This window comes from Thermobia domestica, chromosome 13 (genome assembly GCF_964235325.1).
Source record: "Thermobia domestica chromosome 13, izTheDome1.hap1.1, whole genome shotgun sequence".
Lineage (NCBI taxonomy): Eukaryota > Metazoa > Arthropoda > Insecta > Zygentoma > Lepismatidae > Thermobia > Thermobia domestica.
The window spans coordinates 181,648,588-181,792,766 of record NC_137466.1 but is presented as its reverse complement, the minus strand read 5'-3'; the positions used below and the strand labels follow the sequence as shown (position 1 = coordinate 181,792,766).

The 144,179-nt window shown below is 35.5% G+C and overlaps 1 protein-coding gene across 1 annotated transcript; it reads right to left on the bottom strand.

The window, feature by feature from the left end:
* Positions 1-57,908: 57,908 nt before the first annotated feature.
* Positions 57,909-125,235, bottom strand: LOC145668836 (uncharacterized). The gene is made up of 10 exons (XM_081737022.1): positions 124,438-125,235; positions 108,981-109,196; positions 105,627-105,738; positions 102,940-103,067; positions 99,943-100,067; positions 96,924-97,117; positions 92,653-92,899; positions 83,867-86,290; positions 80,683-80,770; positions 57,909-69,705 (listed from the first exon to the last, which is right to left on the bottom strand). The coding sequence occupies exons 1-10, from the start codon at positions 125,133-125,135 to the stop codon at positions 69,663-69,665; spliced, it is 4,275 nt and encodes a 1,424-aa protein (XP_081593148.1). The 5' UTR covers positions 125,136-125,235; the 3' UTR covers positions 57,909-69,662.
* Positions 125,236-144,179: the final 18,944 nt, after the last annotated feature.

The following is a 144,179-nucleotide window of genomic DNA, read 5'->3' as shown; positions in this document are numbered from 1 at the left end:
GAAGTAAATAAAGCCATTGCAAGTGCCATAATTTCTCTTTAAGTATAACTAGCAAAATTTACGGTCAACACAGATAAAAATCATTTTAATGCACGCAACAATAGATAGAAATCATGTTGAATATGAAAATAAAATAGTTACTTCACTTTAGCGGGATATACATATCTTTTTATTGGATATGAAAATAAACTAGTTAATACATGTAACAGTACGATACCTATCTTGAAGAAGCAGTACATGTAGTGTATACATGATTAAAATTTTCGTATTGGAAAAAGATACTTTTGGTAATAGAAATAGACGGCTTTAGCGAATGTTCTAAAAGATTAGATCTAATCTGTTTAGATTGCACTTGAAAATATGTAACTTTAGGTGACCCTATGCATAGTATGCCTATAGTAATTAGTTTTCCAGAAAACTAAATTGAATAATTGGCAGGAGTTTTACCATCTCTTTAGGTGTCCTCATGCACTACTGGCAACGCCCCGTGTACTTGCAATATTACAGGCTTGCCAACCATACGATAATTGATCATGATATACGATAATTTAAACCTTAATGCTATATACAATAATAGGTCAATATACGATAATTTTAGAACGCACACTTTTTGTTTTGCAGTTTTTGAATGTAATGTGCATTAAATAATCATAAAACACTCACATTAATATTTTTAACAGCTATTCCCTTAAAACAAATCAATAACGATTTGAGAATTGCCAAATGGCAACCAAATATCCATTCTTTAAATTCAATTACGTTTACGATGTGTGTGGAGATATTGTTGTTCAGAGTACGTATTTTCGAAATACACTGAACTCTAACCATAAGGCATTGTGAACGGGGTTACGCTTGGCAACAATATAGGAAAACTGAATGACGTTTACAGTGCTATCCTGTTGGTGACATCACGAGTCGTGGCCTACATATAGCACAAAGTAAACGCAAAGTGCTGTCGGCCCTCGTAGCCGAGTGAGCTAGCGCAACGTATTAGTAAGGAAAATCGTTGTTGGTGTGTGTTCAAAACACTGCCTAAGGAAAGTTTCCTTTTTAAATTATTTTTAAAAATTTTTATAACATTTCTTTCGTTAAAATAAGATTAAAAATAATATTCGAAAAGTGATTTAACTATTTTTTTTTTTTTAAAAAATTCATTAAACTTCTTTCATTAAAATAAGTTTGCCCTTGTACTTCAGATCCATAGCAAAAGTAGTAGTAGTAGTAGTAGTAGTAGTAATAGTAGTAGTAAAAGTAGTAGTAGTAGTAGAAATAGTGGTATAGTAGTAGGAACGGGTTAGAATGCAATTCAGCATTCATGTGTTTCTGTGCGATGTTGCCAAACGTAATGCCTACTGGCTAGGGCTGAGTGTATTTCGAAATTATGCGTTCAGAGTAGTGTTAATGAGGATTTTAAGAAATGGTGAGGACAGTGACGACAATTTGGAGTTCTAAACTGAAGATAACTAAATGAACTAGATGAAGATAACTAGATAACTAAATAACTAGATAACTAGATAACTAGATGAAGATAACTAGATGAAGATAACTATTGCTATTATTAGTAGTAGTATACTTGTTTCTACCATTATCACGTGCATAACGAATGTACGCTAATTTTTGTAATATACGAAAATTTTAAGACGAAAATTGATAATTTTGTTTTCTAAGGTTTTCAACTCTGTCTTATTACACAATACAGTTCAGTGGAAGTTTACTGATAGGAACATTGTGTGTTCTTTTGTGAAAATAGAAAGAAATCAGTTTCTGGAGACGTGAAAGGGTAGCTAGTGGGTATGTAGAAGTACGGAAGACGCCATCGATAGATTAAGTGTCCATGGAGAGGGTGATGCAGTAATGGTGTGGGGCTGCATGACGTCAAAAGGTGTTGACTTACTACGGTTCATAGGGACGGTTCCATGGATTTCACTGAATACATTTCCACAATGAACGAAAATATGCTTATTTCTGCTCAGAAATTGCTGAATGATTCCTTTGTCTTTCACCGGGACAATGTGCCATGCCATAAATCTTGACAAACAATGAAGTGGTTTGATGACAATAAAATTCATTTATCATGGTCAAATAGAAGTCCCGACTTGAATCCGATAGAGAACCTTTGGAACACGATTGGAGTAAGAGTGACAGCCTACCAACCAGCAAACAAGAGGGAATTAATGGAGAGAATAGGATAGGTATGGAATGACATTACACCGCAAGACTGTTTAAAGATGGTTGGAAGTATGCCTAACTGTGTGAAAGAATGTTTGAAAGCCCGTATAGGAGCTACAAGGTATTGAAAGACATACTGAGTGTATTATGTTGCAAACTGTAACTACGGAAACGTTAATATACATGTTTCATATCAGTTTTTTTTTTATAGTCTTAAACTTTTGACTGACATTGTATACTGTGACGAGGTACGAGGAGTGATAAAAAAGTAAGGTTACCAAACCTACAGTGAAACTTGTCCAACAGATAGTACACACATTAGGTTATTTTACGACATAGTCTCCATATCGTTTAAGGCACTTGTCGCATCGTGGGATGAATTCGAAGATTTCCTCCCTCCTGGTAATAATAACCCAGTTTTTGCGTCTCTAGTCACATTGTCACGAAGTGTTTAACCTCCTCGTCTGAAGCGAAGCTACGGCCTCCTAGGTACTTCCGAACAACATTCCCAATTCTGTTATCAGATACCGTAACGTGATTCGCCTGTTGTCCTGAATCACCTCCTCCACGTGAGCTGTGTTTAAATCTGTTGATGTGCTGTGTCGGCCACTGCGCTCCTCATTGGTGACGTTTTCTCTACTAGCTGCAAACTTTAGACCATTGTACAATATGCTGACGAGACATTACAGTATCTTCCTAAACCTCTACCAACTGCCGGTGAATTTCAGTCGTGATTACATGTTTCGCCCACCGAAATCGAAATCGACTTCTTCGTGAGACCAGTTTTCCAAAAGAGGCACCATTTGTGTTTACGTACAACTAGCGCTGTAGGTGGCGGGTGGCTGAAACTCTGCACAGTTGCCAACTCCATGTGTTACAATTACCGCACATTCCTAGAAATATCTGCCTTGTAACCTTAGTTTCTGATACTCCCTCGTAAAAAAAAAAAAAAAAAAGTATGGTAGAAAGTAAACAAGAAAGGAAGAAAAATATAAAATTAATGAATAGTACTAATGATATGATTCCTACTTCAAGAAGAAGTTTCGTATGGATCATAGCATATAAAAACTTCTACATACGTAGCAATTATTGACCTACTGGTACCTGTGATGGAACAATATTATTATTATTCTAGCAGAGGTAGAAACCAGATTCTGCTGGCTCTTAATTCACGTAGCTTCCTACTTACCTCACAATTTTGATGTACATACATTTAGTTAGGGTCTAGAAGAATTCTGTGGTCTAATCGTCCGCCTCCCCCATTTTTACGTGGCAGAGATGCCAATGATTGATTAGAGGATTTAATAGGAACATCATTAATGATAACAGAATAATTTTGATGGTAACAATAACTCGTGAACCGTGTCAAACAAGAACACTTTAATTCGAAAAGCTACATTATTTATTTATTTATTTTACAAAATATCACGATTTTTTTTATTATTATTATTTTGTAATTCGCCTCTTTGCTATTCCAACTTAAATATCCGTTGTTTTCCTTGCGTATTTTCAGGCATTGTTGGACTAAAGTGACGTTTATGGGCGAAATTTCCATGCTTGTAACTTGGTTTTCTTTAGCAGGGGCTGATCAAATACGCTTCTCCTTCAACCCCGCTTCTTCTTGCAAACTAAGCTGCTTGTTCTCAATGAACTCCACTCGATTTTTTTTTTCTCTCCTTCCAAAGCAAAGAGACGAATCTTTATCTGGAAGTTGTATGAAGAAGTTTGCTCTTTTGAATACAAGCATTGAGGACTGCCGTAGTCATAAATTTTATAATTCCTTGGGCCGCCTCCAAATCCCACAGAAATCTATTCAAGTCTCCCTCTTGGAGATGCATTCACATTGTAAAGTGCCTTTTGTGTTGTACGCATAGACCGAGTGGTAAGGGGAGTTGCAGTTAAGATTTCGACGCTGGATGTAAAACAGGAGTAGCTGGTTTTGCTGTGTCCTCGAAACCGATTCTTATTTTTCATAAGTTTGAAGAAGTTCAAATGGAATGGAAAGAAGATGAGAATGTCAATATTAAGAGACGGTGGCTCAGAAGAATATATTAAGTACAGCTAAGGGTCTTTTAAAAATAAATAATGCGTTGTTTTATTGAGGAAACCATAAAGCAAGTTGCCCGTTAAAGAATAAAAAAAAGACAAAAAATGAACATATCTACACTGGTGTCTTTGTTATACCAGTGTCTATGTTGGCAACAATTAGTTCCATGAAGAGGTGGCAAACCCACATGAAATACATGTATTTTGAAGTAAAAATTAGTATTGTTCGTGGGGCCACGTTGGAAATGAAAGTGAAATCTTTAAGTTTTACGTTCCACGCTTATGCCGGCAAAGCTAAAGGAGAAGGTGATTATGACAAATGAATGAAATGGTGGAATGAAGAAAGTGGGAGGAAACGGGAGAACCCCGAGGAAATGGTGTTTGTCCACCTCAAATTTCACTTGGCGGGCCTGGGATCGAATCCGGAACCCCAAGCACCAGAGTTGAACGCTCTACCACTGAGTCACCGTGGCCCTTTGGGGGCAAGTTGGTTCAGTGGCACAGTGCTGACATCTGGTGTGTTTGTCTCTGGTTCAATCCGAGTGAAGTCAATTTTGTAGTGGACAAACGCCGTGCGCGTGACTTTTCTTTGGTTTCTCCCTTCATTCCAGCATTTTCAACCACCTCATCATCACCGTCTCCCTTAGTTTTAATGCATGGTTATGAGACATTAAAAGTTTTAAAAAATAGATTGATGATAATATCCCAGAAGAATTTCTAATAAAGTACTTAAGTATTATCTACATTTTAGTGTATTTCATAAATAACAGTGATTTTTTTTCTGAAATATAGAAACACTCTAAAACTGCATGTATTAATTATGTGTATTAGTTTACTGTTTGCACACTATGACAAACATAAGTTCAACGGCCTAATTACTACTAAGCGAACGGGCAATTATTTATATTTTTCTTTATATTTGATGTCACTTTTCAGCACTGAGGCTACGTAAGGCGTGAACGCAAAGTTTAACTCACTGTTTCCGTTGGGTCGCTTTCGACCCCAATTCTATAACCGGTGTGCTGCCCACAGTTGAAGCTGCCCATGCATTACCGGGGGGTACAAGATGAGCAGCCAAAAACTACCCCCCAATAAATCATATTGACATCCGCTTTTATTCTTTCCTCCTTGTGGAACCAGATATATTACCAAAAGGATACCGTCTTTTAAGTTGGTTTCAGGGTTGCCAGTAATATAAAGGTACGAGTAAGGGACAGGGTGATCATTCAGCGAGTTCAAGTAGTGCTTATACACAAAGATAACCCCCCAATAAATTATTTTGACAAACACATGTAGTAGCCCTTTCTTCTAAAAGGAGATGACTTTCACCAACAGGTGCCGTCTATGAATACCAGTTTTAAAGAAAACCAAAGATTGACAAAGGATAAGGAAGTTTAGTTCTCCCTACCTGCTCACGCGGTCATCGGGACGTCAAAAGACATAAACAAAGCTCTTTATTCAATTCACAGCCACACCCCTAAATTTTTCGACCTTTTTAGCCAATACGATTCCAGTGTCTAATGTCAAACTCTCATTAACTCCACGTGGAGTAACACTTCTTTGAGAAACTTTTGTGTATCCGTTTGTAATGAGTAACGTAAGTTACGAGGAGCAAAAGCCAACGAAGAGAATTATGAAAGTCAGCTCAAATAATTGTCATATTTCTTACCTGCTGCAATACTTACAGATTCATTGAAGCTATTATGTCTATTCCTTCTTGCGTTTCATGTTAATTTTGTCTGATTTTAAAGTAGGAAATTTTCCATAATATTATTGTAAATATATATTTGTTTTGTGGTTTTCTTTGTTTTGTTTCATTTTCAAGGCGTGTTATTTTTTAAAACATTTCTTTTACCGAGAGTTACTTTTTAAAAAAAAAATCCGACTTTAAAAAGTCAGTTATTATGCAAGAATAGTTATTATTTATTACTTTATTTATCGTACTGTTTATTAATTTTTCTTTGTTTCTCTGCCTGCATTATGTTTTAAATAAATATTTTAGTAATGCTTATAAGAAAAAGAAACAAATGATTGGATAATGAACCAATTAGTTAAAATAGATACACATATTTTCCCAAGTTGTAGTTCATAAAATTACCTGTATGCTTATTCGAAGTGACTGCAAATTGCAAGGAATAACCAATGGAAATCATAACACTATTTCACTTTGAAATAAGTATAATAGGCTATCTGATTCTCGTTTTATTGGGTTGGATTAGATATCTGAGTTTAGTGTCCCGTTCAGCAGCAAGGCTGTATGAGACGTGAATCTACAGCTTAACGTGGGATCCGGACCACATGAATTCCCGCTGAGAATCGAACCTGGACCTCCCACCCCAAAGGCGCGTATGCTATACACACGAGGGAGTTATTTCTAGTCTGGTATACACTAACGCACATACATATTATATATATATATATATATATATATATATATATATATATAGAGAGAGAGAGAGAGAGAGAGAGAGAGAGAGTGTTATGTATCCACATAATTAAAACAATACACAACTAGATAGATAGGTATGCAGAGAAGAAATATCCTGGCGATACAAGTAGTTGATGGAGAAATTATAACAAATTCCTTCAAATTGGAAGCATTTCATATGTCAATGGAATGAAAAAAAAATCTCTGTTAGTGATCCGTCTTTGAAAAAAATACGAAATTCGCTGGGTTTAGTTATGACCCTTAAGCTCCTATTCTACAACTGCTTCAACTTCAAAAATGTTATTATTCCCCTTGTTTACCTTCATTTTCAACGAATTTAAATAGTTGGTTACTGAATTCTCTATGTCTGTGTGTCTGATATCTGCCTTTTTTTTTTTTTTTTTTTTCAATTTTGAGTCGTCCATTCCATAGAGCATCAAAAACTACTTGAAAGAAGTGATGACATTTTTTGCGTCACTCTTACCGTTTACAAGATATTGGAAGAAGTTCCGATTTCGGTAGATATCTCGGAACCTTAAGTGATAGTGATATGATATTGGTGTTGATCAATACCTAAGAGAATGGTGAACATTTTGGTACCAAATAATAACCGATGGCCACTGGTTATATCTGCATTTTCAGTATATATACGGTGATAAAAATGTGACAGCACTATATAGCTAATTCAATAGATCCCCTAATACGCAGGTTCCAAATATGTGAGTGTATTATCTATCGAATTTAAACAAATAAATTAATTATTAAATTTCATATAAATTTCGGAAAAAAATAATCCGTTCTAAGTTGGTTCTGGCAATACTCTTCGAGCATTCTCAACTGGCTAATGTTCCTGCGCAAACAGCAACATTCATGTCTCTTCGCTTCTCTCATTTTCATATCTTCATTCTCACCATCGTGATTAATCTGATTGAGTAAAAAATTATGATTAACTAAGCAAATTCATCACCATTGCAATGCCGAAAGCGTATTTCAAACTTGGACCGTTTCCGATTTTGAAAACGCTCCTCCGTACACTATAAGATATTATTACACCCTACCTTGTATATCACATCGTTATTAAAAAATCATATACAATACATTTTTTAAGTAATAAGTTAAAACTTGCAATCACTCTTATTGAAACATTCGAATTGCAAGAGGAGCGAGTAAAAAAATTTTTTTAAAACTATTTTTTTGCAAACTGATAAACATATGGATTTAATAGGACACCAATAAGTTTTTGGAATGACTCGTCATTTACTCATTTCCAGCGCTTTTTCTTTCTTGCTTGTTCGTCGCCCCTTACTATCAGCACCCGGTGCGACCGCTCTTCTTGCCCCCCCCCCCCTTCTTTAGCTACGGCTCTGACAATGTACGAACTGCTTTATATATATATATATATATATATATATATATATATATATATATATATATATATATATATATTTGAGTTTTCAAAATAGCAGGATATTGAAAAATTTATTTCGTGTTTTCATAATTACTAACAAATTTCAGTGAAAATATATATCCTATATCCTAGCACAGTGGTGAGCAAATTTTTGTGAGTCCAAAGAGAAAACTTTAGGTGGGTATATATATATATATATATATATATATATATATATATATATATATATATATATATATATATATATATATATATATATATATATATATATATATATATATATATAAGGAACTTCTTGTAATAGTAAAACAATGTTATTAAACTCTGAAGGATTATGAACTAGATGGTGAATACATGAACATCCGAACCAAATAGAATATACTTACATTATTAATATTTATTTATAATAATTAAGGGTAAAAGTGAGGGGGAACGCGGGGAGATACCGTCCTCCGACCTTGAAAAAATATGTACGGCGTCCTTCCAGTTCCTAAAAATTATAATGGGCAAAGATATGCAAGGGGACGGCGCGACCTCATGCCGCTACCTACCATACCCCTACCTTTTCAGATCCGCTTTTACCCGTAATAACAATTAATACGATTATCAATAACACGCATGCTAAGATAATTTTATAATTAATGTCACGTATTTATGTATTGTTATAACGTATTAAATAATCTTAGTGAGTGCCTCATCATTACAAAACACTCATCCTCTGAAACACTCATCGCAGGTTTGACAACAGCGCGCTGATCACTAATTGGTTGCCAAAAGTTAGTTTAGCTGGCTCACTGTATGGTAACTAACTACAGTGAATATAAGTGTTGTCTACTGTAGGGATATGTATCTTTCTTTAACTTAGAAATATTTAGACATTTCTGGTAACCGTAGGGACATATGGACGGAATTTTGTAAATTGGTGCGGAAGATTGGGATTTAAATAAAAACTTTGTGAGTGAAAATAAAATGCAATTAATCCTAATATTGGTAATAGTAATTGTTCAAGGTCACAGTGTTTCATACTAGAGATGGAGTGGGTCATTGGGTCGTGGGTCAACAGCATGTGACCTACTGAGACCCACCACCCATCATGACCCACTGCAACCCACCACTCACCATGGCTCACTCTGATCCACCGACTCTCTGCATTATAGACAGCATCTTCTGAATACTGGTGAATTTGTCTACGTTTTACTTGTATGGCTTTCATTTCCTATCCTTTTTCATTCGTTTCTGTTTACTTACTTGAAATGAGTATATTTAAGTGAAAAAAGAACTTCAGGCATTTTCGGATATTGATATTTGTAATCGTAATAAAACCAATAGGACTTATACTACTACTTGGCTTTTGAGAAACAGCGTGTGAGCTTTTAGAGGAGCTAAATACTGTAAAAAAAAAATGAATTACTGTAATATATAAATTATTATAATAAAAATTTGAATGTAATTATGTGTGCTTAACCATCACGGCCAAATTGAAAAGTCAAATGAAATGACTTTTGGCTTAGGTCTTAATCCAAACTGGGATAGTATCACATCGCTTTTATTATAAAACATATCCTAAGGGGGTAGTGGGGATCCGATTTTTTGCGCAAAAAAAATGAGTATCTGCTACGGATGGGCACGGGAGAGTTTTCTTTGAAACTCGACTCGACTCGAAACAGACATTTTTCAGCTTGACTCGAAACAGGCATTTTTCAGCTCGACTCGAAAATTTCGTGCAACTCGATTCGAATTTGGGCCGTTTCGAGTTGAGTCGAGTCAAAATGAGCCAATTCGAGCTAAACCCTGTGTGTAGTTCCAAGTACTCTTTTCAAGTATCCTACAGTGACAAAATAATTATCAATTATGCTACTCCTACTACTACTTCTTATATTATTATTATTATTATTATTATTATTATTATTATTATTATTATTATTATTATTATTAATTATTATTATTATCATTATCAGAACAATACCGTGTATAACCATGAAAGGTAGGCGGTTTGTATCTGAATAATGAAAACTAGTTGCCTGTAGATCTCGGTCTTCGAAAAGTCTTCAGGAGGCAAAAACATCGGTCACGAGGTTCTGGGTTTGAGTTCCGGAGGAATAAGTATTCGGACTCCAGCGAAAAGTTGTTAAAAGTTATACGGCGCCGGCCAAAGATGTTCAATACTGCTCGGCCTGGGTTTATGGTTGTCAACAGCTCGAACGGCTCGGCTCACAGCTCATTCATATCGAGCCGAACCGAGAAGTGACCTGAGCCAACAGCTCACCTAAATGAGCAGGCTCGAACCGATGGCTCACCCAAGCCGAACCAAACCGAGCTGATTGCTCACCCAACCGAGCCAGTTCGAGCCATCGACTTATTTGACCTGAGTCGAACCAAGCCGATGGACTCGTTTCAACGGAGCTAGCTAGAGCCGAGTCGGTGGCTCATCCCAACCTAGCTGGCTCGAACCATCGGCTCAGTCGATGGCTTCTCCCTACCGAGCCGATGGCTAATCACAATCGAGCCGGAGCGAGCAGCTCGCTCAGTTGAACCGAGCCGAGTCGGTTGACATCACTACCCGGATTGAGCTTCTGTTTGGGCTCAAACATTAGACCGTGCAGGTCTCAGCCTTTATGGTAAGAACTACATACTTATATTGGTGGTCATGACATTTGAGGCAGTCTCGTTATTAAAATCTATTGCCTCGTTATCAAGATGAGGCGAGACGCACTAAAAGTTCCCCACAAGATGTACTAAAAGTACGAGACGAGGTGCGTCCCTGTTGTGAACAACATTAAAAGTATTCCGCATTACTGTTTACATTCCTCATGGCTTTCGTTTTCCAGGCTAATCTGGCGATGATTTCAAAACGAGTTAAAACGAGCTGAACGAGCAAGCCATTTATCAAACTCGGCTCGACTCGAAACTCGACCTCAAAACAGTGACTCGACTCAAGAAAATTGAATTTGACTCGACTCGAAACTCAAGTCGAGTTGAGTTATAGCTCGACTCGTGTCCATCCTTAAGTATCTCGCAAGTCGTTAAATTTACGGAGCTGAAATTCAGTGTGTTAACTCTTTATTGAAAATGAGCAGAACGTGTCCTAGCATTTTTTAAAATTCTCCTTTATGAGTGGGGGCGGAACTTTCTATATATGAAAAATTGGTAGTGGTTTGGTTTGTAAAAATAATCGAAAACGATCGATATTAGTTGAGAAACAATTATTAATTGAGAAACAAAATATTCAGTGCTTCGCTTCATATATCCATTGCTTTCTACTATAATAATTGTTGAAGCTTATATTTATTATATGGAGCGCTTATGTAGAGCACAGGACAATCAACCCATGAAGTTGTAAGAAAAGTAGGCATAATATTTGTGTTGTAAGCTTCATTACACGAAAATTTTAAGTTCAGACTGTACGTTTAATTGTATGAAAAATTGTATACTTTTTTCTTCCTTTACGTTAGTCTACTTACCTTGATTTGGGACTTTCAAATTTTATCCTTTTTTCACTGAAAAGTATCAACAATTCAACGAGGCAATAATTATACCATGATAATTTAATTAAAATTCATCGTAATTTGGCCCATGACAAACACTTTACCCTTTTATATCATAAAGGTCAGGTCCACCGTTATTGTGACAGAACGGTGCTTGAGCGATTGACCGTAGAAGTTCAAACTCCGATTAGTGATAATTTCACAACCTGGTTTTATTACAAGTGTAAACACTTTAGTCAGTAGAGAAGAGGCCGTGGATCATGTCAGAGTTGATGACGACGTGGTTACTCCGATGATAAATGTTTTCCCGACATTTTTTTAGCTATTCAGTAGGTTGGTTGATTTGGAGTTCAGTGTCCCTTTCAACCAGAGGCTGTATGGGACGCAGACATACAGCTAACGTAGAATATGGATCATATGGGCTTCCACTAAGAACACGAGTCTTCCTCGCCAAAGGAACCTACGCTAACAAAGTAGTAAGAGTCCCACCTGATCTCACTCTTGATTATCCAATTTAGGGCCTCATGGACCATAGTGAATGAATCGGGGATGATTTGGCCTGGGATTGCGTCACCTATTGAAATTTTGCTTATGCTTATTCAGGGCCATGCACGCTGGTGCGAATGAGTCACAGGTACCTTGGCCCTGCTATGACGTCATTGAATTGGGAGTTTTGGATCAGATATTATGATGATTCTTTAAAATTACTAAAAATTTGGTCTTGATGATTCATTACGTTATGAAATAGTACAGGTTTACGAATGCTTTTTATTTTTCGTTCCCTTTTATGGCATAAAATTTGGAGATTTTTATCCCTTTGATGAGATGGACTAACACTGGTGCAAATGAAATCTTTAGTTTTACGTCCCACGATTATGCCGGTCAGGCTAAAGGAAACGGTGACGATGAGAAATGAATGAATTGGTAGGAGAAAAATGGAGTATCCCGAGCATAATGTTTCCCACCACAAAACTACTTTCGCGGGGCTTCAACCAAGGACCGCAAACAGCAAAGGTGAACGCTCTACCACTGAGCCACCGCACCCCTACTGGTATGATTGAATTAGAGGTATTTGGTTCGAGCTAATATGTTCGTTTGACATCACTGAACTGGGATTTTTAGCTTGGAGATTATGATGGCTTTTTTCGTTCCCTTTTATGGGTATAAAATTACTAAAACAAGGTTTGATCTCCTTCTTGATGATCTATTACATTATGAATTAGTAGATCCCAGTAATAGTATAAATTAGTATTAGTATTAATATGAAAACTTTGGAGTTCCTCCGTGGCTAACCGGTTAGCGTATGCGCCTTTAACGTGGGAGACCAGGGTTCGATTCCCGGAAGGAGCTCATGCGGTTTGGATTTCACGTTAATTAGTAGGTTCTACCCTCGCTGCTGAACGGGACGTTAAACTCAAAATCAACTTAACTCGAAAACTTTGGGAGGAATACTTTATTTTGATTAAGGTTTAGTTTTCATTCATGGAACTTATGGGACTCGAACCATGATATTCAATTGTCAAAAAGTGTATCCAGGAAAGCATACATTTATTTGAGACGCATAAAAGAGGGGGAGGGGCGATCCCGGACTTGGTTAACAATAATAATTTATATTGTATTCGTTTGTGGATTAAATAAAACTGTTGGAAAGATTTAAAAAGCTTCTTTCTGCATTGACTTATAATCATATGTTGAAAAGGTAACGTCAACTAAATCGTGTTACATATGCTTACATATTCGATTCTTGGTGCTAGTTTAGGAAATATTGAATTTAACGCCCCCTCGAGGCTAAGGGAGACGACGATGATGAGAAATGATAGGACGAAACAGGAAAAAAACATGAACTCACTTGCTTGCGGATTGAAGCAGGGACCTCACAAATTAGACACAAGCGCTGAGCCACCGTGCCCCATTCGGTGTGAGCAATTTTACGTATGAAAAGAACATGGACATGTTATGTTACATTAAACATTTCTGCTCGTTGTTACGCATACGAGTTTGTTGTGAAATTGCAGAATCTGCTTTTACGAAGAGTATAATGTCAGTTCGTTTATTGAATATCTCTAAGAGGTGTAAAGGAGGAACGATTCCGGACCTCATTAATTTATATCGTTTTTGTTCGCAGATTAAATAAAAATGATGCAAAGTTAAAAAAAAAGCTGCTTCGTGCATTGGTTTATAATCATATGTTTAGAAGCAAACATCAGCTATATTGTGTTACATGTGCTTACGTATTCGTGGTCAGTATCATTGCCATTATTTTAGTTTGCATATTAAACATATACAGTATTTAACTGTCAATGGTTTACTTTGAAAGGATATATTTATTCTTTGAGAAGGATAAAAGGGATGGGATGATGTGATTTTGGACCTAGTTAGTACCTCTCGTTTCCGTTCGTGGATTAAATAAAAAGATGACTCTTTGCTTAAAACTGATTAGTTAATTGTTCGAGCGATTTTTTTAAAAACGCTCAGCGTTTGTTGGTCAGTAAGCGCTTCATTAATGGAAACAGTGTTGCCAGATTTTTCTTTCCTAAACTGCTTCGACTCGTTTCGAAACGGTTCCGCAGAGTGCAAGAATTTTCAAACTAAAAATTCTTAGAACTAAAAAAACAATGAAACAAAAATTTTTTGAACTAAAAAATTTCAAAACTAAAATTTTTTTCGAACTAAAAAAATGAAAAATATTTTTGAACCAAAAAAAGAAACAAAAAGATTCAAACAAAAAAATTTCGAACTAAAAATTTTGAAACTTAAAAAAATAAAATGAAAACTTCCTGGAACGAAATTTTTTAAAGTTAAAATTTTCGAACTTAAGATTTCAAACCGAATTTGAAAACTAAAAACTTTTCGAACCAAATTTTCAAACAAATTTTTTCGAACTCAGAAAGTTTCAAACTTAAAACTTGCAAATCAAAATTTCCAACTAAAAGTTTTCGATCTAAAATTTTGAACAAAAAATTCGAACTCAAAGTTCAAACTAAAAATTTTCGAACTCAGAAAGTTTTAAAATCAAAATTTGAAATTCACGTTTCCAATTAAAAATATTTTCGAACTACAATTATCAAACTCAAACTTTTTGAAAATCTTAATAGAGATTGAAAGTGATCACCTAAACAGATTACATCGTAGAATTGTGAATTGTTGCTAAAGTTGAAAGTGCAGTCAGTTTAACGATATTTGGTTTACTGATTTGAATTTAAATTATCTTGGAGAAGTATTCAGGATTAAATTTGATATATGATGATGAACCGTTTGGCTAGTCATTGCTAGTCATTTATTTCGTAACGGAACATTGAAATGAAGTCTTAAGCTCATCTCTCAAGACAAGCTATCTAGTCAGCCCTAAATCACAAATTTTTCATTTTTTTAGTTCGAAAAACTTTTAGATTTGAAATTTTTTAGTTCGAAAAATTTTTTTTTTCATTTTTTTAGTTCGAAAAATTTTTAGTTTTGAAATTTTTTTAGTTCGAAAAATTTTTAGTTTGAAAATTTTTGCACTCTGCGGAATCGTTTCGAAAAGAATAAGAGCAGTTTAGGAAAGAAAAATCTGGCAACACTGTTTCCATTAATGAAGCGCTTACTGACCAACAAACGCTGAGCGTTTTTAAAAAAATCGCTCGAACAATTAACTAATCAGTTTTAAGCAAAGAGTCATCTTTTTATTTAATCCACGAACGGAAACGAGAGGTACTAACTAGGTCCAAAATCACATCATCCCATCCCTTTTATCCTTCTCAAAGAATAAATATATCCTTTCAAAGTAAACCATTGACAGTTAAATACTGTATATGTTTAATATGCAAACTAAAATAATGGCAATGATACTGACCACGAATACGTAAGCACATGTAACACAATATAGCTGACGTTTGCTTCTAAACATATGATTATAAACCAATGCACGAAGCAGCTTTTTTTAAACTTTGCATCATTTTTATTTAATCTGCGAACAAAAACGATATAAATTAATGAGGTCCGGAATAGTTCCTCCTTTACACCTCTTAGAGATATTCAATAAACGAACTGACATTATACTCTTCGTAAAAGCAGATTCTGCAATTTCACAACAAACTCGTATGCGTAACAACGGGCAGAAATGTTTAATGTAACATAACATGTCCATGTTCTTTTCATACGTAAAATTGCTCACACCGAATGGGGCACGGTGGCTCAGCGATTGTCTCTAATGTGTGAGGTTCCTGCTTCAATCCGCAAGCAAGTGAGTTCATGTTTTCTCCTGTTTCATCCTACCATTTCTCATCACCATCGTTTTGCGGGAGAGTTAAACTTAAAGTTTCCTGAAACTAGCACCATAATCGAACTCGGGACGAATGCAATGTCTATAACGTAGTAATCAACACACGTAAAGTATCCATGTTCACCCCTAAAGCGGAACAAAATGGATCACAAAGTACATATCAAATTTAAGGAAATAATCTTAAGTACACCACCAAATAATCATATAACGTAATAAGGCTCCAAAATCAATCATTGATAAGCATCAAAGGAAACGGACTATACATATAACCTATAAGGTAAAAAATAAAGATAACAATCTCCAAAATTTTATACCCATAAAAGGAAACAAAATAAACCCCGCAGTGGAACTACCCCATAAATGTAGAGTATGGCCTAACATCACGTGACCCCATGACGTAATCCTAAAGGCGATGCTAAGGTGGGCGCAGGGGCGTATCAAAGGGAACAAAAATAAGGTAGGCTATATATACACCCTATAAGGTAAAAAAGGAAATAACATTCTTCAAATTTATACCATAAAAGAAAACAAACTAAACCCCTCAGTGGAACTACCCCATAAAGGTAGAGTATGGCCTAACATCACATGACCCCATGACGTAATCCTAAAGGCGATGCTAAGGTGGGCGCAGGGGCGTATTAAAGAGAACAAAAATAAGGTAGGCTATATATACACCCTATAAGGTAAAAAAGGAAATAACATTCTTCAAATTTGTACCATAAAAGAAAACAAAATAAATCCATACTGAGACTACCCCATAAAGGCGGAGCGTAAAACTATGTAAACTAGAGGGGTTGTGGCGCAAAATTTCAGCGGGCGTCACACTCCAGGGGCTGAAAAGTTAAAATCAGGTAACACAAAATAAGCTATCGTGGTTGATTATCGGTAGATCGTTCACCTCTCCTGCACCGGGTCTCTGGTTCGATCCCAGCTGGTATCAATTGAGTTTTATGATAAATAAACACCATGTGAATGGATGTTCTCGGAGTTCTCCCGTTTGCTCCCACTTTCTTCATTGAATCATTTTATTCGTTCTCATCATTACCGTCTTTTTAAGCCTAAAGGCATTTCACCTGGTTACAAACATTACGAATGTTGTAACATAGAAGCGTTTGTAGAAGTCTTGCTGGAAATAAATGTAATTTATAGATTTTCTTCTTCTTCTTCTTCTTCTTCTTCTTCTTATTATTATTATTATTATTATTATTATTATTATTATTATTATTATTATTATTATTATTATTATTATTATTATTATTATTATTATTATTATTATGGAAGATTCAATAATTCAATGCAGTATCTGAAACCGCAAAAAGGGTCAGATCAATGAGCGGCAGGAAAGAGGAGAGACGTGAAGTATATAGGATTCACGAAGGGGTTGCCGTCAAACATAGTTTGGGAAATGCTGTCTTGGAAGAAATTGTATGATTGAAGTAAGAGTAATCAAAGGTTCTCCAAAGTTAATTGAAATGATAACATAGTACTAATGAAATGTCAGTTACATTTGACGTGATAATCGAAAAATTCATAATTTATATTGGCCATGGGATTTTGAGAAGCTGAAAAATAATACTACATCTTGAATGAGTTTCAAACTGCGATAGGAAGAGAGGCAAGCAAACACCATAAATAATCATTACATAAAAATCTAAAATAATTAATATATGCAATTAAAAAAAGATGTATTTATTGGAGCTTAATATTCTTTTCAACACAGAGGCTATACGTTACGCGACATACTATTTAAAATGGAATCCAAATTGCTTTTGAAGTCTGTATCTCAGGCAAGCCCTACTGGGAACAAGGGCGCCGATTTCTCTGTAACTTTGGGGGGCCCATTCATAAAAAAGTGCATATAACAATACATATAACAAGAGAAAATACATATAAAATACATATTCATAAAAATACAGGGGTCACATGAGCTTTGGGTTCCCCCACCCTCCCAGGATCGGCGCCCTTGACTGGGAACCAAATCCAGCATCACTTCTATTATTCAGTTCTTGTACAGTATATTTGAGTGTCTTCATTAACGAGTGTGTAGGTAAAGAAGAGAATATGCCGAAAAGGCTTCGACAACAGAGGAACAGGAGAGACAGAATACACGTTATTGAAGGAGAGTACAGGAAATCCAGAAATTCAGAGCAGAGCAAAGGAAGGAAAAGAATAAGAAATGTAATGTGCAAATGCACGAAAATGAAACATATTGGCATAAGAGCAATACACTAAAATCGTACATTCCAGTACAATATTGCTTAATGGAAATAAAAGGCAACAGTCGAATATTCTCAAGGATGACCAGGAGTTTTATGAGGTAATCAATGCGGCGCAAGATATGCATATAAACTTTGTATGGGATGAAGACGAGGAATTGTTTAAAAAAGACACACAGAGGAATACGATTTAGCATTTCAATTTCAAATTATGAATTTGAGGAATATTATAAATATTCCAGGGATAAACTTAGTCAACATGTAAAATTTGTCTGATTGGGCATGCCTTAGGTACCATTGCAAGTGTGAACGTTTATCAATATTTCTCTATTCAGAAAAGAATAAAAATATATTCATTTTGGGGAATATTTTCTTCTGATTAATTACAACATTGTTTCGAGGATTATTCCTCAATTATATGATCGATCATAATCATTTCTCTTCCGATCGTGGCTATTATCATTGTACTGTACTGTATATCATTATTGTAGTGTAAAATACTGTATAAGAGTCTGAATACTTCGTTTCACCACTTTTCTGCTTAATAGATTTTCATCATATGTTATGCTTATTTTGTGTTTTCGCCTAACATTCTAAGAACGAGTGCTTATATTGTTTCATGGTATATTGACCGCACATAGTTGTAGATTGGTATGCACCGCACTTAAAATAGCCTAATGGCCCATTTTCCTATATTTCTCTCACGCTCTCTCCACAGTACTTCAAATAGTATCCGGCTATGGATCTGGTACCGTGGGAAAGAGTATTATGGTTTCTTTCAGATGAACACGATATTTTGTGGATGTGGTATTTATAGATTCGTATTCTTCAAGCTGTGTCTTGTAGGAAAGGCAACCTTTCTTTTCTTCCAGTTCCTCTCTTATCAATATGAGTCAGCTTTATTTCAAGAAGCACTTGTTCTTTGAAACATTGTTTCTCAATGAGAAAGTGTCCCATGCGGCGTAAGACGCAAGGTAAAGTGGTAATATCAAAATCACTGCCTCCTCGATCCACCTAGTGGGAGCGGATCGGAGGTAGGAGGCGGTGGACAAGATATATTACTTTAGGAATATACGTAGCTTATGCTTGTTAGATACAAAGGATGTATAGTACGTTGTCTACTTGCGTTTCTCACGAGGTCTTGTTCTAGCGGATTAGGAACAAGAAGGCCGAAGATCCTCATGGGACCAAGTCACATGCTGTGTAGTGTAAAAATGATCAACCAGGTACTCATCTGTTGTATGAACATCTGTGAAATAAGCAGTATGTTCGTCTCGGAGAAATAAAGGCGCTTTTCTTTATTTTCAAGACAACAAACTATAATGTCAATCACGTCTGGACGTACTGAAACTGGCATAAAAACAAGTTCTCTGTTTTAATATAAAATGTTATCAGACTTCCTATCAAATAACACACAGCATTTCCAATCAAAATCAAGTATAGTACAAGATATAAGCTTGAAATAACATACAACATGAATCAAAGTAAATAACCTTGTGTCTTAAGAGGGCAGAAAGTTCATTGTCACAGAAAAATAATGGCAATGGTGACTTATGCTTTCAAGTTCATATAATTTCAGGCACATATCTCAACACAGGAAATATTTATTTTTTCATGATGTCTTACTCAATTTTAATCTTAAAGTAAACATCTTCTTTCGTCAAATCAAGCAAGTAATTTAATAAATTACTAGGAGAATGTCCGTTCTTCGCACGGAAAAAATAGGTTTATGAAAAAATATTTGATATATGTGCAAATTTTCTTCATTTAAAACACTGCTTAATAGAATTTTGATTTCCCTGGAATTACGTAAAACTTCACGCGACAGCTCCTAAATAACTTTTCGCAACGTTAAGGCTGGATAAGACCGTTTTTAGCAGCAAAAATAGAGGATTCACCAAAATCTACGTAAATCATTAGGCAAAATTTTTAGGCGATACGCATAATCCCAAAAGCTATTTTTTTAAATGTATTTTATCATAGTTGAGACTGAGGTGAATCAATTTCTTGCACCGGAAATCACAAGATTTTCACAGTTTTAACGGAAATTGTTACTAAATCTCATTCATCGAAATTAATTTTCCGTAAAGCACCTTTAAATGTCTTTTCTCAGTTCCCAAACTTGACCAAGTCGATCTCTCGCACAATATGCTAATATTCTGCATGCCAAAATATAGCTAGTTTCAAAAGAAGTTAGGGAGAGGAAGGTAGCTCAATGGTATAGATACGCTTACCTCTAGTATGTGGAGTCCCTGGTTCGATCCCCGGCCACATAAATTTATGGTGGACAACATTGTGTCCGTGATTTTTATCAGGATACTCCCACTTCCTCTCAATTCTCATTCCACCAATTCTTCCATCATCATTCACTTGCCTTAATCGTCGTCTCCCTTAGCCTAAAGAGAGGAATCGTAGGACGTTAAACTGAAAAGTTTCACTTTATTTCATTCAAAAGAAATTAGCAAATTACTAATAATGCGAAATCTTTTGATTCTAACTCGTGTCCTTGGAGTTATTACTCAAATTATGTCTTCCGTGCTCGTGGGTTTTCTCGGGGTTCTCCCGTTTTCTCCCACTTTCTTCATTCCACTATTTCACTCATCTCGCATCATCACCGTCTCCTTTAGCCTAACCGGCATAACCGTGGGACGTAAAACTTAAAGATTTCATTTTCAAATTCTGTCTTAAAGTATACAGTTTATTATATATTCACAAAATTTCAACTTTCTAGTGCGAGAAAACCTCTAACCCCATTTCCACCTTCTTCCATGATTCATTTTTTAAAAAAAGTTTTACCCATAAATTTATACCCTAATATCTATACAAAATTATGATTATGTACACCTATTTCGGAGATCTGGGGAACGAGAAGGAAGAGATAGAGACCGTTTCCTCAGATCGAGGATCCCATTTCGTAAAACCGTGTCTAATTCAGAAGGTAGAAATGAAAAGTTTTCAAGATCAGGCACCTAATGTTTTAGGAAATCCAGAATGAAAAAAAAAATACATCATGTTTTTTTTTTCTTATTTGTTTTTCTTAGTGGTACCATTTCAAAAATCCCGTGTCATCTAGAGCCTGAGTGAATCAAGAATATTTATGAAAAAGTTCAAAGACCAATAGAAAGGCAATAAGTTTAGGCCTCAGTCTCCCCTTGAAGCTCAAATTTCGCAAAATCACTTGGTGTGAATTGAAAATGCTTAAGCAAATTGTTCAAGGTTTTATACTTAATAGGGTTAAAGATCTGGAGAACGGAAAAAAGAAAGCTCTTTTTTCCCATCTTTTTAGGAAGTCACAATTAAAAAAAAAAAATCTGCAGTAGGGAAAGAAAAATATTTACTCAAAATGTAATAGTTCTACTCTCAAAATTGTACTGAACGACAAGAAAACAATCTTCCCTCCCTTACATAGGAAGTTGCATTTCGAAAATACCCGTATAGTCTACAGCCCAGAGTGCGATGAAAACAAAAGATTTTAAGGTTGTACGGTGAGTAGTTTCGGAGATTTGTCGAGGGCAAAAATCATTGAAGCTCTCCCCTCGTTCTTAGCTTTAGGAGTTACATTAAAAAAAAAAAAATAAAAAAATAAAAAAAAAAATAAAAAAAACCTGTCTTATCTACAATATAGACTAGAAGGAGAACATTCATAAATAATTTCAAAGTTCGTTTAATAACAGAGAGATTTGTTTATGAATGACTCAGTGAATGAGCCATTGAATTTATACATATTACCTTAAATATCCGTTCTTCGCACGGGGAGAATGCGTTTCATGTTGGACATAAAAAGCGTCAAAACTGTCCCTAATCAACTTAGGGACCGCAAAAAATATGAATTACACTAATATCGGTTGTTTTGAATTATTTTTATATGGTACCATCTTCTCTTAGAAGTACTAATAGGGACTGAAACGGCATCGAAGTGTCACTGTTGATCTCACCGACCCCGAAAACTATGGATTCGGCACTAATATCGCTCATTTTCCCTCATTTTTTACACATTTTCCCCTCCCCAAATTGCACCATCAAAATAAAATTATGAAAATCATCCCAGACCTCATTTATGTTGAAAATTTGATCGAAATCAGTCTTATTGTTGAAGAGTTAATAAGTCACAACATTGCCATTTTCATTTTTATTTATACAATATAGAAAGATAGATTTGAAAGTAAAGAAATATGTTAAGTGAATAAATAAGGAAGAGTAGTTTCCTTGGCGTTGTACCCAGGAGCGTACCAAGGGCCAGGCAACCCGGGCAACTACCCGGGGCGCCACAGTCAGGGGGTGCCAAAACGAGTCTCAAAAAGCAAATTTTATAACGTGTTCTCTACTGATTTTTTTAAATATATATATTGTTGTAAACTAGCGTCAATTAGATAATCTTTTTCCATTCCACCATGGAAGAAGAGAGTTTCATATTAGTAGGGGACTGTATCGACAAATGGAGAAATGGTATGTACAAGAGAGAGTGGAGGGGGATTTAATATTGTTTATAGCGGCCCATTTTCTTTGTAAACTTTTCCCAGGCAATGAATGTTATTGGAGTTTATATGTGCTACTCATTTAAAGTGGTACTGGAGGGTTAACAGGCACCACTTATTTTTGTTTCCTTAGATACGATGCCGCCGCACCTAACTGTCGACCTTTGTTGAAAGTAGTGTCTAGGAAATGTTATTGTATCGCTATGCACAGTTCTTGCAAAATCATTCATTTCGACCCAACAACATGACCTATTTGGGTTTTTATACAGGATCAAAAAGGTAGACTAGGATACCCTGATGAAGAAATTTGCTGACCTAGAGCATTGTGATACTGAGGGTTTCCAACTTCAACAGGAACTATTGGTTTTACTCCTACTACCAGGTGAAAAAAAAAAAAAAAAAAACTTGAAGCAAGGTCGCCGATCCTGGAGAACGTGGGGGCCCGGGCCTTCCAATGCTTATGTGGCCCCCCATGTATTTTTTGAATATTTTTTATTGTTATATTTTTTATGAATATACAATATTTTGCATAATTTGAATTTAATTTGTCTTAAAATCCTTATATATGCCTTCTTAGACCCTTATTTGCAACCAAACACATCTTAATGCCCCCACCCTCCCAAAGTTACAAAGAAAATGTCAGCCTTGCTTTGAAGTATTAAAATACTTAAGGAGTAACCAGCAGGCCCGTATCCAGGGGGGTTTGGGGGGCCGCCCCCTCTTCTTGTCAGCGTGGCTTCAGGCGAAAGGAGATTCTCAAAATTAAAATTAATTAAAAATTATTTGAGATCTACCATGTGCCAGGAGCGCCTCGTGGGGATCGCCATGATGCCGATTGAGTTCGACATTCTTCAAGACATTGACACAGATGTCATTGTTAGGTATTTTGCAGACAAAAAAACTTGGAAAATTATATTTTAATTCTTGTGAGTGCTGAAAAGAAATATATTTAAAGTTGTTTAATATGTTGTTAATTTTCAGTAATAGTAAAGTTTAACTTTTTATTGAGTTTCTAAATTTTGTTACACCATTAATTATCACGCCTGAGGCTAAATGTTGCAAAATTAGGAAACTAATTTGAGTAAATTATTCAAGATTTTAAGGTACTGTTTTTATGGAAGAAAAAGACATGGACGCTCTTTCTCATAAAGTTCCATAAATTGACATTGATATGATCTACTTACTTATCAAAGTCAGAGGATTTCTAATACTTAATAAAACCTGTTATTAAGCTTTAGTCTTGTAAGAGTGTTCAGCTTTTGTACAAATTCATGAGATATGTTTTATGAATGCTATGGACTTCAGCTAGTAGGACCTACTTAAAAAGGGTGGTTTATATTGCTGTGCGTAAAAGACATTCAACATATGTGAAGTGTCTTTATTGGTATTTCACGTTATTAGAATAGATTGTTACATAGTGGGATTTATGGTAGTGGGTGGTATTGAATACTACTACTGATGTTATTGATAACAAAACAATTTATTATATAGCACTAATCATGTCAGCATTAGTAGTATTCAATAAATGGTGTTCGATATTGTTTTTGTTGTTAGATATCGATGCACAAATAATAATAATAATAATAATAATAATAATAATAATAATAATAATAATAATAATAATAATAATAATAATAATAATAATAATAATAATAATAATAATAATAATATAAACACAATATATCTGATACCATATTCATTTTTAAGTACTAAATATATCTACATATGTCATGTATTTGAATATTAATTTTTCTCTTTGAACAATGGGTTTAAAATATTAAAATCACTCGAATAAAATGTAAAATATATGTTAGAACTTGGAGAAAGTGACAGAAAGTCACTTTGCCCGGGTGAAAATTTTGCCTTGGTCCGCGCCTGGTTGTACCTGTCTATTCCCGGGCCAACTGACATGCCCCTTTCTGCCTAAACTTGGGCTTCAATGTCATCATGACTGACACCAATCAGCTTGCAAATTCGATACTAATATCGGTGATTTTGGATGTACTGTTTTTCTCTCCGTCCCCCTCGATGATAATGGGTAGAGAATATAACTTGAACGGCTTCGGGAGTGTTATTATTCGTCTAAGTGACACCGAAAACTATGAATTAGACACTAATATCCGGCTTCCCGGGAATTATTAATCTCACTTTATGCATAAATTTCGAGTCCTCTATAATGTCTTCAGTGGCGAAATAAAGAAGAAAGTGCTTCATATAGAATTAGATCTAGTAACCTACCAAATTTGATAGCTCTAGGTCACGTCTTTCTCTGCGGAGAGCCGATGAGAGACAAACAGACACACATAAACGATATTTTATTGTATTAGTATAGATAGACAGAGAAAAGTAATTCATGTAGGTAGTAAAAAAGCAAATAATAATAATAATAATAATAATAATAATAATAATAATAATAATAATAATAATAATAATAATAATAATAAAGTACCCTATGTGAGAATCAGTATTTAAATATTGTTATTAAATATTCCACGGACTAGCGGAACAAACGGTACACTCAAAACTATTTTAAAATTTAATGATACATGCAGAAATTTAATTGAAGTACGGTACCAAGTCCTAGAGTTGACTAGAAGAGTAAATTTATTGTCATGAATCAGGTGTGCAATGTTGGTTATAAAACTATAATGTGATCCTTATTATTATTATTATTATTATTAGTAGTAGTAGTAGTAGTAGTAGTAGTAGTAGTAGTAATAATAATAATAATAATAATAATAATAATAATAATAATAATAATAATAATAATAATAATAGTAGTAGTAGTAGTAGTAGTAGTAGTAGTAGTAGTAGTAGTAGTAGTAGTTTAGCGCCCCATGATTATGCACTGAGGTTAAGGAAGACGTTGATGATTACAGCCCGGATTTATATGCGAAATGCATGTTTATAGTGACATGCAAGAACGTATGGAAAATGTTTTCTTCCTTCCGACGGACTTGCAAGAATTCGTTTGAGATGCATGTAATGGTGCATGTAAGTGCATATTTTGAGTGAATTTCAATGTGTATGCATCTTTGTAAACTTTGCAGGATACTGCATATTCCTGAATTTTATTGCTGCTTACTAGCATATTTGAGAGTATATCACATGAAAGTAGGCTATATTTAAAGTGAACTGACTCCGTTTGTAAACGCAGTGTAGAACAAAATGTTGTACAGAATAATAGCAGAAACTGTTGCGTAACTGAAACAACCAAATGCTAATATCTAGCAGTAGACGCGTTAGTATTAAATGTAAATAAATTATTGTGAAAGCTCTATCGCGCTTACGTATTTTTCGCGAAGTTGCGACAAATGTTCCAGTACCTTCTCATCCAGTGAAGAGCTCGTGGCTCCAAGCTGTGCAGTATTATACAGATATCTTAAAAATAAATGAAGACAGCCGTAGACTCACTAAGTCCCGATGATGCAGCCGCTATTTATGTATCTCAAAAATGTTTCTCTACAAGTGGCATTGAGAACAAAATTAAGTACATACATAACCACTTCTCGGCAATACCTGAAGTTGTCAGACAGTTGGAATCCTGTAAGAAGGCTTTGCAGCATTCACTCTCCTTGTTGGACGAATTATCGCAGACTTTGTCCAGTGAAACAATTCATGGTCTTGCCAAAATAGCGTCAGATAAACTTTGCAAAGTATTTGGCAAAAAAAAAAAAAAAAAAAAATCCGGGTACAAAACAATCTTTGCCATTACAAATGTACTTAATGGTGAAAACATGGAATAGGAAGAGAATGTAACACAGGAAGAATTTCATGTATTTCACATGTACGAGTGACTTCTGCTGATGTAGAAAGAAACTTTTCGATCTACTAAACGTTTCTTACTGATAAACACAGAGTTGACAGAAAAAAAAAAAAACAAACGTAAGGAAGATAGTTCATTGCAACAGAGATCGTTAAGATAAGATATTTTTGTAAGAACCTGATATTTTATTTTCTTAGTGTATATTTCAGTGCATATGTTAAATTTTTAAATGCATATTTTAGTGCATATTTTTATACTGTATTTTTCGTGCATGTTTGCATGAATATTTTGGGGTTTGTTTATGTATCGAAATCCGGGCTCTATTGATGATAATGATTGAATAAAGAAAGCCGAAGGTAACAGAATACCGAGAAAACTCGCGCACACAACTTGTCAGTCACTAAACTCACTTGCCAAGAGCTGAGATCGAACCTCGGACACATCGACCCACCACTGGACACAGTAAGGCCTACATGACTGAACAACTCAAAGGTCAAATTTCTTAACCTGGAAACTTTAAATTTTTACAGTGCATCGGATTTGTAATGTGGGATACCATTAAGGAGGGATGTTTAGAAAATCGATATGGAAGGAAGGAAAGGGTGCTGGCAATAATTATACTAACATTTCCATATCTCCGAATCTCTGACGGCAGAGAGAGACATAAAATTTGGTATATAGACTTGCCGTTTAAAATAATTTATACACGTGTTTCGTCGGTTTTTTTTATTTTCCCTAGAATGCATAGGCGCCTGAGCCATGGGGCAAAAGGGGTCATTTTCCCCCCACTTCCCAGACTGGGGGGGCAAACATAGCATTTTGCCCCCCCACTTTCGGGGCACCAAACAATATCCAAAAAATCTTGTCTTTCAGGGAAAACTACCTCTCAAATACAAAGCACTGAAATAAATTGCTAAGTGTTTATCATTTTTAATTCTCTCTCTCTCTCTCTCTCTCTCTCTCTATATATATATATATATATATATATATATATATATATATATATATATATATATGTGTGTGTGTGTGTGTGTGTGTGTGTGTGTTTTAATGGTGTCAGGTTTTCATCTATAATGTTCAAGATGCATATGCTTGGGTCAAAATTAGTGAACCATACATAGGCAACAGCTGGAAAAGAAAAATTCAAGATTCTCAAAATTTGGTAAACCATCCATACAAAGAGCTAGATTCCAGCATTCTTTTAATGCTAGGTCATTTTTAAAATGCGCATGTCCAAAACAATGTGGAGGATTAAAACATTATTATTATTATTATTATTATTATTATTATTATTATTATTATTATTATTATTATTATTATTATTATTATAAAATTCACTTAATCTTTATTGGCCAATTTTGCCCCCCCACTATTTACATGTGTTAGGCGCCTATGCTAGAATGGAAGAAGGGGAAGGAATGGGGTTACAATTATTATAACAAAATGAAAATATCTCAAAATCCTTTAAGGTTAGAGACATGAAATTTGGCATTTAGACTTTTCATTTAAAGTTATTAAAGATGTGTTTCAGCGCTTTTAGATATTTCCCTTAGAAGGAAAGAGAAAAGCAGAAAGTGAAAAAGGCGGTAAGAAAATTGGTGGATGCTGCAATTGTTAAAATAAGATAGCCATATCTCGAAATTCCTAAAGCTTAGAGACATAATGTATTTTTTTTAGACTTTTCATTTAAAATAGTTAAAGAATTGTTTCTGCATTTTCTGGATTTCCTTAGAAGGGGAAGAGAAAGGTGGGAGGAAAAAGGGATTGGTTTGCAACTGTTATAATAAGATGGCCCTATGCCGAAATACCGGAAAATTTGAGACATATGAGGGATATGAAAAGTGGTATTTAACTCCTTAATCAAGGAACTTCAATATGGATACAGCACAAAATCTCAAAAAGGCGAGCATTCAGAGCACTTGACTTGACAAAATTAACAACTTTAATAGCTAGTGATAATGCCTGCTTCAGGTTTTCTGATTTTTTTTTTTTTTTTTTTTTTTTTTTTTTTTTTTTTTTACTAAGGCTTGTGTGTGAATTAAGTAGTGCAAACCCATAACTGTAGAATTTTTGTTCTTTGCCAGCTTTATAAATCCAGACTGCGAAGCTAACATCGCTGGAGCTGCATCACCACATATTTCTACAACTCTGTTCCAGGACAAACCATTTTCAAGAAAAAATTATTGCGAGCAGGAAAAACAACAGAACCTTTTGATGATGTCTCCAATCTTTTTGAAAACAATATTTTCATGGAATGCTCTGCTTGTGTCATCGTGTAACCTATTGCTGTGACCAGTGGCGTATTTAGGGGGTGGCTTCCGGGCTTAAGCCCCCCCCCCCCGAAATCTTACTTACTGTAGTAAAGTATATGACATATCTTGCAGAATTTTCACATTTTCAGGCAAAGCCCCCCCCCCGAAAGTTAGCAAAGCCCCTCCCGAAACAAAATCGTAAATACGCCACTGGCTGTGACTATCCGAAAATCTTACATGATAAAGTATGTAATTTCATATATCATTGAAAAGATAATGACAAAAAGAAAATTTATATAGGAAAAAGTTTTGTCTCGCTGTTCTTAAACAATAAGCGAGATATCAGATATATATGCCCCTTGCACAGAAACTTATAAAACTGAGAAAGAATGGGTAGGTTATTCATTTATTTATGTTTGGAAGACTTAAGTACTCGATATATTTTTAATTTAAATTATTTGAGTTGGTCATGTCAGGACAGTTGCGTGATCCTCTAATCCAACTCTCTGGAAAGTGAGACAGTGTGGTGGAAAATACTTATTCTGAGGGAGTTGATCTTATATGATTGTCTGTACACCCGCCGGTGGCTGTTCAAGGCCCACGTTCCGTCCTTCATAACCTTGGTGTTGCGTAATGACTAAAGAAATTGAATTTAATTGAAACATATTCTGGAGTAATGTTATCTACTAATGAACGTTTTCCATTAGTATTTGATTATACACCTCAGACTTAGGGGGCATAAATAAATAAATGACATTCCTGATTAAACTAATAAATTTCATTTCAAGTAACTTAATTTTAATATATACAAAGATAATATTTGCAGTCTGGAACATAATTTGTCAACACTGATCAATTGATTTAAAATATATATAGTGGACGCTCAAGTGTACACTGGATAAAATGGGCTTCAATCCTGCTTTACACTGGATAAAAGTGCAAACTATAGTTTAGCCCCTCCCTTGATTATATCCTGGATCCGCCACTGTATATATATATATATATATATATATATATATATATATATATATATATATATATATATATATATATATATATATATATATATATATATATATATATATGTTTATGACTGATCCAATGAACAGTGACAGTTTTATTTATCTTGTGAAAGCATTAATATTTTACAAAAAGTAAAATGTATTGATTAATATAGAAGATTATTCAAGAGACCGATTCTCCGCATTGAGCGGTTGGTTTATTACCTGTCACTCAATGTGTCGCGTGCCAATTTTTCCTCTCCTAAATTTGTGGTCAAGACGTGTGGTAGTTTTATTGCTCCGTGCCTTTTCCTTATTTTATTGGGGGTACAGAAATATTCTATCGTTGGACAAACTCCTCTCTTCAGTCCGTGCACTGGCAACCATGTATGACTACAAAACTTGTATCTCAAAAGCCTTCGTTTGAAAAAGCCATCTGCTGTTTTAACACAGTATGTTTTGACATTTTACAACTATGATTTATGAGGGGGTAAAAATTGGGACCCCGGTATTTCGTGCGCGCCACACCGGAAATGATTAATTAAAATGAGCTTATTATTAACGATATTAAAACAATCCTTTTGACGACATATTTTGATGCTTTTATTTTTCATATATGACTTTGGAGATCCCCGATAGTTCAATACTTCAGACGCTAGGTGGCACTTTGTCTTAAAGTTCTCCAAAAGAGGAACGAATAAACGTGTCTTTGCCAGACCAAAGTTACCAATTTGGGGGAAAAGTCGCTAAATCTGGGGGATTCGACCTCCACGATAGTGACAAAAATATTTTTTTTCCGATTGGCGACATTATTGCTGATTTTTAAATGAATATTTAACTACTTACTTACAAATTAAACGACTTTTTGCTGCAAACAACCTGTTCATCTGTAGAGAAGCATTATTAGTTCAAAACAGTTTTCATGTCCTTTTCTTTCGTTTTGTTTGTTTTAATCAGTACAAATGATGAAGAGTTTGGGAATACCCACTCCCCCCCCCCCCATCCTGCATTGTTATCTGGTAACCTTGCCCTCTAACGGAGAACAATTACAAACTTGATGTCCTTTAGTTTACAGAGCTTCCATTGAGAGATATAAGGAATACAGCATTACCGATAGCAACGAGATTAGGTATAAATGCGTGAATAAAAGCGAAAAGGGTGTTTGTTATATTTGTTCTTTGGGATCTTTTAATTATTCTGCACTTTTTCTTTTAAAAAAAATGCATAACGTAAGTACTGTAGTATTAATTATTTCGGAACTATTATAACTCCAAAATATGAACAAAAGTGCCCGAAACAATGGGGGAAATGATCCCTGACTTCAAGGATTGGTTGCGCCCTGTTGGAAAAGATGTAAGTGGAACATGTTTTTATTTTACATCTACAACTTTAAAACAATGCTTATAGACAACGGATTTCACGAATTACTTCTTTTTTTTAACGACTTTCCACTCAGAATTCCACTTTTAACAACATTCTGCTACCTTTTCTATACACTTTGACCCCTTGCTTTCTTAACATCTATTTTTAAAATCTCGGTATCTTCTCCTAGCCCTACAATGCCTTTCCATACCCCATCATTTTTCTCCTCCCTTTTACCTTTCCCAGAGACCACAGATGCTTTAACGATATCCCTTTTACTATAACCATTCTCATACAGCTGTTCTTTAAAGACGTCCACATTCTCTTCTACAAATTTCTTGTTACAAATTTTGGTAATCCTTTCTAACATATTTCTTATAAAATTAAATTTTGTGCTTCTATCTACATTACTTTTCTTATTACAATAAATACCAGCATTACATTCTTTCTGATACCATTGAGTCTTAATGCTCTTCCCTTCCTTACTCATTACAATGTCAAGATAACATAATACACCTCCCTGCTCTGTCTCTAATTCTAATTCTATTCCCTTCTCCTTATCTTCAATACTAGCAACGAACTCTATCAACTCTTCTTTTGATCCTTCCCATATCCCAAAACGTTGATGGTTGTCAAAAGATTAATGACTTGACTTCTAGCATCAATGTTGTTGTATTCTGTATTCTGATGACATGTCTTTTATTGTAACTTTTTGATGCGCGTGAGATAGGTAGGTGTCTTTGTAATTTGTATGCTAAAAGATCCGTAACTAGGGCATTTATAATGCAATACAGCCGCCATCAACAGTACGCCAAGTATGTACTCTTAAGATTAATAATAGAGTCTTAAATCATTTAATTGAATATTTTCCAAATGAAATAAAACATATTTTTAATGTACAGTAACTCTTTTGTGATACATTTTTTTTAAAAATTTGCACATATAGTACTATACAACATTTCTCACCTGAAGATTATACATATCCCGGACACAAAACTTTGCTCTTTTTCTGTATTCTAAGAAAACAGTTTAGAACGTAATTATAACAATAGTGTTATGTTTAATTAATTATTGAAATGTTAAAAACGAAACTTTTGTATATGAGTGTACAATTAAGAACATTTCATCAGTGTTATACGAAAAAACAACGTTAGACGTCATAAGACAAACAACTTTCAAAGAAAAACCCACAACGAAAATAAGTTACAAGGACTTCTTACGTACAAGTTGTTTGTCACATACTCACTCTCTCAGACTAGTATAAAAGCTTAAAATTTTAGAACTATTTATCTCAATCTCAATCTTTTATTCTCAATCTTCATCATACTTTGTCTTCGCTACTCTGTCATCTTGCAACTTACAATTGGACTTTGAAGCTTCAACGATGATGGTCAACATCGAGCTGAGAGAGAGACCTCCTAACGTTAAGAGTAAGTTCTTTACCTTTTGAATAATTCAAGTCTCTTTGAAGAAGTAATTTCTTCAGGCAGTCTCCTGCTATGGCCTCAAGTATAACAGCTCTTAAAGCTAAGAATTCATCATTTATTAATGAATACTATTGTAATGTTTTGCAGACCTTTTGAGCTCATTTTTAATACTTAATGTTTGATAATATTACGTCTGCACATTTGTAATAATGATTTAGATATCCTTGTAATAAACATATACATTGAATTCCTTTCTTTAATATACTACCAAATTATTATTTAGCTGTTTAACTTGAGTAATAAGATACTAACCACTATACGCATCTAAATTACATAATCAATATATATAGACAAAATATTTTTAAATTAAACATGGCTTTCCCTAGCGAACAATAGAGACTAATCATTCAAAAGGCGTATTAGCATTTGCTATGCCGATAATAAGAGGCCTACATTATGAAAATACTTCTTCCTGAGCATTGAAATACTACATGTATACATATCTCTGCATGTCTTAATGGTTTCTGGCTTACATTTCTATTTTTGGCTTTAAAACACTTAGTGCAAGAAATATTTACAAAATGGCTCGTAGACAGCACAACAATAATACATCGTCCAGTGCTTCTTCTGTTACTTTCCCTACGTTTATTGATACCTTTTCAAATTCTGACGGTCAAGACGCGGAAACATTCATACAGAATTTTGAAAGATTTTCCTTATTACATAAATTGAATGAAGACACCCAGAAACAGGTCTTCAAACTTTCGTTGACACAGTTTCCAGCGCTTTGGCTTAATAGAAATGAACAGTACTTAAGTTTGTCGTGGTCCGCATTGAAGGACAAATTCTTGGAACAGTTTTCTCCCTCCTCCTCTTCCCTCGAGGCTACACTCTTATTTCAGAAACGACAACAAAACAAAGATGAGAAGCTCCTTCCGTTTCTATATGAGAAGTATGATCTGTCTCAGCGCATTTCTCCCCCCATGCCTTTCAAATCGTTTTTGCTGCAAACGATCATATCCCTTCAACCACGTTTTGTACCGCTATTTGCTCAACATCAATTTGATAACTTTTCGCAATTAATAGCAAAAGCACAAATAATAGAAAATTCTGATGCATTGTTAAGATATAGAACTGAGCAGGAAAACAAACATGTAAAATTCCAAGATTCTGCTACCTCCACTCCCTCCCCTTCTCTTTCGTCCGAAGTACAGTTAAACAAGATTTCAAAACAGCTCGAGGCATTACAAGTAAGTTTAGCTATGCGAGATGAAGCAACACAGGTTATTGCCACTGTTTCAAAACAACAACTTGAAGAAAATAAGCAAAGTCAGTATCAAAAGAAATCTAGACGTGCTTCCCCTCACAGGTATAATAATAAACAAAACGGTGAAACTAGACAAGCTTCTTCTCAAGGTAATAATAAGAAGAAAAATAGGTTTTACAAATGGCAAGCAAAATTCTAAACGATTTTATCAACAGTATTATGCTGTCCCCCCCTTTCCGTATCACATGCCACCATTTGGGCAGCCTTATGGCTCTCTCTATCCCCACAACGCCTTTCCAGCTTTAGAATATGCACCAATGCCAAAAAACGGGGATCAATAGGGGCTGGGCACCCTGCATCTTTTTGGTTTCCAACCCCGCAATTGAATCAAACTATACCAATATATTCACCTCAGAATTTTAGGCCGAATAATTTCTTGCATGGAAATTCAAAATTAAATCTGGAAGCTCCATCCTTTATACCATCTGCAAAGAGTGCAAACACTCTTCAAGTTAAGCATTCATTTGACTTGCCGTTCAAGTCGAATTCCAGTCAAGGGTTTCATGATAACATTTCTCCGTTACAGATTCATTCTATTACCAATAGTACTAACTATGAAAATGTTAAGCGTACAATTGGTACTCAATATGAATCACATGCCGTTCCTCACCATACCGTTCCGCCTACTCAGACAAATACTAAAGTAACAGTGCCTTTGATATTCAAGAATCAACTTCCTTATGTAACTGGTTCCATATCAAACCAGCCATATAACTTCTTACTAGATACAGGTGCTATGACATCACTAATCCATTATTCTTTGGTGCCGCGAAATTGCAAGATATTTCAATTAGCTACTAAAGTTTATGGCATAAGTTCGACACCTTTACACTTGACAAAAGCAGCCTATATTCCCATAGTTATATCTGGTAAAACTTTTCAGGTTTTATTCCGTATTTCACCTATCGCCAACATTCCCATTCTACTTTCCAATAAATTCCTAACTAATCATGAGGCAAACATTTCGTACCAAGCTAACACGATCACTCTTACCCATTATGGGGACACACAGATTTCCCCGGGAAAGTGATAAAGAAACCTCATTGTCCGCTAAAGTCAGTAGAAATTGTAGATTTAACTTCTATGTTAGACAAGGCACGGCGATACCCCCTAATTCAATAAGATATGTACCCCTCACTCTTGACACTTCAGTTTCCAACACGGAATTTGTCATTCAAAATCCTATAATAAAGAATATGCAAGGATGTGTTTTTATGCAAACTGCAGTAAACTCAAATAATATGTATTTACCAATAGTGAATCCCGGAAACTCTAAACGTTATTTGCAGAAAGGTACTCACATTGCTCAGGGCGCTTTGTTACCGAAAGATACACAATCTGCTCACATGTATCTTATCCGTAAAATTTATGAGCCAACAAAAAAGCAAACACGAGATAGGGTTGCCAAACGCCTAGAGAAAATTAAACCTTATATTGATTACAGTAAATTTAATATAAACCCAGATTTAACACAGGAACAGAAAGACAAATTACTTACAGTATTGAAACGACACCCTACATGTTTTTCTTGGCATAACAAAGATTTTCAGATAATAGATTGTTATTCAGCTACACTCAATGTGGTTGATAGAGAACCATGGACGGTTCCCACCTACACAATACCGTTTAGACTGCGAGCTAGAGTCAAAGAAAAAATACAAGAGATGATTGATAATGGTATCATCTCAAAATCGGATAGCTTTTATAGAAACAATCTGATTGCTATTCCCAAACGGGACTCGAACCAAGTCCGATTAGTTCTAGATCTTAGAGAACTTTCTTCTCGTTCCAAACCTGTAAGTGAATTATCTCCAGGTGTACAAGATATATTAGACCAATTAGCACAGGCTAAGTATAGTATTAAAACTGACATGGAGCAAAGCTTTCATCAGATAAAATTAGATGAAGCAGATCAAGAATTAACTAGCTTCAGTGTTCATCAATTAGGATTTCCACATAGTCTTTTTAAAATGAATACGCTACCCCAAGGTTTTCGTACATCCACATTAATTCTACATAGAATTGTCAAAGATATGTTTCGAGACTTTTCCCCCAAAGAATTGCTTTCGTATGTAGATGATTTAATATTTTTCAATAGTACATTTGAAGGTATGCTTAGAGTTCTAGAAAAAGCATTACAAACAGCAGAGAAATTTGGTCTTTTATTTAGTCTCAATAAAACACAATTTGGTGTTCAGAAATTTAAATTCTTAGGCTATATAGTAGATCAGGGCCATATCTCACAGGACCCTGACAAAGTCAAAGCCTTAACTTCCCTCGAACGACCACGCACCCCAAAACAGTTAAAAGCATTCTTAGCAGCTTTACAATACAATAGAATGTTTTATAATAAACTATCAATAGTTGCTGCTCCTTTACATAAATTTGCTGCATCAAAAGACAAAAATTTACAGTGGACTCCTGAACTAACTGAAACTTTTGAGAAATTAAAACAAATGGTAACATCTGCTCCAATATTACAAATTTATAATCCCTCAGCTGAACACATGTTAGTCACAGATGCTAGTTCTGTCGGCTGTGCAGCTGCGCTCCTACAAAAATTACCAAATGAAAAACATTGGTCTATTGTACAATTTGCTAGTGCTACTCTCCCACCTAGAGTAAAAGCATATCCTATATATTATGCAGAATTATTTGCTGTTTTCTTTGCGCTTCGTAAATTTTACAGATACTTAATAGAAGGACATTTCACCATCTTAACAGACAATTTAGCATTAGTAGCTGTTAAGAAAACCACTAATCTTACTGCACAAATGGTCCGATGGTTAAGTTATATTCAAATCTTTGATTTTACTATTAGGCACATCAAATCAAAACAAAATTCTCTTTGTGATTATCTCTCCAGACATCCTTTGGAATTATCTCCGGAAGAATATGAAGAGATAGAACCGGAAGAACACCCGTATGCTTTTTTGGTTTTAGATAGCAACACCGACATAGCGGAATTACAACGTTTAGATCCCAAATTTTCTAAGATATACAGGGTGTTACAAAATCAAGACACTAATCATCCCAAGTATGCATTTTGGTCCAAACAATATGTCATACAAAATCATAAGTTATATAGGATAATTTATACACCAGCAGGAAACAAATTACGCTTATGCATTCCCGATGCATTGAAGGACACAGTCTTTCAAGAGTTTCACTCAGACACCCATCCTGGCTTTCATAAAATCAAATTTCTCATTAAAGATAGATACTATATTCCTAACCTTCAAAATTGGCTAAGGACAAAGATAAATGGATGCATAGAATGCAATAAGTTTAAACGTAATTATCGCTCCAATGAAATTCATATACAAACCCATCCCCCGTCGGCACTTTTTGATACTTGGTTTGTAGACGCCATAGGCAAGCTACCAACTTCTAATGGTTATAATTATATTTACGTTGCAACAGAAGCAGTAACCTCCTTTGCGATAGCACAACCTGTCAAAGATATGACCACAGATACATTCCTACAATTTATTTATGAGAATATCATTTTGCGTTATGGCACACCAAAAGTTATACATATGGATAAGGCTCCAAACCACACTGCTATCAAAGTACAAGAATTTTTCAAATCCCTTAATATTCAAGCCAAATATGCATTACCAGCGTCACATCGCTCAATAGGCTCTGTTGAAGCAACAATTTCAAAAATTCAAACGGCTATTCGTTTTCTTTCAAAATTAAATCATTCCTCCTGGTCCCAATACGTAACACAAGCAGTAAGCGTCTGTAATAATACGCCACTGACACAATCAGGTACAGCTCCATTTACGTTACTTTATGGGCAACAATTTAGGTTTCCAATAGACAATATCTTACAAATTCCTTCACAGAAAATGGATCAAGATAATAGATTGTTGCAAATAGATGAACTTAGATCCTTGGTCCAATTTCATAGGAACAGAGTATTTCAACAGTTGAAATCGAAAGCGCAAACTAAGCCCAGAGATTATCCGTTAGGTAGTCAGGTGATGGTAAAGAAACTATACACGAAAAAGGGTGAATCGCCATCAATGTCTGAGTTATATACTGGCCCACATACAGTTAAAGCCAAATCATCTCACAATAATGAATATATCATAGACATCAATGGCACATTACAGCCCGTAGCAATAGATCGTTTAAAGATCTACATCCCAGACACATCACCAGATCCTGCCTTTCAGGCCAAATATCGTAAATATATGGCTACCAATGCTCCAAAATAATATCATATCTATATATTAGAGATATTTCTCATTTACTACGAACAGTTCTTATATATATATATACCAAGTAATTGCTTCCTTTATCATAGAAATGTTTTACATTTCCTTCAGGTAGAGATGAGAGAAATAAAATAAATAAATAAATAAATATATAGTATTTGCTTTCATATTTAGCATAATTTCTTTTATATTTAGTGTATACTTATTATAATGTGTATTATATTTGTATATAGATAATATATATATCTGTAAATAGATAGCTATAAATGCCTAAATTTTAATATTATTTATTTGGTTAAAGTTAATATATGTCACCCACCCACCTATTCTTTCCCTTCCCCTCTACATTCTGTCAATAATACCACCCGAATATAGAGATAGTACTCATTCCCTCTGCGTCTGATTCTCACTAGCTAAGACTCAGGCAACAGAGTTTGACTGACAAGTTTATGGGTGTTAGGTTGAAAACGAATTTCGCTCAAGGATTTATACAATATTCTTGACACAAAGAATTTTGAAAGGTATTACTTTCTTTTCTTACAATATTTCAGTGTTTATTTCGGAACACAATAATAGTGTTCAAATCTCATACGAATTTCCAAAATTTACTTAAATATTAAAATTTTCAACAGCCCATAATTCAGATTGTCAGAATTTCTTTCTAACCGACAAAATAAGTTTCAAATCAGTCATAAGTCACTTCAATTCTGTTACTTCTATATTTCGACTTAAAAAAAAAGTATTTCCCGTTCTCTACATACTTATATCAAAATCTCTTTAAGAAGTGTACATAGTTTATTATTTTCAAGCCAGCCACTATGGGATATGTTAAATATATGTATATGTTGTTGTATGTTAAAAAAAAAAAAAAAAAAAGTCAAACAAATGTTATTAAAGTAGAAGTATTGGTAACACTGATATATTGGTAACTATGCCATCTAGTGAGAGTTTTGAACGTGAAATTCTATAGATACGGTTTACGTCAGAATTCGGGGAAAATTGAAACTGGTCGGACCTTTTGACCAAGTGTTGTTAAAGTTATAAAAATGGTGTATAATATTCATCCGTTGATAATTAATTATTGTAATTTCTGGAAATAACATAGTGTTAAAACATCTAAAATTGGGTGAGTTTGTTCCATGATTTTGCTATTTGGAGTTAATTATATCTTTAGAATCTGTAATTGACCGTTATTCTATTAATTTGACAACTGTAACCTGAATGGTTTAATTGCTTAACAACTAGTAAATTCAGCTTTTGTCTTAAATTTTAAATATATATTTCAAAATTTCGATATTTCATGAGCCAAAAATTAATATTAGAAATTGTTATAAATATTAATTCTAGAAATTTTATGAATTATAGTTTGAGCTCTTGGGGTAGTTGACTACTGGAACCATTATTGAATGTTACATTTTTTGAATAGTTGTTGTACCTATTTCTTGTTCAATTCGAAAATAATAATTATCTCACTTTAAATTCAGAAACTTATTATTCAACCTAATTGATAATTGATATTTGAACACTCGTTACTATTTTTGGTACGTGGAACTGAGAAGTTGAAATTAATTTAATACCGTCTATGCAGATCAATAGCGTATATTAAAAGTTGAGTGCTTATACATGCTTATATGCTTATTTAAACGATTTAATGCTGATTACTCTCTACTATAATTTATGGGGGTGGCGTATTGTGACCCTGACCAGTGACGTTGCGATATTACTGTTTCAATTCTTTATCCTTTTTATAAAACGCACGTTTCAATGTGTAATAAAACACAAACCCATTTCCCATTATCCCATTAAATTCGCGTTTCTTCCCACCCTATATACCATTTCCTTCCCGTTTATGTATATAATTTGATATCAGATATTAATCTCTCTCTCATCTCTCCTCATCCTACACGGCACCACGCCATCATGTCGTCACCAGCGGCATTCAGCTGACTTCAGCCTCCTGAATGATCTCGTCTCCAGAGATCACAGATGTCTTCATCACATGGACATTCAGTCAAGTTTAACCGCAGACAGCAGTCAACACAGCATTCCTGATTCTTCAATTATCATCAGCAGCATCCCATGCAGTCAACGTTCCAGTTCCAGCAGGTGTTTCCAGTGGTTCTCCAGCAGATGCCTCATCGAAGTGGACTCAGCATGGACACGAACCAGTCACCTCCAGTGATCCAGTCCCACCTGATGGACCCCAGTTCAATTCCCACCCCACCCCATGTGTTTTCGCTACAAGAAGCCACAAACTATCGTCTTTGACTATCGTTTGTGTTACATCTTGTATTCATCTTCGCTCTCCAGCATCACTAGATGACCAGCGGCAGTATTGACATCTTCACACATCAGTTCGCAGCCAGGGTTTCCGTCATCCGACATGATGTTCAGTGCAGTCATCCCACGAAGAGCTGGCCTCTCAACAAAGATGCTCCCTGTTACGTCGCCCCTGCCTGATACGCAGTCAGCGTGATTCTATGGAGTCGCGACCATGAGAATCAGCACGCTCCTGTCCAATGGTTTCGTCTCATAAGATGCTCCATCTTCTCAAGTCATCGCTCATCGCAGTTCATCATCCTAGGAAGACGTTCCTTCTCCTTTGACCCACTTGCTGTATCTACACTGTCAAGGTTAACTTTCTCTATGACAATGAACTTGGTTTCATGACACAGTAAACCACCACGCTACTATGTTTACAAACACTTGTGTGTAGTGATTCACAAAAGTGAAAGTGATACTAACTCCACCCAAAATTAGTGTCTCTGTTTCAAGTTACAATAACTATATACAGTGAACACTCGCTACTTCGTACTATTTAATGAAATATTAAAAATTTTCATTGCTCTCTTTTAAAATTTGATGACTCTGCATTCAAATAAGAGAACAATTTTAGCAGAAGAGGCTATGTTATGTTTAATTAATTATTGAAATGTTAAAAACGAAACTTTTGTATATGAGTGTACAATTAAGAACATTTCATCAGTGTTATACGAAAAAACAACGTTAGACGTCATAAGACAAACAACTTTCAAAGAAAAACCCACAACGAAAATAAGTTACAAGGACTTCTTACGTACAAGTTGTTTGTCACATACTCACTCTCTCAGACTAGTATAAAAGCTTAAAATTTTAGAACTATTTATCTCAATCTCAATCTTTTATTCTCAATCTTCATCATACTTTGTCTTCGCTACTCTGTCATCTTGCAACTTACAATTGGACTTTGAAGCTTCAACGATGATGGTCAACATCGAGCTGAGAGAGAGACCTCCTAACGTTAAGAGTAAGTTCTTTACCTTTTGAATAATTCAAGTCTCTTTGAAGAAGTAATTTCTTCAGGCAGTCTCCTGCTATGGCCTCAAGTATAACAGCTCTTAAAGCTAAGAATTCATCATTTATTAATGAATACTATTGTAATGTTTTGCAGACCTTTTGAGCTCATTTTTAATACTTAATGTTTGATAATATTACGTCTGCACATTTGTAATAATGATTTAGATATCCTTGTAATAAACATATACATTGAATTCCTTTCTTTAATATACTACCAAATTATTATTTAGCTGTTTAACTTGAGTAATAAGATACTAACCACTATACGCATCTAAATTACATAATCAATATATATAGACAAAATATTTTTAAATTAAACAATAGAGTAAGCGGGGGCAAAAATCCGCAGTTTGGTGTTTGAGTTGCGCTGGAGCCGAAACATATAACGGCAAAATAACGAATTTCGCACAGAAGTATAAGTAAACATTCCTCTATATTTTGAAGGTGCTAAAAAGCCTACTAACTTATTACTTAATAAGATACACCAATTTAAAAAAGGATGGACAAATTCGGACTTTTGCCCGGCAGTATAGGGGGCAAAAGTCCTATCGCAATGGGGCAAAAGTCCGCTGAAATACACGAAGTAGGAAACCGACATACTGGCATTTTTATTGAATTAGTTTTCCACAAGAATCTTAAGATAAACAAAGAGCATACGAAGCATGAAGTGATTCTTCGTATTAACAAAAAAGTCAGACTAAGCAAAAAGATAAGTTTATCTCACTTGAGAAAAACTCAATAAACATACAAAATATGAAGTTATTCTTCGTATTGATAAAGTTAAACTAGGAAAAAAAGAAACTATCCCACTTATTTACGAATACCACAAGAACACACAAAGCATGAATTTTTCCCCTCGTATTGAAAAGTTACACTAAAAGAAGAAATTAGGCTATCCCAGTTATTTATTTTTAAAAAAACATTGGCCTACGAAGCTTGAAGATTTTGTTCGTGTTAAGTTATACTATAAGAGAAAAATAAGTCTTCCTTACTTAAGAAAAGCTCAATAGACACACAACGCATAAAACTTTTCTTTTCTTCAACAAAGTTAGAGTAAAAGAAGAAATAATCCCACTTATTAAGAAAAACACATAAACTTATGAAGTGAAATAATTACAAAACCAGGCTTGGGTCTAGGCATTTGTCACATACGAACTGGCCTCCTTTATAAGCTGTGCAATCATGATGCCACCATTCTTCGCACGAATTACATATTATCCAGTTCTCATCCAGTGGATCGACATATTTGCCTTTACATAATGGAAATACATATTCCACTACTTTTAAAGTTGAACTTTCAGCGGATGCAAACAATTTCTTCCGTGAGGCTGACTCCTTAGGACCCTTCTTCTCTTTTTCTTCTCGAACAGTACGTAGCTCTTTTCGTAGTGTTTCTAATAGCAGAGGACAAATCTCTCTCAGCACCGATGAACCAAATGACCCCAAGAGCACTTTTCACACTTCAACAGATGGATTCAGCAATACAAACAGGTATGTGTTCATACTACTGACTATTAATCCTAGGCTATGTTTACACCGTTGAAATGTGAGTAGTGCCCTTGGTGCCATCGGTGCACTCATTAGTGTTGAGCGTGGCTTGCCCAAATCCAAAGATCAACCTTCATACAGGCCTACATAGCTTTAGTTAAGCTAAAGAAAACCTATGTGGCAAACGAATTTAAATAGGTCTACTGTGAGAAACTGGAATTTAAATTTAAGAATAAAATTACTTACAAATTAGAGAGCTGGGGTAACATTCCGCGTTCGGATTCTTGCCTCACAAAAAATCGAATTTTTGCCCCATTCGCACTTGTTTTAATTACAATGAAATGCTGACGTAATAACTGATACCGGGAAAAGGGAAGATAGTGTATATTGTTATTCAAGAAGTGTATTCATACGAAACTGCATAAAATAAGTCATGACTTCTCCCACGGACTGTAGTACTATTTCCCATAAAACAAAATATTACTTTAAAGTAAGACAAAATATGATTTATCTCATTCTATTAACAAATTTCACCGCACACCTTTACTAACATGGACAGTACACCGCCGTCATTTAATCTTTCTGCAGCACAACTCCAACAAAAAGTACCCAAAAACCCCAAAAAGGACTTTTGCCCCCGGATACTCTAATTTTATCACTGAATTGTTACATAGACAAAACATAAAATATTATTTTAAAAATACACACACATACATATTAATAGTTCAGAGCAATCAATAAACGTAATTTCATTATACAAATCATCTCTTGCTTTCAATTTGGAGATAAGATGAGAATGTGATATCAGAAAAGAAACAAGATAATCAAAAGCAAAGGTACAATATGCTCAACTGGTGTTCCACTCACTCTCTCCATCGTCATTACTGCCACTCTCAATCTCTGGCTTACAGTTTCCACATGATTCTCCTCTGCAGTTGACACATATATCACCACAAAACAGCCGGGCACGTAGACAACCGCATCTTTTGGTGCACATGAGAGTTTTACAAGAGCAGGATATCAGCCTTGTAAAACTGTTTGATGACAGCGAATCTAAAGTAGGAATGTAATATGGTTGTCCATTTCGTTCCTGCAGTCCCCATTCAGTTGCTGGGAGATCATTTCCCTGCCAGCCTTGAATTTGGTAATAGACCCGTAACATATGCTGCTTACTCGAACCTGCTGTCGATGGTCAAGCTGCAAGGTTAAAACCAGTATTCAATGACTGACATCCCAAAATTCTCCTGTACGTATAGTATCGACAGGAAGCCAGAGTATCACCATCACGTGCCCCATATAACCGTAAGAAAAATTGCTCTCCTGTTTTAACAAGCTGGTCAGGATCTGCATCAGGGTTATTGAATGTACTTACCATCAGTTGTAGTTCATGGTCTTTCAACAATAATCTGTAACAGTTTTCTTTCCTTTTTGGAATATGGAAGATGTAGTGTCACATCCTGGAACTGTGTGCATAAACAATAACACTATGCACATACTGCCGATACAATTCTGTAAGTTTTGTATGTTAAACACTTTCAATGGTTGATGCATTTTCCTTCTTTGTGAAAGAATATGTTGAAGTGGTAGGGAGCAAGAGCAACCAGCATGATCAGAATGTCAGTGTCTTCAGCTAGAACGGCAACATGGTTGTATGACCTTGTCATATTGATCACTGTTATGACAATCATACGATCAGCATCAGACTCAGCAATAAGTACTTCAATTCCAGAAGATTTTAGATGTTTACTTAGTGCTTCAATGAACCGAGACTTTTCCGACTTGTTTCTTAGGAACAATGATTGTGTCACAGTAGGAATCATACTTTCTTGAAATATAATTTCCGCCGATGAAGTATACATACTTCATCTCCTATGCCCTTCATCCTTTGTACTTGCGGCTGCTGTATATCCATCAAAAACTACTATAACTCGGGTATCTAGACGCTTATGAATGCATGATGAGTATACATAATGCAAGTCGCGGTATGTAGCATTTCGAGACCACACATCCTTATGCAGTAAGTAGCCTCCATCAATCACAGTAATATCATACCTTACTTCTTGTTCAGTGGGAGAAAGATTTTCTTCCAACAGTGGGACAACACTAGACTTATTACACTTCTCATTAAGCCATTTTCAAACAAACATGGTGGGTAAGGTGCGAGTTCATACTCAAGGCTGCTTGCAACATCTTCATCCGAACGCGTAACATACAACATTCTGTTAAACAGCTGCATGGTATTTAATGGAATCTTCTCGCCATCTTTAGTAATGGTTCGATTCACAAGAGAGGTTTCACTTATTGATTTGGGGTAAATTTACAGTAAATATATTGTTATCTACCATTGAGACATTGCTTTAACTCCACACTCACTGGCAGAATCGCAGTTAACCTCACCATCCCCTACTGTTTCTATTAATATGGATGCTAACTTATCACCAATATTGGTGAAAGGTAAATGTTGTTGAAACCATTCAACAAATCTTTCAATTACTTTTGTATCATGACTTCTCCGTGAGTGACGTATCTCAATGTGTTGCACTGATCCTGCTCCTTGAATCCCAGTATATTCCTCGATGACATTTACAACTTCTGTACTCAATGGCATACAAAGGATCCATGTTGCTAGAGTACTATTTGTTATACCTCTACCATGAGTTAGACGACCGATTGTTTTCATTGCCCTCATCAACACCTGCTGTATGACCATATCACCCCAAGTAGCCGATCACAACTTCTTTGTCCGATGAATGGCAAAGATTCTGGATGTGGTAAACTGCTCGTATTCATCTTGGGAGATCATATTTGGAAGATTCATCGTTTGTTGTAAATATAGATGTGAAGTTCAGGCATAATTCAGATGACATTTGCATGGAAACAGGCCAGCATTCTCTGAATGCAGTGAAGATGAAGTTCCCAATCCCCTATCCTTTCAGCACGCACATAAAGTCTCGTGATGTTCACTTGTTCGATATAGAATGACCATAATTTACTAGTTCTACTTTTTTACTTACTTCTTTGAATATATCATGTACTGCAGCCTCGTTTAGAGTTGATGACGAAATTATGGACTCGATTGTTTCTTCGCGAGAGAAGACACCGGAGACAAGCTTCTGAAGTTCTGTTATTATTTCTTCGGTAAAGTGGACTGTTTCCCTGCAGAAATCAAAATAGACAACTGAGTTAAGAAGTGCGCACGAAGAACTCTTGAGTAGCTACGTCCGATGAGCATTTTTGAAATAGAATTCATGGGCATACACAGTTTGCTCCAGCTCTTCCACGCAGCTACCAGACATAATGAATCCAACAGTACCTATGAATGACATGAGGATGTGAAATCCGCCAAGTTTTAGGAAATACATTTGACAAAATCTCATTTTGCTTCACAGTCTCGATTATTTCTGATGTCTTGAAGTGCAAGGGCTGATCAAAAGTCACGAAACAAGAAGAGTTTCCTCGCAGTCCTGAAGCAAACTGAAGACAATGTATATAACTGTTGGGTCAGATGGATTCAGATTTGCAAACGGCAACACTCTTACTGTACATACCGAGTACGTTTTAGTACATTCAAAGACTGTTTCCATGTATCCACTCCAACCAACTTGATAATAATCTCCACCCATATACTTTACTGTCCATAAGAAATCCAATATCATTCCAGTAGTAGTAGACGTAGGAACAGTAGTTTTCATAGCATCTAGGTATAGTACAACAACTGTGGGCTTATGCTGGCATAGTCTATATGGTTTTAATGGAACATTCTCAAACTTTACCAGTTCCTCAGCTGTTAGTCTATTCTTCAGAGGAGGTATCTACCTTGGTAGGGACAGCAGGTAGACATGTGCAATGAATTGTACTCTTTCCAAGCTGTGAAATGTGTTTGTCCGTCAACGGTTGTAACGTTGAAGTCTGCATTATCAAAAGAAAATTGCATAAAAGCACTCTTTTTGATTTCTATATCACCATGGGCGGAGTTATGGGGGGGGCATTGCTCCCCAACTTTTTGACATAAAATAAAAATGTACCACTGAGCCACCATGGGCCACTAATAGTCTTAATACTGCCAACAATAAGGCATGTTAATCTTCACATTTACATTTTTTAAACAGAATTTTGTTTTGCTTTCAATTCTTGAATTTGTTCTACGAGAGCATTTTGTTCTTATCTATAACATAATTCCATTTGTTTCTTCTTTGCTTCCAATTTCTTAACTTCAGCACTTAGTTTTCCTTTTTCATCTTGGATTTTACTTTCGTCTGCATTTTGGATTCGTTTTTGTTTAAGGTATTCACCATAGCATCACCGAGTTGAACGAACTGAGAAAAACATTCTTTTATCAACAGGAACAGATTCTAAAGCTTCATAAAACATAATTGTAACATGTATCCGCCTCTCGGGAAAAGAGCGTCAGGAAGTTTAATCTAACACTTCTTAGCAATTTCATTAGTACCTCAAAACTATATAACTAAAGAAAACTGAAAAGAATGTAACTTATTTTTCTATCTAACTTGAAATTAGTCTCACCTCTGCGTATTGAAATAAAATCTAAACTTGGTGCCACGCAAGGCCGCGCCGTGAAAAATCAGCGCCCGGGCCGAGAGTATACAACGGCGCCCCATACATATATTCCAAGCAATTTTTCCTATCTTTTTTCCTTTTTTGTCCCGAATTTTTCACCCCCTTACTTCGGCGCCCGGAGCCGTCGCCCCGCTCGTCCCCCCACGGCACGGCCCTGGTGTCACGAGAGCCCATGTACTCTGGCCGACCCAGTAGCTTAACTAATGATGCATGGGCCTCTGCGAAAATGTCAGAAGGGTCCCCCTCTTCCCACGTTCATGAAGACCCGTAAAGTTCACATAGCAATAGAAACTTTTTCTTTTTACTTTGGATGTTTCATCTAGTCAGTCATTACTTCCTCATATTATACAAAAATTGCATATTATTATTATTCGCGCTAAATTTTATTCTCATTGCTACCAAGCAAAAAAGTAAACTTTAATTCATTCTCAGCTGAAAATTATTGAACAGTGTCAAATTCTGTTTATTATTCCAGTCCCCATACAGTGTTTGCGGTAAATTACGTGGCATTTTAGGCACTAACTTATAAAGTTATTTTATTTTTAAAAAATCATATCGCTGTACATTAAGTGGTATTTTAGGCACTAACTTATAAAGTTGTTTTATTTTTAAAAATCATATCGCTGTACATTAAGTGGTATTTTAGGCACTAACTTATAAAGTTGTTTTATTTTTAAAAAATCATATCGCTGTACATTAAGTGGTATTTTAGGCACTAACTTATAAAGTTGTTTTATTTTTAAAAATCATATCGCTGTACATTAAGTGGTATTTTAGGCACTAACTTATAAAGTTGTTTTATTTTTAAAAAATCATATCGCTGTACATTAAGTGGTATTTTAGGCACTAACTTATAAAGTTGTTTTATTTTTAAAAATCATATCGGTGTACATTAAGTGGTATTTTAGGCACTAACTTATAAAGTTGTTTTATTTTTAAAAAATCATATCGCTGTACATTAAGTGGTATTTTAGGCACTAACTTATAAAGTTGTTAAAAAAAACAATCATATCACTATAGACCTCTTGTGTTACCGGTCAAAAACTTGTGGCATGTGGTTTTCATAGGCCTTTCTATGGAGCTAATGTAATATCATTCAGGGACTTCTGCGAAGACTGACACAAACGATAGGCAGGTGATGCCAGGTTTGGGTTACACGGTGGATGATTAAAACATCACAGTCAAGTTTTTGCAATATCAGACAGGTCGTTAAGATGTACGTCTGGCGTTGTCAGCGTGGTATACCACATGCTTTCTGTTAACCACTTCCGGCCGTTTCTTTTGAATTGCTTTGTGCCCTCAGGCTAATCGTTGAAAGTATAGTTCTTAGCAGGCCCGCAACCAGCTACAGAGGTTTGGGGGGTCCATGAATATGTTTGGGGGGCCAAGTCATTAAAAATTCTCTTACCAATAGCTAAATTGTGTCTTTTGTATTAATAATAGCATTTTGTGTTAAGGTCTGGAGGGGCCACGAAAAGTTTAGGGGGGCCAGGTCCCCCCTAGCCCCCCTCTAGTTGCGTTCCTGGTTCTGAGTCTATCGTTCTGCCCGGCGGCAGCAGCTTGCGATGCGCGATGCCCTTCCAATCCAATCAAACGAACAACATAACTTTTTGGGGCGCCAGTATGGGTTTGCCACGGACTGAGGAGATTCTCTTCGCTTCGATCACGATTTTTTTTTTGAACACGGTTGTCGTATGTTATCCGTTTTTCATTACATGTAATAAACCACTTCAGAAATGACTAGTTCTTTGAGTTCAGTAGAAATTCCCATTTTTCTAATTTGATTACTTTAAAAAAAAAAATTAAAAACTACTGTCGAGGGGTGTTACACACTCGATGAATCTATAGACTGCTAGTGACTGCATCCGTTTTATTTATTTATTTTATCTCCTATTCTTGAAAAAAGCTGAATTTGATAAGAACGATTGAAATTTCACGATATTGCAGCAGGTCCGAAAAGATGTTACAACTATATTAATCACTTCAATAGATAGTTTTAGACAAAGGGTCTCTCCTAGTAAGATAGTGAAATCGGCTCTTGATCCAAATTGGATTGCTATTGACCCAAAAGGTTACCCTCGACCTAAAACTATCTCAATTTTTTTTTGATCTCCTCCCTCTCCTCTTACCAAATTATTTTATCATACATGCACAAAATTGAATATATATTTTTTTTAATTTTGGTGGGAATAGTCGAAATATTTTGAAAGTTTCATAGATTGTAGATACTATCTAGATATAAATGTACATTTTGTCTAAACCATCGATGCGTATTTTCTTTATTTTGTGTGTGTGTTGAAAATTAAAAAAAAAATGTAGAATTTTTTTTGTGGGGACGTCCCTGATTTTTTGGTTTAAAAATTTCTTACACCCTTAGGTACAACATATTTTTTTCGAGGCCTGAAAGTGATGGCAACATTGTCAAAAACAAAACTTAAAACAAACGTGTTTTTCGCAGTTTTTCCACCATTTTAGGGCCCTCAAGATGAGGGCCCCTTGAAACAATCCTTTGCCAAAGTTTACAATTTTTCTTTCTTTTGCGTCCCTTCCGCTTCTGTCGTTCTTCGGCTGCTTCGATTGTGTCCATTTCGGAATAGAAACACCAAATGTATATCTCCGTAACAGCGCTTCCATTTCAACCGACTCTTACACAACAAAGTTAGAATACCTCGCGTCGGCTCTGCGTATCTATCAGTGCTTGCTTCACTGGCCGCACACATTGGCGCTCTCTATCGGTAGCGTTCTCTACCGCCGTGGGTGAAATTGAGATGAAAGTGATTGCGTAGATAAGCCAGGGCGCAAAATTTCAGTCAGACGCACTCACCAATCCAAAAATGATGGTCGCCAGTATCTCTCACGTGCAAATTATGACAGTTTCCCCCTCCCACCACGGCCTTTGGTTTGACAAAGAAAGAGGTTACATTAGGGCATAAAATTTCAAAACCAGACAATTAGATTCAGGATAATCAATTTTGAATTGGACAATTCATATTCATGTTAAAAAATATCTTATCTTAAGACTCCACGCTAGGGTAACGCTCTCTCTCTCTCTCTCTCTCTCTCTCTCTCTCTTTCTTTCTTTCTTTCTTTCTTTCTGCACTGAAGTACTAGTTGTCGATTGCAGTTTTCGGATCAAAAGTCCCTAAGTGAAAGGTCATTGATGGAAATTGTCAGCAAGTCACGGTTCGATTTGTTAATTTACCAGTGAGAGGGATAGGTGGATCACAATGTGTAGTGCATTTGCATATACATTAAGGGCAGTGGGGCTTCAAAGTTGTGAGATAGCCAAAAATATTTCCTGTAGCCTCCTCTAATCCGAGTAATATTTTATGTTCGAATTCAAAATCTACTTAAGCAAAACATTCAATTATCAGAAGTAACAAAACAATAACAGAAAATGTAGTAAAGATAGAGTAATACAAAAAGTACGTACATACAACAAACTAAAGTTGTCTTTTTTTAAAAGAGAAACATTACTTACGTTTTAGTTGAAAAGGCGAGATGCATACGCATGTGAACATTCTTCGACATTTCTTGCTTTCCCGGTAGGATTGTCTGTAGCACTGTGACGCTTCAATTTTATACACATTGTTGCATATTTTTCGGCATTAAAGAAACACAAAGGCGGACCATTTATAGATGCAAAAAGGAGCTTGCTAAGTGTTACAATCTGCATACGATTCCTCAGATCATTCAATGTTTCATTCATAGCACTAAACCCACGTTCATATTCTGGAGTTGATATCGGTATTACTTCCACAGCTTTTTTAAGTTCTGAACAGCTGGAGGCATATAAGAAGGATTGTTCTTGTACAGTCAGCAACAAAAATCCTGCAACATCAGCATGTAAAGCCATTGTAAAACTACGCCTGACAGCGCAGGGAATCAAGATAACGTCTAAGTGGCACGAATTACACCAGGAGAAACCTCGGCGTCCTCCCCTGCACACTTATTCTGGAGCAAAAGACTTTGTCGTTTCACAGTAAACTTACATGCTCATATTGCAGGTTTTTTCGCTGCGGACTGTACAAACGAAATTCTTTCAATACGAAGGAAACGCCATTCATTGATTGTTTCAACAATTTGGATAATCGAGCATCGTCTTCGAAGAACACTAGTTCATTTTCATCAACAGGCCAAGAAGCAGGGTTTAACACTGAAGCATCAACGAAACCGTCTTTATTTGGAAAACGGGAGTTTGTTGTCTAAAAGGGATTGAAGAAATTTCAATCGGAAAATGTCAAATTTTGTTTTATCACTAGCAGTAGGCTTAGTGATAGACACTCCTTTGAATGTTTCTTTGCTCTAATTCATTAAGAGCATTTCTTGATCTCGGGGAATCAACAGTCTTTAACGCGCAAATTGATTGATATACCAAATCGATTTCTCGTTTGGCTTCAACTGCAGATGCACTTCTGTTCTGCAAATAGAGCGAAAGACCTTATAAAATTTCAAGAACATCACAGATTAATACAGTGGCGTAGCACACTTTCGCGCCCCCTTCCGCAAAGTATAGAGAAGGAGGAGAAGGAGTCCTAATCCCCCTTTTTCCCTGGACTCTTCAAATGTTAATTAGACGGTTGCTAACTTTTCTTTAATTGATTGTTTTCTATAAAATAAAATTTTTCTTCGTTTCTAAATTTCTCAGCTGTGAACAAATTGTTCTGAAAAAGTCCTGACCTTCGTTGATAGTCGAGAATCGGAATACTTGGTTTATAATTTGGTACAAGTTCTCAACGAAATTACTCACTCTCCCCTTAGCTTTCATGTGAAAATTTGTAACAGCGTGTTAATGTTACTTTGCTCGGTTTGCAGGATGCTAGGTGGAGTGAGCTTTCGCATTGCCCACCCATATTACAGGTGCGGGAAAACTCCTTTGTATTCAATGGGTTTTCTCAGTGTTCTGTTTCCTAACCATAAAGTACATTATTCCCAAAAATGATGACATGATCACGGGCACTGGTGTAACCGGTATGCGTCAAGACAGAACCTACTGAAAACAGGATATTTCCGCCTACAACAGCACAGAGCCGTCGACATGTTTCACTGTTGACATTGTGCTAAAGCGTCATGGTCCATTATGAAGGCCATCCATGTCAGGTCATATTCATGTTATGTAACTTGGCAGACTGTGATTGTTGACGCCGGTTGAGGAAAGTGCTAGTTGTTTCTCTCCATTATTTGCACCACAGTCACAGAAGTATTCTGAGTGATAATACGTCGCAACGCCTGGCGGTTTTATTTCATCCACTGTTTCACTTCGTGGATGAGAATTTGCCGTCAGTTTTGTAGGTTGCAATCACTTTGGACGCTGTCGTTTGTGGCACACCTAACAAACCTGCAAGCTTTGTCGCGCTTGCAGAACTTGAGGGAGCAACAATTTGCCTTCCTTGAAAACTAGATAGAACTCTCATTTTACACTATCACTGTCTGCTCAGCTCATTGTCCATTCACGTTCTACTACTCCTCACGCAGTGCGGAGTTGGCCGTAACTTCACTGCTCTCGTTTCATCTGCGGTAGGCGCGTGTCCTTGGTAACCCAGATATCTGACGTGTTTCCAACTCCAGGTATAACCGTTAAATAGGTAAGCATTTGTAGATTTGGAAGAACAAATATTTGTACTTTTGGCATATGGGCATTGAGTGGAAGTGTATTTAGTGAATTCGTAGATAGTCCATAGAAAAGAGAATTTTAATTTCGGATACTCTTAGACTTTTTGGATTTCCACTTTCATATTCCCTAGTGGCTACATGGTTAGCATGCGCGCCTTAAGTACATGAAACCCGGGTTCGATTTCTGGTGGGAGCTCATCTGGTTAGGATCCGGCGTTAAGCTGTATTTCAAGTTTCCTTTTGTCTCGTTGCTATACGGGATGCTAAGCCCTGAATCAACCAGCAACTCTTACGTAAGAATCTGCGGAAACTGATTAATATGATGAACATATGTAAAGAAAGAAATGAAAAGTTGAAGACAAAGACTTCCAAAATGAAGTAAGGTTGGCTGTTCGAAAATTAAAAAGTTGCAAGTGCGCTGAGTGAAAAATGTTTTTGTGAATTCAGAAAAATAGAAACTGTCCTGACGATTTGCATGCAAAGTAAAACAGACAGGAAATACAGGAGAGAGAAGGGATGTAATAATAATAATTACCATGTAGACGCCAGAATCGGCTCGGGCGGGAAGTCGTGTCCGTAAAAATTAAAAGTTTTGTCTCATCAAGCTGAGAGAAGAAATGTTACTGTTATTTTTGTTCTCAACAGTCAGAACACGAGAAAATTGTACGTCTGTTTGTTTGAAGCAATACCTTTTTTTTTTTTTTTTTTTACTGTCGTAATTTACCTTACCTGCCTTTGGTAGGCACCTTTAACATATTGTGCTTGTATTTTGATAGTAGAACAACACTAATATACATAGTGTACTACATTATAAATATACTGAAATTCACAGGTTTTCTTGATTTCTTCTATTATGCAGCTTCGGGGTCTTCTTACAAAATGTCATTTGTATGTTTTATAGCATTTCAATTTTAAAATATACAAATTTGCTTTTTCTACGATTGCAGATAAGTACCTGGGATTGAAGAGGTTAAATAGAAAATATCGAAATACTGCCGCGAAACATGAGCATATTGAAGCATCGAAAGTATCAAAGAATCGTAATATCGTAATACTGAAAAATACCGAAATATTGAAATATCGAAACATTAAAAAACATCGATCTTAAAAGTTTGAAAATATCTATTGATCGATATATCGAAATATCGCATAGCTGTAGGTAGGACCTGTAACCGAGGATTTCCTTTTAACCACAGTTCCTCTTCGAGGATGTGGTTTCCCCGTAAATTTTGTAGGATTTCATCACTTTGACCGTCACATATGTTTCTCGCGACACACTCGGCACACTTACCACTTTCACCACGCTCACACTACATAGGCGAGCTTTAATAATTTGGCCTCTTTGGAAATTAGAGTTAATCTATTTTACTTTATGACCACTCGCTCAATACAAGCACACTACCATTCTACTGAGCCCCACAGAATACGGAGTTAGCCCTATCACCCCAACCAACAATCACGGGCTGCGGTCGCTGCCTATCCTTTGCCAATCCAGACAACTTATGTGTTTTCAACTCCACATGTTTGAATTAACTTAATGAATCTGTACGACATATTGGTAAACTGCGATTGTGAGTTTTTATATGTTAAAGGTTAAAATAAATATTTAGTTTATTGTTTAAACTAACGGGTTGTTTGACAAAAAAGGAAATAAAATAGTATGAAAGTTGGAGCATATCGTATGCAGGTATGTATGAATCTGTGATTTACAAATGCGCTTGTGAGTCTTCAATCTTAGACCATTCTAGTGTACCTCTAAGCATACATTTGTTTCGCTCTTGTTGAAATGGATTAACCTTTGCTTCAGACTCCGTCCCAGACCTTGTTATCTGGAGCAACAGAAAGTCGAACTACGTGTGCAGATAAACAATAATTGTGCCCGAAAAGATCATGCACTGTGTATATTTTTACACTAGCCTCTCTTCCATTCATTTACCAAACCTTCGTTTCTGTTACCATCATTTCTGGAAGTACAAGTAGTAAACATATATATACACGTTGCTCCAATTGAATAAGTGAGTTGAAAAAGGTACACATTCCAGAAAATAAGCAAGCTAAACTGGGATGGTTATATTCATTTTATATGTACCTACACCGCTTGAGAGGAACAAGGAACGCATTCATTAATTTTAGGTCCTCTTTACTGAAGTCTCCGGGATCGTATGAGAGAAAAAATCGAACATATGTCTGGAATGTGTTGATGTTTCCACCCAGTGTTTGAAAGTTGAGGTTTTTGGAATGTGTTCCTTTCTCAACTCACCCATTCAATTGTGATCAATGCCTCCCTTGATTTCAACCCACCTTCTCTTCTTTACTTGTCATGTGACAGGCAGGCTACTGGGAGTTGACGCGACTGCGCAAACGAAAATTTCAAGGTTGTATCGGTACCAACAAGTACTGTGCAAATTTACTTGTGTGTTTATTCCCCCGCACGACTCACCTTCTCTTTCCACTCCCCTTACGTTTCTCCATCCCGTAAGCAAGGCAGTGCCAATAGATGCGGTATGCGTCATATTCACACACCGTTTCTTAGTTAAAGTGTGAGACCACCTGGGGCAGCTAATTCGGCAGAGCATGGTTTCAACACAATCTCACATTTTTCTATAATTATTGGGACCTTCCCAAAATTCGGCCAGGAGGCCCAGGGGGTCGCCACGAAGCCCCTGTAGACTTAAAAATTGTTGGCACTGGAAAATGTCCCAACAATTTTTCCGGCCCCAACTGGTAAGGTGTTAAACCATATGCAGGTACCAACAAGGATAGGAATGCGGGAACACATACACACACTATTAGAGCATGAGTATATTGTGAAACACGCGCTTCTTCCCATTGGGTAGTTATCGGAATAGGTATAAGAATCTTGACATAAAGAAATCAAGAAATACAGAGAAAGTAACAGTAGAAAATATTCTAGAAAAGCTACCATGGAAGATGTTATTCATATGCTTTTTGTTTCTTCTGATCCTGTCATTAATAGCCACAGACGAAATATTCGAAAGTCACTCAAATGGATTCCAGTTGAGATTCGTTCTCTTTTGGCATGTCCCTCTATCGTACCAGCAGGTACTCATACGTATAACAAGGATAATGACTCAGATGATGATAATGGTGATGACAATGGCAGTTCAAGTGATTTTGAAGTGAATTGACTACATATTATGGTTTTTGAAGTGCATTGTGTTTTCTGTCGATCCTATGAGTTATACTAGTATAGTTTCTCACAACAGACATATAAGGACGGACTCAGGGTAAAAGGTAACAAGTCATTTTTATTTTTTTCAGGAGTCATCTTATTCCCTTTTACCCAGTGTGGATTCCATTGTAGCTTAATTATTCCCTTTTGCACGTCCCTTGTAATTGTTTTTGGACACGTTTTTTTCATAGGACTTTTCATACAAAAAAGCGCCATTTAAAATACTACAACTCTGTGTTAAAAACCGAAAATTGTAAAAAAAAAAAAAAAAAAGTGACTTGTGACCTTTTACCCTGAGTCCGTCTATAATTTGTCTTCTAGTTGTTATACAATGGGTTTCATGATTCCTTTGTACATTACTGAATAAACCACTGTGAGTATACGTATTCGTGACATATTGTTCTCCTACTTTTGTCCCTTTAGAACCGTGAAATTGGCCACTGTGAGTCGTAGGAACTCTAGAAACTAATCAGTAGAGAATGATCCAAGAGCATCGCCAAAACGAATTAATTTTATTTATTAACTTCTAAAGGCTTTATATCAATTGTTCTATGTACTTTATTATTACACTCATTAAACAATTCTTGTAATATATCTATCCATTTATAATTTCCTTGAGTACTACATTTTTCCCACATGTTTTGTTTAAGGGAGTGGTAGACTACTAAATATTTTTTAAAAGCTAACAGTTTTTCAATTGTCCGTTTTTCATAAATGAAAAGAGATAATGAAATGTAACTTACTACAATAATAGATAATGTTATTCTACACCCAAAAATAAGAATCGGAAGAATTTTCAGTGTTGCTATCCATAGAAATTTCAGTGGGACCAGAATTTGAATTACCCAAAAATTTAGGTTAAGGCAGCGACTAAAAAAAATGAACTCAACGGTAATATGACTTGTCATGTTATCTTTGTTCCTTGTTTACTTTTAAAATAATATTTGTATTTGTTTTGTAATAACTTATTTATTTTATAATGACTTATGTAAGTTATTACAAAATAAATACAAATATGATTTAAAAAGTAGTTAACAAGGAACAAAGACAACATGACAATTCATCAGTTACCGTTGAGTTCATTTTTCTAGTCGCTGTCTTAAGCTAAATTTTTGGGCAATTCAAATTCTGGTCACAGTGTAATTTCTGTGGATGGCAACACTAAAAATTCTTCCGATTCGTATTTTTGGGTGTAGAATAACATTATCTATTATTGTGGTAAGTTACATTTCATTATCTCTTTTCATTTACGAAAAACGGGCGAAAGAATTTTTTTTTTTTTTTTTTAATATTTAGTAGTCTGCCCCCTTAAGAGTTCTGTTAAAACGTTCTAAAATATTGTTCTATGAAGATACATGCTCAAAATGGAGGGCTCAAATTTGAAAAATTCGCAAAATATCATCTCTCTATGATTTACGGTTCCCGAGATATGGCTCTTTAAATCTCCCGAAATCGGAACTTCTTTGGCCAATATCTCAGGGACGGTAAGAGTGATGCGAAAAATTGCATCGTTTCTTTCAGATAGTTTTTGCTCTATCAAACTGAGGACTCAAAGTTGAAAAATTCGTAAATAACAGACAAACACGTAGAGAATTCAGTAACGAAATTTTTAAGTTCGTTAAAAATAAGCATGACGTTAAAAGCCAAAAATATGATGATTTACTGAAATACCTGACAGTAACAGTTAAGAAAATTTTCCCGAAATTTGTAAACTATCATTACAATAAGAAAGTTAGCATTTAATTACATAAGATGCCACTGTACTGTAATAATACTAGACGATTACTGTCCACTGCAAATTTGGGGAGTTTTTTTTAACTTTTTTTAAAAAAATAAATAAAAGGTATTCAGTAACATTAGAATGGTTTATTATTTTTCTTTTTTCAGACAACTGATTTCTTGAAACAACACTTCGGCACTGAAGTCCTTTAAAAGGAAACAATATATTCGAGTCCATGTACAGTAGTTTCATGTTTCTTACAAATGGTTTCCACTCAGCCACTATTGAACTCTTGTCGTACGTATATAAAACACGCCACTCTTAATAAAGTACTGAGTTCGATAGTGTTTTTTTTTCTAGCAGTCTTTCAAATTAAAGAATAACACGATGTAACAATATACAAAAGATATTTTACAATATATTATGCGAGATAAATTTACACTCGGCCCTTTCAAAGCACGACAGTGAATATATATATTTTTCTTCTCTTTTTATTCCGAAACAAACGATTCGAATTAAGTTATGGAAATAGGCCTCTTATATAGATAATCCGTCACACATCTTCCTGAGATATTACAGTGAAACCTGTTTTTTTAAGTTGGCTAACCTTGGTTAAGAAGAGTCCAACTCAGGCGTAATAATAATAATAGAAAGATGGATGTAGCTATACGATTTTACACACATACGTTGGCAAATTAAATAGATAGTCAAGTCAGAGGGAGACAGCCAACTTAAAAACAGTTTTACTGTACTAGTTATAATGTAATATTAATAAATCTTTGACATATTTTTATTGTATTACATGCGCACCTGAAGGCAATTACTTTGTAAGAGTCAAGAATACCTTGGAGAAAACCGCACCACAGAAAAAGAGTAACTATCTTCATTGATAGCAACACTTTCTACAAACTTCTCAGTAAGAGACAAATATATTCAACATGTCTACCAGATGATCATGTAATTAATCTACAGGATGGTGCAAGTCAGTGTGTACGCTCCTTTAAAAAAAAAAACAATGCAGGGTGAGGCAGAAACATCTAACGGTTTTAAAAATAAGACAGCACTTCACGGAAAACTGAAAAATTTATTTTTTCAAAAAAGATATACTCTTTTCATGTAGAATTAATACTCTCTCCTAGTCTATCTAGAAGAAAGAGAACAAAACTCGCCGCAACATATTGTTTTGGAAATTTTCGAATGCAATCTTTTAGCTCGTTGTTACTAGCTTGGCATTGTGCATAAACTTTCTGTTTTAGACACCCCCACTAAAAGTAATCAGGAGCTGTGGTGTCAGGCAAAGGAGTTATGTTTTCCAGACAGACTATGGGAATGTGTTAATCTGCACGGTGAACATATACGAAACGTTATTTTCAAGAAATAGGGACATATTAATTCTCCACGAAAAGAAGAATGTATCTTTGTGGAAAATAAATATTTATATTTTTTCCTTGAAATGCTACTTTATTTCCAAAACCATTCGGTGTTTCTGGCTCACCCTGTACGATGATATAAATACATTCGAGCTAAGTGTATTTATAGGATTCAAGCGATAGGGTTAATTAAATTGTCAAGTGACTTTACGAGCAGTGTACTCGTTATACTTTTGTCGACAGCTGAGGCTTAGGTTTCTTTGTTGCATTCAAGCAATTGTCCCCTTTTGTGAAAACTGCATGGGCATATAATTATACAACAGAACAGTGTGTAGAAATCGTTCAATTTCTGATAGAAACATCATAAAGATACAATCCAAGTACAGAGATGCTTTCATGCCATGTTTCCTGAAGCGCCTTCACCAATAAAACAGCAGCTGCGGAAACTGAACAAGAAAGTTGAAAACAACAGAAAGTGCTTATTGCGCGATGTACCGAGTTCTGGACAGCCAAAAAAGAGTTTATACAGAAGAAAACAAACAGTTGGTCGCCCAAGCATATGTAAAAAGTAATGGAAGAGAGTTTCAACAATGCCAGTGAAACTCTTAATTCATGTATGGGTAAACCATCCACAGGGTATTGAGCCATCCTGTATTGATATATATATATAAGTAAATTCTTATGGAAATTTCTTACAAAATCTATGGAATATACATCAAGAGGTGAATTGTGCCGTTATCTCAAAGCCATGCTGAATATATGTATCTCTAACACTGCAGAAAAGGTTCTTTATTCGATTGTCATCAACAGAAAACAGCTGAATCTTATATCGAAATTCTGTTCTTTTTTGCTACAATTCTCTCCAAGGTATAAGGCTCTTAATGATAGAATATCTGGAAGCAATAAGAACTGGTACTCATAAAGACAGGAAATACATAGAACTTGAAATTAGCTGAATTACATTTTCATACACATTTAACCTTACGAGGGATCATGATTATTAATTTTTTAACCTTACAAGGGATGATCAATGATAAGGTTTGATTGAATGTATCATTACAAATCGGACAATAAATAGACGGGATGCTAGTGATCATGTCCTGTTGATTAAAACATTTGCTAATTTAAAGGTTATGCATAATGTCACTATCTTCACGTTGCTGCTATACGGTCAATATTAGTGTTTCAATGTCCATTACAATTCAACACAAATAATGTAAATCATATTACATGAATTGATCAAAATCTATTAATCTATTCAATCTGTACCAAACAGCAAACTGGGGCAGCTAATAGCATTAAGCCGCAAGGACCAGAATTCTCCAGTTCAGTTACGTCTTCGTACGGAAGGTATATCATTTTCACAGAAGTCAAACTGCCACTTGTAATGTAGGTCTTTGTGCTTTCAAGAAAGGTAATATTAATTCGGCAAGTACTTGTATGAAAGTACTTGCTAATTTTGTCTTCTACATTAAATGTCGTGCACTTTTAGTTTGAAGAATGTATTCACACTAGATGTAACGAAGTAACAGTAGTAGCAAATCATGCTGAATTTTTGTACGCGATATATTTGTTATCTTACACTTATATTTATGAATAAACAGTGTTTTTTTTTTTTTTAAAGACAATTTGAAGATTATCACTACATTAATATTTTATATACGTGGTAGTTGAACGTTTTAAATTATCTAGCACTAGATTTGATTTTAACGAAGAACCAATGTTATGTACTTTTAAACACATGGTGAAACTATAGTGACAGAACCACAGGAAAAAAGTACTTGTGAAAACAAAATGTACTGGAACGGAATGCTCCAGAAACAAGTACAGAACTGTAAAGCTTAGGCATTTACGTAGTACGTAAAACAAATATATTACAGGAGTCACAAATAGGTACTCAATTATTGTTTTAATGATTTACAACTGAAATCTGTACTTGATATAACGAAACATTTATATTACTCCTTTATCATTCTGTACCCTTATCTACTGATCACCCCTTGAATATTCTTGGAACACACTTTACAACAAGAAAACATTGTTTTAAAAGATATGCTTACCAAAAATTTAGTAAATCTATGTGTGTTTGACTTTTCATTCAAAAATTGTCTCCACTTTCGTAAGATAATAAAGAGTAGCAGATAAGTTTATAAAGCCCTGCCACGTTATCACTCATGAACGCAATGTTAACTACTAATGCACTCAAGGATTTAAAATGAGCAAAAATTGTTTTCATTCAGCTACGGAAAGATCTGGAATACTAAGCATATAATTGACAATATTTTCTGTACTATTATTTCCAGAAATGCAGTACAGAAATTCGTGAATTCTACCACTGGTTTAAAAATCAATAATACGCATTCCACACAGTAATGCGACCTATTGCCATAACAACAGTAATACATATCTAAAAAGTCTTGTATTTTTTCCTTACTTTTAGAACACTATTTGTAATTATATTATTTGATTTTGTCCTCCATTTATTTATTTTTTATTTACTTTTTCTTTTTTCAAGACATCAGCTGATACTGAAATACAACTATGAGGGAACTACTGCATAAAGATGTTATAACATTGCATTATCAAGTACTTTTAGTACTCGCCAAAGTATAAACAGGCAAATCGAATCAAACACAGTGACAGCCAATACAAAAGGCAATCACTTATTATCTTCATTTGTATTTTAAGTACATTCTACAAGAATAACCCTGTATTCATGTTTCGATTATCCTTTGTATATTGTCATATGAGGTCGCACATGAGTTTATATTACGCAAATGGTGCAGCTTTAAACGTTTACACTACAAAGGCCAATTATTTTTCGACATGAACTGCTTTTTTTAAAAAAAAAAATATTAAGCTCACAATATTATAAATGCAAAACTTGCAGTATGTGACGTATTTCCATACGCTGTGATATGTTATGAGGCAACAGTTTATTATATGTTATACAGACACCAACATAAAATAAATGCTTCCCTTCTCTTTGTTCTTATATCAATAAGTTCGGACTAATTTAAATATCATATTCTTTGGTGTCATACTTAAAACTGATTAATCAATTTCAAAGTTGTTGACACGAGAACGATACAAAGAGAAGGTATGAATTTTTGCTGGTTTCTGTACCAACACTGAGCATCTGCTGAGAATAATGTTCTTAAAAGGATGAAAAAAAATGAAAAGATCACAGATAAAAGGTATGGGTATACTCGAAACAACAAAACCAATATGGAATTACACTGGACATGTAATGAGGGGAATAGTAATAATATGTGGACTACAACGATAAAGAAATCGAGGATTTGTAACAGGTGCAGGAACAGATCCATCCCGAAATCATGATGAAGACGACAAGAAAAAAAATCAATTTAACACGGCTAAGATCCCCGTAAACCAGGTAGGAGTAGTAGGTACAGGAACAAGTCTCTAAAAAAAAAATGAGTGATTGATGTAAAATGAGTGACTGATATGTAAAACCAGTTTCTTCGACAAGAAGACAAGAAAGCAAACACGAAGCTTAACAAAACACCAGCTGCTACAACTAGTATCTACTTACAGTAGGTTGATTTCTCTTATAGGCACATCTCACAGATACAAATGAGACCACGTCAAGTAAATCTAAAATGAATATTTAGCCTATTCCTTACGACTTTTTACTGCATTGCATTAAGTAGCGACAACAAAGAGAATTGTATTTATTATGTAGTAGCAGACAGAGTTAGAAAAATTACTTACATACTTTTATTCTCTAATACGGAATAAAACACTTTTCTTCTCTCGAACTTTCACCAAGATAGTGTTTCGAGTCGTAAATAAAAATAAGAACTGAGGAAAATCAGCAAAAAGGGGTAAGAGTTTATATTTCTTTTAATTTTATTCCTTCTATCCCTCTTAATTTCCTTAGCATCTACTTTTTCTGAAAATGTCAAGTGTATGTCTTCGCGAAAATTCGAAAAAGGTGGTAAGCGTATACCTACGAAAATTCGAAAAAGTAAGCGTATAGCTTTATGAAAATTCGAGAAAAAAAGGCAAGTACGCGTATATCTGAAAATTTCAAGAAGAAAAAGAAGTAATCGTATTAGTAAAAAAAAAAAAAAAAAAAAAAAAAAAAACTGTAACAGACGCAAGGAAGTGTGTATCTTGATGAAAATTCCAGAAAGAACCAGGTTAGCTTTTTTAACGCCAAATTTAGGACAGTCCAGGTACACAAAAATCTTTAAAAATTATGTTCACTTAATATTCGACGTCTTTTTCCTTAACGTGAGGAATTCTAGCATTAATTTTCTTGTTGGGATATGTAGCTGCTTAGAAAAATGTTATCTGATTATTTCGCCAATCTAAGCTGTCGAGTTCTTTGAGACAGTTATGTTAAACATGATCATATAGCAATATTCGAACTCAAAACAGTATTCAACGGAAGAACGTCGTAAAAGCCTAAAGAATCATTTGCCTTATAAAGAACGTAATTCACTGTACGTTACTGGAAAAAAAAGTATTAAATATATGTCTATTTACTGATGAAAGAAAATATCTGCTTAAAAAATTTTTACTTGCAATTGTGTACTATAAAACTTGTACTTACAGAGCGATTTAAAATGACTTAGAAATTACAAAGCCCCATATAATATAATTTGTAACATTATTTGACAATCGATTTCTAACCTAAAAAAATCAATGGATATTTCAATATTATTGAGTAAATGATTCATTGCGAAGGCAAAAAGTTAAAGAAAATACCAAAATGTAATTACTAAGTCACTTCAGTTCGCCCTGTACTACAAAATACCTCATTCAAAAATAATTATATCTGATATCCTTTTTTGTGATCTAAGAAACAAGTACGTCGCTATTCGTCGCACCTATTGAACTGCAGTATGTAGAGTTCCTACGCCATCTTATTTTTTTAGTCCATTGATTCATATAAGTATTAACAGATATTTTTTTAAGCAAACTGGTATTTTAATGCAATATCTCTTGCTTTCTCAAAATGAATTTGCATTATACGAAGGGGTACCGTATGGTTTTAATTATCACCAGGAAGTTATTAAGATATGAAGATGAAATGCTGTCAGAGTTATGTTTGGCTCTTATGTGCATGATGTTAAGGAAATTGGCTTCTAAAGTTTATTATTTTGTTTTACAGGGTGTGCCAAAAGTGACCAAAGTGCAAGATGGATAAGACTGAGGCTCATGGTGTGATCAAGTTCCTGCATTTCAAGGGTAGTAATGAGATAAATTCATGACGAGATGAAGGCTGTGTATGGCGATGATTGTCCATCTTATGACACCATTGTAAAGTGGAAAAGGAAATTCCAAACTGGTCACATGTCCCTCACAAACGACCCAAAACCTGGAACACCATCCCTGACGGACGATGTGGCCATTATGAAGAAAGTAGAGTGTTTAATCTCGAAGACAGACGTGTGGCCATCCAAACGATTATGAATGAGACTGGTTTCAGAGACTGGTGGTGTGTGAAAAATTATCCATGACGAACTTCACATGTCTAAGGTATCTGCGCACTGGGTTACTCATGTGCTGACACCTTTTCAGAAGCACAAACTCATTCATCTCAAGTTGCTGTCGACAAAGCAACGACGTGTGGCTTCCAGGTAATACAGCATCTATCTTATTTCCCCGACCTCGCACCCAGTGACTTTTTCTTGTTTCCTCAAATGAAGAATCCGTTGCATGGTCGCTATTTTGGCTACACAGATGACGTTACTCATGAGGTGGAAAAGTGATTTAAAGCACAATGTGCAGACTTCTACAATTATGATATTCGTAAAGTGAACGAACACTGGGGAGAATGTGTAAATCTGGGTGGTGACTACATTGAGAGGGGTTAACAACTACAAATCACAACAATCTTTGTATCCTGATTTCTTTTTACTATGATAATAAAAACTTTACGATACTCCCTCGTATATAAATTTAAGTTAATTTTACTTAAATTTTATAGTTAATTATTAAAACTATGTACAACAAAATTTAATTGTCACAAACTAGTAAGACATCTAAATAAATTTGTAATAGAAATCAGTACAATAAAACCATTGAAATCCCAGATTATTTCAAGGAAAACAGATAAATAATTCCCCAGAGAAACCAATGGACTAAGAAACAAGAATGACAGTGATATTCAACATCGTTACTAAAACGAAATATCTAAGTTTTAAATGTCCTGCGATTTAAAAGAAAAGGGAATAATGCACTGAAAGAATTGGTTGAATGGAAAGGAAGTGGGGAAATCCATGAACACAACGTTGTTCAGCATAGCCCACATAATCAGGAATTGAACGCCTCAAGAAGTGAGCGTTCTGTTAGTAAATTCCTCCGCAGAAATGACGGAAATAACATATCTTGTAAGAATAACCGAAACATGAGAATGGATACCAAAACTATATTGAGTTTGTGGGAGCAGTCACGTAGAGTGTGTCTCAAGCAGCGATTCAGACTTAGTTCTTCACATGGTAAGAACACACAAACATACACATACACACGGTATCTTCTACACATACAACTCAAGGATCATCCATATATATATTTTTTTTCTATACACGAAGTACTTTTTTTAAAACTCCTTTTCTCTTCTTATTTTATTTATCACTACAAAATAACGTCACACTTCTTCTGAGACTTCAAACGTTTTTCAACATGTAAAGACCAATGAAAGACAACAGATTTCTTTTAACCGCTGATTGGGACACTACTACTGCAACCAACCACTCAAAATATTGTAGAATGTACTATGAATATCCGCTGTACTGCGGATACACATTCCACCTTGACTTATCACGAAACAAATCATTTTAACTTAAAGCATTAACTGTCATTATATAATATTCTGTCATCATCAATTTTGCATCAGGTAACTGTGAAATTTCACTTCAATATGCAATATTCCACACATACATACATACATACATACACAAGTATTTTATTTCACTTAGTACATACTTGCGCTAAATACTACGCACAAACACAAACAAAAGAACATGTACATACCTGTTAACTGCGTAATATTGTTTCCCGAATTCTCTATCGACAATGATTTATTTTATAGCACACTTGCTTCTTTTTATTAGAAAAAGCATAAATATAGGACAGATTTTATAATTTCGAAGTTTCTTTTATCACCTTGCATTTTTGTGACATTTGTAAAAATGTATGTTTAATCTTCTTGATCGCAAATTCCTCCCATCCATTGATATAACCGATTTCATATATTTTTAATAGGAATATAAAATCAAATCTTATAGCTTTAATGGAATATTTATATATTAGTATTATACAGCTACTTTTTAAAAAATAAAAAAAAAAGAGCCTGGTATTTACACTGAGAAAACCTCCACTTCGAAAAATAAACTCTTCCTATTAAATTTTAAAACATTTAATGACACGCAAATTAAAGGAAAAAGTATAAAATAGATGTTTAACTTTTTTGCAACTTTCTAAATGGCTTTAGAATGTTATGTTAAATTACTGTTATCTATACAACGCATCTTATAATGATTTTTTTTTTAAATAATTTGCTCTGGATCAAATATGTCATAGTTAATAATATAAGAAATACAGTTATACTTTAAAAAATACTGTATCTCGTTAGTACCAAAGATACTCAGTTTTAAATTATGTTTGAATACTATACTATACATACTATAGTTACCAAAATTATACACGTTTTCAGTATATGAAACATACAGGATGTTTCAAAACAACACCGACAACGTTTCGAGAGGTGATTCCTGACACCAAGATGAGACAAAAAGTATAGACCAACCTGGGTACACAAATGCTTTCTTTTGGAGTTATAGGCTGCCGAAAACATGAAAAAATTAACTTTAAAGGAGCATAGCACCAAAACTATGGAACCTTGCGTGGTCGGGTCAAGACTTCACTTAGGAATTAATATGTGCGCTATCCAAAAATACATGTATCAGAATCCTAAGGTACTCACGCAACAATTTTTATAGAATGAGTTTGGCTGTGGTACATAATTTGAAGTACTCAACAAATACCTTTATAAAAATGGTTGCGGATGTACCACGGGATTCTGAAACATGGTTATTTGGATAGGGCACATACTAGTTCCTAAGTGAAGTTTTGACCCGACTCCGGTAGGACCCATAGTTTTGGAGCTATGGACCTTTAAAGTTCATTTTCTCATGTTTTCGGCAGCCTATAAATACGAAAGAAAGCATCTGTGCACCCAAGTTGGTTTATACCTTTTGTCTAATCTTGGTGTCAGGGATCACCTCCCAAACGTTGTCGGTGTTGTTTTGGAACACCTGCTCTCTGTGGTTCCATTTATTAAAACTGGAAATCTAGAAATTGTAACTAATTGTTGAATTTCTCAATACTCATCATCCAATTACTAATGTAACAGTACGAAGATTAGTGGCTTTTACAACAAATAAATATGAAAAACTAATTTGATGCTTAGAGATAAACTGCAAGCCGATTTCGTTGCTAGCTTGAGCAATAAATCAGAAGAAAAGCTTTTGTGAACTTAGGTAATTTATTTTGCTTTTACGCACTACACCTTTTTTTATTCATTTGAAAAAAAAATCCAGTTCTTCTCAAAAACGTCAGATCGTTTTCAGAAAGTAGATTTTAATAATTATGGGTAACTAACTAAAGGTAAATTGACATTGTGACTACGAAGTAAAAATCAGATATCCTTTAAATAGTTTAACAGTAAAACGAACACACAGTACTAGTGTTTAATAATTGCTTGCGTATGCTGTAACAATAGCGTCATCTACTGTTGTTGTTGTTAAATTATATAAGGCGATCAGTCAGTCAAAATGAATATTGTGTCTCGGATACACTGTAATGTTAGGTATTTACACTTATATAAAGGAGTATGCAAATACAATTAAATTATTATATAATTAAAACATTTCCTGTCAACAAGTAAAATGAAGATAAAGAAAAGTAACCATCGTAGTAATATATTGTGTCACAGCATCGTATGCCTATACGTAACAATTATGACACTGAAAAATGAAGAGAAATGTTTTGTACCTGCTCATATGCTTTCGAGTGTCCTTGATGTATGTTTTGCATACGATTCTTAACATACAAATGAACAAAAAACATACAGATTAAATTTAGTATCGACAAAATCTTCTACAAATCGAGAAAAATATTTTATAAAAGTTATGCAGTTAAAAGGTATGTAATGCCACCACATATGCAGTTAACATATTCCCATAAAGAACAATAAGATAAATGTACGATATGGCACCTTGAATAGACCACCCATTACTTAAAAAAAAAACAATACATATTTTGGTCCATTAGACCTCACAGCCAATTTCCATAATAATTATTAAGTCATACACCGATTTACTATACTCACTAGCGGAAGAAGAACAAGAACTTACGAACTAATTGTGTACACAGAATAAACCAAAAGTTCTGAGGTATCGATGTGAATCGACACAGCTATAAAAACACGACGTTCATGAGCGGAAATCTGGCATTCTTCTACCCATATATAAAGAACGAGTGCAGTTAGTTTTTAATATATTCAGTTAGATCGTAATATTTCTCAATCGCTGAACAGATAAAAAGAATGCGTTAAGATACGAACCCTTTAGTCTAACCTACCTAATGAGGATTTTCAAATATTCAGCACTTCAGAACAAGTGATTAGGAAGCCCACACATGGTGGAAATTTGTTCGCGATCCTTGGGTTATGGAAAAACTATTTATGTTTTCAGCATGTTTACATAGCATCAAGTGCCCGATTAGAACAATATGGTTCGTTATCACGTACTTAATTCCACTATTGATTGTGTAGAATAGACAGCGAAAGCATGACTTAATTGAAATAATACTGCATCCACCTTTATCGTAAAAGAAACCACGGTGGTATAAGATGTTTGTAACGCCTAGTAGTAAAATTTTATGTATATTTTACAGGCTTTCAATTTAACCACTGGCGGAACAGACTACCTATTTTACGACTAGAGATGTGACCTCTAGGTTAGACATAAGTGTTCTATCATCAAGAAACTGGCTAACAGATTCAATCGAAGAAAAATATTGTCCTTCTTACTGTTATTTTTCTACTTGAACATAAACTGAAACGTGTTATGAGCAAATCACAGAACTTTTGGTTTCATTCTGCATGTTAAACAGTACATACTCAAAACACCAAATATTTTCGAAAATCTTAGTGTTTACGAAATAAACTAAAGAAAAAATTATCTATATTTGTTTCTTTTGTATATATATATATATATATATATATATATATATATATCGAAATAAATGAAAACATCGTGTGTACAAAACACATTTTTGTATGGAAACAAAATTCTTTAAATAAGACAATTTCATTTAAAAAAAAAAAAAAGTCATGCTTTCAAACAGTTCTTACACACATATATATATAATATAATATATTACTTGCAGTATGCTTGCACCCTTCTATGACGTAAACTACAAAGAATTGTTGTTCGGTTCTCAGAGATGCCAACCTACGGACGAAGCCATCCGTTCTTAACGGTTGTTCAGCGACCTTTTTTTGAGATCCCTGAAATCCCTATTGGAAAGGAATGTTTGACACTTGATAAGTAAAAAAACTTATGAAATATTAAGGAATAGACGTAATAAACCCTTACAGCTAGTTTGTATAAAAATATTTGCATGTTTCCAGTCTTCATTCTATATATATATATATATGTATGTACTTAACATAGTATATATATATATTTTAAAATTGAAGACTCTATATTCTTAAATATTAAGAATATTATTTAAGGTAAATAAACTTAACTATCTTTGACAAACTAGGAACATTTGACACTCATAGATTTGTATCATTCAATATTTACGAGATTTTCTTTTTTAGAGACAACCTACAATTAATGGCAGTTAACTGTACTTTTAAAGCATTGATTTCGCTATGTAGATATACTGAGCACTTCAATTAACAAATAAACAGCCCTAGTTGGCATTTCCACAGAACATTGAACGAACATAAATTACAAAAGAAACGTAATACTTCAGGGGGGGGGGGGAAATGACAAATACGAGGAAATAATACTTGTAAAATTTATTTAAAAAAAAAAAAAAAGTAATTCTTTAAAAGAACTGCAATTCTCCTTGAACGGTTCCAGAATCCAAGTACTTTCTTCTTACGTTGTGTTAAAGTGTTAATAGAAAATAAACGCTAACTGCATTATAATAAATAAAAATTATTATTATTACTAATAGAGAGAGAGAGACTATTCGAGAATAGATACAGGAATTATATTAATATATAAGATGTGAAGTAAAAGACACAGAAATGTATAAATAAATAAATAAACGTACATAAGTTTTAAAAAGAGCATATAAGAACAGACTAGAAATTGGAATTGTAAACTTTAAGCAGCCCAGTGACACTATTAGTGTATATGTTAGTAATAAAATCCTTTCCCTTTTTCCTTTCCTTGTCCAAGTACAACGAAAATAATCGATATATCCGGATTTCTCAAATTATGTTGTTTCCACTTTAAATATTAAGGTCGTCTCAAAAAACTTCCAATACGCCATTGAACTCTCAATGTTAATTAACTGGAAGACACTTAAGATAAACGCTCTGTATAGAAATGGAAGACCGTACCAAAGTCTTCCACGTAATATTAGTTCCATTATACGTCTTTTCTCATTAACTGTAAAATAAAAGGCAAAATTAAAAAATGGATAACATGGTGTCCCAGGGCTTAAAAGACATCAGAAAATACGTTTTTTTTTTCTTAGATCCTGATTACAGCTGAGTCATAATCATCTACTGTAAATAATAATTTCACTGCTCTTATCACGCTAAATACTGGGCCCAATGCTGTCCAAATTTTGACTTTTCTCCTTACTTTATTGTTATTTTGAAAAATAAGTGGAACTATGCGAATTTTACTTGGATTAAATCCTGAGTTTTAAATTGTTCATTTATATGCAGGTTAGTGCGCAAAGGTTTGCTAAATTTTAGCAGGTATTTCTCGAAGGATATACAGGGAAAAAATCTATAAAATCAATATATATATATATATATATATATATATATATATATAGATAGATAGATAGATAGATAGATAGATAGATAGATAGATAGATAGATAGGTAGATATAGATAGATAGATACGATACCGCAACATTGCAACAATATACAGGGTGTTCAAGAATATGTTCATTAGATGGCAGGACGCACCCATCATCATCTTCGAGCCTGTCTCCGCGCACATTCTGGTAATTTTCCACACTTTTTCTAATAACCCTGCGCCCAGAGTGAGACCACGTCCCTATCTCCTTTCGAGAGAGATGTATCATTCCACCTGCTCTAACAACGCCTACGGTACGTTGATTACTTCCGCAGTTTCCAGCTTTATAATTGTCTCTCTCTCTCTGTCTGTCTCACAGATGGCCTGTCCTGTTCACATCTACTTCCAAACCCTGCAGTGTGTGTGTGTTTGTGTGCGTAGTGTCTTGATGCTCACCCTGTATCACTTAGAAACGGTGCGGTAATACGTACATAATAATACAGACTACTTCTTTTGCCTTTAGAGAAAAAATGAAATGAAATCTTTAAGTTTTACGTCCCACGGTATGCCGGCTAGACTAAAGGAGACGGTGATGATGAAAAATAAGCGGAATGAAGAAAGTGGTAGGAAAAGAACCCCGAGAAAACCCACGCACACGACGCTTGACTACCACGAAGTTCACTTGGCGCGAGCTGGGATCGAACCAGAGACCCCATGCACAAGAGGTGAACGCTCTACCACTGAACCACCGTGCCCCTTGCCTATAGAGGAATCACATATTGAACTTCAGAAATACTTTTGCGCACTACCCTAAATATAACGCAAAAAGAGAAAAAACTCATAGAACATTTCATCACATTGGGAAAGAAGAAAAATTGAAGGACAACGTAGTTGTGAAACAATCACTTGTTGCGCACCATACTGGAGTTTTACAGCTATTTATTTCCCCCCTATTTCTTCGCCTCCCTATTTGACGGAACGTTGGCGATTCCTAACATTCTTGTGATATAATGTTTCTACTATTTTCTGCTTTTCATGACCGCTTCGGGATTCTTTTGTACCAACCATATACCATATCTACAGAATGTATCAGAAGTCAGGGACCATAGGTCAAAACAGTTCTAAGTCAAGATACAAAAAAATTAAAAACTAAAAATAAAAAAAGTTTTTGGAAATAGCTGGTTTTCACACATGGAAGGTGCCTTATGTTAAATGAAAAACAATGTTGCTAGATCAGCGGGCTGTTCCCTTGGGTCCTTACTATACCAACAATATAGCATTATTCAGAAACGGAGTTTTTTTTCCCTAGGTTCCTCATACAATATGCACGCTCTCCGTGTTATTTTTGCGTGCTCTTACGTTCCATTTGAATAGCCTGTTAAACTGGAAACGATACTTCTTCATTTAATATAAGGTGCCTTACTAGAGTGAACCCCAAACGGTAGGTGCGATTGGAAAAATTCTGCCATTTTAGACTAAAAACCACCTATTTTCAACAAACTTTCCTCGTTTTACTCGATTTCTTTTGGTATCTTTACTCATAACGGTTCCGAACATACGAGACACCCTATATATACTAGTATTTCTAGAGTTCACTTGCTAACTACGCTAACTACCTGTGCTACGATGGGATTTTTAACTGGTACAATCTTTAAATTTTCGGCTTTCTTACTAGTGTAAAATACCGTATTCGAAAAATTGCCTTCAAAATTTACGTGCGTCTTATACTCGAAATTAATATAAAAATGTCCAGTCTTTGATTTAAAATTCCGCCAGTCTTAAAGATGGCCATATATTCGAGAAACCTATCTCTATCTGGCAACATTGGATTCAACTGGCAGCAGCAGTCCACTGATGTGGCGAACTTGAGTTACGGGGAGTCTGTATATGCTAACATTGTTTCCCTCCCGCCCTGCCATCACAAACCCAGAATCACAGACTAGAATATACAGATCGTAAACGACTCTACGAAAAACTGGAAACAAGGTGAACCGTAGCGCCTCTAACATGCGACGAGGAAGAAACTAACCAGTCGATCTGTTAGTCGACAACCCATGATGTCACGCTCGAAAACCGATGGCAGCGCTAACCCCCTTTCGACGAAACATTGCTCCCCGCCAAACGTTGACTGGCTCTTTCGCCGTGCAGACAATACAAACTAATTTCAATAGCGCATAGTTCGGTTTTATAAACTAAGATATTTTTAAGTCTGGCTTTGCAATCTAATAATAAAAACGGTAAGTGTGATACGGATTTTTTTTTAAAAAAATGCTTTAAAAATAAGATGCGTCTTAATAGTCCGTAAAATACGGTAATTAGACGTAAGATTTAAAATATACTGGCAATAAACATATTTATGTTGTGGGTGTACTGTGCTACATATGAATGTATGTATATTTTAGTATGCTTCACGAAATTTTATGCATAGGTTCACTATATGTAACACAAAATGTAAGCATGCACGATGACAAGAGTGGGAAGTACTAAATTGAAATCAGACCGAAAGTGCGTAAATCAGATAAGTCACTTGGTGGAAAGTGATGAAAAAGACACAAATAAATATCATATTTACTTCCATTAGCGTACTTCTTGTTTTACTTATCAATGTTATAAGCGTGAATATTACTATTAAATTTACTACGTAGATTAGAGTAACATGAAAAGAAGTTCTCTATTATTTCCTGTGATATCTCTCTATATTATATTGGTTTTGAACTTCCTGTTACCAAACTAGTTTATATTTGCATATCTTCTAATTCCAAAGTTATATTTTCACCCTTGAAATAAGCGAAGAAGTGAACGGAACTAGCAAGGAGATACTCGGAGTGTATTGTGTGATCTTTTCAAAATCAATCAAGTTATTTAGCACTGCGAAAGAAGACACGCGTATTCAGTACAAAAACTAAAAGTTTCAAATGTTTAATAAAAAGCAATATCTAATTAATTTGAAGGTATTTCGGTAACCATTTCTACGGAAAATATTTCATTACGCAATAAAATACTTGTATTAGCACTACTTTTATATAATCATCAATCAAACTGGACATAATTTTGTGTGTGTGTGTAGATATACGCAAACTTACATCGTTTTAATGTTCTGCCCAGAGGTAGGTTTTACCCCATTTAACCGATGTAGCTAAGGCCGGGCCTATAAACTAGTAAAGAAACACTAGATTAGGTACCCTGTGCAAACTAATACGGGATATTAAAAATTAAAACACTAATTGAGAATTGGAAATAACTGTAAAATGTATACAAGAACAAGTAGAAGTTGCATTTAGGTTGATTATTAGCATTTCCGTCATCAGCGCGGGAGAGACTAGTTTAATTCCAGGTGGGAGCTAATGTTCGGATCCCACGTTAAATTGTAGGCCCACGTCTCATACAGACCCAGTGCTGAAAAGGATGTTAAACTTCGAATCAACAAGATCTGAGTAATTACGGTCTCGTAACAGAGATATTGATTGTCACACACATCAAGTAAGACCTAGAAAAGTCAGGAAATCTTTACCCGTCGCACTTCTTGTTTTACTAGGTAACCATTAATTACAAATCCCTCTAACATTTTTCCCCTGCTGAAACTATATACTGCTGCTTTTGTCATAATTTTATATTCTAATTACTACCTGCATTGTGTTATATTTGGTCAAATATTTCGTTACAGATTTTCTGTGGAGAGTGAGAACTTCGGTGGTCATCTCGAAGTGATAACAAATAAGGCAAAAAAAAAAAAAAATGTAACACACGCTTGCAATACGAGAGTTACAACGTCATGTCAAAGCTTGCTTGTGAACCCTACACACATATTATCAAACACCTCCAAAACACAACCATAGCCAATTTCTAGTGATGATACTAGTTACACAATTGACCTATCTAAGATAACCACTGAAACCGGAAACGGAAAGTCGAGAAGGCGAAAAGCTGCTCCGAAATCAGATCATGAAAGAAGATATTCGAGACATTACAAGACAATGAACTTGGGAATTCCTCCGACATAAAATTTTCTAACAGATTATCCATATCGAGGTAGTGTTGTTCTTGTTTAAGAATTTCGTTGGTGAGAGCCAAAGCAACCATCAAAGTTTTTTTTCCTTTTTCTTTCTTTTTTTTTTTTTTTAAACAAGTATTACTTTAAAATGAGGACAGATAAACCAAAAATAACTTTTGAAGTATATAAACTTAATTCTTTAATACTGAATGATAGATATTCCCATTAAATAAATTCTCGAGAAAAATTTCAAGGTCGTATCCAAATGGTTTAAGGAATTATATGCTAAATCCTCAAACGTTTGGATATTTGCTTGCATATTTTGCTCTATCTATGTGTCACACACCCACCCAAATCATAGTACGTGAAATAAATACATTTTAAAAAATCTTCCTCTGAGTACTTAATGGCATCAACATAGGACTGCATTATTAATCTAAACCTACGATATAATGCTCCATCAATTTTACAACAATTTGTATGATATAATAAAAGAGGCTGACCTTTGGAAGACTTATTGATAGAAGACATCTCCATACATTCTAAGTTTTTAGATAAATATTTTTTTCAGACATAGTGTTCCATAAATACTTAACTGTCATTATCTCTGAATTTCGATATTGTTCTGTCTTTCCGTTGGAAATTATATATAAACGACAAGTACTCTAATATCTCCTCTTAAAAATACAAAACTCCTTAGCTACAACCTACTCCTCCCAGAAAAAAGTCAAATTCCAATTATTTAGTATATTATGTAGTAGAAAAATACATTCAATACTCTGCAAAAATTAGACAGCATAACTTACTTGATTATTTTTTAATGAAAATTAAGGGAAGAGTTTTGTGTTAAAACAGACAAATGCAAAGGAATATTTATAAATAAGACGACAAGAAAATCTGTATAACTCTCTCAGTTCGTCTTCAAGTACAGATACTTGTATTAAATTGAAAAAAAAAAAAAAAAAAAAAAAAAAATCGAAAAATTACTACATAATCGAACATTCTTTACTTAAACTAACTTGTGTCCATTAAGATTTTAAAGAAAGTTCTGTTTACTTGTGTGCCTGTTACGCTTTTGAGCAAGTGCTGAAATCAGAAAATTATCTTACGGAATCTGCACCGTGAAGCAAAAATCAGGTTACCTATCTGAAAAGTAGTACGTTGAATATTGACAAACTGCCTGAATGCAACCTCCATTCGATGTTCTCTGTTGCACAAAAATCCTGTCAGTGTAGCAAGGAGTGATCTAAGCAATGTTACACATACGGATATTTACTTTTTAAGACATTTAAAGACCATCGTGAACTTTCAAAAATAATAATAATAATAATAATATTATTATTAATAATAATAATAATAATAATAATAATAATAATAATAATAATAATAATAATAATAATAATAATAATAATAATAATAATAATAATAATAATAATAAAAAAATAAAGCATGGATCAATTGAGCAAGTTGTCCCTCAAAACACACCAACCATTCTAACACAAAACCTGTGTTATGAAGAGTAAGTGGTAGCCATACCAAACTTATTTGCATATCATTCTTCGGGTATTGATCCAATTTCTGTCTTACTTTACTCATACTGCTTGTAGATTACGCACAAGAATAAAAAATGCTTCTCTAGATTATACGTGCCCAATGATACTTACTCAACTAATTTAAATATTTTTAAATGATTTCTTCAACGTAATGATCTTCAGATTTCTTGCTTTCCAAATAATAATAATAGTAATTTACTGTACTCGCTCTCATTCGATTTAATATAACTTAAGTTGAATAGGATTTATATATTTATATTATAAAAATATAGTTATCACTATGCAATGAGTATTAAAATAGCAATGTAGAAAAACTCAGTAACATTACAACTTTGAATTTCTTCATTTGCTAAAAATATTTGTGAAATATAAAGGCTGTACATTTTCCCTTCAATTTTCTTTAAGGAGTTTCTACTCATAACACTTTTACTTACTGTAATAATCTACTATTTACGTTGTATTAAGTACAGCAGATACAAAATTTCTTATTTTTTGAAGTTTTTGAAAGAAAATGAGTGACTAGGATTTTTAAATCTCAATACTACATTCAACAATCTGTTAAGGGATGACACCTTTCATATTGTAGCTGATGAGATGAACTTAGTAGTACCAATAATAAATTTGTGTCGTTAACATACTGCTGATACTGTGCCGATACTGCTGGTAGCTCGGTCCCAAAGCTTGGTGTTAACTTTTAATTACTTACTCTTACTCTTACACTCACTCTCACTCTCTTTCTCTTTTTCAAACATATATGCATGTATGCACAAACACCACGATTCCAACTTGAAGACTTACGGTTGGTGTAAACAGACAAGTTTTGTCGGTAGATGTCACTAGTCTTCATATGTCTCTCATGTATTTTTAACCTTTCACAAAAATTCACGATTTCTCTTACAAATTTCAATCTAGAGACTTCAAATTTTTAGAGAAGGAACTTCATAACCTATCAAAGGCAACAATCAGTACCAATTTTTTATTTAGAATTTTCTTCATTGTTGCAAGCCATTTCAGCAATGAAGAAAATTATAAATAAATAAATAAAAAAAAAACGGCACGAATTGTTGCCTTTGATGGATTATGAGTTCCTTCTTTAAAACTTTGAAGTCTCTAAGTTGAAATTTGTAAGAGAAGTGAATTTTCGTGTAAGGTAAAAAAATACATGAGAGAGATACAAAGATTGTAGTAAAAAACTTTTACCTTTTTTATCTGACATCCCTATTCCTTGACATCTATCGGCAAAACTTTCCCTTTAAACCAACCTTAAATCACAGTGTACAACGCTAGTTTCATGTTTCAACTGAGGACTTCTTTTTTTTTTTATTAAAAAAAATATTATATAATACATGAATTAAAAAAATAACTCAATAAACCAAAAAGAGAGGTTTCTCTTCCGTTACCTACGAAGTTCGTTAACCATAACAGGATACAGAAGAACAAAGCAAGTACTTTGAGTTTATTGGTAAGCTGCTTACATTATAAATAATAATAATAATAATAATAATAATAATAATAATAATAATAAAGTGTCTCTTAATAAGGATTCATATTGTGAATATTTTGTCTTGAAAACAGAGCAATATTTTAAAAAGACCTATATTGTCAGTACTGTATCGTACCCGATGTTTTGAAGCAAGCTTGTCTGAATCCACCAAACTGAGGCAATTAGTCTTCTAATTTCTGTTCTTAAATTGTGTTTCTTAATGGTGGTAAAAATGACTGCTGCAACACACTTACGTGTAAAAGAATGACATCCTTTACAGGGCTGAATTCCTGAATTAAAATATATCCATAACAAATGAAAATGAAATGAGATGAAATCTTTAAGTTTTACGTCCCACGATTATGCCGGTTAGGCTAAAGGAGACGGTGATGATGAGAGATGAGTGAAATGGTGGAATGAAGAAAGTGGGAGGAAACGGGAGAACCCCGAGAAAACCCACGAGCACGGTGTTTGTCCACCACAAAGTCCACACAGCGTGAGCTGGGATCGAATCAGGGACCCCAAGCACCGGAGGTGATCGCTCTATCACTGAGCCACCGCGCCCCCACTCCATAACAAATGAATTACTTTGTACATGAATATCCTTTAAAATTACAATCTCATAATGCATTTTAAAGTTACATACGTGATTCATAGTGAAAGCAAGTTTTCAGGCAGCTTGTTCAATTTTCTTAAAGGGAACGCAGAAAAGAACAGTTTGTATTACGTATTAAAATCTCCAGACAGCCTTCAAAGTAGGAAAGTGAAAAATGTTAATTCCGTTCAAGGAGCCAACACATTAACTTGATGATATTATTCCCTTTTCACAGAAGCTCAGTTAAAATTCTTACAAAGAAAATCCCTGAGAAATACGACAAAACTGTACCTGATGATTACAATATGGAAGAAACTGGAAAAAGGCCAGCTTACACATGAAAAAGAAAAGTGCGTGAAATATCATTCAAATATTGAAAAAAAAATTCTTGTGAAAACGTAAATTTAGTTGAGGATATGGTGAATGGTAGAGGAGTTTTGAAAAAATAAGTGTATGAAAAAGACCAAAAAAAGAAATGTGATTATGTATTCAAGAAGCAGAAAAAAAAGATAATACAATTATTTAAAAAAGCTAAATGAAACAACGATGATAAAAGAATATATATAAATGAGAAAACAACACATTCATCACATTACTACAATATTTTGTTTTTGAAAAAAAAAATAATCACAGAAAAGAATGCTATGGTCACAATATTGTAGAAATTATTCACAGTGGATTATTTTACTAACATGGAACATTAAGAAAAGATTATATCTAATTACAGACATTAACAGCTCTCACTGATTTTCAAAACCATCATTGCACACAATTGTATTATTCAAGTATAGCGAGGAAAAATAACCTATTTGTACTTGCGTAATTATTTTCATTACCAAAAATAACGCTCGGAATTATTCGTCATTCTTTTAATAGTTTTGTGTCTTCTTCCTTTAATTTCTCTAGTTCATAAATAGCTAAAGAATGAAATTATTATCATTACAACGAGTTTAGATATAAATAATTCCAGGTTAGTCTATAGAAGATGCCATATAATATGACGATTTTTTTTCATTTACGTGTACATGTAAACACTACAACTAAGATTTGCACAGATATATATATATATGTATATACTATATGATGCACAAGCGAACACAAATCCTCTTGTTTTTGGCAACCTATTTAACTAACATTAAGATTAATATATATATATACGACCTACTCATATTTTATTTTATACGTAGATATCACATATGCCAAAACTAACATAGTAATTGAAAAAAAAAAAAATACACACTTACTCTTTGGCAAGAATAAATCTGAAACATACCACATACAACAGCAACTATAAAAAGTGACTTATTTCCACACACAAATATAGTTTTGTTTCATATAAATACAATAATATCCACACACAAACGTGTTCCTCATGAACATAAAAAAAAAAACACTCATCCAATATAGTTTTTAAATACTACAAATTTTCTGTGGCACGCAAGCCCATAATTTCTGTTCCATTCAGAAAAGACAGCTTCACATTTATTCCTGCCAAATGTATAATTATACATGCTCCCTGATTAACATCACAAAAGAAAGAAAAAAAACTCATATATATATATAGGGTAATGAAAATATTCTACCTCAAGCTACGTCTGTCACAACCTGTACACCTTTTATTATATGAACCGTCTCTGCAAATATACTTCTTACAACTAAAGTAAAATTACTTATGTATCAAGGGTAGATTATTTTCCATTTAAACTACTAGCAGTCAAGCACGATGTAAAACAAAAACAAATAAACAAAAAAAAAAAAAAAACTGTAAATAATTTCCGATTATTTGAAGCACTTAAGGTTCCTTTCCTTTTTTTTACCAAGTGATAATACATATATGCTTAAAACTAATCTAGGAAATAGGTTTCTCTCGTTTTTCACCTTGGTCGGCGAGTCCTGCTAGGTCGCGTCCTTGGAGCCGTTGACCCAGAGCCAATACTGAACATCGGTACAGCAGCAAAAGATGTTCCTAGAAAGAATGGAATTCATTACTGTTTCTGCTATTTTGATTCCATTTTTAAGTTAACGAGTAATTTTGATACTAAAATATTTGTGTGTGTCACGGTTGAAAACTAAAATTATTCAGGAAAAGACACGCAGTAAGCAATCCCTCAATCCTACTTGAGGTGTGTTGTTTGTTTTGGCACTAATGTATTTACTCAGAAGAAATGCAGCACAATTGTTTTTTTTTTTTTTTTTTTTTTAATGCATTTCTCTTTACTGGATTAAAAGATTCAATATATTTCAATCAAAAATTTTTTTGTACACCTTATATCTGGAGAACTACATACAGTGTAGCCAAATCCAAACTATCGCTCAGTATGATGTGCTTATTCCGTAGAAAAAACAAAAATTTGATTTAGGAGCCGTTCAAAAATTTTGTGGCCCTGATCCAAAAACTACTGGTCAAGATCGCAATCTTTTAATCCATTTTTTTGGATCATTCTCAAATTCTTGTTCAAATAAATAAAATTATTTCATATTGATCATCATAAACAGATGTGTTTTCTTACAGATATTTCCGAATTACAGAAATATCTATCTGAAAGATTTGGGGAAGAAACCGTCTAGAAGATGTATTGTCCCGGCATTCGAACTATTTGCTACTTATGACCTTTCCAAATAAAGGAACAAAATACGGCTAGAATGGCAGACCTGGACAAAGTGGCGGAACTGTAACACGCTTTTCTCCCCGTATTCTTTTATTTATACTTCAATATGAAAACGTTTACCAAACTTTAAACTCGAATTTGCATTTTATTTCATTTACCTCTCCTTGTTGTTAGCTTTCCTTATTTCTCTATATTTACCATCCGCCTGCGTATGTATTCAGGAGATAAAACATCTTAAAGAACTACTTCATGGATTACTATCAATTTTAGAGTCAATGATACACAGGCTCAAAAGTTAAGAATCGAGTTTGTTGAAGGTGATACTCAAACCGGAAGTGGTGATCACTCTAGAGCAAAAACGGTAACATAACCAGAAGCGGTTTCCTGATACTGATTAAGTGTGCCAAGAATTCATTTTATCTCCATCCTTAACTCTCTACCAAGACCAGAAGTGACAGACGTCAATTAACAACTTCCGGTTTCAATATTGATCTCAATGGAACAAGAACGATAAGAGTGGGTTTTGGATTCGATTTAACGTTCTAAAAATAGATACCACCTTTTGTCTTAACTCTCTATTCAAAAATCAACCACTTCCGGTTCTAACATTAATCGTAAACAGAGTAAAATATCTTATCAGAAAGCAATGTGGAATTGAGTTTTCATTTTCTAACCATTCATTCTAAGATCTCTCCCTGGTCTTAGGAATCGTTTATAAAACTCACCTCACTACATGCACTCCGTCTCCTGAACATCGACTTTTATTCTTGCCAATTTCTTACTTACATTTTTTGAGAATACTCTCCGTTTTATATTCTCTCTCACTATTACATTTGGTTATTCATAAACTTTTATCATCAAACTTGTAAATTTCTTTGATAATTCTACACACAAATTTATATCTTCATTTATTAGAGTTTCTCTTCAGTACTGTCACTAACCGCTTCGACCGACTAGTTTTATCTTCATTCACCTGCAACATTATTTCGGGACTCTCGATTCCAATGTGATACCCAATTGCAGGCTTCACACTTGTTTCTGTTCATTTTTTACTTATATCCTGCTTCTTATCTAATAAATTATCTCGCGAAAGAACTTATATATAGTATATTGTGCTTTTATATGCATATAATATTGTATGACTTTTCACTCTTGTAGCAATGCCTTTCTATTTCCGGTGTACCCTCAAAATATATATACTTCGGCCCCAACCCCGCCGCCCTCTTGCGAAGAAAATCTTCCCTTTGTTTTGGGGAAAGAAGTGAATGACGACCTCAACTGTGTTGCCAATTTGTCATTCAGTCGTTTGGTCTTGGCGAATGAAGATCGTAGGCTACTTAGAATGGCTAACAAGACAGTGCAGAGGGAAACCCGTCACTCTGGCAGCCTTGTCCACATCCTAACTCGGTCAAAGCAACTTCTACCTTCTCTTTAGAGAGAGCTACAGTAAAACATATATCGACAGCAGCGCCACATTTAAAATAGAAAGGTTCTAATTCGGTTTCCGTGCCTGGTTGGAACAAAGCAATTCCGAAGTGATACAGTTTGTTGTAAACTTTTCTGTACAAACCTGTAAGGATGGCTTCTTATACCTAATTAAGTTGTTGTTATAATAATAATAATAAACACAGTTCTAAACACGCTACAGCTGTCGGAAAATTGAAGCTACGGCATAAATCGTTCATAATATCGAAAGTGCACACGCTTACTCCAGTTTTTGCGAAGGAAGTCATGGAAGGAAAACTAAACTATTGCAAGTCATAGACGTATTCCCATCACAGCATATGATTTGAGGTAGAAACACGACCGAAATAGACACCCAAAATTTAGGACCTAAAATATACACTGCAAATTCAATCTGAAAAAAATGTGCTCAACAACCTTGAGAAGTCAGGGAAATGAAAATACAAAATCCTTGGTAACCCTGTAAAGGGAGAGACCAGACGAATGATTATGAACGAATTAACGACATGAGAATGTGTGAGGAAACGGAAGAATCTTGAGAAAACCCATGGACATGACGCTGCCTTCCACAAATTTACATGCCTAAAATCGAACAAGGGGTGATCGCTCTACCACTGCTCCCACGTAGTTGTTTCGACATGCTGTTTGGCAATAGCAACCACCTACTGTGCAAAGTTGAGGAAGTTAGAGGATATCATATTAAAGAAGCCCCCATGACTTCCTTTGGGAAAAGTGAAATAGATACCGGTATACCTACAGTTCCTGATTTTCGGAAAATTGTTGACAATTTACAATGTTGCTCCAACCTTCCAACTTCAAGAAATCTATAACGGTTCTTATTTCGATTTACCTTTATCAGGACTATCTTCCACTTCATTTAGTACATGAAATCACTTTACAAGTAGTTCTATTAATATCTTTCATATACAGTATCTATATGAAATCGAAATAAAATCGCTATAATATCTCTCAATAATTTAATTTCTCACCTGCAGTTGGGCCAGCTGGGTTTGATGATTGTGTGGATCCGAACTGAAAGACCGGAGTCTGCATTTGATTGCTGGTTCCTGGCTGGGATTGTCCAAACGAAAACACTGGAGGATTTGATGGTGCAGAACTTCCACTAAAATTAAAAGGGCCTGCGGTCTGTCCTGTGTTCTGCTGCGTAGATCCAAATGAAAACCCACTTCCTTGTTGAGTTGGAGCGTTGATATTACTTCCACCAAAGGTAAATACTCCACCAGTGCTTGGTTGGGGCTGAGGTTGTACCTGTTGAGATGAGCTTCCTGCACCAAACTGGAAAAGGTTTGTTGTATTCGTGGAAGAGGACCCAGGCTGTGCTGTGTTTGTTGATCCAAAGCTGAACAAATTCGAAGCAGTAGTGGTTGGTGCTTGGGGTGTTTGTCCAAAACTGAACGTTGATTTCCCAGCTGTGGAGCCAAATGTAGATCCAAACTGATTCGCTGTGGTTGTATTTGTAGTTGCTGCATTGGTTGAAGCACCAAAATTAAACCCACCAAAACCAGACTCATTCGGTTTCTTTGTTGAGAAATCAAACTTAAAACCTCCAGGCGCAGTGTTTCCTGACGGTGCTCCATTGTTACTACCTGTCTCCATGCTATTCATTTGAGGAGTGGTTGTTGCGTTTTGGCCTACGCTAAAGTTAAAAGTAGGTTTTTGTTCTCCAAAAATTGACATAGTCGAACTTGTAGTCTGCGGGGTAGTAAATAATGCCTGTCCTTGTTGACTGCTAGGAGCTTGCGTTGTAGTTGTCGTTGAGCCTCCAAACGAAAACAGATTTTGCGTGGTGGTTGCAGATGATGGGAAGCTAAAACCTTCACTTTTTGTAGTAGTAGGGACTGTTGATGAAAAATTTAAACCACTGCCTCCTTGACTGGAAGTTGTGGATGGGACAGTAAAATTCAATTTTGATGCATCTGTACTTTTAGGCACAGTGCTCGACGCTCCAAAAGGTGTTGGGTTCATCGCTGTCGAAGATGTTGATCCGAAATTAAACAACGAAGTCGATGAAGTTCCAAACCCAGAAAATCCTGCCTGGGTTGTAGTTGTCACAGGAATTGCAGCCGATGCGACTGTAGACAAAGGTGGTTGTTGGGTTACTCCCTTAACTCCGTCTCCTTGAGTTCCTGGGGTCTGTTGTGCCCCTGTCGAACCAAACGAGAACGTAGGTTTAACAGAGCTTGTTGTTACTGGCAATGTAAAGGTGGCACTTACATCTGTCGACTTTGGTGGATTTGTGACATTTCCGAAATTAAACCCTGTATTCGTGGTTGGAGCGAAGCTAAAGCCAGATGAAGATACAGTTGTCGTCGCTGGCGCAGTAGTTGTCTGACCAAACGAAATTGATGTACTGGGTGTCTGTAGCGATGTACTTGGCGTTTGTTCATTTTTGTTTTCTTGTCCTTTAGACGCTGGAGGAATATTCATATTAGTTGCAAATGGAGACGAAACTGAAGACGTTGCTCCAAATGAAAACTTCGAATTCACTCCCTTTTCGCCTGATTGCGTAGCTGACGTTAAAGGAATATTTAAAGCTGCTTTTGATGCAGCGATTGCCTCTGCAGAGTTTCCAAGGGCATTGTTCGACGTTAGTGCAGTGGACAAAAGACTGTTACCACTGCTAGTAACGTTGCTTGAGTTTTGCTTCGCTCCAAACATAAATGGCTGACCACTTCCGCCAGCTTGAAATGAAAAGGTAGGCTGTGTGGCAGCAGAAGTAACTACGTTCCCAAACAAACTCTTATTGTCCGAGACAGGCTGAGATGCAGGAGTTGGCTGCTGAGTTGTTGAAGTAGAAGTTGGCTGAGTTGTTGTTGGAATTGCTGATTGCTGACTCGTTGGCTGAAACGGCGATTGCTGTGCATTTGATGGTGTAGACGAGGGCTGAGTGGCTGATGGGAATGAAAATGGCTGTGTGCTTGATGGAAACGATTGCTGTGTCGTTGGTGGAACAGATGGTTTCTGGGTTAAAGAGAACTGTGGCGTGGTTGTAGTTGGTGCAGATGTTTGCTGCGTTGAAAAAATGGATGTAGACTGTTGTGTCGTTGCTGCTGGCAACAATGGTTGTGTTACGACTGTGGAAGAAGACTGTGACGTTGCAGATGGAACAGAAGGCTGCGATGTTGTTGACGCTGGTGTAAACTGCTCAGCTGATGAAACAGCCGACTGCTGTGTGGAAGGAGTGACTTGTTCCGCTGTTGCTTGAGAAGCCGACTGGGGCAAGACACTGGAAGTTCGTGGTTCGGTTAGAACTGACGTTGATACTACCGGAGAGGAATTTGACTGGACAACATTGGTCGCTGTGTCCAAACAAAATAAAGCTTCAGAAGATGTTGTCTCAGTGGTATTTGTTTCTGCAGCTTGTGCTGAAGATCCTGACCTGTCGACTGGACCTAAAAGATAATTAAAGACATTTAGGATACATTTAATCCTAGATTGCTATCAAGTTTTGAATGATTCCTACTACTATCATACGTGATACTTTAACTATGTACCTATTTTTTTTTTTTCACACCCTTCAACTAACACTTAAAAGTAATCAAAGGTATTCAATTGCTCTCCTTAAGATCAGGAATCAGACTTTTGGGACTTGTAGCGCTATGGCCATATTAGACCGTCAGGTACGAAAAATGACGTCCTTCCGCGATCATACTACCCGGGGAATCGGGGAGGAAGAAAGGAATGGGAAAGGAAGGAAGCAGCCTGGACCATTATGTCAAGTACCATCTCGGCATCTGCCTGATGTGAATGAGGAAAACTCAGGAAAACATCAATCAGGATGGATGACCTGAAAAAGTTGACAGTTTTTCGACCGAGTATCACCACTGAGAATCGAACCAGGGACCGCTCGCGCCAAAGGCGAGAGCATACGTTCCGCGAGGCCACAATTGCTCTCCTACATCCCATTAAATGCAAAGGTGCGGTTTTTAAATTTTATTTATTTATTTATTTTTGAGTTAAATTAATATTCCGATTACAATCATTTGCTGCATTTGTTTTACTTGCATATGGAACGATTTTAATTTTTGCATTTTTATTTACAGCTGAAGGGAATTTTGAAATACAGGGTGTCACAAAAAAAAAAAAAAAGAACGAGAAATTTTGAAAATTAAATAATTTATGAAAACAAAGTTTCTTTAAAAAAAATTCTCATTTATGTCAATTTGTGAGCATTAATTCACAAACTTGTCGTCGCATAACATGATCGTTGAGTTTCTGTTCCACGACGATCTGCAACTTGTATGGATGGCATTGCAAGTCCTGTACTAGTATTCTTCGAACACTTGCACTATGCAACTGTAAAGATGCTGAGTGACGACAGATTGACCGATGTGGACTTCTTATGACACCATCTCGAACAGCTTGGATACTGTCTGGTGTACGAACGGTTCGCACACGGCCTGGAGGTTTCTTTTCCATTGCCGAATCAGTTTGCCCGAAATTACGTATCCATGTTTTAATTGCATGTGTTGACGGAACACGATCGTGGCGTCTTAAATTAAAATGAGACGGAATTCTCTACGTGCCCACTCCACACTGTCATTGTTCTTGTAAAACGCTTTGATCGCAAAAGCACGTTAAGCACGACTTCAGGCATTCATGATAAATGGCAGGGCGTCGTTAACAGGCTGGAGTGCGTTATTCAGGGTTACCAAAAGACCACTGTTGTCAACACAACTTTCAAAATTTCCGTTTCTTTGAATCACCTTGTACTTTTTAATATATAGTCTATTTGTTGTGAAATTTCAAGTTAAATGTGTGTTATTATAAAGTAGCTACTAAACTATCTGACTTCTAAAATATAGGAATACGCATTATTACGAAATACCACATGATACATTTTAAAGATGTATTAATTAGATATGAGGAATTACATACTGTAGTTCGTGAGCTTTTGTTTCCAATGGGAAAGAAATGAACATACGAGAACAAAAAGTTTATGTCATCATTACGACATGTCGTCCGTTGTAGAACTTGTCTTCTCTTATAACGTAACTATTTTTCAATGATTTATTGAAAATATAGTATTTCATTCCTAAGCTTCATTACTACTTATTTTTACAGGCTTGGCAAAGAGTCACTAAGCCTCCTCAGATTGTACAGATAACTAATATACGTTTTGGAATAATGATAATGCTAGCTTCATTCATGAGCGGTCCTAGATTCAATCTTAGGATAAAGCAATCAGGAGGAGGTTTTTCTTCAGTGCCAACAAGAAAATCATGGGACTGGCACCTACAAGTAACACTGACGGCGGTAAATTCTCGACTATGCAAAACTGAAAATGAAAAATGAAATCTTTAAGTTTTACGTCCCACGGTTATGCCGGTTAGGCTAAAGGAGACGATGATAATGAGATATGAATGAAATGGTGGAATGAAGAAAGTGGGAGGAAACGGGAGAACCCCGAGAAAACCCACGAGCACGGTGTTTGTCCACCTATGCAAAACTGAGTGGAAGTGAACTAATGGTTAGTGTCTCCCTTTGCAATAGGCAGCAATCAGGTTCGAATCAGGTGGTCAACCATTCTGATTGAGATTTTATCATCAGGTTCACCAGGCGAACAACGGTATGGTACTGTTAAATATTGGCCCTGGCCAATTTCCTTCCACTTACTTTCTCACTACTGTTGTTATTGGTTTCAGTTGTTTATTATTCTAATGAAAATTGGCCTCGCAGGCTGGCCTGGAAGCTTGTTGGATCTATAAATAATCTCTACCTTGCTCTTCCATTACCATTACCATTAGGATCTTAGTCTTAAAGTAACAAATACCTGTCATATACATTCCTATATGGTATATTTTATACCCTGACCTTTTTAAAGATTTTTTCCCACTTTTTAATGGTCTGCTTTAAACCAACCAACCAACCTTGATTGTCTGTTGCTCAAAAAGTCATGTTAAACATCAAATTTTTGGACAATGCATATCAGGATACAGAAAAACAAAGAGATAAGATTGCTATTTACGCGACTTACATTATGGTAAAACTATACTAATTTCACAATCTTGTCATTATCGATACCATGATTCATAGATCTATTTTAATTTATTTGGAGGTGCACACCCACGTTACTTATTTATTTATTTTTAAAAGATCAATTACATATTCAAGAAATGCCGTGAATTCAATTCTTGTAATTTCTGTACTGATTAAAACATGGTTATCCATTCGCAACACATCTACTATTAGTTACCTGTGTCCACCACACTAAAATTATATCCACATGTAAGTCCTTAGAAATAAAACGAATATACAGGGTGTTTCAGAACAATACCGACAACGTTTGGGACGTGATTCCAGGCACCAAGGTAAGACAAAAAGTATAGACCAACCTGGATGCATAAATGCTTCCTTTCGGAGTTATAGGCTGCCGAAAACATGAAATTTAAAGACACATAGCTCCAAAACTATGGGACCTACCGTAGTCGGATCAAGACTTCACTTAGAAATTAGTTTGTGCTGTATTCAAATATCTAAGTTTCACAACTCGTAGTCATATCAAGACTTCACTTAAGAATTAGTATGTGTTGTATTCAAATATCAAGACTTCACTTAAAAATTAGTATGTGCTGTATTCAAATATCTAAGTTTCACAACTCTGCGGTACTTCCGCAACATTTTTTTATAGAGGTAGTTGGTGAGTACTTCAGATTATATGCCCGTAGCCAAACTCCCTTTATAAAAAATTGTTGCGTGAATACCTTAAGATTCTGAAACATATAGTTTCGAATAGCACACATATTAGTTTCTTGACCTGACTACGGTATGTCCCGTAGTTTGGAAGCTATGGACCTTTCAAGTTTATTTCTTTCATGTTTTCGGCAGCCTATAACTCCGAAAGGAAGCATTTGTGTATCCAAGTTGGTCTAAGCTTTTTGTTTTATCCTGGTGTCAGGAATCACCTCCGAAATGTTGTCCGTGTTGCTATGAAACACTCTGTGTGTGTATATATATATATATATATAATGCAACTAGATTTACTATAAAAACGAGATATTCTTTCGGGACTACAAAGATTTCTCCTTAACGCGCCGTATTCCTAGCAGAGGTTGAAATTGTGAACAAGCAATGCACTAGCTTTAATGCTATGGGGCTCTGAAATAATGTAACAGAGGAAATTTCACCTTACTAAGAAATGATGATACAACAGAATAACTGAAATAAGAATACCGAAATGTATTTTTCTTACTAACCTTTTCCGTGTTCTTGATTTTGAAGTTTACTCACTCAAAATCAGAAATACAGTTAAAGTTAATAAGAAGAATAGATTTAAAATGAGTTTTCTGTGCACGATTTCAAACGAAAGAAAGAATATTTTGCTTCTTCTTCTTTGTTTGGAATTGAACATCTCTTTTCTGAACCAAACTACATAGCAATCAATCAGAATCGTTCATTTTCAGTGAGCATTCGAATCAGTCAACCTTGAGTGTAAGTGTTCTAGCAAGCTGAAGATGTTACAATGTTCCCTTGAAAATAATGTTGAAGGGCATTCCAGTTCCGCGTGTGAGGCTTCTTAGTCTCCTTATCCCTTGAAAATAATGTTGAAGGGCACTCCAGTTCCGCGTGTGAGGCTTCTTAGTCTCCTTAGAATGTAAACTGGCTTTGTCCGAGCCGAGGGTTAGCAGCTTGAGTAAAGTTCGGCGTCAAAAACTATCGGCTTGGCACGGCTCAAAATGATCGAGTCATGAGCCAAGCGAGGCTATATGAGACGTGAACCTACAGCTCCTGCTTCTCAACTTTTCTTTGAGTGAAATTTCACTCATGACAACACGCATTTCTGGTTCCAAGCAATATATGTGTGAATATTTTAAATATTGCTCCGTTTCATAAACAGTAAAATTTTATTATATCCATTTTGCAGGTTGCTTTAGCAAAATAATTGCCAGAAACTATTTGATTAGTTGAGAACCACATAAGAACATTTAAAAACTATTGCTATGAGCTGTAAAGACTCCAGTAATGAAACTGTAGGAGAGATCAGAAATAAATTTTGTGCATGTGTAATTGCTCACAGGTAGATGCTATACGATGCATACTGAATAACTAAACTAAAGAAAACGTTATCTTGTATCCAGTGAGAGATTAATTTACTGTTTCGGTGTTCGATGATACCTTTTTCAATGACTTCAGTCTTCTAGTAGAATCCTTCAGAAAGAAAGGTAAATAAAATCTTCGGAAGTTTTTTGCGAGTTTCTTAATGATATTAATTCACTTTTCAATCTGTTGAAGATGTATACATGAATTTAAATACACAAATTAAAGTTGACTTCGAAATTGCCTTTTTAGGTATTAGGAGTGAGAACAGCGTCCCCAGCAGGGACCTAGCTTTTGTGCGGCTTATTTTTTCTTGAATGGAGAATGATGTGACGCTGAAAATTAACCGTTGTTCTAACTATCAAATAAAATGAAATTTAATGAATTGGTAATTTCTTGAAATATATAGACAGGGTGTTATTTATTATGTAGCCAAAATCCACTGGTGAAATCCTCACACCTAAACAACAACAACAACAACAATAATAATAATAATAATAATAATAATAATAATAATAATAATAATAATAATAATAATAATAATAATAATAATAAAAATAAAAAAAGTCCACATGAACATAAGGCGAAAAACGCGTTGTTTCAAAGTTACGAGATGCCGAAATCGAGAAAATTGTAACTCTGAGGCTCGCTAGCTCGAAAACTATGAAATGTCAAATGCGGTTAAAGAATATTAGAGGAACTAGTACACTATCTACCTAAATACCTATGTTTCAGAGTAGGTTGCGCCGACACACATGATTTTAGAAAGAGAGGTGGAAAAGAGGAACCTATACCGTAGCTCCCTCTATAAAATCCGTTGCGCCGATACGTCCGAACTCTGAAACATGCTTATTTAGATAGACAGTGTACTAGTTACTCTAATATTTCTTTAACCGTCTTTGATATCCCTCACACTTTTCGAGCTAGGCACCTCAAAGTTACCATTTTCTCGATTTCGGCATCTCGTAACTTTGAAACAACGCGTTTTTCATCTTATGCTCATATGGACGTTTTTTACTGTTTAGGTGTGAGGATTTCACTAGTGGATTTTGGCTACATAATAAATAAACACCTTGTATATGTATGTATTGTAATCCTACCTGTGATATAAATTTTCTTTCTCCAGATTTAGGGCGGAGTATTCTGATTTAATGAAAAACGATTCAGACACATTCCTATCAATAATGGATGAGCACGGGTATAAAAGTTGGATGCTTTCAATTTGATTTTTGCATTCCTGTAAATGTTTCGACAGGACTGATTTAGGAAGGGGGTGCTCTCTTGGGAGTCTCACACATTTTCCTTTAATCTCGTCGTGAAATTCCTTTTAGTCATTTATCTACATAAGACTGTGAATATAAGCAGGTGTACCTAACGAACACACAGAAGTCGTTGAAAATGGTATAAGCAATTCACTGGAAGCAAAGTCGGATTTTTTTTCTGTTTGTGCACGTGTGTTTTTAAGCTGGTCATATGTGCAAAATAATTTGGAAGTCTGTTATTCCATTTTGAATGAGTAATCTTCAGAAATCTCCGTTTCACAAACAACTATAAAGAAAGAAAAGCATTCACAACGATCTTGTTTGCTTTTGTGTATAGATAGACGACCGTAGCTGAATAATCACCGAAGTTAGTTGAGTATTCGTATATAATCGTTGCTGAGTCTTCCTGAAGCGAGATTACCTAAATGAGTTGTCTCCAAAAGAGTGTTACTTACCTACTTGACCTAGTAACGCCAAAAACCTTTCTCCTCTTCGTAACTGAGTTTCCTGGTACTTGATCATGTCTTCTACTGTGTAAGTTGGTTTACCTGTCGCAAACGGACTTCTATTTTGCATAATACGCTCAACAGTAGGTTTCTGCCAGCAGGATAAGTCTTTGTTGAAAAATTTTCTTTTCGGTGGTTGGGTCGTCTCTTCTTTCTTTTCAACTTTACTTTCCAGTTCGATTTGTCGTGGTGTCTCCTACGATAAAAGAAATAACAATCAGTATTTACGTCTTTGTCCAATGCTTTTGGAATGCGTTGGTTATTAACACATAAAATACTTATGATAAGCTTGCAAACTCTGATCATTGTAAGGCTGTATTGTATAGCCTGCTTTGTTTCTAAATAAGTTCATACAAATTTTAGAGGAAAAGTGGAAAACGAAAAGTTTTTACAGTTGTTTTAACCTCTGACGTCAAATCACGCAAATCATGTGCCTGTTGCTGGCTAAATGAAGTTTAAGTGTTTTGGTCAATGTGGTATCCCCATCCATTAGATTCATTGTGAAGTAGGTAATAATGTGTTATATATATATGTCAAATAAGGATCAGTTACTATAAAATGGAATGGAAGTTAGATTTTTCATGGAGAATAAGAATTAAGTTATATTACGATCTGATACTCAGAATTAGTAATTTTTCTTAAATCATAATTTTGAATATTAATTGTGTTAATTTTGGTACATTTTTGCTTAACAATGAAGAAAATTAAAATGTTTTAATGTAAAAAATGAAACGTCCCATGGATATGCCCTTTAGGCTAAAAGAGATGGCCTATTAACGACAGTGAATGATTGTACAATTAAATTTTTGTGCTCTTCCACATCGGAAATCGAACCCGGGACCACCTACAACAAAGAAACACGCGTTAGCCAGTAGCCATTGGTACTCAACCAACGTGTTGCGACACACTGGTGTATCACGCAGTGCTCTAAGATGTGTCGCGAAATTTTAGAATTTAAAAATCATGAAGAATTTAACAATAATTAGTTAAAATCGAGACACACTGTACGAGTTAACACCTCCAGAAGTAGCAATAATGCTCAGTACTTTATAGAGTCATTGTAAAAACTAATTGGTTTCACTGTTACTATTATTTATCAAAACAGATGTCGCGATGTCCAGTAAAGTGTGCCGTCAGTCAAAAAAAGGTTGAGAACCACTGCACTAGACCAATGGGAAGGGCTTTAATAGTGAAGAATACTATTAGTAAACATGTTTGTTGAAGAAGAAGAAGAAGAAGAAGTAGTAGTAGTAGTAGAAGAAGAAGAAGATGATGATGATGATGTAGATGATTACCTGGTAATCTCAGGTAGTAGTAGTAGTAGGAGGAGGAGGAGGAGGAGGAGGCCGAATTCCCATGCATGCGATAGAAGCGTGCTTTGCTTCCATTAGGTAGCGTCTAAAGCCGACTACAGACACTTTTGGTGGTGAATTTTGACGTTTAATAGAACGAAATTTTCCAGTCTGTACTTTTTTTTATTATTATTTAAAATTTTGTAGATTTAAAAAAATCGTGACCCAAAAGCTAAATTTCGTGACTTTTTCTTGACTTCCATGACCGTTTTTTGATTTCGTGACTTTTTCGTGACTTCCGTGGCCGATAGACGCCCTGTTGTAGTAGTCGTCGTCGTCAATAGTTTCATTTAGTGGTAATTTTGCCACTTAGAACAAGGAATATTGGGCATTTATACATCATAAGGACCTTAATAAATGCAACTTTCAGACAAGAACTTGGTTGAGTTTCCTATAAGCGAAAATAAAGAAATGCGAAAATCAAGTTAATGCTGAGAATTCAAACTAAATAAAAAGATAACTTATTTACTCGTTTTCACAGTTTTCTGAGAGCTTATGATTTTAAGAAATTTAATAAATCTAAAGAAAATACTCTATTCATATTTTCATTTTCTGCGAATCATTTATGCTCTTAAATACTCGTTTTGTTCTTAAATTCTAATCTTTTAGCACGAGCATGTGCAAGTTAGAACAGGTGGTGGGTCAATCACAGAGACTTAACACTGAAGAAGACAGTACGATACAATGTGTAACATTTTCACACGAATTGAATAGTAATATTTACTGGAGAAGCTTGTTTATCGTACACTAACATCACAGGAACACAAACACTGTTCTAATGGTAACCAAACTATTTACTTACTGAAGAAAAGCAGAAAAACCTATTATTTACCATTTTAGTGGAAAACTTGACCTATCATATTCTGAACTAATATCCCACTGTTCGTGGTACACTGGATGCTCCAAACGCACAGGCTATTTTTAAGATGGACATCAATTACTCCGGAAAAAATGTCAATTTAGTTTAAGAAATTACGTAGAAAATACATTTTCAATAATCGGTCAAGCGGGCTGGATGGAAGGATTCGACTGGGCCTCGACCGTTCCGAAAGTCGGGTGTTACACATGGCTGTTTTAGTCTAATAATAAATTTAAATGAACAGTTGTCGTTGTCTTGTGGAATGATGATGGAACTGCAAACGATAACAAAGCTGGGAATTGAACTGGGTACTTACTGTGTTCATACAATTATTTCATATTAATATAGAATCTAAGAACAAATACAATCAATATGGGGAAAGTATCAGAGCGCTAAAATGATAATAGCTGAACTTGAAATGATAAGAAAAATAACACGTCTCTCATTCGGGTCTCTTGCAAACAGATGTTCTTACATTAACTAGAAAAAAAAGTTAAAGTTTCAACAGAATTGGTTTGCTTCACAACCTCTTCCGAGTCTTGAAAGATTCATGGAAATTAACTTCTTTCTAGAAATTCAATTTAAAAAATATAAAGGCAAAAATTAAAAACAGTATTACTGAAGGCAGGGTTTGAAAATGGCTAAAAGGATCATCAATGGCTTCAAGACATAAGATGCAGGCGAATTAAAATAAAATTTTAGGTTTTACACGATACTGTATCTTTAAAAAGTATCCCTCCCTGTCAATATTGATTCGTTTTCCTCTTCTGCAATGGCGAAAAGGTGGGGAGAAGAAAGTTTAGCTTGATTGTCTATCAGCTTATCTGGAATGAAGTATAGTTTGTAATGCTAAGTGTGGTATTGGAAGTTTTCATTTAAGATATAAATTTCAAATATGTACTAAATTGAGGTAGTGCAATTTTAAAAACGTATCTTTATATTGGATTGGTAACACTGTTAATCTGGTGATTTTGCAGAGTATGTCAATGTCCCCTGTCGATATCTGCATGGTATGAAATTTTAGCACTGATTTAAAAGATACAAGGGTGAATCAAAAATGGTCTACCCTGTATATGTTTGCATATATCAAGCGAGAGAAACTGTATACATAAATTTACAGTATAAACTTTTTTTTAAACCGAATTTTTATACCTTTCTATTTTTTTTTTTTTCTCACTTAAATTTTGCTCTACAGACAAATGAAGAAAGTCGCCAGACAAATTAGGAAAATTTTGCTCTCCAGAAATCAAATTTCCCGCATTTTTTTAATAATAAAAATAATAATTACACAAATCCCATCCTTTTATTACAAACAATAGTACTATATTCAACATAAAATATTTAGAATTTAGATTTCTGGGCTTTCGGCATCTAAGGCCATTTAACCTGTCACGTTTGAGGGATGACGTCCATCGGCGAGCATACTATCCGGAGAAAGGGAAGAAAGGATGCAGCCAGGGACCTTTAAGTTATGTACCACCCCGGCAGTTGCCTGGTGTGAATTAGGAAACCCCAGGGAAAACCATTCAAGGTAGCTGGCCTGAAAAAGCGTTTCACACTTTTTCGACCGAGTGTCCCCTCCGGGAATCGAACCCGGGACCGCTCGCACCGAACGCGAGAACGTTAGCGACTACGTTATTCGACACAAAATATGTCCGGAATTAACTCTATTGTTTGCATTTGCATAACCTAGCTAAGTAAAATTTACACCTAAGCTATCTAGTTAGTACTTACTATGCACCCAGTAATTTTCACATTACTGCCCATTATTGAGAAAAACAAACCTTATGACGTCAGAAACTGTACCAAATTTCACAATAACAGGCACAAATCTAGTACAGATACTGTTTTAAGAAAGTTTATTTTATTATTACTAAGTACTTGATAAATTTTTAAAAGTACTAGATGTAAGAAAGCATGAAACTGTAATATTCCTGTCAGAATTTACATTGTTTAAAACTTAATTACAATATGAATAGTAAGGCTGCAGATAGACAGAACTGTCCTACCTGTGGAAAATCATTTCTGGGAACTGGAGGTTTATCAACTTTCACCTTTTCTTGCTCTTCTACATTTTTCGTAGACATGATGATAGTGACTGGTGGTGTACTTGTGCTCGCTGTTGACGACGGAGTCGACACCTCCGTGGACTTCCTACATAATTTATTTACCAATTCAGGAGTGCTGCATCGTGACCAATTCTCTGTACAAGAAGAAACGATAACGGCTTAGTATTACAGAATAAACATGTAGACAATTTTATACCATCTATGACGGTTTAATCGTATATTATATTTGATGAAGGGAAATGACCGATTTTATAACACCATTCACTAAATAAAATATGAAAATTCAATCGTCAAAAATGGTATGCAATGTACATACTTGGTTGTTCCAAGCACAACGTAGGTGTGGTAAGGTCCATATGGGTGGGGTTAGTTAGAATACGTCCTGTATCTTACAGAGCTGTCTCTTATTACAAGGTTGTGTCCGAAACGTAGAACTGTCCCTTAGTCTGTGCATTTGTGTTTAATGTTTCCATTCTTAAATTTAAAACATGTAATTGCCAAGAAATCAATATTTACTGTCATAAAAATGTAATACCAATTGGGAATAATGTTATGTTGTGCGAATAATGTCACTAGCGGGCCAATAACTTACCTGGCATGACAGTGATCTGCTATGAATCGAAATTAGTTTTATACGTGGCTACGAAAATAATGTGTGTTCTCAATGTAAATCTAAGGACTACATACCTTTCTTCTGTACCATGTAACTATGATTGAAAAGTGTTTTGTATTATTCAAATCGTAAGTATCCCACATATATGTGTATACACATAAACCCTACATATGTTCTAAGTGGCTGAACCTAACAATGGAAGAATGTATGACCATTCAGAGAGTAGATTGGGTAGCGTAGTTGTTAACGCATTGGCACTGTAAGCTGTCGGTCCAGTTGCAGACCTAGGTTTCCACTGTCGGTCCAGTTACATGTTTTTCTTTACTGAATTGGTGTGTTATAAAATCGGTAATTTCCTCCATTTATCAAGTATAATCTATGGAAGAAATTCTACACTCCGGCATGACATTGCATGAGGATTCTACAATAAATTCATATCACAAGAACATTACAGAGGAGAAGGAAATATGGCGATAAAGTTTTCCAACTCTCACGAAGCGTATACTTCGTTAAAGAAGGTTCCCACATAGAACGAGAGAAGGGGAGGAAGGGTACGAAAGACAATGCAAAGGGGCGACTATTGAAAAAATTGTACCGTATAGCTTTAGTTCAAATTGGTTTCAGATGGTAAGAAATATTTACTCAGCACAACATCTGAAATCAAACTTAAATTACATATAGGCTGGTCTATTTGCACAGGAACAAATTGAAGTTGTTGCTTACTTACTGAAAACATTCCATCCCGCCACGATCGATCGTGCTCGATGTGGTGGCCACCGGTATAGACCATATCATAACATCACCGTTTCTGCTACGTACAACCAACTTGGTTACAGTTCTACCAGCGGTATATTGTTCCACACCTGCTTGCAGACTTTCCAGAGATCATTTACCATGCGAACCCGACGTGATGAAAGGCGCCATTTGAGAAGTCCAAGACAGTAATCCACGGAACAAGCACCTAGACTCTTAACGGAAATATCCCCGAACGGAATTAGCATGAACATCACTTGCAGCTATCATATATCGACAGAAGGCCAGTTAATATTTTGAATTGAACCTTTCTTCTGGTGTCGTTTCACACGGTGTTATAACCGTACAGTGCTGGTATTTCGTCTGTATACACTGAGAATAGGACATCCATAGAAGAATTCCACAGAATACCAGTATGGGTCTGTCAATCTATTTGTGATAATGTTGCTTTCGTCTCCAGGCATGTATCGATTTGGGTGAGGCACTGGTAGACAGTGCAATAGAGAACAGAGTTCAAAATTCTTGTAAGAAAAAGTATGAGAATAATGTGTTTATGTTCAAGTTATGTTGCTAGTTTCTTTACCACAGTCTTTTAAACATTATATACATAACTATGGACCCTGTATATGTTGAGAAATATAGCGGTATAAGTTGGATTGGGAGTTTTTGGATTCAATAATTAAAGGGCAATTGATAATGGTATTTAGGTGACTGAGATATAATAATCACAGGCGTTAATATTCATTGGTTGTTTGTACTTAAATATGTCTAGTTGCTATATTGAGGAAAAGGATATACAACTAATTTTCAAAGCTGTATTATGCAAGCATCGTCAGCAACTTTATTTTGCCTCAGCTAAAACATACAAGTAAAAGGCAAAATTCTTCGACTTTCTAAAGTGACTTAAAAATAGAACTTTACAATTTGCCCATAACTAAAGTCTTTCCAGCCTTAGAACAAAGTAGACGTAAACAAAGCGAAATGTATTACTCCGCGGCTCACACGTGCTTCGGCAGCGAGAGACGTGAACAGCAATATCGTCTGCTTACTTACTGTCGTCGCATAATTTCCAAAGTGTAAGGTTACGGTTGGCTGGTAAATAATTAACGCATTGACACTGACTACTCCTACGTTGGAAATATGTATTCTCTTAAATCGTTACATAAACGAGATTGCCTCTGTTCCTGTTGTCCTCTTTTGTGTTTTATAACGCGAGACGAAAATGGATTATTGTCACACATCGTCGCCATGGAACTCTGCATTCTACAATAATTTTAAATAAGTGGGGTAGGCGTGCGCGTGCGAACGCATACGCAGTAAATACTATATGTCCAAATACGGATGAGGTTGAAATAAAGCTGCATCTGTTGTTAAATATTACATATATATTGCGTTTATTATCACAAAATGTAACATAAATTCAGATATCTTTATTTGAAATTATTATTTTAGTAGGAATTATATTGCGGTAGGATACTAGTGCAGTGAGACCAACAACCAATCACTGGTCATCAACGCACTGGTAGTCAGGTGGTTTTGTTTACATCTACTTTTTTCTAAAGCTGAAAAGAGAATAGAACGCTGATAACTCACCAGCTTTCCGTTTTGTTGGAAGCTTCCTACTGGAACTGAGGGAGCTATATATTTCATTACTTCGAATACGCTTACTCGCTGATTTTTCTGCAGACTGTGGTGATTCGTCTAAAGATCGTTTCCCTCTGTAAAAGAACAGAATACTGTTTTAAAATTTGAAATATTAGTGCAATAACAATAAACTGTGTGTCCAACTACGAAATAAAATCACAGTATGTTTATTTAAATCCCCGTATTAGATTATGTGAAGATACAATAGTAAATAACTACATTACAAGAACAATTCTTATTATATGAAATTTATATTCGGCAAGATAACTTAAACTTTTGGATGCAGATCAGGCATCTTATTTAATTGTTATTTATAGCAGTATATGTGAGTTTTTGATGATAGAGATTGTATTTAATTAATTAAATTTAAGAACAATACCCCTGAAGCAACCTTACGAAACCTATGTTATTTAATGAAATGGATTCCGAATTCTAATTACTAGTTGGTCCACCCGAGCCTTCCACCAGCTTAGCAGAACACGTTAAAATCTTGCTTAATTAAGAGCTCTAATTATTTACATTTAACCAATTTATTTCACTTATTAATTTTTGAGTTTGACCACTAACCGTCCCGAACTCCAGCGGGTGTTCTACAAATTGCGTCCACGGGCAACAAACAGAATGCAATGTTTTAAATCAAAATTAAGCGAAAATGCTATATAATGATACACCCTCCGGCGACTCTTTCAACCAATATGGAGAATCAAAATTTCACTATGTGGCAACGTTGCAGATTAGCTTAGAACCTTAGCGTTGCTTTACCAATTCACTAAGCAATTACATCGATTGTTATGCTAATGAGTGCTGCTAATGTCAACGCCTATAGACTTGAATTGCCATCTGGAAAGAATCTTTGTAACTATTTGATGAATTGGTATATCTTTTCTGTGGTTCTATATTATATAGGGGTGTTTATTTTTGTTTTTATAATACAATGGTGAAGAGTCACAGCAAACGAGGTGAAACGTCATTTCTGAAGCGTATGTTTGCTGGTTCGAAATCTGGTTAGAACATGAAAGGTTTGTGGTAGTCAAACTACGAGTGTATCTACAAGGAAAACCTTCGTTTCCTCACACAGTTACACCCATTATTCTTTGATGTTTTATTGCACTATGCCACGCTTGCACTGACGCTTACAATTAACAAGCTCAAAATGTTTGTACTCTGGGATCTTGTTTTCAGAATTTTCCCGTTATTTGGGACCATGTCTTCTTCAACCGTCATCTTAGTTCTTCGATATATCGAGATTAATGTGCAAGAAACTATAATTATTGATCGAATTTGTAATTAACAAGTCAACACAAGAAAAACGACGTACAAATCTCATAGTTTCATGCTGTAGAATGTTTTTCGAAATTGTTTAAGAAGTAAATTGAGAGGACGAGAGAAAGGTGGTTAACAATGCAAACATTCAAACCGAAGATTTAAATGCTCTTCAAATTTGAATTGGACTCTAGGCAGATCTGTAGCAACTCTATACCTCGAATAATTTCAAATTCCAACAGTTATCCGTATTACATATTTTTTAACCCTTTTAAATTATGGCTTCTTGAAAGCAAATTATACACTTCTATTCAGTCAAGCAGCTACAGCATTATTCCTATTTATCCTAGGATCATGGTTCGTACATCATTCTTTCAGAATAAAACAGCTTTTCAAATGGTACCACTCATATTTCACTATCATGTCTTTGAGGCCGGAAATTTTGAAATAGGAATTTTTTCTGAGAAAATCAAATTTTGAGTCCCTTTGGACCCCCCTGTGTTAACGTGCAGATCTCAAAATCAACTGAAAAACACTAAGGGGTGTACTAAATTGCAAGCTTCTATCTTCAGTTGATTTTGAGTTGAACGTCCCTTTCAGCAGCGAGGCTATATGAGACGGGACCTACTGATTAACGTGGAATCCGCACCACATGAGCTTCCGCACCTGCCGACCTTCTATCTTGAATAGTAAGGGCGGGGAAAATATTTACGAATGAGCTAAGAACATCTCCGTAATGCCCAGATGACCGCAAATTACCCGGATGTAAGTAATATAAAAATTTCCTGAGACATCGCAATTTATCCTAGAGTCATGTTTTGTATCTCATTCTCTTCAGAATAGCTTTTCAAACGGTACCACTCACATGAGCCTATCATATCCTTAAGGAGGAAAATTTTGAGGAAAATAGGGATTTTTAGTGAAAGATCCCTTTTTTTAAGTTTGGGCACCTCTGGAGACCCCTGTGTTAACGCACAGATCTCAAAATCAACTGAAAAATACTAAGGGAAATGCTGAATGTGAGTACACAATTTCAGGCTTCTATCTTGAAAGATAAGATGAAAATATTTACCAATGTGCTAAGAATATCCTCACAACACCCAAGATTCCCATATAAAACAGGTGAGACATTCCTATTTATCCTAGAATCATGGTTCGTACCTCATTCTCTTCAAAATAGAACATGCTTTCAAACTGTACCATTCACATGTCTCCATCCATGTATCTTAGGAGGAAAAATCTCGAAAAAGCGAATTTTTGTTTGAAAAAAATATCCCTGTTTTTGATCCTTTTGCCCTTCTGGACCCCTCTTGTGTTGACGCAGAGATCTAAAAAAAATCTAAAAAATACTAAGAGGTGTACTGAATGTGTGTGCACAATTTCAATTTTCTAGGTGCAAAAGTAAGCCAGCCAAAAAATAAAAATAGGCCGAACAAAAAATTTCTTCAAGTTATGACGCCATTACACTTTATGTCTCGACGCAGAAAGGCGTGAAAGCATATGTAACATGTTCTGCAATGTCTCCAGGCTTGAAAAAACAGAAAAGGCCCGAAGTAAAAATCTTTATTAATACTTTTTTAATCGAATAATGAAGATACTACCCTATCGTATAAAAATGTACGATATAATTTAAAAGGGTTAAAGTTCAATCAAAGTATGTCACTGGTGAAAATATCAACTTACTGTGACACATTCTCCACAATGGCACCATTGGGCACAGGAACTAATATAGACTCGTATGTGTATTTCGGATAAGTGGTTTGAGTACCGTCGCACTGCCGCTTCGCCACAGTATCCTCTTCTTCATCCTCCTGAAAGTAGAATTTAGAATACAACAAATTATGGCGTGTTTAACAATTTAACTGTTAAAAAAAAAAACAAGGGAATACACTTGTACCCATCTGTTAAAGACTCACTTAATAAAAACAACTCTCTATTCTACAGATATTGTTACAGCATCAGAATATTTACATACAGTTTAAGAAAAAGCAGTGTACGCAATGCTTCTTTAATATGACCACTCCGCACCAATAAAAGAGTACAGGGTGTCTACTAAAATTCCAAAATGAAATTTCGTGACTTTTTCGTGACCTTTTCTTTTCCAAACCACAAAATTTAATAACATTCTCAAGAGCGATTTAGGTGTGAATTGGGCCAAATTTTCGTGCATGCGACAGAAGAGTGCTTCGCTTGTGATTTAGTACCGTCTAAAGCAGACCATAGACATTTTTGGTGGTAAATTTTTACGTTTTATAGAACAAAATTTTCCAGTCTATACTTATATTTGTACAGACAAAAAAATCGTGACCCAAAAGCTAAATTTCGTGACTTTTTCTTGACTTTCATGACCGTTTTCTGATTTCGTGATTTTTTCATGACTTTCGTGACCGATAGACACCCTGGAGTAGCATTACATGACATTTTGATCAGAGACGAATATTGAATTGAATCGACTTTACCTTAAACGGAAAATTTAAATACAAATTCAACATTTAAACATTCGTTAGGATTTCTGGGCTTTCGGCATCAAGAGCCATGTTAGTCCGTCACATATGAGAGATCGAACCAAGGATCCCTCGCACTAGAGATGAGCGCTCAACCACTAAGCTATCGTGCACTTGATGATTATGATGGTGGTAACATCTTGTGTTCAAGATAAAGATAATTATTTGTGTTAAAATTATTAGAGAAAACGTTCTGAGTTTTGCGACTGTATTCATTTTGATTTTGATGTAACAAACGTTCAGACTTTGGTACTGAGTATTGACAGATTTAATAAAAAATATTCAAGTTTGGCACTTGTACTCTGAAGGTTCCTTAACAATATAATGAAGAATCAGACTTTGATATTATTAAGTCTAAAACTGATAAATCTTTGCCATCACTGCTCCATACATTTTTTTAATAACTATTTAGCACCTATAAAATCCACAACAGTTGTGAAATATTTTGTGTAGTACTAAACAAGAATGATCTCTAGAAAATGTTACAACAGTACGAAACGAAGAACATGTTACAATTATTGTATATTTTGAATACTGATCTTATAGCCACTGACCTACAAGAAAGTGTGGACATAAGAGCTCCATACTGAATCCTGCATAATGATGTGATAGAAAAAAATGCGAAACAGAATGGAAAAAGAAACGATTTCTGAACTTTGCAAAAGACAGGTTACATGTATCTGTACAACGCTGAGTTGGCATTTTTATATTGAGCAGCCGGCTTCGGTCGTGTCTCAATCTCGCCCCCTTTTGCTCTTCAATCCATAAAAATTCTTATAAACGTAAATAAACAATAAGTGTTAATATTAAGCATTTAGTAGTAGTTACAAAGATTCCAGCACCTTTTAATTGGAAAAAAAAAAATAAGAATATTTGCTCAAAAAATAGAAATAGGAACACTAGTATACAACCTTTATACATGGTACACTAGTATACATGGTTACATTCCTGGACTCCTCTTTAACAAATGTGAGGTTGTTCCGTAATTTTGAATAATGTTTGTTAATTGATATATTTTCCATAATGTTTAACAATTACATAATTTCGCATTGTGAAAATCTTACTATGACTAATGACTAATTCGAGACACTTCAAGTTCCTTGACTTAAGCATTTAACTGTATACACGTTGTATTAAGTAAACGCTCTCTACCTGCCTTACCAATGTTTATTTATATTTTTCTTTCTTTAATGACAACTTGGTGATATAACCCAGCAGTGTTCTCTTGTTCATCTCAATTTATTTCCGCTAGCCCTTTATTCTTACGAGTATTTTACCCTAACTGTGTCGGACAACTTGAATCTCTGTAATTATTACACAGATTTTTGTCATTCTGTAGTTACTATCTTGTCACTAGAAGCAGTACCAGCAGCTTTAGATACATATACATTGCAAAATAGAACTGATCAAAAAAGCACCATCACCCCGGACCAAATTCAGAAAACTTTCGATGCACAAGAACTTTCTTTCTCTGAAAGAAAAGGATCTCTTCTGAAGCTTTTTTTGAAGTAAGACTTTTTCTGACGATGGCTAAAGGATAATGAATATGACCGTCAACCGTCAAGAAATGTCTCTTTTCAAACGAAATATTACTTGACACCATTTGCTTAATAATAATAATAATAATAATAATAATAAAAGCTGACATTCACCCATCCCTACTGGCGACGTTACTGATAAAATTCGGTTAGCTCAAAGTGCTACTCCTCAAATTAATTAATTAATTAATCTAATACAGGTTTCGGCGCATTTTCTACTTTATTGCTGCCTCATATACCGTCCCCTGCATGCATTTGTTTGTCCTGACTCGAACAGTCTAAGAACTTTTGGAGTGATTCTCGTAAATAAACGAAAAGAATATCTTACCTTCGTATGCATTCTTTTCCTGGATATTTCCTGGAGAACGTCTAGAACAGACAAGGTCTGCGTCTCCTGTTCCTTATACACTTGCTCCTTCACCGGTTCCGTAAGAGGTATTCTGAAAACAGCAATGAAGAATTCATGAACATTGATTACTCAAACGCAATTAACGTTTATAGTTTATCTCTAATAATATTACTATTAGATCTAGTGAACTTAGATTTCTAACAAATATTTGGGTCTATAATGCTTTTTTTATTCTTACTCTTATTTCCATACTAACGTCCACAAAATTGACTTCTGCAGTGCCATCAGTTCACTTCCTAATGAGATGTAATAAAAGAATTCCTTGTAAAGTACCTATGAGTAATGAAGAAGATACCATTGCAATTTAAATAAAAGTCGATTTCGCATATCAAACCTTCTTACTTTTATGTTTCATTTACAAAAATTATTACATGATGTTATTTAACAGATAAGCTGTAAAATAATATGAAACATTAACTGTTCATATATAATTAATTACTCATAGAACGTAACAAACACATTGCAATATACATAGAAATTACTACCTTCTTAATGTAGATAAAATACAGGCTTAAGTTATATTATACAGAAGGTTCTTCAAGGCTATTTCTTAGGAATTAAGTGCACTTAAGCATTTGTATACGGATATATAATTTTGGATCGTTTAATAAACAGTTTGATGCCTCGCTTTAATCGATGTCTATAACTTCATTACGTATCGATAAAATCTGCCTTATAATTTCCATTTCCACTACGTTGTGTTCCACTACCCATGTGAAGAACTTTTCGTATAATATGAGTTAAGCCTGGATTTGATCTCGAAGACTCGATTCAAGTACCCTAAATATCGATGTTGAAAATACAATGTCTACACAAGAATATTAAGAATGTTAGTAATTTCTGTGTATATTAATATATACTATTTAAAACCAATACATCCTATTTACAAGGAATTTTAATCCGCTTCCGCGGATATTCAGTGGGAAATCATTTCACATACTTCCTTCACAACACCAGGTTAGACAGAAAATCAAACATACATACATTGTTGTAATAATTGTAGTCTGGTTTCCTAGAAATGATTATAATTAAATTGTTACTGCATACTTTCCTTTCCCTATCACATATAAAAAAAACTGGCTTGCTCTTATACTTTTTTAATTATATTATTTGTTTCCTTGTTTGTTTGTTTTAAATTTCAGTGGAATTAAACCAAATTTATAGAATTAGTATCTAAATAAGTTACAACAAAGGAACTTTAAGATGAACATGAGTATGAACAAACACTATTTTAAGCTGCACAAAGTTACTTATTCACTCGTTATTAAAATGTATTAAAACAAAGTAGACATTTCAAAACAATTAGAACATAGAAACGTTAGAAGAAGAATACAGAAAATTACACGGAAACCACTAAAATGGAAATGGATGTGAGATCTAGACAGCGTTACAAAAAAGAAGAAAGAAAAGAAAAGAAAAGCTTATGGGTCAATGACCCCAGACTACGATTACATCAGCTAATGATGATGATGATGATAATGCTGACAGAAGAAATGGAGAGAAATCACAATCACTCGTCATTCTACAAGTGAACCCTAAACTTAAAGTAAAACTTTTCACGGGGTTCGTATTCAGCACTGTAGCTATTATAAAGGGGTTTTAATCTAAAAACTATTTTTTAAAAAAACAACCCAGGTCCCAGTAATTTTGTTCCTTCCTCTTTCATGGTCGAGCTTGTTCTACTTCTTCCACGCCATAGTCATATTAACTCTTAAAATGTAAACTGGTTACTTCTACCTAGCCAACACCATATACAGCATCTGATTTCCTAACTTGGTCAAAACAAAATGTTGTAATGGGATAGAAGGCATCGAGCTCGCTTCGTAGTCCAACGCTTCTTGTATCTTTCCTAAGCCCTCTATATACAATATATTTGCTATCCAAATATTATATCTTTGACACTTTTTGCTTGTGGTATCATATAAACAGTTACACCAAAGACAGGATTCCCACTTATTTGGTGACCACGAATTCCCTAACTTTTGCAGGTTTTCCAGATTACGATTTACGAATTTCTGAATCTATATACAACAACAACAACAAAAAAAAAAAAAAAAAAAGAAAGAAAGAAAAGAAAGCAACTATATTTTTCGCAACCAGGAAGTTCAATATCTACTATGTGTGTACAGTTAGCCACAAAAATTACTTCCGCTTGATGAAATTAGTTTCGTAAATAACTTCAGAATGGAAGGACAATTTAAGTACAGTTTTCACTAAATTAAAAAGAATGTAATTTTCTGTACCGTTATTCCAAATATAAGTTTTAGCAAACGGAGAGAACTTCTGTTGCTGACTGTACATGTATAGAGTGGGTGTGTAGGTAAAGAAGTTTTGAGAAACAAACTAACTTATTGTATAAAATATCTCCTACCAAATAGCCGGGTGAGGCAAAAAAGAGAAATGAGTTCTAGGAAGTAAAAATATGTACTCAAATTTCCTCTGTTCGCCAGTTCTTTTTACGGGTACGCTCAATTCCCCGACTTTTCCAAGATTTGCAGGTCAGTAGGAACACTGAGGGAATATAAATTAATATTTCACAAAGAACAGTAAAAGCCCTGTAAACGATATCATGAAACAATAATTACTTGTTTCAATGTAGGATGTAGGATTAAATTTCTGGGCTTTCAGCATCTAAGGCCATTTAGCCCGTCACGATTTGAGGGATGACGTCCCTCGGCGAGCACACTATCCGGGGAAAGGGAAGGAAGAAAAGATTGGGGAAGGGAGGAAGCAGCCTGGGACTCATAAGTTAGGTACCACCCCGGCATTTGCCTTGTGAGAATGAGGAAAACCTCATTCAGGGTGGCTGGCCTAAAAAAGTGTGTTTCACTCTTTCGACTGAGTGACCCTACCGGGAATCGAACCCGGGACCGTTCACACCGAAGGAATACTTGTTTCAATATTGTAAATACGTCAGAAACCAGGCTTAACTGGATCTCTCTCCCTTCAGTATTCGTTTACTTTTCTTCTCTTTACACTCCGTCAACAGTTGTTCGAATCTTTAAAGTTAAATATCTATATTTATGGCTTCAGCCAATCTGAACTGTGAAAATCAAAGTAAAAGGTATTTCTATATTTATTTAAGGCTCACAACATGTTAGAATCAAAAGAATCTCCTGCTCGCTCCAAAACTTACACCATTTTTAAGCTCAAACACAAGCATGCATATATATATATATATATATATATATATATAAATGAAATGTTTACGCAAACCAACTTGTATTCGCACCTGGTTGTTACATATAAAAATTTCAAGAAGCACACACTTACCTGTCACGAACTACTGGTGTAGGAGGCGCAATTCGTATTTTAACTGGTGTTCTAAGTTTCTGCGTGTTTTGCGGACTCAATACAGGTGTTTTGTTTTTCTGCAGCTTTACAAGAGGATATTGTCCGGGGCCAGAATACTGTGGCTGATGAGTTGGAGCATTCTGATGCCTAACTATCCTACTCGTGAAACCTGGACTTATGCAATCAATTAATACTCTAGAAAAAAAAGAAGAAAATACATTATAAATATATTACCACATACAACTTAACAATATGTAACTTTAATATTATATGTGGTAGTGCTCCCATCTGTTACAGCTCTTTGACAGTGTTAAGTACTTACTATTCTCGAGCATGGAGTTAAAAAATTAAATAATAATTGAAACTAATGTTATAAGTGCATTCTTGCGAAGATTGAAAGCACAAATAACATCCCTTTCCTAATAACTTACTTACTTACTCCTTGGCGTTACACCTTGAGCTTCGGCCCTCTGGGTACACGCGGTCCCCATTTATTCTTAACTTGGGCCATCTGCTTCAAACCTATTACTTTTATCTTTTGGAGATCATCATCTATTCACCTTCTCTTTGGTCTTCCTACTTTCCGCTTGCAGTATAGTTTTTCCTACATCATCTTCCTTGGCATTGCTCCATTTCTCATTCTATTCACGTGGCCTACCCATCTAATTCGTTGGCTTTTAATGTATATCTTTATTATATTTTGATTCTCGTTGAATTCTTCTAATTCATCGTCATCCCTCTTTCTCCATACGTTTCCGTTGTTGATTGGTCCGCATATTTTCCGCAGGATTCTTCTCTCGAACCATTTTAACAAGTTTATTATTATTATTACTTCTACATTAATTATCAATGTTTCTGAGAAATATGCGACCACAGGTCTTATTATTGTGTTGTATCCACTTCCTTATTACAATACTCAAATTCTACACCATTAACGTTTAACGAAAAAGTTCAAAAATCCCACTTATGCCAATTGATAGATCTCATTAAGCTGAACAAAGCGTTGGTGTCAGTGTAAAACCCCATGCGTAGTTTTCGAAAAAATAAAAATATTCTGTATACCTGGCGCCCCCTATTAAGATGAGACTAAGTATATTGTCATGAAGCTCTTCATTATGACACTAGCATTATGAAAGTACGTGGTATTGTTAATATGATACAGCTCAAAATTATGATTAACTCTTAAATTTTATTTTAAATTTAATTAAAATATTGTTCAAAGATAAAACATGACAGATCACATCAAGCTTAACAATATGATATACTTAAGGCTAAATTCTAATGCGTAGTTTCCGAGAAAATCGACGAGAACCAACTGTTATAGCGCTAAAGAGTATGTCCTTCGTTGCCAATAACTACTGATAGTTCTGCTGAAACGGACTCCTTATATTTATGTACTGTATACGTATAAAAAAAAAAAAAAAAACTACCTGTTAAATATCAGATCTTTTCTAATATTGATACAGATATTCCTAGCAGCAGGGTTGGAAAAAACATAGTTTTTATTGAAAAAACCAAAAAACAGTTTTTTTTTTGTTTAAACCCGTTTTTTTGGTTTAAACTAGGTTTTTTGGTATAAATAATTTTCTCTACGTATTTATATTACATATGGACAGAAATAAGTTTGTATCGCCTTGGTGTTATTATGCAGCAATGAATCTGTGCTGAAAGGGGTCACATAAGCGTGAAGCGGAATCCAAACCGCTTCTCGGCTTACATTCGGTAGAATTTGGACTCAAAATCGGGACTACTGGCCACAAATGCGATGAGTCTGCCGACTCACTCACGAAGAACTCCTAATAAAAATACGTTGTACTGATCTTGACATACTTGTTAATATAACTGTCAAGAGACATTTCAGGACAAAAACAAACAGTTAAACAAATGAAATCATTATACAGAATTATATATAAATCGGGAAACTTCCGCTTTAGTCATTGGGAAAATCCTGTGTAAATGCAAAGCAATAATGGAAAACCCCGTTATTGCTTGGCATGTAAAATTTTATTGTCAACGCATCATAATCAGTACGCTAAAACTAAGGTATTAAATTACAAATTTAGTGTGTAGATATCATTCAATTAAATTAAAACTGGAAACCCAATCCAAACTAATATTGGAAGCTACATAGGCTGTCGATAAATTTTGCCAATTTCTATCAATATATTTATGCAACCGTGGCTTCTTTATAAAACAACAGGCCCATTCAGGCATACAATTTGGTTTCGTTTCGTGTGTTTAGGCTTAACATCCTTATGTAAGGCCGAGGTATGAAGAAGACTTTCGCTTAAAGTGACATCCGAATCGCTACTTGGTTTACACTTGAAAGAAGGGTTGTGTGGGACGCCTTGACTACAAGGTGAAAAGGATAAAACTAATGCAGATGGACGCCGATATGTGGAAACGTCACCATGAAGTTCATACGATTTAAAGCTTTTAACCAGCCAACCCTGGGAATTAGTATTAAATGTTAATTATGCCATTTAAGTGAAAGTATTGGGGTTAAATGTTGAATTAATTCCCAATCGTTAACCTATTTGTATCCCAAACAACGTTTCTTAAACATTAAGGAAAAAGTACAGCAACGTTTATCAACATGACATTTTTTTTTTTTTTCATAAAAGTTACTAATATTTGGCAGGAGCGTATTTTTTAAAAATCGGAAATAGCTTGCGGCACGAAATATATACAAAATACTTAAATTTCGCCTAAAGTTATAAAATAATAATAGTAAAGAAAAACGGTTCGGGGAGGAGATCGGACCCCTCTAAATATGCTCCTATTATCTGGGAACAACAAACAGACGCACATTTAAAAGAATTTTCGTCTCAATAGTGATTTCCCCGGTTTGATAGCTAACAATTTACAACCCTATGTTACGAAGAGAAGAAAGCAAGATTGCTTCGTTACCCGTTCAAAACGGGATTTTCTCTAATCATCCTCTGCATGACACTCGTTTTCATACTACCTTTGGTGTGGAAGACCCGTGTTCGATTCCCGGCGGGAGCTCATGTGGTTCGGATTCCACGTTAATCAGTAGGTCCACGTCTCATATAGCCTCGCTGCTCAACGGGACGATCGTTTTCATACTGTGCTGTACATACATTCGAGTCTCACTGCATTATGTTTATTACCTTCCGTAATCGAAATAACAGAATAGAAACGGAATTTTACTTATTTTCACTTTAAATTAATTTATTTCGAAATTTGATTTGAATCAACGGTTTTTATTTTTTAAAAAATCAAGTGATTTAAATCAATTCACCCTTGTACTCAAACAACTCTTCTTTTGAATGAATGATCTTCTGCTGTAAATACTTTGCATTAGCACTTCTTTCGTAACGATATACCTAATGTAAAATTAATTTTGTTGATTTGTGTTCACCATTGAAATGCACTGGTACGGTTATGTGGTTATAAACTTATAAATAAATAAAAATAAAAAAAAAAACCTGCAGAACGTTGCCGAAGAAAGGCCATCACCAGGTCTTAAAAAATCTTGCTTGCAAGTACTATCCAGCTAAAAATCTACTAAATAGACCATTTTGCAGTAACAGTATTTATACAAGTAAACAAAAATCGCTTTGCGACACAGTAAACATATCAATACATTTTGTATTCAGTTTATTGGCATGTCTCTTGCAAATATAAAAAAACAGTGACATCTGCGATTTATTCTTGAATTTCTTGTGGATATAACGAACTGTATCTTGGACACTGCTTTTGAAATAACAGTGACTGATAGACTGCTTTGGGTCAAATAATTTAAAGGGAGGCCCATTTTTAACACTTCACGATGTCTATTTCGTTTTATTCAAACGGTACAATATGGGCAGTTTTGAAAGGGCAATGGCGTACGGGCGAGCATTCATCTGCCGGTATGATATTCATTCAAATATGAAACATAGGTGAAACCGCGTTTGCGTCGAAACCAAACTGCTACAGCACTAGCGCCACTCTGTGGCAGGAAACAATAACAAATTTGACAAAACTGCTTAGCGGTGTACAGAAGCTGAGAATCCAATGAAAATGATCGTTCATGATGGCGGTGCATTGCAATATTGCATTTTTTTTATGTGTTTGGTGCAGGGTTGGCTGGTTTAAACCAGCTGGTTAAAAAAAAAAAAAAATGGTTTAAACCAAAAAACGAAAAATGTTCGTAAAAGTGTAAGTGTTCGTTAAATCTTGATGAACACACATTCGTGAGTTATCAGGTTTCACTCCCATATATTATTCGTATTATACTCACAAGGTACATTCGCGAAGTGTCCTCTCGGGATTCATGTAAAACTGATTTAAATGCAAAGTTCTCCATGGCTCAATGTGTATTGGACTAATTTTAGCGGCCCATATGGGTAATTTGCATATTTATGAGCCTTCATATACCCGGAATTCAACCATACACTATTATAACGCTCAGTCACAAAATTGCTTTTAGTTTCTTTAGATGTAACTGAACATGAATGTGGGCATATGGAAAACAAATTGGATCAAGTACTGCTTCTTTGACACGTGTTATCCACACCGGTCGCCATCTTGGATCCGCCATATTGAATTCAACTTTCAGTTTTTCAAATGAGACTAGGCGCATGTGATACATCAAATTCATGTGAAATTTTCTCGGAAATTCATTAGTGTAGTGAGTTTTACTGTAGCTTGTACCATTTGCGAGATATTACATGTTAAATCCCTTTAGGCACTTCGCGAATAGACATTGCAGAGTAATATCAGTTACGCTTACGTTTTTGATGTTTACAAATCAAAACAATTTCTAACTGGAAAAGTACTGTAGGTATAAACAAACTCTCTACAACATTGGTGTCATAATCTTACAACATTCCTGTGAGTGATTGTTATTACTTCCATGTTATACTACGAACAAGGAAGTATGGTATTACGAACAAAATGCCTAATGTAAATCTAGATACGACCAGATATTGGTGAAGATCTACCATATCCTATTTACGTTTGTGCGTATGTACGTTCAGAAAACATTTCGTCAACAATAAATCACGTAAAAGATCACATATACATACGGGGCCCTGAACAACTTTTTAATGGTTGAATTTGTGAAGTGCCTCACATTAAACACGCAACATCTTGCAAATGGTACAAGCTACCGTAAAACTCACTACACCAATGAATTTCCGAGAAAATTTTGTATGAATTGGATGTATCACATGTACCTATTCCCGTTTGAAAAACCGAAAGTTGAATCCAATATGGCGGCTGGTGTGGATAATACGTGTCAGAGAAGCAGTACTTGATCCAATTTGTTTTGCATATGCCCACATTCATATTCAGTTACATCTAAAGAAACTAAAAGCAATTTTGTGACCAAGCGTTATAGTAGTGTATGAATTCCGGATATATTCATACATCCGGACACTGCGCATAAATATGCAAATTACCCGTATGAGCCACTAAAATTAGTACAACACACTTTGAGCCGCGGAGAACTTTGCATTTAAATAAATTTTAGACGACTCCCGAGGGGACACTTCGTGAATGTACCTTGTCAGACCTAAATTCCCCATTCATTACTCAAAGAGATTATATTACAAACGCAACTTTTTTTTAATATATAAGTTTATGATTTTGTGATTTTTTATAGTTCGTTATTATTGTTATGCAACTGCAATTAAAGAAATCCTAAATATTGTTTCGTTTTAATAATGTTTACTATTGATAAGATACATTAAAATGCCGTAATTTGAGGAAGGGGGTGTCATACAAACCCCACGAGAGGCATTTATTGAAATCACAAGTATCTTTTGTAAATATTTATGTATAAATGGGTCAGATCCAAAGTGGACTGAAATAATTCGTATCTTTATTCACTTTTCTTACTGATATGCAAATTAAGTGGTCGTATTTCTTTAACTTGGACTAAATTAGTTCTTCTGTACTCTGCAGTACTTTCAAATTGTCCATATGTAATTCTGTATAATGGTTTCACTTGTGCAACTGATCATCTTTTTTCCTTCTGAAATGACTTGACAATTATATTAACAAGTATGTAAAGATTAGTACAACGTATTTTTTATCAGGAGTCCTTCGTGAGTGAGTTGGCAGACGTATCGCATTTGTAGCCAATTAGTCCCGGTTCCGAGTTCAAACGGAGAACAATTTCTCTCGGATGTAAGCCGAGAAGCGGTTTGGATTCCACTTTGAGCTTATGTGACCCCTTCTAGCATAACCCGGTTGCTGCATAATAACACCAAGGCGGAAAAAAAAATTGTTTCTGTCCATATGTGGTATAAGTACATAGAGCAAATTATTTAAACAAAAAAAAAAAAAAAAAAAAAAACCTGGTTTAAACCACAACAAAAAAAAAAACGTTTTTTTCAATAACACCATGGTTTTTGCCAACCCTGCTAATTCTTAATGCTTTTTCCTTTAGTTCGCGACTTGTATTATACGAGAAGATGCATTTTACTTAAATAAAAAAAATCATGATATTTTATCCACCCTCGTATAAACCTTATTATTTTTTGAATTGAGCACAAGAAAAATGTGCAAAACGGAATTCTGAGACGTAAACAAACCTCTACGTGAATTTCTCAGAGCTGCCGACAAAGGCAAAAGAAATTGCTGAAATGGCTTCATCCAATTAAGTGCATGTATCATTAACACAGTAAGTTGTTATACTTTTCACAAATTATCCCGTTATTAATCTTTCTTCGTAAATTAATGTAAATTGGATTTTGCCATCCAGATTCTTAACTGAAACTGAACGGCCAGCAACTAAGGAGCATTTTAAGCTATCCACATGCTATGTACGTTTAACAATATAAGCCTACTCTACACTTTACGAAAACGGACTGAAACCCAATACTATCTACTATGAACTTATCTTACGGAGAATTACATTGTACTTGTCCTTAATATTGGCATTATAATGGAAGGTCGGATAAACCTTACATTACATGTTTTACTTGGTTTCCTTATACAAACAGGAAACGAATGGCTGGTTTAGAAAAGCATAGCAACAAATGCAGCTGCTTTATTTTTACAGTCACGACACATAGTGTAAATGTACGAAAAGCATCCACCAATTTGAGAAACGGCCCATTCCATCTCAATTCAGGCAGGTATATGCAAAATTGACTAGGTGACTATCTGATTTTTTTTTTTTTTTAATATATATATTTGGTAACCCTGTTGGAGATATGAAACCTGCAAAGAGCTTTTTCCCAGAAAAAATTTTGTCTTCGAGTTATGGGCTAATGAAATTCGGACGAAAATCACAATTTTTAATAAGTGAAATCTTGAAAGACACGTAGTTCAGTAACTACTTGTGATAATTGGATGATTCTTTTTTCATTTAAAAGTGCTCAGATTACATTTGAGGTTCTAATATAAAAATCTCGAATTACAATCAAACAAGAGTATTTTGTAAACACCGAAAACTTAGTAAAAAAGTAAAATGCAAGAATTTTGACATTTATTTTCCGTATGAAAGAATGAGAGAATAACCGTATTATTGTGACACAATATAATACTCCTTCTGGGATCCCTATAGATAATTTTGTTTTCCATCTACGATGGCACATGGGTGAGAAAATGTGAGTGAAAGTATGATAAAACGTCATTTTCGCCTGAAATTAGGGCGGATTTTCTCCAAAAGGCCATTCTTAAAAAATCTGCCTGAACGATCTTTCATTGTTCTCTATGTGTATCATGCAAAAAGAAATGGAGATATTTGTGTATTAAATTTTTCGCAAATTTTTAAAAGATTGTGTTGCACAGGGGCAAGGTATGCAACCACGCTTGGCGTGGTAGTTCTTTTTAATCTTGCATCGTTTGAAGAAGTAAATCGAAACGTGCAATGATGCAATATTCTTATATAAATGTACACCAGAATATATATATATGGAATTTAACATGTTACAAAAAGTGGTCGATTTCAACAATTTTGTAGTATGTATAAATAACATGAAAAATTAATCAATAGCATAGTTAATTATTACATACTGCCTTCTCTCTCTGTAAGTCATGTTGAAGCAAAGAGGTCTTCTACCAGCATCACTTCTTTGGGAAGGAATTTGTGTTAGCGTGTTGAGGCACAAGTAGGAGACGGCGGAGTGAGTTTTAGAAGAACATCTTTCAAATTAATGTTACACTCAACGTTTTCAGCTGGCCATTTAAAGGAAGTTGCAGGTCCATGAGGAATCACAAAAGACACTGCAATATCGCGAAATTCCTGTGAGAGTGAAACTACTTGACCCACCCACCACTGCTTATCATAGACGGAAGCAACAAAATCTCCAATTTGAAGGTCATTCAGAATATAATATGCTCTTTTGGAACTGTTAGCTACTTGTATTTTTTCAAGTACATGTTTCGTGCTTCTTGACATGAATGTGCCTGTATTGTCGACCTGCCAAAAATGACTAGACTGAATACCAATCACAGGTTTAACATTGGCCCACTCTTGTCATTCTTGATTTCTGAAGTCTTGAATGGTACGTGCACTTAATAATAAGAACCTTGTGCTTTTGATAAGTTCCGAAACCGTGTTGACAAACGATTCTACATCCCTTATAGCTTTTACCGGGTCATTTCGAAGATTAAACGTTGTTGCGTAATGTTTGCAGAGCCCACCTATATCATCACATGCATTTTTTCAGTGTCCCATTGCCAAGAAGATCCATCTTCTCTTGATTGAATCGTCTTGGAAATGTTTTTCAAGCATATACAGCTAAAACATGTTTTTAAAATGAGAAGCTGCTCCATCTGAAATATAAATTGTGAGCAATTCATTGTATGAGTCGGTGATTTCATTAACATCTTGATGCATCAGTTTGATTGCACAAAATGCATGAACACTATCATGTTGCAAGTCATTGCTCACTACCGTATAACTTATTGTGTTGCCATGGAAGTACACTATACACGTAAATATAGATATCTGTGAATTGTGCCAATGATAACTTTGGATTTCATCTGGCAAAACAACAGACCAGTTCTCGGCAAAATCGAAATGCAATACCAAGGATGTTTCAAGAAGTGTAGATCTTTTTATTTCCGCTACATTTTCTTCCTGGATTTTTCGAATATAGCTATGAGTTATTCCTTTTGAAATCCAGTACTTTATGCTTTAAAAATATATTTAAGGTTTCCAGTTTCTTTCACAAGATCTCCGCTATTCCATAGTCCATACGTGATTTTATCAGTATCTTGTATCTAAACTTTGTTCCGAAATTGCATTTAGTCCTGGGCAATTCTCACATTCTTGTAACCAATACTTTTCGGTAGGATCGCCACAGAGACACAAAGAGTACAGATCTGTATCTACTATCTTTCGTTCAGTAAGATTGCTCAGGATTGTACATATGAGATTTATATTGGTACAATAAATACATGTGCATGTTTGTTTCACCGACTGACATTGAACCCACTTGGGACATAAAGAGGAAAATTTAGAAATAGACATCTTTATATCGGGATTACCTTCATTCATCAATCTGAAGGCTTCTTTAATGGAGCGCGTCATAAAACGTTTAACCCTTTTTACTTTTTCATCGTTTTCATATACAGAAACATTTTTTTTTTGATTCGGACTTTGTCTAGAACAGTCTTTACTATCATCTACGTAATACGACAATGCAGTCTCGAGGCAAGCGGTCGGTAAAGGGTGTCCTTGGTACGGATCTGGCGTTGCCCACATATCCTTTTCTTTTTTCACTTTGCGTGACTCATCTATTAGATACTTTGTCGCACATGGGATGCGTTCGACGATCATGCGTTTACTGAAGGTTTCAGGCACGATACTGAGAAGTTGTACTTTTCCACGATAGGATGATTTCTCTATTGCACAAGTGATGTTGGAAAACCACATTTCACAATTATTTCAACTCTCGGACGAACTTCCTGAGGAACACGGTACACTCACACCAAAAGCATCTTGTAATTTTCCAGACACTGTCGTCGAAAACACTTTTCCAGTTGTTCTGACTTTCGTTTTACATACGTGACTCTTCTTTCTTCCTTCACTTACCATGTCTTTTTCACGGGCTACACTTGCGTATCAAGTACACTTATGCTAGTATTTAAAGTACCAATCACTGCACTACTTGCAACGTAGATTGGATCTGAAGCAGGGTGGATTGATTTAAATCAGTCTGATTTAAATCAAGATATAAATCACTTGATTTTTAAAATAAAAATCGTTGATTTAAATCAAAATCCGAAATAAATTAATTTAAAGAGAAGAGAAGTAAAATCTCGTTTCTGTTCTGTTATTTCGATTATGGAAGATAATAATCTTAATACAATGAGACTCAAATGTATGTACAGCACAGTATGATAACGAGTGTCATGCAGAGGATAATTAGGAAAATCCCGTTTTGAAAGGATAACGGGGGAATCCTGCTTTCTTCTCTTCGTAACATTGGGTTTGTAAATCGTTAACTATTCCAACGGGAAAATCACCATCGACATTTAAGACGAAAATTATTTTGTGTCCACATCTATTTGTTTCCAGATAATAGGGGCGTATTTAGAGGGGTCCGATCCCCTCTCCGAAAAAAAGTTTAAAACTTTTAGGCAAAATTTATGCACTAAATAGGGAAGAGTAGCCAAAATCGCACCACTTTTTACATAAATGGTTTTAATTTGAAACTTTTGATGAAATTTAAAATTTTTTTGATCGTATTGAACTTTATAGTTTTCCAATTCTTTTACAGTGATTTCATAATGAGATCTTATCATCATCATGATAAAAATGATATTTTAGAAGCTTGCGATTGATGCGATTTACGCAACAGGTTTCCCAATTCGCACCATATGAAGCCAAAATCGCACCGCCATTTGAATACACGTAAATTTTACAGTAATGCATATGGGTAAAACAAATCATCATTTCCATGGAATATCGCATTATTTTATGTTATATTAGATGAGGTATAATACATCTTTAAAGAGAAAAAATACTGCAATGTAAATAACCGAGCACAGAAATAGCACCTGAGAAATAAGCTAAGTAGAAATGCAACCTAGAAGTAAAACAAATTAATATATCTATGATATATCACATTCTTTTATCTCATTGTTATTAATACGAAGAAGAACATATCATTAAAGAAAAAATATCCATATTATTGATCCAATGAGCAATATTGCCCATAACCCTATGAAACAAAGTATGTACATTTATGGAAACAGACAGCTACACCTTATGTGCACAAAAATCACATTGGAATGCACGTTCATCTCCTAAAACAGCCGCACAATACTCATGTATCCAGACTTTACACAAAACATTCTGTACCATATCTTCGACTAAATTTTGTTAACAAAGGACGCAAAACCAATCTTGTTCATTGATTTCAAAAGCCACATTTGAAATACTGCGAATACGTAGCTCGGAGCATCGTGATTTAGATTTATATACTTTTCGAATACACTTTTTGGTGTTAAAGTTTCCTGAAGCACATACAGACCTAGCTGACGGTTCAGAAAGATTAGATCTCTCCACATGTTTGGATACTCTTGATTGCCTTTGCCGTTATTCTTAAAAATGTTTTTTGTAAGGACTTGATGAGTACTTCTGTTCTTTGTGGTTGCATGTTGGTAGCTCTATTTGCTCCTACTATTGGGCTGGGCAGCGTACTTTATTTTCTATAGATTTTTTCAAAGCACGATTCATAGACTCCGGAGACCATTTTCCATATTGCCATGTGCCACATTGTAACCGAAAAACAATTCATCATGGGAGCCAAAATTGCACTGGTGCGATTTCGGGCACATGGTAGTAGTGCAATTTGGGAAACCACATCATTAAAAAAAAATCTTTACATACCTCACACATTAAAAAAATTATAACTTGAGTTTGTCACTATAATATTAATGGTATTTTGTTTATTATTACTTACTGAAACATAAGCTAATTCTCTTACCTTAATCCCTATTCTACTATGAAATACCCCGAAAATTAGTACGGAATACTCCAATTATATTGTACTGCAATTGCACACAAACAACTTACTGAACGTCGTCACTTTACTCTGTAATTATGGAAATATGTTTAAGTACTTAATTCAACTATTAGATGGCTTGTTAGTACTACGGTTCTTTTTAAACTAGGGGTGGTGCGATTTAGAACCCGGTGCGATATCGGGAATACTTCCCTTACATAGAAGTTCCTCGGAATTGTAATACAGGAAATTTTGGATGCGTTAAAATGTCGAATAATACAAAAAATCATGATTTTTTCTACCCTGATCTGAAGTCACTGAATCGTCACCTGCAGTCATTTGATCTGTAATAATGATCGCACTATTTGGTTCAACCGCAGCAGCTGGTTTCTCGATCTGAGTCTTGTAATAAATAAAACAGTTTTTGTACAAGTTATCAGCACTGTTTACTTCTACTTGTAATCCAAAATAATTTTGTAATGACTCTGTAAGATCACCAAACAGTAAAATTTTTCGTGTTACTTTTGTATATTACTATTACTTTCTTGTGTCTTTTTAGATAATCACTGCACTTAACTCTCTTGGTGCTATATTGTGAAGACATACTTGCAATGCAAACTAACTTTTATATACATTAGATAGTATATCTATTGTGAAACACGAACAAGACGATGCCTTGACATGCACAATGGGTAATATCGTTGACATACAACACTTCACACAATGCAATGTATCTCCAATGTAGTCTATCAAATGGGAGCTATTCCAGAGCGTTTGATGTACTGCAAAACACTTGCATCATACCAAGGTATACTCATGTAAAAAATGATTGTCGCATATCTATAACTGTCTTCTTGTAACAATATAATTTGATAATGATTTTGCAGGGTACTTTTAATACTGAGACTATGTGTACAATCGGGAAATGTATATTTGTGGTAAATTTCATAGGAAAATAATTAAAAATACGAAAATTAGAATGAGTGAAACAAAATGTTGCTAAATGGACCACAAAGTTTTATTTTCGTTTTATTGTTCTTATTTACTGCTCTTTTGACATGAAATTTGCCACATACGTGTCCTTGCCGATTATACACATACTAACATTGTAAAAAATAACGGGCGAATTCGTTATCAAATTATATTCCTACAACACATTTGCAGACATACGACAATAATTTTGGATATAAGTGTACATGTTACGCAATACTATGCAATTACTCCAGAATCATGGTTGCATATATTACAGGCGCCAATGTTGTGCGTGGTTGCATACCCTGCCCCTGTGCAACACAATCTTTTAAAAATTTACGAAAAATTTAATACACAAATATCTCCATTTCTTTTTGCATGATTCCCATAAGGCCAATGAAAGATCGTTCGGGCAGATTTTCAGATTTTTTAAGAATGGCCTTTCGGAGAAAATCCGCCCTAATTTCAGGCAAAAATGACGTTTCATCATACTTTCACTCACGTTTTCTCTCCCATGTGCCATCGTAGATGGGAAACAAAATTATCTATAGGGATCCCAGAAGGAGTATTATATTGTGTCACAATAATACGGTTATTCTCTCATTCTTTCATACGGAAAATAGATTTCAAAATTCTTGCATTTTACTTTTTTACTAAGTTTTCCGGTGTTTACAAAATACTCTTGTTGGACTGTAATTCGTGCTTTTTATATCAGAACCTCAAATGTAATCTGAGCACTTTTAAATAAAAAAAAGGAATCATCCAATTATCACAAGTTGTTATTGAACTACGTGCCTTTCAAGATTATGCTCATTCACTTTCTTATTAAAAATAGTGATTTTCGTCCGAACTTCGTTAGCCCATAACTTGAAGACAAATTTTTTTCTGGGAAAAAATTCTTCACAGGTTTCGTATCTCCAACAAGACTACAAAATATATTTTTTTCAAAAAAATCGGAGATGGTCACCCGGCCCCCCTGCCTGAATGGAGATGGAATGAGCCAAACATGACCACTACAAGCTAGTATTGTGTCTAATTCAGGTCGGAACACAGACAAGGGGGCTCTCGTGGTGGCGCATTCGTGTATAGTAGGCGCGTTGACGAAGGTGAATATGTGAATAAAGGAAGATTAGTTTGTTTCAACATTTGGTAACGCAATTGTGTGTTAGCATGTTTGAAAGTATTGTGTTTGCCAACTGAAGCAGATTTTGTAACGTTAACCTTAAGTTACGACCAACATTATTCTAAAAGTACAAAGGTATACTTGCATAATTTTCTTCGTGCCGACACCTAGTCAATCTGAACGGCTACCTGTATGTCATTTATATAAACCACATACATAATACTTATTTCTTTGTATTATAGCGTAATTTACCTACAAATGGTACTAACCTATTTCAAGGAGACGTAAATTTGTAAAATCTAAGGAAAAAACATTACTTGGATTCACTATGATCGTATCAGTTATCAAAATACATCGGGATCTTAACGATGGGGTATGGAGGGGTATTATTTAGCTTCCACCCCAGATCACTAGCTAATGTCTGGCTCACTTGGTAGTGCTCACCGTTCGTTATTTGTAACTGTGATCTACCCATAAATACAGTGTGGATGCACAGCAGAAAAACTACAGTGCAAAACCCAAAACACGACCAAACTTGTGCCAGGCGGCACTAAAAAGCACGAACCAAATCTAAACGAATCAGGGCAAAGCGTAGCTGCGGGAACCCGAGTGATAGCGAGGGTTGCGCCTGGAGGGATTAGGCGCGTCAGCGACGGTAGGTATACGCAAAAATAAGGTCTTTTACAACAGCTCAACCTTAAGTCACACAATACCGGCTTCGGAGACTTCGATGGACTTGGAAGAGATACTAAATGCCATCTGAAATATGAAATGCAAAGTATATTCTTCAAAATGTTGTACTCCACAAAAGAGACCAAATGAAGCGAAGTGTTATGTAAAGGCAGTGTAGAAAGTGATCATAGTAGTGTCACAAAGCTGTCACGCGCAAGGCATATGTTCTTATGCCATACGAAATGATTTTTCAATCCCAGTTTATGTGTACACATCATCGCTGGCGTGCTTGCTCCCTAGGGATACATTCATCCCTGCAGTGCTCCTGCTCGGACTCGATTAGTTAGCATTAGTGCTTTTTAGTGACTACCTAGCACAATTTTGTTAGGGTTTTGTAAAGGCCCTCCTAAAGTCAATCTGCACCAAGTAATGCAACTTCCCTTTAAGAAACACACTCAAAGGCAGTAATAAAAGTGCTAATAAATCAATATCTTATGAATGTAAATGTGCCTTCATAAAACAGGTTAGTACCCTATAAAATTTCCACACTTTTACAACTCTAATTTTAACTGTTATCGGTAGACCACCACATAGAAAACTATACACTTTTACTTAAATACCGGTAACTTACTGCTAAATATACGTTTATAACACTATACTCTAGATGTAAGTTTTCGTCAATTACCATGATCTAATATTACCACAAGATGCCTATCATACTAATACAAAAGCGGTGTGAAATACTTACCCTGAACTAATACTAGGTTTATTTCCTTTAGATGTTAACAACGGACTTGGAGTTTCATGTGGCGTTCTTACGTTACTTGTATTTGCTCTTATCTTTGGACTGATACTATTACCCCATGGTGACCCTCTAGGGGAATAATTAAGGCTATTGTACTGTGAATGTTTTGAACACACATGATACGACTTACAATTACAGTTATTAGATTTCTCACTTCTTAAAACAGAACTGTCACTTTCACTCCAAACGCTACCAGTGTTCGATCTACTCGGAGAATAATATCTCATATACCTAGATGAAACTGAACTAGTAATAGATTTAGATCTACTGTCATTTAAAACAGGACTTCGATTTTCTTGGTTTGCACGAAAGCGATCTTCTGAGAGTGAGTTACGTAAAAACGTCACAGAATTAGACACATTAACACCATTCTTCATTTCAGCACTACTAGTTCGTTGAACATCCCTAAAATTCTGCATTATATAAGTAGTAAATGACTGAGTCCAGTTGCGAAGAACTTCTACAATATTATTATGTATGTGTGTTGAATTCAAATAGCTTCCCTGACACAAGTATATATCAAATAATATAAGTAACACCACAATTACAAAAGAAACAATGGCATATGTTGGCAGAAAATAAAGCACTATTAACAAGGAAGCTAAGACAACTAATACAACTGTTCTCTTAATTTCCAACATTTTTTTAAGAAGACGAACGCATATTTGAATACATATCTCACACTACACCATCATGGAGGTACTTCCGTTCCCTCCGTTCCCTCGTCAATTTCCGTTCATTTCCTCAGATGACAATCGAATTGCGCAATTATCTTTTACAATATTCGATACGCTACTGAATGTTTAGCTCAAAGCAACTATGTCTGTAAGTATTTGCTTAAAATTTTGAGTAAAGTTTTGAATTTTAACAATTTTCTACATATATACTGAACATTCAAATCTTCATTAACAAAGTACTCAAGTAACTTTCCCCCTTCAAAATCAACCTTGTTGACTTTGACCTAAATATTTAAAATGAAACAAGTTTTTTTTTTTTTAAATTTGAAAACTATACTCTTGTGGCAATACTTTTAAATAATCTGAAATTTGATGAATTATAAACAATCTTTCGAATTAAATTTCTTCAATTTCAAGGTGTAATTTCTTTTCATAGATAGAAATAATGTTCGAAGTGGGTTAGAATCAGACTTTTTTTTTTATTTCTAAGGAAAAGTAGCGGCTCTTCAGAATAGTTACACGGGTAAAAATAAAAATGTTATCGCTAGTAGAAGCTAAGGTAATTCTTGTATACGCCATTGCTTAGAAGAAAAGCTCTTTCAAACGCCGAGTTCTCACTTAACTGCTTTCCAATATGAATACTTAAATAATTTCATTACTAAGAATTTTAACCTTCTCTGCAACATTAACAAAACATATCGTTTTGACTAAATCGACACTTCTAAAATAGTAATACAAATTTCTTAACAAATAACCTTTTTTGTGATAGGAACGAAACGATATTATAACAGCATCAGCGTTATATACCCCATAGAACATTTAATTCAGCCCTCGTATGTACAGTCAAAATTCTTAGAACCGAACTTTCGCTAGACGGAATTCTTGGAAGTGCAGCCAGAAACTTCAAACGAGTATACATGTACGAGGTAAATCAATAAGTAACTGCAATAATTTTCTATTTCTTTTCAGGTTGTCTCTCTCTACGGTATTGTATGTTCATTAGACGTTAGGTGTCGCCGTTGACTTCGCCTGTAGTAGGTTGCAGCATTATCATGTAAGTCCACTTTGCGCTTTTGCGAAGTAAAGATGGAAGTGCCACTCTCTGTATGTACCAAAGAACAGCGTTCTGTCATCCTTATTTGTGGTCTGAACAAGGATGTTATAAAATAGAGAATCTGCCCGTATCTATCTTCATCATATGAACTCAATGAAGCCAAAAAAAAAAAAAAAACGAGCACGATCCGCCGGCACGTCTGATTGGCTACTCTCGTTTCCGCCATGATTGTTGGCTCGAAACATCTTAGTGGTACGGAGTGGGCAGAGTAGGTGTGGCGAAGCTGTGACTTATGGCTTCACGATTTTGTTGTATGGGCAGATCCTCTACTTAATAACATCCTTGAGTCTGAAGGTGTACCCGGAGCGGAAATTCATAGAAGACTTTCAGCACAATACGAGGACAATGTGTTACCACAGCGAGGTGTTTACCAGTAGATTGACCAGCTCGAAAATAGTGGAACGAGCTAGAATGATAAGGAAAGAGCAGGGAGTATAGCTACAGCAAAACCGATCACATTATTTAACAAATGCGTGCCTTGATTCTGAATAACAGATGAGTAACTGTTGATGAAGTAGCAAACACGGGGTCTGTGCATATTAGTCATGGTTCTGCATATGACATAAAGCATAACAAGCTCAACTTTCACAGTCTGTGCGAGATGGGTTCCGAAAAAACTCAAAGACCACAAGCGAAACCGCTTGAGTATCTGTCAGCATCTACTGGACCGTTATGCTAACAAAGGTGAATCGTTTCTCAGAAACGTAGATTAGTCATTTTGAAACAGACAGCAAATGACAGAGCATGGAATGGACGCATCCCGGATCTCTCGTCAAAAAGAAATTCAAGATTCAAACTTCTGCAGGGAAAGTGACGCTCACAGTGTTTTGGGACTCACAAAGGTCAATCCTGAAACATTATCTGGAAAAAGATCCCGACAAGCCTGGACACATCTCATTTTGGGTCGCTGATGACAAGGTTGGTTGACGACAAGCCTGGACACATTCCTGAGGTGTCCAGGCTTGTCGGGATCGATTTTGGATCGCTGACGACAAGGTTGGCCAACGACAGGCCTGGACACTTAATAAATAAATGGATATATAGTTGTGTTCGTCATATCCTTCAATATTGGACAACTAACCATCACTTGTGGTCACTTGGTGGGTGAATACGAAATGTCTCGAAGATCCTTGGAATTAATCCACTAAGCAACCAGATGTTCGTTTTCTAAATTAAATGATCTGACAAATACAACTGTTTATTCACTTGTACGGGTGTACAAGGGCAGTTAGAGTTATCCATGTACAAGGGCAACTGTTCTCTCTGATTATACTGCAGTGTTATTTTTATACCACCGTGATATTCATAAAAATCTTAAGAAGTACCACAGGCATGATTATTCAATTACAATATCATGTATCGATACTGCAAAATAAAAACCCGGTTTAAAATTAAAAAAACGACGATTAAAACTCAAAAATGCCTAGGGATCAAACCAGTAGCGTAGCCAGGATGTGTGTTTGGGGGGGGCCAAGTGCTGTTATAGGGACATATAGAAAAATTACAAACAAGAAAATATATAAACATAAGAATATATAAAAAATTACAAACATCAAAGTACCAAAGTACATTGTCGGACCTGTTTGGGGGGGCCCGGCCCCTCTGGCCCCCCCCCTTCCCTACGCCACTGGATCAAACCTATTCAAGCCATAGGGCATGTATGTATGAACTGGAAACGCCTTAACTGATAGAGTTTGTTGGAACAGACATTTCAAATTGGGTCGTTGACGACAAGCCTGGACACATTCCTGGGGTGTCCAAGCTTGTCGCGGTCGATCCCGTCAAGCCTGGACACATCTCATTTTGAGTCGTTGACGACAAGGTTGGACGACGACAAGCCTGGACACATCTCATTTTGGGTCGCTGACGACAAGGTTGGCCAACGACAAGCCTGGACACATTCCTGAAGGTGTCCAGGCTTGTCGGGATCGACCCCGAGATGCTTTGACATATCTCATTGTGGGTCGCTGACGACAAGGTTGGCCAACGACAAGCTTGGACACAAAAAGTGTCCAGGCTTGTCGTCGTCCAACCTTGGCGCGGTCCCGATAGGTCTCGCCGAGAGAAGATGAAGTTGACGTCGATGGAGAGGTTTCAATTGTGGATACCTAACGGTGACATCTAAATAGTCGTTACGCAGCAAGAAGTTAGTAGGGACGCAGTATCTAACCAGAAAAAAGCAGTTAGTTGCCGCAAAAAGAAGCAAAAGAGGTACTAAGCAGGAGAGTCTTTTTAGATAATCCTGCATTTCTGAAAAGAGACTACTGTGTTAATAAAGTAATAATTGCTTCAATACATACCTACACACACGGTTTCCTAGAGAAATAAGCATAATTTTCCGTCGGCTGAACCCCCTAGTGTGGATCAACGTTCACTGTGGACATATAGATTGAACAGACTTTGCCGACAGTAAGCTGACGGAAATTTATCTCTCTGGGATAGCGTTAGAGAAGCATAAACACCTAAGTTAGTGTAACATCCTCACAAGTAGTGACGGCCCTTATAAGGGTCAAACTAATGCTATACCACGCCAGAGCAAGAACTCACCCACTGAAGACCGGTGAGGGAGCCTCCACAAGCCAGATGAGACTGCAGCGAGTACACAGCAAAGAAGCAGATGTCACCCCAACATGTAAAGAGAACACCGAGAGGAACTTTCAGAGTAAAAGTCCAAGAAAAGAAACCCCCAGCAAGATAGAAAACAACTACCATCTATAAATATACACATTGACGTGATCCCAAGTCTTCCATTGCAAGCGCTGCTATCGGCTGAAGGAATTCCACTCGCTTTCTCTCGCTTACCAAAGCTGAACCCTTATTGGCTCAACGCGTGGGATTGTGAGGGTGTGAGCTTTAGTTCGCACTTTTGCCACGGCTCAAGACATTTTGGCAGCACAATAACAGCTTTCACACAACAAGTAGCAGTGCCAAAAGTGATGTTTTTCGAAGTTTTCCACTCCAAAGAAGAAATGCTCACAAGGGGGAACATCTTATATTGATAGTAGCGTTTCCAAATCAAACAATGTGCAATCGATAGAGGAGTAAATTAAAGTGAGAAATCCTAAGTTTTACGGGCCGACGCGCAGAAACATAGGAGATACAGAGGAAAGAAGGATCTAGAATCATGTGAAGATAGCGATGCGAAAGATACACTGAAACGAAAAGAACTTCAAAATAATAAAAGTAATCAAAATGATATTTACAAAACAGTTTAGTAAACAAACATTGTACCTACAGAATAATAACATCATATGTAATGCAGTGTTGCCAACTGACCACAAAATGACGTTTTGTTAAATAGCACAGAACACAAATTATAACATCTAGCAAATCTAATTAGGAGTAGAACCATACCTGTGAAGTCTTAATGTACAGTGTTGCCAACGTTTGAAGATAGGCCTATATGAATTCCTATATGAATATCGGATGTAGAAGAGAACATACAGTACACGATTCTAACTAGTTAAAACCAAAATATGAGACCACAAACAATAATACAATCACTGAAGTATGAAAATAAGGGACGAAGCACAGTGTCGAAGCAGGTTTGCCCAAGTGGACGATCAGAATAGTATCGAACACAACACACAAAACTGAAATGACGCATGCTCTTGGATTGTCAATTGATTGGCAGGCTCACTTTTCTGATGCACGTAATATTGTATCTCCTCACGCATTATTGGTAGTCAATTTTTCAGTGTTGCTGTTGGTAAAGCGCTCCGCAGTGTGTTGGTAATGTATGTACTCTTCTACATCCGAAATTCATGTAGGAATTCATACAGGCCTATCTTCAAATGTTGGCAACACGGTACATCATGACTTCACAGGTATGGTTCTAATCATAATTAGATTTTCTACATCCTATATTGTGTGTTCCGTGCGATTTAACAAAACTTCATTTTGTGCTCAGTTGGCAACACTGCATTACATAAGATGTTATTGAGCATGTCTGTGGGTACAATGTTTGCTTACTATACTGCTGTGTAAATACCATTTTGATTAGTTTAATCATTTTGAAGTTCTTTCTGTGTCAGTGTATCTTTTGCATTGCTATCTTCACATGATTCTAGATCCTTCTTTTCTCTGTATCTCCTGTGTTTTGGGGTGTCGGGCGGAAAACTTTGGATTTTTCACTTTTCTTCAATCCTGTATCGATTGCACATTGTTTGATTTGGCAATGCTACTATCAATATAAGATGTTCCCTTGTCAGCATTATAGAAGGCAAAATAGACACAGACGGCATATTGGTCACAGGTAGAGACACAATAGGTTCCAGATTGACAACAACAAGAGATAACTTCTCAGCAACAACAAGAAGAATATTTTTACGCATATTTGAGACCAGAGATTTCAGTGCTAAGGCAGTAATCCTTCGCCAAAGAAGAAAACTAGAAGAATCCGCTACTTCCAAAACAAAATGTCACTAAATTCCAGTCCTTACGAGGGCCGGAAAATCACACAGATAGAGCAAGACAACGAAATACAAAAGCCTGATCACCTACAAGAAGAGTTCACACCAGTTAGAGCCAAGCACCACAGAAAGAAAAAACTGGACCCGCCAGCACCACAAAAAGAAGATGAAGCACAAGACAGGAAGACAGAAGCACACAAGAAAACCCATCCCAAACGGCCAACATTCACATATTTGATCACGAAATTACCTACCATAATAGACTTGAAAGTTTCAAATCTGACAAGGAGAAAGCAGACTTTAGTAAAGAACTTCGGGGCCATTTTTTGCAAGGTGATAGTGCACAGTTAAAGTGTTCATATTACAAACTGGGAGAGTGCAATGGCCTAATATAGCAGAGGAAAAGCGTCTTTAAAATTTGCGACTCGCTTCATATGCCGTACGTTGCGCAAATTTATGAAGTGACGGCATGGCAGAATCAGTAGCATGTGTGACTCACGTGCCAAGGGTTACGGGTTCAATTCCCACTGGAGTCAACTTTTTTCTTCAACCAATAAAGTAGCCACTTGTAGCTACAAGTAAAATGTTAATTCACCATATGTTTATAATGAACTAGCAGCGTTCACCCCGCTTCGCTGGGGTCACCCCGGAACGCAATAAACTTTGTTACTTAGATAATTTTTACTTTTTCGCTTTCAAGTGATATGATAAAAACCATAGAAGATTGCAGTAAATGTTAACATTATATCGCCTGTCATTTATGTTAACCCGCCGAGTGACACGGTCATGTGGGTTGCATATAAATACGGTTAGATTTAGCTATGATGAGCTAACAAAGGATTTCTACGTTATGGACACTTGAATGGTCAATTATCTCAAGACACTGGTAATTGAAAATTAAAGTGATATGATAAAAAACCATCTAGGGTCCAAATCTTAATAACCCCCCAAAAATGAAAGAAATTGGTTCAGCCGTATTAGCGTGATGAGCTAACAAAGGATTTGTACGTTCTCTTTTTTATATATAGATTAACACAATAGAAATATTCAAATCAGTTGTAAAATATTTCAAGGTTCCATGTTAACTAGCAACGAAATATAATCGATTTCGTAAATATATTGATATCGTTAGTTATATTATGGTCACCACAGTCGTTGTGTAAGATGTTCTTGATGCTTCGTGTTTACATCTGTTGACAGTGTGTGTATTACAAGCACTGGCGCAAATGGCACGGGGGAAGAGGGGGACATGTCCTCTCCAATCTTGGAACTGAGGGACTGTCCCCCCAATAATCCGATTTGAAATGTGTTTTGGGGGAGAAATGTGATGATTTGTGTCCGATTGCAACAAAGGAAAATGAGACGAAATTGATATCTCCCCGGAATAAGCCTAACTCTGCTCCCCTGATCCTCCACAGTATTGTTTTTCAACTTCATAAATATTTTGATAAATATTTTGAACATCGCTTTAAAAAAATATGGGAACGGTCTTACCCGTCCTCCCCCCAATGTTGGAGACAGATTTTCGCAGCTTATTACAAGGGGAATAAGGGGGAAATTTCCTTTGGTTATAGTAACATCCAGTATTACCAAAGGGGATTTCCTTCTCATTCTCCCTTGCAATTCTCACACTGTCAACAGATGTAGACACGAAGCGTCAAGAACATTTTCTAAACAACGACTGTGGTAACCATAATATAACTAACGATATCAATATATTTACGAAATAGACTACATTTCGTTGCTAGTTAACATGGAACCTTGAAATATTTTACAACTGATTTGAATATTTCTATTGTGTTAATTCATTATAAACATATGGTGAATTAACATTTTACTTGTAGCTACAAGTGGCTACTTTATTGGTTGAAGAAAAAAGTTGATTCCAATGGGAATTGAACCCGTAACTCTTGCCACGTGAGTCACACATGCTACTGATTCTGCGACGCCGTCAGTTCATAAATTTGCGCAACGGACGACATATGCGGCGAGTCGAAAACTTTAAGACGCTTTTTCTCTGCTATATTAGGCCATTGCGCGCTCCCAGTTTGTAATATGAACACTTTAACTGTGCACTATCACTTCGCAAAAAATTGCCCCGAAGTTCATTTACCAAAGTTTGCTTTCTCCTTGTGAGTTAAGGAGGCAAAGAATCAATTTCACAAACCTAGTAAGGACACAAATACAAAAAGAACCAATACTCATACTCAGATTATTCTCGGAAGACACTGCACAAGTCAACGTACTGATAACACACGAGATCACACTAGGAAACGCACACTATGAAGTAGAGATATCCAGAGCACCACCACACCCAATGCCGTGTTTCAACTGTTACCTTTTGATAAATCAATTAATAACAACTTCTGTGCAACCTACAGAATAACCGGCCACAGGACAGAAAACATTAATTGTCCAAAAAGACCAAGCTAAACTAGATCTAAAATCCTAAAGCTCATTACAGAAGAACAACTAGGACAACGTGAAGAAGTAACAACACACTAAGAAGAAGTACGTGACGATGGCTCTAGTAAAGACCAGTAGAAAACAAAAGAAGAGAAGAATAGTCACCAAAGAAGAAGAAAAACTATCAATCGCCAGCAGAAACACTTCGAGAATGGATGCAATGCAACAAGCAACCAATAGAATAATCACCTGGATTACATCAGTACTCACAATGACAATAGAATCAGCCAACCAGCAAAAATTGTCAAGAGCAATACAAGAAGACGCAACAAAAAATTTCCAGGCACCCATAAATCAAATACTAACAACAGTTGGACAACTATGTTTTCCTTCCCTACAAGAGACAAGATAGAACCAGACAGAAAGAAAAGCTATTCTGCAGCCAGATGATGACCCAAGCATCAACTAAGGATATAAGAGGGCATATCAAATATAATAGAAAGTTTTCACAATGTACTTACCAAAACTATTCTTACATTGATATAGAAACATAGCACTCAATTAGAATTGTTCGTTGTTTATTTCTAAACAATCACTTATTGTATGACAGTTTAAGAAATGTTACAATTTTTCTAATATTCAAATACAAGCCAAACACTATCTGATGCACTTATTTAGAAAAACAATGCACCACGATATATTTTACAACGTTTTCAAAAGACATAGAAAGACACTTGTCTGACATTACATTTTCATAGGAAGAGAATAACCTTTCTAGGTCAAATGATGTCACTGGGGCGTATTTCATGAAGTGAATTTTCTGGGGGGAAATATTATGCGGATCTTCTGTTTCTTCTCCAGTCAGGACTTTACACACACTGAGAAATATGACGAATCCAGGGTTCCTTTTCAGCACACTCTGAACTTTGCGGCAACATTCACACCGGTTTCTCCTCGAACAGCTATCATCTTTCTCGCATCCCCCAAGACACTCAGTGATTCCTGAAGCAAGAGTCTAGAAGTTTCCAATTTCTTGATGCTCTCCGGAAGCCAACCAATATTATTTGTAATGTACGCAAACAATTTGGGATCAGAAAACGCAGCTTCCGCTTCACACACGAAAACTGCACTGTCAACGGGGAAAGAGTCTACAACGGATTTGACACCCTCAAAATGTTCGTTGTAAAATGTCACTGCTTCTAGCCAAGTACCCCATCTTGTTAACACCACCTCGGGAGAGGGAGGTACATTTGGCAGGCGTTCCTTAAAACAGCTCCTCTTTGGGGAGCTTTCAAAAACATTTTTTTCCACTGGAAATAAGTTTATTCACGTCAGGGAAGTTGCTTCTTACTTCTTTGCTACACGTAGAAGTACATGTGCAGCACAAGTGAAGTGAACTAAGTTGGGGTAGAAAACTTTGAGTGTGTTACCTGCCTTTAACATGTACGCTGCAGAGTCGGTATAGAAAACAAGAACTTTCTTTTCTTCAACAACACGACGCAACAGCACTTTCAGGCCATCATTTACGAACCTTGCCACTGAAAAATGATTGACATATTCAAGTTCGTTGCAATATATTAAGTAGGATTTGGTGGGCGTGTTGGGATCTAACTTGCCAACTATTAAATTCGCTACAAAGCGTCCCAAACTGTCGGTGGTTTCGTCCGCAGCCGCTCATATATATGAATCACCGATCTGAGCGCGAATTGCTTCGACGCTTTTGGTGTAGCAAGCATCGACACTGCGAATAGTTTTTCCGCAGTGTAGATTCGTCCGGGATATTTCGATTGCAATACTTCTTCAAGAAATCCCGGTATTCTGGCACTTGAAGCTTGTTCTGAGGAATGTTTCCAGCTACTATTGGACCACACATGTCCACGAAAAACTCATTCTCCCATAAAGACGATCCCTGTCGCATCTGCGTCAAAAGAACTTGTTTGTGAGAAGAAAATTCCCATTTCTTTCTCGTGTGAAATGCGGTTCGTATATGTTGTTCCAATTGCTATTTCATGGAGCAACTTATCGTTTTGTCACATACTGTACAAATCACCACCTTACCATCGGTTGTAAAAGCATCTACAGTAACCCACGATTTTAACTTAGATGCTAGCGATGATGAAACTGGTACTATGACGGAATATCAATACATTCAATAAACAATAAACACGTCCACAAGACAACGTCTGTTTGTATGAAGAAATTTTCCACAATACGGCTAATTTTGCGTCAGACAGCACGGAGGGGTGAAATTGACAGGTGACTTTCCTTGAAAGAGTGACAGAATGAACTGCCTCAAGCAGTGAAATCTTCAATTCCAAACAACTAAAATTAGGTTTGACCTTATGCTCCTCCCCCTCCTAAAGCTTGGCATGCAGTGCAGGACAGGGCAAATTTCTCGGAAATTCCAGTAACATTTCTGCAAATTGTTTTGCATTCCTTATAACATCCACAAGTATAGAATGGTTAGAAATTACAACAAATTGCTAAGATATTTGATTTAATGTAAAATGCCTGAAAATATATAATATTGAGTAAAATATGTAGAAATTTGTAAAATAAAACCTACGTAGACTTATAATGATCTTTTTCACTTGATTCGTGAACATTTGAACTTTTTGGGGGAACTACATGCAAGGGGGAAAATATGTAATTACATATAATCCAGGCTCTAATAATTATGTATAGAAGACAAATCACCTAATCAGATGACACTGAAAATGGAGTTGTGCTGTAGAAGACAAAAGCTCTTTATTTAAAAGAGCCGTCTTACATTGTTTGTTTAATATATGGCCAAAGATGTTTTGAGGATATGAACTGTTGCACCTTTTACGTACTGCGAGCCTTTGTATGTTGGAGATGAACTGCTGGAAAACTGAATAAAATTTTGTTCTCAAATGACTTATATGACTTGTTCTATTAGACCGAAGTAAGTTTATGTTCGCTTCGGTTACAATGTCAAACGACTTTCTGCAGCCAGTGTTTCTTCCAGACATTTTGGGGACACTGCCCCCGGGAGCTCTGCGAGTGGCACCCTTCCCGGAGGAGACCAAAATAATATGTCTACAATATATAAAAGTGCACCTCCGAATACTAAGTGTCCTTCCCGGAACAATTTTCTGAAAGAAGCACTGCTTGCAACTGAGTCAATTTTCCATTTCCCTGCAAGTATTAAAAAAAAAAAAAAAAAAAATCACATTCGTTTTTACTAAAGTAAATGTGAATAACACTGCTAATAATAGAACTGTATTCTAGTCATTTTTGCAAGAAGAACAAGTAGAATAACACCTAAAATTTATTGTGAACCTTGACGAAGTATTCTTCTTACAGAATATGTTAGAATTACTAAAGAAAAAATCCCTCCCTCCACAGAATTTCCCGTCTCGAAAAATTAGGCAGAACGGGAATTTCCGTTCTGCGTAAAGATAAAACCATTTAAAATATTTTCTACGACGTGCTGAAGGGCTTGGGCAGAAGAGGAATTAGGCAGAATGGAAAGACACAAAATAAATAATTCCGAAGACCCGGCGATCATTCAATAAATTGATTTAGTTTCACCTACTTTTTGTGAGAAATGTGAAATGAGATGAGACACGTCGTTAAGCCATACGTAACGTAGGTACGTGTACCAATACGTGAACAATGAATGACCCATACGTTGTATTTAGCTCCTCGTCCTACTGCGTCAGGATAATGAATTTTATATCCTATATTTACTTTCTACATATCGTTCTAATACAAGCTGCAGATGTTTATTATCAACTTTCAATAGTTAAAAAGGAAAACAAAATAAGAATACTGCAAGATTAGCGAAAATGTTAGAATGACGCCAATAGGAGGTCATGGTCTTGACCTTTAGAGTTATTTTCAATTCAATTGAGTCCTCAACCTTTACAGGTCATTTTTGCTTTCGACGATTAACTAGGTAGCTCTTCTGTGGCTGTTTTTTTTTTTTTTTAATAATAATTTTAATTTTTGTGTTAAAAATATCCCAATCCACAATAAAAATTTAAAAATATATTGTTATAATGATAATTTTTTGACTTTAATTTGCCACTCTGAATTTTATTTCTGCATAAAGCAATTAAGGCCACTTATTAATTTTTACTAGCTGTATATTTTAGGTGGAATACGAGGATAGAGATTAGAAACTTATCATCCGGAGCTGGTTTTAATTAATTTATGTTGTTTGCTTGATGATCTGTTTTTAAAAATTTAACTTTTTATTTATTTATTTATTTTTTAAGCATCAATATCATATGAGGTGGCTCTAGAATTCAATGTAGGATTCAAACAGTAAGGTCTACTACTAGGAATCGAAACCAGGTCTAGTGCACCGGAGTAGTTTAAATCAACGAATCACAAGGGACTATTTATGTGAACATTTTCATAATTTCCCCTTGTAGCGCATTTAACAGACCCTATGCAGCACAGGGCGTCCCTTAGGTGCTTACGTCCCTTAGGTCCCTAAACTAACTAACTAACTAACTCTATGGCCTATGGAACCCGGAGGTTCAGTGCCGCGTTCACAAAAGCTCTCCACTGACTTCTATCCTTAGCTAATTGCATCCAGTTTCTACTTTGTATTCCTATCTCTGCGAGATCCATCTTAATATTATCCTCCCATCTGCGCCTAGGTCTTCCTAATGGTCGTTTTCCTATGGGTCTACCAGTCAAGACTTTAAAAGCGTTTCTACTTTCTTCCATTCTAGCTACATGACCTGCCCACCTAAGCCTCCTAGACTTGACGACCCTAACAATGTTGGGTAAACCGTATAAACTATGTAGTTCCTCGTTATGAAGTTTCCGCCATTCCCCATTCTCGTTCCTCTTGGGTCCGAATATTCTTCTCAGGATCCTGTTCTCAAATACTTTCAGTCTATGTTCTTCCCTCAGAGTAAGCGACCATGTTTCGCAACCATACAGAACAACAGGCATGATTATCGTTTTATATATTTTAAGCTTCAAATTCCTCGACAGAATTCGCGACGACAAGAGATTTTGAACCGAGTAGTAACACGAATTCCCTGCTTTTAGTCGACATTTAATTTCTTCGTGAATATGATTTTCGTCTGTTAACATTGATCCTAAATATTTGAAAGTATCCACTTTATCAAAAGCATTATTTAATATTTTAACGCCTCCACAATTTGCCGTATTACGGTCCCGACGTACTTCCATGTATTTAGTTTTCTCTGCATTTACTTCTAAACCCATGTCCCTGCAAGCGTTTAATAAGATCTCTGCATTTATTTCTACTGTTCTCCTATCCTCCCCTATTAAATTTACATCATCAACCCTTAGGTCCCTTAGGATATATATTAATCAATCGTGTTATAACATTCTACTGTAAAACGTGAAATTGTACTTATGCCGGAGAGTCTTGTCTCCTCTCCTCAAGTAAAATCGGAAATCATACAGACACTTCACTATCCACATCAATACTCGCATTCATTATTAATAATTGGACAAATCACAATACTGGCTGCGCAAGCTAAAGGTTGGCGATTCGTAATTGCAAAATTAATTTGGTAAATACGAGGTGGTATCAAAAAGTTTCGAGACTAGTTCTGTTTACAAGAAAGTACTTTATTTATCTACGTTTACACAACGCCACCTTCAAAATAGTCACCTTGTTCAGCAATACAGTGGTCCCAGCGTTTCTGCCACTGCTGGAATGTGTTCTGGAAGTGTTCTTTCCGAGGTGAGTCAAGCACCTTCTCTGATTCTCGCTAGATCTCCGCAACGTTGTCCAAACGGCATCATTGGGTTGCATCCTTAACTTCGGGAAGACGGCGGAGTCTGTAAGAGTCAAATCTGGCGACTAGGGTGGGTGCGGAAGTGTAATAATCTTGCTTCTTCTTAAAAACTTGTGTGTGAGTAGAGCACGGTAACAGTTTGCTGTTATCGTGGAGCAGCCAGTTTTCCGGTCACTTTCGCCGAAAGTTCTCCCTTAGACACCTTAAAACCTGACAGTAGAACTCGCTGTTGAGGGTCTGACCCCTGGGGACAAATTGATGATCCACAATGCCGCGAATGTCGAAAAAAACAATGAGCATGCGCTTGGTCGAGCTGTGGATCTGCCTTGCCATTTTCGGTCGTAGAGATGATGGCCTTACTGTAAAAACTGATGCTTTGTCTCAGGGCCGTACCTATACATCCAGTTTCGGTAATGATCCTCGGCAAGAAGAACGAATCATCCACGGCACGCTAACGGAGTCCTTGACAGACTTCGACCCGATGTTCCTTCTGCTCCTCGGTCAGCAGCCTGGAGACGAACTTGGCAGCATATTCAAGCCACACGTGAGGATTGTCCACACCATTCCGTATGACGCACTGACAATGGTGGCAATGATGTGGATTGTTCTTCAACAATCCTCATGCAAAGTTGCTGAATGGTTTTAACATTTTCGGATGTTGTGCTCAAATTTCCTCCTTCTCTCTCGTCGTCTTTCATTGATATTTTTCCGCTCTTAACTCCACTCAAAACATCTCAAACGACTCATTTCAAGATCATCATGCAATTGCCGAATTATGTCAAGCGTCTTTGTGGGGAATTTGCACAGTTTCACACAGAATTTCAAGTTACTCGTTGTTCTAAATTGCTGTCCATTATGAAATCGCAGACGTGGTAACGCACGTAGTGAAAATAACATATCCAACTGCAGAGTTTCCTATGTGCCAGCACACAGGATGATATTTCTTGCTGAATTATGAAGATCAGTGCTTTCTATGAGTGTGCGTGCAGCTTTGTGCTACCTTCTGTTCGCATTTCACAGAACTAGCCTCGAAACATTTTAACACCGTAGTCTAAAGTATATGTTGGCCATCCAACAACTTGCCGTCATTTATCCAAAACTTTTGACGACCTTGCACTGTCAAATCCCAATGTACTTCTCTCGTAAAAGTTATAACGTGACCAGTCATCAGGGTCAAATCCAGGATTTTCTGAGGGGGGGTGCACCATAACTACCAAAATAACCAGTTTCATTGAAACTCTTCAAAGTGGCATGTGACAATATTCTTTACACCTGATACATAGAACGAAGGGAGGATATTTTATAGAGGGTTGCAAGTGATATGCAGGAAAAATTGCTCTCTCTTCCTGGCTTCTGTTTTCTTCCCTACTTAACAAATGTTATATAGCTTTGCTTGGTGAATCCTTTTCCTTCAACCTTCAGAAAATCGACTTAAACTACTGCTTTTGCAAAACTCCTATTTCTTTTAAACCTCAACCGGAAACATGACGGCAGAAAGTTTCAGGAAGTGCTGCTATTTTCAGTGCTAGCGTCTCATTTTAGATAGTGTATATTTACAACGAAGGGGGGGAAGGGGGGAAGTGCATGTATACCGGTACAACCACGTAAATCCAGCTTTCAAGTCATAGTAATTTTATTCTTCGCTGCTGAATTTTCGCAGTGGACGTTAACCCTTAAGTGTTTCCTTATATTTATTTTATTTGCTCCAAACATTACCCTATAACGTTATTTGAATGTGAAATTCTTTTCACAAGGGAAGTCTTATATTGATAGTAGCATTGTCCAATCAAACAATGAGCAATCGATAGAGGAGTGAAGAAAAGTGAGAAATCCGAAGTTTTACGGGCCGACACCCAGAAACACAGGAGATACAGAGGAAAGAAGGATCTAGAATCATGTGAAGATAGCAATGCAAAACATATACCAACATAGAAAGAACTGATTAAAGTAAGCAAAATGACACTTACACAACAGTATAGTAAGCAAAATTGTATCCACAGACATGCTCAATAACATCTTATGTAATGCAGTGTTGCCAACTGACCACAAAATGAAGTTTTGTTAAATGGCACGGAACACAAATTATAACATCTAGCAAATCTAATTATGACTAGAACCATACCTGTGACGTATTGATGTACAGTATTGCCAACGTTTGAGAATAGGCGTATATGAATTCCTATATGAATCTTGGATGTAGCAGAGTACATACAGTACACGATTCGAACTAGTTAAAACCAAAATATGAGACCATAAACAAGAATATAATCGAAAGTACGAAGTACAGTGTCGAAACAATTTTGTCCAAGTGGAAAATCAGAATAGTGTCAAACACAACACACAAAACTAAAATGATGCTAAAGCTTGGATTGACAATTGATTAGCAGGCTCACTTTTCTGATGCTCGTAATATTGTATCACCTCACACATTATTGGTAGTCATTTTTGCAGTGTTGCTGTGGTGTTGATAAAGCGCTCCGCAGTATGTTGGTCCCTATGAGAAAAGGGTCGCTTGAGAACTTCATTTTGTGCTCAGTTGGCAACACTGCACTACATAAGATCTTATTAAGCATGCCTGTGGATACAATGTTTGTTTACTATATTGTTGTGTAAATATCATTTTGATTACTTTAATCAGTTCTTTCTATGTTAGTGTATGTTTTGCATTGCTATCTTCACATGATTCTAGATCATTCTTTCCTCTGTATCTCCTGTGTTTCTGGGTGACGACCCGTAAAACTTTGGATTTCTCACTTTTCTTTACTCCTCTATCGATTGCGCATTGTTTGATTGGGCTATGCTACTATCAATATAAGATGTTCCCTTGTGAGTGCTGTCATCGTTTCCCCAGCCGCCTACGGATCATGAACATACTTTCTTCCTTTGCTGTGATATAAGATGATTCATTGTGCATTTTACGCTTTATTATAAAATAAATTGGTTATTATGGAAACATAATATTCTAAAAACAATGTATTTGTGATGTTAATGCAAATTAGGTAATAGTTAAGAACAGCTACTTCTCATCTCCCGTGCACGAGGATACATCTTACCTTTGCACTACCTAAACACCCTAAGTACAAGGGCAAGAACTCAGTCTATTACCTACTTTTTAACATCCAAGATAGTCATTGAATAATTCCTGAAAGTATGGCGTTTCTCGTCCTTCCCTAAATGGGAAGTACGGCTCCTTAACTATAACCCAAATTAAACAATGGCAGTGAAAAGTTAAACGAAATTAACCAAATTTTAAATAGTGTTTTTATGGGACTATATTTCCAGTCTCACAGTGATATCATTTCGCTTGTCCGCCAGCATGGGTAGAAAGCTAGACAACCGCCCTTTTCCAGTTCAAAAGAGAGGAGAGCGTACAAACCAACGCTCAGAAAATATTTCAAAACAGTTTTGTTAGATGTTAAAATATTAGCATCTATAAATGCTGTGGCAAAACAATTTTTTAAAACATCAAAATTGCTACAAAAAAAATATCCAAATGAAATAATCTACTTATCAAGAAGATTACTTCGCGCATGTTCTTTGTCGTGTTTTTTTTTTTTTTTTAATGTTTGTATGTGTTAATTTCGTGCGCATTTCGGAGTTTTCAAAGGCCATTTTCTATTTAAAAAATGTTAATAATAGTATGAAATTATAATATTGAAAACGAAATGAAATGAAATATTCAAAAATAAAATTTGGATAAATTGTGAAAGTTGTGTAGTTATTTTGGGGAATAGGGCAAATGTTAGGAAAAAGAAAACAATCACAACATAGGGCCAACGTTGAGAGTTGGCTAGCCTACCGTTTCTCAATGTTGAATCAACTATCTGTGCTGTAGTGATGAGCAAATGCAAGACCAAGACCAAAACCGGAGTGGTCTTGGTCCTGCTCTTTGTCTTGCTTGCAAGAGTTTTGCAAGTCTTGCTTTTAAGAAATCTTATGCTTTTCATAGGTAAATTTTACTCTGGATATAAGGGATAATAAATTCTACAATGTTCCAATAGTAACGGAAATACAATGTATGTTACATAGCTAAAAATATGTATGTAACAATGTATGTATGCATGTAACAATGTATGTATGCATGTAACAAATACAATGTATGTAACATAGTTTATCGTCGTGTAAGTATGATAATAGTATACAACATAAGTATCTTTTTATTGGGTGCCCACGCTTCGCTACTTATAAGATAAATCACGACGTTTCGTTAATCTTTATATATATGGTTCCCAATGGTTCCAATGGTTCCCAAACTGGGGAGGCTATCCCTGAGACGAATGAAAGAAAATCAAAACGGTACAGATTATTGAAATACCATGAACTGCAAAATTATTTTTACACTCTAAAGGCGTCAGATTTTTCTTTTCAACCACGATTAGCTTATCTTTGTATTAAACAAACTTATAATAAAATATTGAGATTTTGTTTTACTGATGCCAATGGGGCAGAAACATGGACATTACGCAAAAGCGATGGAAAAAATTGCAGACTTTCGAAACCTGAGCATGGAGAAAAAGGAGAGAATTAGCTGTGTTGAACGGAAAACGAATAAGAAATAGTAGCAGTAGGAGAAAAAAGAAGAATTTTAGATATTGATAAGAGGAGAAAAAGGGACTGGTTTGGATATTAGCTGTGGGGGACGTGCTAGAGGGTATGGTGAAACTAAAAATAGAAAGGGAGCAAAGGAGATTGTAGTTGAAGGAAGGTATTAAAACTGAAAATTGCTACATTAAGACGAAGAGACTAGCTGAGGACCACAGCACATCGAGGTTTCTCAGTTGCAGCAAGCAACCTACCAATAATGGCAGAATAGCTTTGATGATAATGCTGATAATATGTTTAGCATATCGACCAAAAAAGAGAAAAAAATAAAATAATTATTATAATCGAAACTTAATATTTTAGAATAATTTGAGTGAAAACTAAAAACGATTCAACTGTCTTTGTCTTTTCTATAAACTCAATTTGTATGGGTCCATTTAGTTATAGTGCGACATCTTCAAATTCGAATTTTAACTAGCTCAGAATTTTGTCCAATTTTTGTCCATTTTTGTCCACCAAAGAAAAAATTTTGTACCATTAAAATAAACGAGAGAGGGCCATTTCAAAATTTGGGGCACTTCGATCACCTGTAGTGCGACATATTCAAATTCGAATTTTAAGTAGCTCAGAATTTTGTCCAATTTGTGTCCATTTTTGTCCACCCAAGAAAAAATTTTGTACCATTAAAATAAAGGAGGGAGGGCCATTTCAAAATTTGGCCGAACCATTTAGCTGTAGTGCGACATCTTCAATTTCGAATTTTAAGTAGCTCTGAATT

What these genes read in the sequence shown, in the direction of transcription:
- LOC145668836 (XM_081737022.1), bottom strand. Translation starts at nt 125,135, where the DNA reads ATGTTGGAAATTAAGAGAACAGTTGTATTAGTTGTCTTAGCTTCCTTG. An exon ending in AAACCTAGTATTAGTTCAGG is followed by an intron (nt 109,197 to 124,437) that starts GTAAGTATTTCA and finishes TTTTTTTTCTAG; the next exon opens with AGTATTAATTGATTGCATAA. An exon ending in ATTGTGGAGAATGTGTCACA is followed by an intron (nt 100,068 to 102,939) that starts GTAAGTTGATAT and finishes GTTCTTTTACAG; the next exon opens with AGGGAAACGATCTTTAGACG.